The following is a 142316-nucleotide window of genomic DNA, read 5'->3' as shown; positions in this document are numbered from 1 at the left end:
AGGCAATTTTTTCCCGAGGTGCACAGGTAAAGTTTTCAAAACGAGTTTTTCGGCGCACCATTGTCGACAACACAGTGCTAATTCTACGGTTTGAGTGTCAGTGTTCGTGCAGCGTCGAGTCCGTGCTGTTGACAAATGTCTAGCAACTAAATTCAATGACGCTACCATGTATTTAGACCGTAAGTTTAGTCGGATAGCGTGAATCGAGCATGACCGGCTCGAGAAAACTGCCGGGGAGACCCCATGGTTGCGATGACCTGCCATGTTGACAGCCTGACTTGCCGCAAGTGATGCTCGGATTTTACGTGTTTTCGGCAAGTTATCGATCGATTTGCACCATCAAAAGTGCAACGAAGCTAGGGGCTGTGTTTTATTGCGATGCAGGCCGATTAGGGCGAGCGGTGAACAAATTTCTAGACCAGCTTCTCCAAAGTCGCCTTCCCAATTTGTTAACATAGCTCCTCTCGTCGAATACGCAAAGGGCATGCAACCAGGCAGCAACTCGACAAACACCGTTGTTCACACTTGCAAGCGCTACCTGTGGGTTGCGTTCTCGTTTGAAGCGACAACTATCGGGAATGACGTTGTTTGCATGCTTTCGAGAGTTTCGTCTGCTTTGGCCAATGTGAAACGGTTATGCTTAGCGACAACTACGGCAGCCAGGGGGCAGCTCAGTTCGTTGCCGGTGCGTCCGCGGTTGGTGTCGTTGCCGAAAGCTCGGCTCGCCCGCTGATGGTTCAGCGGTTTGCAGCTTGCAGTCACAATGCTGGAAAATCGAGCACCGAGTGAATGGCCTGCGACTGTCGCTTTTCGACCAAAGCGACCGTTTGCAACTGTCGCTTTTTGACCGAAGCCGTCGCACAACCTCTGCGACTTGCAAGTGTGAATGGGCCCACAGTCGGAGGGACACTTCTTTTGTGCTTTTCGCCGCGTTTCAGTGCCAGAAGTGCACCTTAGAGCGGTAAAACTTTGCTCATCGAGAGCATCCCATGGAATGCTATGGAACAAGTCTGCCCGCGGTCTTTTGGGCATTTCTCAGCAGCCATGAGACCGCGGTTTTCTGGCATCACAAGGCGTCAGAAAAACCTTAATTTCGTGTGGATTCTATTATGGGGGACACCAGCGACGCGATTGCGACCGAGATTAACGGTTTGGGCGCGCTGCACCATGGAATTGGACAGCTTCCGTTCGCTCTGTTGTAAACAGCTGGGAGCACTCGGCACTTGCTTGGTACCTATTACTAGGCAGGTCATCGGTCGTAGGTTTGGTACTTTTGTGGCCTGTTCTGCGCCTGCATCAGACTAATTCGTCGGCGGTATTAATTTTACACTGCATGCTCAAAAGGGTCGCTCGCCACTTTGCTCTAAGTGGTTCGAGTAATGCGGCTTAAAATGCATGCGTTTGGTTCGGGACCGGAAGAAATTTCTAATAAAGTGATATTTCGAGTAAAGCAATTTCGTTAGAACGAGGGCTTACTGTATTTGGCAAAAATTTATAGTCTGGCAAACAAAATAATCAATACATCCATTATGCGAGCGTTCATCATGCAAGTAAATATAAACTCCACACAACAGTGCATATTGCAGCATGGCTAAATATGAGAGGCACTGCTCTCCAACAAGTGTCGGAATTCAAGCCCACCTTCTCCCGTCCCACGGCGAGTCCAATGAGGCTGACGCATTCGATGGCCTTCCCTCGCAGCAGCTGCAGCTCGGGAGTGGAGGCATTCTGGATGATGTACTTGAGGCAGGGCATGAAGCGGTCGTAGTAGTCGACAAACTTCTCCTCAGCACGGTCAGCCAGGGCAGCAAGGGTGACAACAATCTGCTCCAGCATCAGCTTGGTGCCCTTCTCAACCAGCTCACGCATCTTGCTGTTGAGCACCGCCTCAATCTTGTTCACCACCACCTCCAGGTAGGGCAGCAACACAGACTTGGGGCAGTCTTCAAAGAAGTTGACCAGTGCAGCGCCTGCATGCGCCTGCACCCGCGGATGGCTATGATCTTCCAAGAGCAGGGCCAGCCCTGGAATCACCCGGTCATGGAACCGCTTCTCAAATACCGGCGAGAAGTCTGTCGCCATCTGGCCCAATGCATTGCAGGCAGCGTACCGCACACGAGGATGCTGCATGCACACACAGACATCATCACTATGTCCATACGAGAGGAGAACACACTGTAGCTGCTACAAATCAACAAGTTCCCACTGTTCCTAAGTTCTTACTGTATATTGTTTCAGAGCAACACAGTTGTAGACACTCCTTCCTTTGCGAGCGGCAGCGTTAGGAAATGGGAATGGGACCACATGTGGCAACTAAGGCTCACACAAATGGGCAAACATTAAAAACGAAACTAAATAAGTAAACAAACAAGACTACAATGATGCCACGCAACCCCTTTCCAATGATATCTGTACAAAGAGTATGAAAATATAGTATTTTCAACAATGCCACATTAAATCTACCCTGGTACACTGGTTGATACACATCTGAGTTCTGTCTTTACTAAATGTATTTACATGAGTGTATACGTGTAAGTGAAAGTGACAGCTACACAAATTTCTCAACTACTAGAACTAGCCAGGAGACAATGAACTTGGCAATAGCGGAATAAAGCAACATGAAAAGTTGAACTCATTGTTTGCATTATCGATTTACCTTGCGACGCAGCGCATTTTTGGCAATACAGAAAACCCCCACAACAGTTTGGCATGCAGCTCTACTAAATACATGCAAGGTAGCATGACAGCTTCAAAAATCTTCATTTTTGGCAGCCCACCACACTCACAGGGTCCTCGAGAAACTTCAGCACGGCATCCACCAGCTGTGGCAGCAAGCCTTCCATCTGCTTGTGGCAGCCCTCACCAGCTGCCGACAAAGCCATCAGAGCTGCATGCCGTTGTCGCCAGTCCTCTGCAACAGCACCAGCATGTCAAATGCAACGGTGTAGTGACATGCCACTGAAGATTTAGCATCCACAGAATGATCATTCTTCCAGACTCTGAACACGTTAATGATGCAAGGCGCAACTAATGAGAGTTCTAAACGGAAACAAGGGAAGTGCGCATAAGCGCTGGAATGGCAAGACGCTTTCGGAAGACAAGCAAAGAAATATCAGCAACAAGGCAATTGTCGTAACAAATGGTGTGTGCTGATATGCGCAGATAGCTATCATCGCCGGGCTAGCAGCGAAGCTCAGAAAATGATAACTATGCAGCCGGACTCTCTCTCGGTCTTCTGACGGTAACCTGCCGACCTCAACATGCCTGCATTTGCACGCATATCAGAGGGTCAACGGAAGACAGTGCAATATGCAATTCAGGCCTGTGGACAAATATCTGGACGACTGCTTGTCAAGCACGTCTTATCTCAACATGATGGCCCTTTGCGGACCCATCCGAATTAACCAATGTGAGCCCAGTGGCGTCAAAATAAACAAGCTTACGACGCTACAGACTTGTATGGGCATTTGGCGGAATTCCAACGGCAGTCCGAATTATCTGAAATAACGAGGTTTTATTGTAGTAGACTCTGATATGTAAACATTTTTTTCTGGTCTGGCTCCATAGACCCATATCCGTAGAACCCATTTCAACCATGTTCAATATATAAAGTATAAACTGCATGGCGTTTGTTAAAATAACAACGAAGAGTTCAACATAACCAATAATCGATAACATCCGTGTTGATTACATCGCGGTTTGACTGTAGCAGCTCTCCAAAAGTGATGCAAGGATGTCAGAGGTCTATGAGACGCACCAGTCCCACCACACTCTGACCTCATTTCCATGTGCTCTTGCAGCAGGCATCTTGGCTAGGGTTGAACAAAGGCTCACCCCGCCATTTTCCAGTGCCACCTGCCCTGCCATAGCTCCACTGCGCAATGTCCCCTCACCCGAAGCAAGCATCTGCGAGACACACTCAGTGACCAGTGGCAGCACAGTCCTTCCGCCAAGGCTGCAGGCCAATCGGTCCAGGGAAGATTCCCCAACCACAGGATCACTGCACACGACACACATTAGAATGTACCTGACACAGAATACACTTAGGTCAAGGAAAGCTTATGGTGCTTGTGCCTTCACATTTACAAACCCCAAAAGTGTGGCCTCAATTCATATAAATCGTGCAATGTCGATGGCCAACAAGGTGACCATCAATGTAAAATTTTCAAGGGCAAATGGTTATTACAGGTCCCCAAATAACAAACAAAACATTAGGAGCTCTTGGTGTGAAGTGAATAGTAATTTTCTTCAAATAATTAGAAGTTAGAGTGTTTCCCCGTGCGCGTGCACAACCAAAGCCCCGAATCGCACCGTGTGCCTACGCTCCCACGCGTATGCTGGAGCCAGTCTGCGCAAGCTCGCGGCAACAGATGTGAGCAGGTGGAAGCACGGCCCCCCAATCTTTACCTGTCAGGTGTCTACAGAAATTTATATTAACATATGTCTAGGTACTAGAAAGTGCAAGGAATACAATGTTAGGAGTACTTTTTTGATGTAATGAATATTAGCGATGCTATAGCAATCCAAAGTTCACTGTTCCAAATGTGGGTACCCTATTGTCTAATCTAGAAAGAACTGCTAAATTTTAGAACCTAAGTTCCAAAATATGTTCTTCCTAACATTGTGCGTGTTGCGCTCTTAGCCCACAACAAAAATTATGGTTCTACCTGCCTCGAAGGCAGATATCGCTTCCGCAAATTAGCAAGAAGTTAAAAATGGGTGTTTTGAGAAAACGAGAAAAAAGAAATGAACCCACTTTTTAACCAAAAATGCAGCAAAAATAGTGCCAATTTTGCATCCTATGTAACTGCAAGACATCAGGAATGTAGTCAGTCTGACTATGGCCACCCAAATGGCGCTTTACAAAGCTTCAAGTCATTGTAGAGTTCCCTAACTGATTGCGCCGCAAAGAGTCGTCTGCTTCTCGGCAGCAAGAGCCACCGCGGGCGCCAACTTCCTCTTCATGTACCTCTGCCATGTTTTGGTGTGGAGGCCGTGGTGGGAAATTTTCATGGCGGCAAAAACATCATTTAGCACCGTTTGCCGATTCCTGCTGGCTTGCATTGCACGCACAGCAAGAATGTTCACAACGAACAGTTTGGCCTTCTGGTTGCTGTTCATGAGGGGCGATCTCCACGCCGATGCCACATCACCGCAGCACACGCACCTGATAGCAATCTTTATAGCGAGGTTATATTCTCGTTCATCTCTGCCTATAGTGACGCTACCGCCGCACACTTTGCACTTCATGCATGATATCATCATGTTCACGGAGTCCAAGTTTACGACAACGAAGCCCATCTTGATGTCAGCTGGCATGGCTGCATCGTCGTCAGCGCTAGTGAGGAAATCCAGCTTTCATGTCTTTGCCGGAGTTGAAGCTAGAACTTGAAGCTTTTTCCTGAGTTTCAACCTCCCTCTGCACCAAATCGCACGCTGTAACATTGCAGTGTCATGCCGAAAGTGACCACTGTCCGCAACACTTAAGACTCGTCGACGAACTGGCTAGGCCTACTTCAGCACTGTCTACCGCTTCGGCATCGCTTGCCATTGGCGGCGGACTGTTCTCGATGCCCTTCAAAGGAATAGCGTGGCTCTGGAAGTTAAAAACAAAACGCTTCTTTGTTTTGCCGAACTTCCCCGTTGGATTGGACATCGTTGCACACTTGTCGTCACGTCGCTTGCAGAGTGGAGCAGACTACAAGAGCCTCGCACACCTAATCACAGCGCGTTTTTAGGTCACATGCGCTAGCTCTACGAATAGGGCCGTGCGTTGGGACTTCTCTTTTTTCTTTGTGCATGGATTTAGATGTCACCAGCGAACCAGCGGAGGCATTTGTAGTGAGAAATTGAAGAAGAAAAGCCGCCCTTTCTAACGAGACCAAGATGACTGCGACAGCGCGCACTGAAGAAGAGCTACACGCTGCAACAGAAAGCGTTGTTTTTGCGCGGAACTGAGCTCACAGGGATGTTATAAATTGATCCTGAGGCGAAAATGCTGAACCATGGGACTGGAAACCTGGTGAATTTAAGGAATATTAGCTGTAGATTTCGACAATGCAATTTTCAAAAAATCCATTTCTTCACAATATTTTCGTCCCAAAGAGCCGTGTCCCCCCCTAACTGTAGCTGCACAACGATGCAATGGTGGTCTCACAGATAGGTATCGCACCCCACCAACACATCGAGTCCACCAATTTCCAATCGCCATTTTGCGGGATGTCAGCACAGCTTCACTGAGTGTGACAAAGCTTCAACACACTCTCTTCCTTCAAAGTAATGGTTTTGTGTGTTAAAAAAAAACACGATTTTGAAATGCCTGCTATGCTATTCAACCTTTTTGTGTGCTAGAAGTATTCTAAATATTAGCTTCGAAATTATTCAAAGAAAATTACTATTCACTTCGAACTAAAAAAAAACACTATTCATACATGCCTAGATTGAATAACAGCAGCATCACAGAGACAACTGCACTTTACAGTGGAGCTGTCCAATGCTAATGAGGCTAACTGGCCACACGAACAGAGGCGAAGGAAAAAAATAAGGCAATGTCCAGCTGAAATATCTTGGCACCTGTCGTGGTCCTCATCAAGCACGTCGTCCTGGACAGCCCAGTCGGGCTCCTCCTCCAGCTCGACCATCATGCGCAACAGCTGGGGCACTAGCTGGTTGATGTGCTTGCCAGCAAGTTTGCGCACCATGGCTGGCGCACTCTCTGCCAGAGTCACCAGCGTCTCCAGACACAGGTGCCGCCATGTGTCTGGCATTGAAGTATTCGCAATCACCTGCAACACAAAACAACACAGTTCACCATGTCATTCCTGCTCATTCATAACCCACTAGAGAGAGCTGCAGCCACTTAAAGGGACACTGAGGAGAAATTGAAGTTGGCTTGTATCGATAGAATAGCAGCTCCTGATCACTAAAACGCCGCTCTTACTAAAAACAAAGCTCTTGTAAGGTAGAAAATAGCAATAACCAAAATATAGGTATCGTCGCCACAGGCCAATCTCGCAAGTACAAGCGTGGTGACGCCATAGGACAAGAGACGCCACCTTGGAGGAATTTCCCTTCCTACATGGGGCGCGAATCTCTGAGGCTGACAAAGGTAGGTTGCGCGGTTCAATATTGAAGTAAGTTTTGTTTTAAAACAAATAGTGCACTTCTATCACACAAGGAAGGCAGACAAAAAGACAACCTGAATGTTGGAAGCAAAGAAAACCGATGCTTGGCAGTGCCACAGGCGGCCAGGAGAGTTTCGATTTGTTATGGCGCTTCGCGTCTATGAGCTTTGCGTGCCCCGTGGTTTTGTTTTTGACGCGCCTCGATTTACAAACGCCGAACAGCAGAGGAACTCCAAGTGCCGCTTCAAGTGCTAGTTAACCTTTGAAGGAGCCTGTTAAGGCTTGCCAGATGATTGCCACGGTCGATGAAAAACTATGATGGCACGATGGTCGGCGATCGTACAAGGCAGCACTTGTGTATTCGCATGCTCGCCCAACGAAACATTCCCGGCTGTGCCAGTCAATTTCAAACTACTTAACGGAAATCGTTTGTTAGGGACGGGAGACAAGGTACAAGGAAGTTCAGAAAAATTGCTGATGGCCTAGCTCTGTTAAGCCAGGATATACCTAGTGAAAGCGCGGAGATTTCTGCATCAGAAGAGTGCATTCACTAGATACGCCTTTATTGATAGTTGCAGCTTGAGCCGTCGTGGCGGAGTGGTAGCGTCTCCGCCTCAAACGCGTAAGGCCCTGGTTCGATTCCGAACCTCAGCACAGGATTTCTTTTTGTTTTATTCAGTGAGTGGGCGGGGGGTTTCAGTGGCACCAATAGATGCCGCCACCGAATACGTTGGTTAGCGGTTAAGCGCAGGCTTTGTTAAGGCGCGTTTATGCTCCGGCGGAACGCGCGCGCGTGCGCTGCACGACGACGTCACGTCGGCCAAAGCGAGACCCTCTATACTCCAACTGCGCTTGACCGCCGACGCGTTCAGCTTCGGCGCACTCTGACCGCATTGGCGGGGAGACTTGGAACATGTCTATTTCGCGCCGAGTGCGCCAGCCGCCGCCGGCCCGGCCAGACTGATTCGGCTCCGCAACGAGGTGCGTGTTGTGACGTAATTCAAAAGCTTCGGCAGTTGGGCGGAGCTGTTCTTTTCGAGCTCGGCTAATGTAATCCATTCACAGTACATATCTGAAGGTACATGCAAGTGGGCGAGAGAGCCCGATCCAGTGGATCCGTTGGATCTAGCGGAAGCCGTTGAAGCATCGTGCGCCGGCTTTAGTTTCAAGCCGCCGACTTTAAACGCGAGCGCCCTTGAGCACCCATTCGTTTTTTGTGGCAAAAAAAAAAATAATAAATAACTTGGCCCTTGCAACCGTGAGAGACCTCGACGCCGCCTGCTGCACCGTGCAACCGCGCCATTCAAGGAATCAGAATCCGTTGGCCCCAAAGCCCCGGCCAGCCTCCGATGGGCGCAAGGCGCCGACCTTGTCCTGGCCCCTCGCGACTCCCCGCACTGGGGCTATGATATTTAGTTTGCAACGGCTGCTCACTGAGTAAAGGGGAAACGACCCGCCCGCGCCTAACCTAACCGTGCTCCCTCAAAAGCATCGCACGCTCTGTGGGGCTGAGGTCGCTGAAATGTTGACCAGAGTTTTTGCGAGAACTACGTCATCGGGTTCGGGAACGGGACCCATCGTAACGCTGGCAAGACGCCGGTGCAAACGTAAACGAAGCGACGGTAGCGACCCCCGATAGATGCCTTCAACGTGCGGCGGCAGTAGCTTTCATTTTGGCAGCCGCTAGACCGCACCGCTAGCTGCCAGAAATCATGGAGTCTCCGTTTACGTCACGTTTCACGTCACTTCGTCCTTTGACGTCATAAGAGTTCTCCGTGACGTCATAAGAATTCTCGAGTTTGAATCGGAGCGGCGTGAAAAACTTTTCAACTTCGAATCCAAATTTCTTTGAAATAAATGCATCTTTCGCTCCCGGACAAGCGGCAACAAAGCCATGAAATGCCGAACTATCAGATTTTGCTAACAAAAAAAATTTGATAGGGTTCTCCTCAGTGTCCCTTTAAGGTCTTCAGAGCCGAAAATTCGCGAAAATATCATTTTTTCAATTTTGTCATAATCGGATTCGCGAGGTTCTTTTCCACCGACAAGTGAAGTTTGGAGCCCGAGACTCGCGTAGTTTTTGAGAAATTGCCCGATGAATGTGCCACCGCGGCGCAGAAACTCGCGAGGATGCACGAAAATACGCCAGTTTTCTATGCCTGTACAATTCAAAACCATCTGCCATAATGCTCTCTCTCCGGTCGTGTTTGATAGTGGAGCTCGCCGGCTTTCTTTATTACTCTGCCACGTATGTTTTGTCCTTCTTGAAGCCTCGGTGAGTTTTTGGACAAAAACAAAGAGCGATATAAATATAAAACGAAGTGGCAGCATTGAAAATTACGATTGCAAGTTGTGAGGCCGCTCAGTACTCAGACCCTCTGGCTATAACTTTCAAGGAATGCAAACTACTATTTAGGCACGGAAGGAGTAAGGGTGGTTTGCCCTACAAGCCACGTATTTCATTTCATTTCATTTCATTTCATTTTATTACCTTAAAGACCCCTCGCGGGGTATTACATAAGGGGTGGGATTAGCAGAAAAGGCACAAAACAATGCCACTAGTGATCATGAACAAAAAATGTTGTTTAGATTGCTTGCAAATGATGGACAGGTGATGTCGACGATATGCTGGGGAAGGCCGTTCCAATCTTTAGCTGCACGTGGGAAGAAGGAGGCTGAAAAAGTAACAGTTCGGGCACGTGGGCGAAAAACTTGAAGCGTGTGGCTAGTGCGATGAGAAATGTATGATGCTGGCGTGATGTAAGGGGCACGGTTAAGTGATGAGTAAAAGAACTTGTGGTACAGTGATAGCGTGGCTATGCGACGACGAACGGAAAGAGGCGATAGTGCTGATTTGGTTTTTAAGGCTGAAACACTGACGTCGTAGGAATAAGAAGAATGAATGAACCTTGTAGCGCGGTTTTGAACTGCTTCTAGATCGTTTACGAGGTTAATATGATGCGGGTCCCATATGGCGGATGCATATTCAAGATTAGGTCTAATGAGTGACTTGTAGGCGAGCAATTTCACGTGATGTGAGGTGAGGCGAAGGTGACGTTTAAGAAATCCCAGAGTTTTGTTAGCCGATGATATCACGTTAGTAACATGTGCATTCCATGTTAGGTCATTAGATAATGTGACGCCTAAGTATTTGAAAGATGATACAGATTCTACGAACTCGTTGAAAATCACGCGAAAGTGATTCTTACTTCTCGAAGACGCGATGAGCTGGAGGAAGAAAATATGTGCCAGCAGGTAGAATGATGTCCAGGAGACTGCCATTCCCGACACTTACGATATGTCAACGAAATATGCTTGTGTCCACCTTGATTGTAGGACGAACTACTTTTTGGGTGCGGACTTAGCCTGCGCAAACAGGCATGCTAGCTTTGGCAGCGTTGCCTGCCATGTATGAAACGGAGTACAGGTCAACTAGCACTGTGTGGCCATTGTTTTACGCTAATTCGTCATAAAAATGCGTAATCAGGGTTCCACTGTAGTCGAAGAAATTTTTCCGAAAATGCCAGTTCCGTATAAAAGGCGCTCCCCATCAAAAGTGCGAAATTACAAGAGTTATACGTGGTAAATACAGTAAAAGCTCGTTAATTCGAATTCCACGGGGCCGCCAGGCCAGTTCGGATTAACCAAAATTCGAACTAATGAAAGTGAGCAAAAATGGACGCGTTTGATGCTCGGAGGACATGAAAAACATTTATTTAGCAAAACAATCTGTTATTATCTTTTGCTTCTTGAAACACCGAGGCTTCTGTGCCTTTCCGACAACAAAAAGAGGGACCTTCTCCGTCCCGGTCATATTAGCGGCGACCAGAAGAGTAATCCGCTCTTTGTTTCGCTTGCCGCCAGCGCAGCTGTCCCCTTTAAATGTTACTGTTCTGTCGGGCTGGAGCTTATAAAACAAAGCCGTCTCATCAGCATTGAATATATCTTGTGCCGAGTAGCTTTCTAAGAACTGCTGCAGAGCACCGCTTCGCCACGTGGCACAAGTTTCTGCATCCACTTCTTTGGCTTCTCCGGACAACACCCGGAAGACAAGATTATGTCCGTCTCGAAAGCAGTGAAACCATCCTTCGGAGGCGACAAAATCTTCCACATTCATGCGCAGGGCGAAATCGGCCGCCTTTGCCATGATAATTGGGCCGCTCAGTGGAATGTCTGCGCTTCTCATTTCCTTCACCCACGTGATCACAGCGGTCTCAATTTCCGGATACTTGGCTAATCGGAGCCTTTTTCTGTTGCTGGCGAAATCTTCGGCTTCATAGGCATCCTCGATGGCCTTCCTATTTCAGACGTAGGTCGACAACGTGCTTGGTGGAATCCCGTGCTTTTTCGCGATTTCCACTTTGCTGGCCTTCCGTTCGTCCACCTCGTGTAAAATCGCCACTTTCTCCTTCGCAGTCTTGGCGCAGTATTTCCCATGCGAACACATCTCGCGGACACAAGCTCACAGCAAGCGGCGTGCAAAACGAGGGCTAAAACACTAAAACGTGGTTCCTCGAAGCAGTCGCGGCAGGAAAGACTGGTTAGTACTTGTTCCAGCACCCTAGCGGCGCCCCGATGGTTGAGCCATCCATCGTTCTGCCGTGAAAGCTTCCAACGATGGTTTTCAACAGCGGCGCTTGGCGGCGCGCAGTTCGAATTATGGGTGGCGGCGCCAATTTTTGAGTGAATTAACGAGCTGTTACGCGCATAGACTTCTATGCACTGTGGACCGGACCACGATGACTATTTTGAATTATCCAAATTTTCGAATTAATGAGTTGTGAATTAACGAGCTTTCACTGTAGTGACTACCGAAAAACTTGTTGATTTTTACCAAGAAACGGAACGAAAGCACAGGTATTGAAATTTCTATTCTATCAAATTTGCTTGCTTGTTAATTTCTCGTTTGGCATTACATGATAATGGAACACGAGGGTGCCTCCAATTATGTTTTGGAATTGCATTCGAGATTCTTCAGCACAAGACAGCAAAACACACTGTGAAGACAAATGCTAACAAGGCTACCTTCAAGATGTGCGTTAAAGCACCAAATGATGATCCTTCCGCGCAATATCAGACACCCCATCCTGTACATGAACATCAATGCTCCTGCTGCTCTCCAGCTTTTTCATGTACAACGAAAACCTAACACCACGGGGGAGCTTACCTGAATGAAGATCGTCATCAGCCCGTCCAACTGAGGACGGAAGAAGCGTGGACATGCCTCAGCCAGGTCCACGAAGCATTTCAGCACACTGTCGTCTTCAAGTCCTTGTATACTTTCAGAAGCCACCTGCATTCATTCAGAACGACAATACAGTCAAACCTCGTTACAACTTACCCAAGCTTACCCGAGTCTCAGGTAAGTTCGGAGCACAGGACAAGAATCTTGCTCGGGGTTGGTACGTCCGCAGTAGTGCTTTTGCACTAACACTTGTGGGAACCTGCCCTGCAGCCCCCCCCCCCCCCCCCCCCCCCCCGAGTTTGCTTTCCCGCGAGGCACCGTGCAGCGGCAGTCTCACCTCGAGGCTGAGTGCATTCCCTTGTCAGTTACATTAACTGGCAAGAGAGGGCGCCAGCATCGCTGCGCAGGAGACTGCCAAAGCCCGCGCGTGGGAGAGGGGGCATGGGGGGCTTCGGCTGGGATCGTCGGTGCGGGCGAACGTGTCGCTCGCGGCTCCGCTCTTCGCCGGCGGGGCGAGGAAGCGACGGGGAGACAGGCTCCCGTACTCGTCCCGTCCGGCCTTCGGAGGATATATCCCTTGCCCTAGCGTGGGCGAACATTCGCTCGGAACCTTGCTGGTGAGTCGGACGTCCTCGATTCATTAGCGTACCTTGTTGCTAGCTGGCGTTATTGTTTCTGTAGCAATAAATGCCTGTTTGTGTCGGCCAGTGTGTCGTTCCTTTGTTCCCTCAGAGCAAGGCCCGCCGTGGTCAGCGAGCGCTCGGTAGCGCACGCGATCACGGGGTGGGGTCCGGGCGGCTTTGAACCGTGTCAGCCGCGATTGAGTGGGGAGAACGTACTTATCTCCCCATGTCAACCCCACACACTACACGATAGGCAGACATCCTGGCACTTTTTTTTCTAGTCTGATACAACCTAAGTCTGCTGTAAAGCTCCGTCCAGATTCACAATCACCGCACATAATTCCTTTGCGACAAAAAAGTAGTCCGTTGTTAGAGCTTTTCTCATTACCAAAACAAGACACTTATGTCAAGATAAAATCATAAGCTCAGGAATTTTTACACCTCTAGCTTGTTTGATACAGTCAAACATTACAAAGCTCCTTTTGCTTAGTGCCATGACAGGCAAGCAGAGTAATAATACAGGACACTGCAGACTGCGGCCAGTTGTTAGCAACTGCTCTTTTTCTTAAGTTGTGTCCTAATATAGGAAGTAACATTACCCAGTGTTCTCTTTCAAAATATAAGTGGGGGTCGGACTTTTTGGTTTAAACCGAAAAAGACCAATATTTGACATTCAGTTTTAACCGAACAATGTCAGTACATTTTGCTTGCGGGACATAGCTAGCTGACTGCTGAATGGAAGTTACAGTCCCTTAAAGTTTAAAATTAAAAAAAGTAGGAAAATCAGGGCCATGATGCGACGATGGTATTGTAGTCTAAGCACTGCAGTTGTGTGATTTGAGGTATTGCTCCGCTAGCTTTCACGCCTCTGCAGACCGGGGAGCATCATCTCCTCACCATCTTCTGCACTAAGCGCCATTTCTTCACTATCATCACCTGCCTAGAGCAGTTATTCGGTTAATTAGCTAGCACGTAGGACACTCAGACAAAGCAACAAATAGGTGTCATGAAAAAGTATGCCTTGGCTACCGAGCGCCGCTTCCATTGCTGCCATCAACAAGCAGACCACGTGATGCCCTGCCCTCGCTCTCCACGCAGCGTGACATCTTAGAAGCAAGCTTCCACTTCAGTTTTTGTCTGCTGGCTCTCTCATAAAATTTGAGCTACTCTTTTAATGAGGATAGCAATTTCTACAAGCACAGTTCGAAGTACTACTATTTGTACATTAATTACTGGTAAATAAATTGTGCAGTATTGTCTGACAAGAGTATCGAGGAGACTTTGAATTACATTTGGCCACGCAGAATTGGTACATCGAGTCGCCGAAAAAAGTCAGTATTTCATTGGTTGAAAATAACATTCGGCGAAAAAAAATGAAAGTAGCGTCCAGGGACGTAGCAGAGGAGGGGGCTTATGGGGCTACAGACCCCCTCCCCGAAATTTTTTTTCAAACTGTCACATACCACTGACGAAAACAACCTTCGGCACCAGAAGTCATTCTGGATTTTGTCACCTACAATGCCTTTTTCAGACTAGAAATGACATTCTGGCGCGAACGAGCAATTACGAAAATGTACGACTGTTCATACCGCAGAAATCTGTGCCGTTCATTGTAACAGTTAGCATCACGATCAAAATTACTACGCGAATATGAAAATTTTGAGGACATCAATAACCGATTTTGATTGACCTTACTCATTGAAAGCCCTGCCCACATGGTGTTTCCCAGCCTACACACTCGGATATTGGTTATTTCAACTTACGGCATCATTTGTGGCTTTCGTTTGTCCTTTTCTTTCCTTTTTATCTACCTGCTTTTACTTTTTCTTTGAATCAAAGGAATACCCTTATGTAATTATGGGTTCAGGCAGTTAAAAAATAGATACTTTCGTATTGATTCCTGCACTGCTCCTCTATTATTCTATCCATATGGTGCTGTTGCGACCGCAGCAAAGCCCAAGTACATATCACGACTTCTGCTACTAGTTTTGTTCTTGCCTGGATCGTCTGTCTTTCCGTGTGCAAAAGTTTACTATCTGCGATTGCGCAAGATGTTCATTTGCCCTCTTTGACGCATTGTATACAGTGACTTTTGCTTAGATACGTAGATTTAATGGAGACATACGTGTATTTAAATATTCTGTTGCGAGGTTTTGCGCATACACACAGTGACTTTGTTTCCGGTGACAATTTCTTGTTTTTTATCAAGTTGTATCTTCGCATTTCTAATACTCCATTTTATCTTCGCAGTTCTAATGTATATTTTGCAGAACTCCTCGTTTATACATCTACTCGCTGTTGCAAATAAAATTTCGGTGCAATTACTCGCAATACATGACCGGTGACAGCTGCTGCTGCGCAGTACACTGGAACGAAGGCCAGCGTCATTGAGATTTTTCCCTGGCCATTGGATATGTAAAAAAATCTAAAGGTTCTTGAACGACAACGATTCATTAAAATGTTTGTCCTCTGCTTGCTCATTTCATGTCCTTTGTGTTTTTCACATCTGCGCCATGCACTGCTTTGCTGGTTTCGGACTGATATAGTTTTAGATTTCGTTTGATATTTTCTTTACTAATTAAATACGCAAAAACATGGAAGCATTGGTATCAGTTATGTCTGCCACGATTTTTAAGACATACGAATACGTTCTTTTATTTAAAGAATACATATTTCACTCGTCTAGACAGTGTGTAGCGCTATCTAATACACAATGGCATTGTCAATGGCAATGCAGTTATTGTTCTTGCGTCTGATTCCTCCACAAATTCTATAAGGAGGCTGCCCTGCAACATGAGACCCCCGCCGAACAAAATTTCTGGTTACACCACTGGTAGCGTCCTCAAATAAAAACCGAAAAAAAGTCCACCTAATTTTCAAAAATAAAAATCGAAAAGCCCAATTTCTAAATATAAGACCTACCCCGCCCAAATTGCACAGGTGATCGTTCAATGTGAAGCAAGAAATCCGCGTTAGCAGTATTAGCTATACATTTCACTTTTACATTAACCACCTTTCCATCCCATCATGGAATTTGATTTTGTAATCTCTTTTTATTACCACAGCTACATGGACTTTGATGGGTAGGGGTATCAGGTACAGACCGCAGTGTTTTTGTGGAATGACAACTACACTGCCAACACAGTAAAAAAAAAATTAACCCACCTGCAGCATGACAGGCAAAGAGTCCGTAAACATTCTCTGTATAGACACTTCCTTTTCGTGCACCAAAAGAAAAGCGATGATGGCCTTAACAGCTGCAAATCGGACCTGCACAGAAGAAATGATGCCAACTGGAAATGATCAGTAGAAGCAGCTGGAAAGGAGCAGTCAAGTGGAATTACAGGTACCTTGAGAACCACACTCAGCAGGGAAAATCTCCTCGCTGCCGTGACTTATCAGGCAGCCACAGAAACCAATCCATTTCAACAGCAGTAAATTAGGAATAACCAGTGGAGAAGAGCACTTGCAGCACCCGCACAGATTTCACATATACCTGCAGTGCCGATTCCCTCAACAGAAGGAATCACCATGACACAACCTTCATAGTTCGAGCCAATGCCCCATGCGATGAAAATGGGTCAGCTACTTGAAATGCTAGTGCTGTACAAAACTCAAAAGCAACTCCGACACCGTAACTTTTCAAAGTGATACAGTAAAATCTCGTTAATTCGAACTCGAAGGGGACCGGAAAATTGTTCGAATTATCGAATGGGCACTAGAATGAGCGGTTATAGCCCCCCGCTGTGTGTGCAGAACCCGAAGCAATCACATCTAGACACGTAATTGCGACCTAGGCGCTACTACAGTAAACGCTCATTAATTCGAACTTCACGGGACTGGGAAAAAAGTTTCGAGTTATCCGATGTTTGATATCCGATGTTCGAATTATCGAATGGCCTCGAAAAAACTGACAAGAACCATTTGCATTGCGGTACCATGTACCGTATTTACTCGTGTAACGAACCCACTCGCATAATGAACCCACCCACCCCCGATTTTTGCCTAAGAATTTGAAAAAAAAAAAGCATCAGTCGTTAACGCTTCCTTCCATTTCGCATCATCACGGTCCACAACGCATTTCTTGCCAGTGCGCCAAGATGCTGTGCAGCGATAACATCACGGCGTGTTTACCTTTTGATGTGAGCTCTAGCAAGGGGGAGAAGCGAACTTGGCAGAGTGCCAGCGCTCGTCCAGTTGTGCAAGCCTTTTCACACGCTGCTGACGTCCACCGCGCGGCTTTCACCGGTGACAGCCCGGCCGACAATGCTGTGGCGCTCTTTGAAGCGCTGCAGCCAAACTGAACTGCCTTTGAAGTCGGGTCTGTTCAGCATGAAAGCGAGATCCTTCGCTTTCTGCTCAATTATGGGGCCAGAAACAGGGATGTTCCGTGACCTGACATCAAGGAACCACTTGTACACTGCTGCCTCCAGGTCTTCATATGCAGCCGTGCGTACACGGTGGGCGCTGGTAGCACCAGGCCTCTTGTCCGCCTTAGCCCTAATGTCGGCCTTATTTTTCAAGACCGTACTCAGCATGCTTCTTGGGATGCTGTATGCTGCGGCGACATCCGACTTCTTTTCTCCACACTCAACTCTTTTGATAATCTCTATCTTTGCGGATATTGTCAAGTCACGGCAGCCATCTCATTAAACAGAGCGGACGAGCACTACGTTCCGAGGACGCGACTTGCAACTAACTGTGTGCAGGCGCACGTGGCTGTGACAGAGCGAAAGATGGGTTGAACCACTTTTTCTAGGGGGTGGCTGTCTGAGGGAGGGAGAGCCGCGCCACACACACGGAGTTGGGCTAAAACCACTTTGGGAGGGAGGTGTCGGCAGCTGGCCTGGCTGCCGCGGAGGAAAGCCAACTTCTGGGGAAATTTCGCAGTGTTGAAGTTCGATATATCGCGTGCGACTGCTATTTTTGTTCGATTTAACCGTACTTTTTCCTATATGTTCTCATTGTAACATTATGGTGTTCAGAAATTGTTCGATATACGGGGTAATTCGATATAAACGAGTTCGATATAGTCGGGTTCAACTGTAGGCAGCCGCCACCGCCAACCCCTACCCTCCTGCGCCGCCGGCCACCCGCCGGTGATTCATTTAGGCTTTACCCACTCTTCCACGGTTTTATCTGGGTCTATCTTCTGTCCCCGTTTAGGAAATGCGCAGCATCTAACAATGTGGAGGTGCTTTTTATTTTTTGGCCAGGTGCTGTGTGCCAAGCCGCCCAGACGCGGCGGCGCATGGTTCAAATTATCTGTAGTGGAACCAACTCGCTTTCGAATTACCGGGCTTTTTATACACAGATCTCTGTGGAGCTTGGCCGAACCAAGTAGTGTAGTTCGAATTATCCGAAAATTCGAATCACTGTGGTTCGAATTAACGAGCTTTCACTGTACATGTTTGTTGCGAGCATATTCTGAGAATTAAATTCATCCGGTCCTAGTGGCAAATGAAATAAACTGATCGGCCAGTTATGTGCCAGAAACAAGTACTGGAATGCATTTGCGTGAGCAGCTAGCTTTAGTGCTAGAATATAGGACGCTATTTATGCTCCAAAACATAATTATTTACGGGGAATGGTTGTCAAAAATAAAAGTAATCAGCGAAGTGCATTTGCTTGCATTTCTTCTGCCAAGACTCCATCAGCATCATCTGCCGCTTGCCCAAAGCTCCTGCGCAACGTCAGAGTTCTCACTGACAGAGAAGTGGCATGCTGCAACATCAAGCGCCAACGCTACTTCAGATGCACTTGGCGGTGGCACAGTCTCGTTCGGTTGTTCTCACCGTAGGTGAGCCCTGCGACGTCTGCTGGGAGCATGCAGCCTCAATTGTATCGGCGTCACTCAAGGGCTCCGACGTCACCATGCTGCTGTCCACGTAGCTCGCACTCGCAGCACCAACAAAAGCCGTCATCGCCCAAACCGCCATACTACACCACGTAATCGGACCTAGCGACCGTGGCACAACAAAAACCTGGAACAGCTCGCGCCGAAGCATCAGCAGTGCAGGCGAGTGCTCCGGCAGCGATAACCTGCTACGGCACGCACCAGAACGTGGGCTCCGCGAGCCTCATGCAATCGGCTTTTTTTTTCTTTTCCATTGTTTTACACCTCTGGTAAATTTGGAGCGTTTTTTACTCGCTACCGGTCAACTTCTATCTACGAGGAGCGGTGTCAGCCAGTGGCTCCCAGTTCGAATTAGCCGTAGTGGATGCCGACTTGTTCGAATTATCGGGAGTTTTCCCCCATTGAAATACACAGGGCTGTGCCGAGAACCGGGCGTCAGTTCGAATTAACGAGCTTTTACTGTATCAGCAAAAGGGATCAAAAATCTGCTCTATGCAAAGTTGATGCTATTGTTATTGAAAACCATGCAAATTAACATCACATTTCAGCATATACCCTGATGCGTTAACACAGGCTTGCTTGTTGGTTCACAGCATGGCCTACAGGCCGCGCAATCCCCTGGCTGGTAGCCTTTTTCTTCCCCCATCAAGTTTCCATAGTTCAGATTTCAAGACACCCCGACTTTGTCACAAAAACCTTTTCAGATATGTGATGATAAGCAAATAGTGCTTATTGGCACTGTGCATCACGAGAAACTTTCTTGACTTTACTGATATTTCAAGGTATGCAAGTTCAACTACGTACTAACAAGTTTACTGCAATATGTTAGAACACAATTCAATTCAAATCAAAACAGAGCAATCAGGACGCACTCACATTGGCATTACTGGTATCAGCTAAGCTTTGGACCAGCATCTGTCGAATCATGTCCAGGTACCGGCTCTGCTGGTTCCCGAATATTCCAGGCACAGAGCTGTCAATAAAAAGAAAGCAAGCTACTGTGCACATCACACAGAGAGCCGCTACAACACTTGTATGACTGACTATGCAAGCATACTGTACAATACCGCGAATAAATGCACCAAGCTTATTAAAATTCTTTAAGTCTTCAATCGCTACAGTTCACAAGAACTTCAGTCAGAAAACTCGGTCTATTTGCATGCTTTACGGAAGCATGACTGACAGAGGGAATACAGCAGAAGACAAGGTTTAACACATGAGTAAGGTCAGAAGGCTGCATATACTTACGTAAATATCTGCAGGGCCGATTCCCTCAGCAGAGGATTTGCGGAGCTGGCACATGAGAACAGGAACTTGAGAAACTCTGGCCAGTGGTTGTTGGCATCGTCATCTACACAATACAGAAGATTGAACAGTAGTACAAGCTGAATGACATAAGGTAACAAAAATGATTCCCGAGAACACGAACTGCTACAAGACGGAACAATTGTCACCAATCAGATCACTAAACATACAACCAAGACCCCATTACAGGGAGATGCAGTCAGAGGGAAAAGGCCCCCCAAAGATTTCAATGGCAAAGATGGCCAGGCAACCTACAAAAAGCAGAAATAGGAGGACACCCAAAGGTAGCATGCAAGGAGGAGCAACAAGAGAAGGCCAGCTTTCCATGGAGACAACAGCGAGCTTGGGTCCCACACTGATGCCTGACATTCCCAAAGCGCCAGCAGTCATCAGAAGAAACGGACGCTAAACAGAGATTCCTGTGAACAGAGGCAGTACATGATAGCTGGGCTGTTCCAACACCCAAGGAGATTGCGATTAAAGTACTGGCAAAGCATGTCTGGTGCAACTCTCAACTCTAAAAAATGCCAGATTTCGTGGCACGCCAATGGTTTAGCATGCTCAGTTATGCCGACAAAAGCTGCGAAAGTTTCTGAAACTTGCAAAACAATGGCACGTAAAACATGACGAGAGGGGTGCTCATTTGCCAAGGCTTGTAGCCCATCGGCCAAGCAGGCTGAGCGCACCCATGGGTGCAGTGCCCTCGTTTAGTCTCTATGTAACACTGTGAAAGGTGCAGAAGTAGCCCGCAAGAAAAACTAAAGGATGGTTGTTCTGTGGCACAAGAAAGCGACAGCAATAAGAGTGCATTTAATCAAGTTTAATAAGCCCAGAGGCAAAGCATTTACTGACTTTCACTCGCCAGAAGGAACGCACTACTTTTTGATAGAGGACGTAGGCAGTGCAAACAAGAGCACTAGCTTTGACAGCATTGCACTTGATGCACGAAACGGAGTATAGGAGCAGAGCACATCTTAAAGAAGGATCAGCTGTGGCTTTCAAAGCATAATAAGGTCTCAGATAACAGGTAAAAAAAGGCCACTTTTTTCTTTTTTGACTTGAAGCAGCCGACAATTCTCTAATGCACTACTCCATTCAGCACCGTACCAATAGCTTTTACAAATAAGCATATATTCCTCATGTGTATGAACACCATAAACCAAAGGGCAATCACAACAGTTAAAACACGATTTAATACAGAAAATTTCACTCTACAATCTGCATAACTTTCTTTCATGAATGCAAAACAGAAAAATAAATTTCACAGGCACACCTAGCATGCATACTGTTGCTCTAGGAGGCAAAGCTGGCTATTTTATTCAGCGAGAAAAACTAGAGCGCACCAATACAGAGAAAAAAACAAAGCCTTCATTAAGTTTTGACAAACCTCTGTACGGTGCTTCCACAAGTTTTTTTATCCCTGTTACGTGGTTAAGGAAACAGCCAGTACATTGAAAAGACGCAATGCAGCAAAAAAAAAAACACCACACACAGCTCTACAAAAGATAAGAAGCCTACCGATCAGCTTGCGAGCAAGTTCGGCTGCACACTCGCACAGTCGCTTGCGCATAGTGTTGCTAGCTTCCGTCTCAATGCCATGAAGCAGCTGCTGTTTGATCTGTATCTGGGCCTCGGCTGGCAACTTGGGGAAGCAGGCATCGAACTCGGTCGACAGCAAGCGCCGCAGCAACACAGCTGCCAATACCCGCACGTCCTCCGGTCCTGAAGTGGGACCCAGGGCCCCAAGCAGGAACAGCGCTCGGTTGTTGGCAGGAATGCCATCGTAGGCCGCCTGCACGTATAGGACACCATTTACCCTTCTCCCTCCTCGAATACCTTAGAAGGTTGCACAGTGTGGGTCACACACTATGCAGCAGCCCTGGCAATGCATAAGACTAAGAGGTTACACCAAAACTGCACTTCACCACTACCAAGATACTGCCTCAGTAGAGTCCTATTCACAACACGGCACAATAAGGCATCAGATCGTGCACTAAAGAAAATGGCCAACCTTTTCTACCGGTGTAACGGTTGGTTCAGTGTACAAATTCTGGAAAGGACATACATCACAAAGATAACACAGAGCAGGTGGGCTTGCAATAAGCAAAGAAAAGGGTTGCAGTTGCTATGGTCTCACCAGCCAAACCTCACGTGTTGAAGCCTGCACTCATTTCACAGCTACAAGCAACACTGTCTTTGTGACTAACAGAATTCCCACGTAAGCATGATAGGCAAATCCGCCAAACTAAATAAATGTAACAGCTTTGGAAGCGACAATAATAGTCTAGAAAGTCAAAAGCCTTACCACAAGAGTAGTTCTTGGGCTTGGGCTACATTTATAACCAGAGAAGGCTATTATTACTTCCAAATTAAAAGTTTGCCCTCGCGCTAACTTGCATTCGTTTTCTCACATTCCTCACAGTTTTACGCAGCCCCAATGAGGCACCGGCAGCTTTCAGTCACTAGAGATGACAATGACGATTATTATCGCAATTTTCGTGTGGCAGACAACATCAGTCAAATGATTTCTGAAGTCCTGAAAATGTGAAAACAAAAATTAAAAAAAAAACACATTTATAGCGCCATCTTCAAGGTGACACATACTGCTGTTTAATGGATTTACTATTGCCAGGAATCTTTCTACTGTTTGTTCACGCTCAAACCCCTAGCACTCAGCTTTATCATTTTGTTTGAGATGCAAGATGCTCCCAGACTTATCTCGAATGATAGCAGACAAACTGTTGTAGTTGCTTTGGCACCTTATCTCGATAGTTCTTTGCCAGCCCTAAATTGAGCACAGCTGAGAGCAGCAGGCGTTCTGTGCAGCGACCATCAAGTATGCTTGCTGCTATTGCCTGCGCAAAGTCATTCAGTTCTTTGTAAGCACAGGTCAGCCCAATAAGCAGTTTCTTTCGAAAGCCCTTTTTTCTCTGTATTCCTAAGTGCCGGACTGCCGCCACCCCAACATGACACCTGGTAGAGTTGCTGGGCAGCAGTCCATATACCAGACACCCCTTACAGGCCGACACCCCGGCCCTCTTCGTTTCTCACCACAGGACCTGTCACCAGTCCATTGAGCCAGCCAAAGTCTGCAAGAGGAGCTATCCGAGTTCGAGACAGTGACGAAGCACACCTGATAGCGAAAACAAGCTTTAATGTCTACCATGAGCCCACCACATACGTAGACCTTGGACATCCTGCAGCAGCCGCAGGTGCCGCCAACTTTCAACGGATCCTCAGGCGAGGACCACGAGGAATGGTTCGACCGATTCTGACTACGTCATCGTTCAGCAATTGGGATGATGTGACAAAAATGAGACATCTTCTTCTCACTGGCGGGCTCAGCACATACATGGTATGAAAACCACGAGTTTTCCCTTAACGACATGGCAGCTATTCAAGGAGTTTCTTTTGGAAGCACTTTTTGCTGTCAACCCTACTTGACCATATTTATCTACATCTTAAAAATGTAGAAAATTCCAAAAGTAAGAATCGGATACTGTGCACCAAGAAGTCAGTGAATTCAAATTTGAGGAAATAACTGCATGTGACAGGGGCAGCGTCGTAAGCGAAACCACAGCACACAATCCGTAATCAACCAACAGGAGCAATCTGAAAAGTTGGAATGCCTTGCTGGCATCGCTGGTCATGTGACATACGATTCCTGCTCAGTCAGCTGTCCGCCTTTTCTGATGTTACCGTGTGCAGACAGCACTCATACAGCAAATAGTGCAGATGATCCATTCATGCCAACGTGCACTGTGCAATCTTTGCCGCAACCTGAGTCCAGGAACGACAGATGACACTGTCGAAAGCCCAGCGAATCACACGCACGTGGATTTCTTTCAACGTATTTTTGATACGCAGCTAGTCAGATGTCTCATGGGATGACTGTTGGTGCAGACACTAACATCACAGAGACTTGCTCTAACGAAGCTATTCTGCATGAAGTACAGGCACTCCCCGACAGCCAAGAATATTTAAGGAGGCTGAACCCACCAGCTACTGTGAACGCTTCATCCACGATTAGTTATAAGTTATAATAATTTCCTAAAGCAGAAAGTTAGCAGCAAAGAACTCGGCAAGGAAAACATGACCGCTCTGCGGAGCTTGGAAAGCACTGTGATAAGTTCAGCTTTGAAGAAATAGATTCACAAAACTCATTTTATTTAAGAAATAAATGCCACTTTCGTCAGACTCAGTTTTCTTGGTTGTAATATGAAAAGTCCATTTGCTACAAACTTTGAATACAACAAACGCCATCCGACTGACCATCACGTTTGCTATAAGTGGGCTTGACTACGGTTGTTTTCTACCCCGTGTACTTATCAGTGTCAATGTTGCCACTCAATCAGCACAATAGACGAGTAAAAGCCTCCAAATATATCAGCACCACATGGTCCTCTTTTCATATACCGTAATTTCTAGTATACACAGTCTTAAAAAAAATGGCGGACGATTTAGCGTGGTTGGGCCAAATGCGAATTAGGTGCACTAGCACTTCAGTTTGCACTTGGGTACCGATTCAAGGCTTGGTGTTCAAGGCCAAGCAGGCCTCAGGCATAGACGAGCGAAATCGGACTTAAGAGTATGTCGCGACAGAATTAATGGATTAATGTCCCAAAAAGCATTTCACAGCTTCTCTCATGACCTGGCTGACTGGAACAATTTCCACAAAACAACAAGAGAATTCTTCTCATTTGCATGTTTCAGCTACCAGGAGCCTTCCTACACTGCCCTCTACCACTAATTCAATTCCTACTATGCACAACCTATTAAAACAATAGGACAATGCCAGTGCTTCGTGGCCAAAAATATCCTAAAACACAATTAGAGCCTAAGATGTCATCGTTTACAGAGCTGGCCTACTAAATACGGCAACCTGTTTTGGAATCTTATACAATATGAAAATATCTTGTTAAAGTTATCAAAAGCTTCAATATTTATCATTTATGAACTGTTTAGTAGACGGGGTCATCATCATCAACCTGACTATGCCCACAGCAGGATAAAGGCCTCTTCCATATATCTCCCATTAACTCTATCCTATGCCAGCTGTGGCCGACCTATACCCGCAAATTTCTTCATTTCATTCTGCCGCCTCCTGCTACGCTTGCCTTCTCTTGGAACCCAGTTCGTTACCGTTAACAACCATCGGTTATCTTGACTTTGCATTACATACCCAGCCCATTTCCTCTTGATTTGGACTAGGATGTCATTAACCCGTGTTTGTTCCCTGACCCACTCCACCCTCTTCCGGTCTCTTAGCGTTACACGTATCATTTTCCTTTCGACAGCTCAATGCGTTGCCCTCAATTTAAGTTCTTTTTGTTAGCCTCCATATTTTGCCCCATTGGAGAGTACCGGTGATATACATTATACTTTTCTCTTGAGGGATTTTAGTAAAATCCCATTCATGATCTGAGTGAACTTGCCACATTCACAACACCCCAGTCTTATTCTTCTAGTTAATTCACCCTCGCGATCCGGATCTGCAGTCACTACCTGCCCCAAGCCATTTCCAGCACCTCGTTACCAACTGTGAACTGCTGTTCCCTTCGAGACCGTTTAAGATTACCTTGGTATTCTGAATATTAATTTTTAGACCCATCACTACTCTGCCTGTCCTGTCATTGAACTTAGCAAGGCAATGTGTAAGTGTTTATAAGACATTGCGTTCTGGAAATGCACACTTACATTACTCACTGCATAACAATGTGTGATTGCATTTATTAGCTGAAAAAGAGCTAAATCTGCACTTAAGCAATATGCATGCAACTCAAAAGTATTGTGGCATTCAGGCAAGCTGTCGTATTGAGGCAAACCTTGCACTAAGGCAGATGACATCAGACTGCTTTGTGCAGTGCCTAGAGATGTGAAGGCCTGAAAAAAACACTGCAATTTTGGAAAAAAACCAGTTTTTTTGTTTTTTTCAGACGATAAAAAATGGAAAAAAACATCGAAAATTTCACAATGCAATTTCAAGGTTTTATGATTGCTTGCTTTCAGTTTAGGTTTTTGCTGTGAAAATCATTACAGCGTGCATCTTTGAACGATTGGAGAGCAGCCGCCATCGCCGGTGCCAGGCAGTGGTTTTAAAACGTTCGTGCTGCGAGTACGCGGGTTGAAGGCCAGGTCACATATAAGATCGAGGCTTGACTTAAAAACACACTGATACTTGAACTCACGGCTGAAGTAGACCAGAATGGCTGCAAATTCTACAGCGCGACACACACGGCATAAATAACATAGGCTGCTGTGCACGTAATTGGTTTTAGCCAAATAGAAACCTTGCTTTCTGGGTAGGACGGCTACACAGTAACACCTGAAACTCTGGTAACACTAAGCGAGATCAAGCGTGATGGACTCGCACTGCCATCTAACGAAATGTAGGCGCAACAAAGCTGAACCATTAACTACTACAGCCAATATCGTCTACAGTGGACAGGGCTGCAGAGTGCTGCCATCTGTATTCTGACAAAACAAACGCAAGCACGATTACTCGGAGTGCATGCCGCTTTGTTAGCGTGGTACACGGTTCTGGCTGTGACAATGGTTCGCCCGCGGCCGAATGTTTGGGAACACTTTTCTGTGTGCGAAACGTCCACTGGCGGGACAAAGCGAGCAGTATGCAAGTACTGCAGTGTTCAGCATGGATTTCCGAACGCCACACGTTTGACAAGGCACCTGTTGGCGTGTAAGAAATGCCCACTGGACATCAAGGAAATTTGCAGCAAGGAAACGAACGCCAAACATCCTGCTGGTGTGTCAACTCAGTCATCAATTGAAGCAAGTGAGTCAGAATTCTGCAAACACGATGAAGAGCAGCCATTGCCAAAAAAAATCAAGAGTATTGCGCCTTTTGTAGACCGCATGACTCCAGAGCAGCAAAGCCAAATCGACACTGCCTTGGCTCGAGCGATCTACTCAAGCAATGTGCCTCTCCCTGTGACTGAGAATGAACATTGGAGAGCAGCTTTTAAGATGCTTCGACCGTCGTATTCTCTGCCTTCTCGACACCTTCTGAGTGGACCTCTGCTGGACTCGGAGTACACTCGAGTGAAGCAACACGTCGAGCAAACCGTGAGACGCTTCGTGTCTGACACTGTTGAAAGATGGATGGACGAACATTCGTGGCGAGGCAGTCATGAATTTCGTCGTGGCAACGCCAAAGCCATTCTTCTACTCAGCTGTTGAAACAGGCCAAAATCGTCACACTGCGGTGTATGTTGCTGCCGAGATCTGCAAAGTGATTGAAACGCTGGGAAGCGATAAAGTAGTGGCGCTAGTCACAGACAATGCCAGCAACATGCAAGCAGCCTGCAGTATTGTTGCAAGCAAATACGAGCATATCACATGCATTGGATGTGCAGCTCACGGCCTGAACCTGCTTTTGAATGATTTGATGAAACTAAAGACATTGGAGGATGTCCATCGTACGGCAAGGCAAGTTATAAAGTACGTGAAGCGTACCCACATCGTTGCTGCGACGTTGCAGGAGAAACAAGAATCAATAGATGGTAAAGGGAGATCCGAAACTCTAAAGCTTCCGAGCAAAACAAGGTGGGGAGGCATGGTTCTGTCACTTCAAAGCCTCTTGAGAAACAAGGAAGCCCTTCAGCAGACCGTGATATTAAGTGACCTCAAAGTTAATAAGTCCGTGCGAGAAACTGTTTTGGACGAAGACGCTTTCTGGAAGTCTGTGCAAAGCTGCCTGCTCCTCATTACACCAATTGCGTCAGCCATAACCTCACTAGAGTCGGACAATGCTCTGCTGTCCGACGTTCCAGAAGCCTTCCATTCCATTAGAACTGAACTTGCAGCAAACCTGGCGACCTCCGCGTTGACAAGCGAGGAACAGATTCGAGCGAAAGAAATGACCAGGCGCGAAAAGCTTTGTTTGCGACCAGTCCACATTGCTGCTAATTTGCTGGATGCAAGATATAGAGGAAGACACCTGGACGATGCGCAGATTGCAGACAGTTTTGAGTGGATATCTCAGCAAGCAGGGCACCTTTCACTGGACATCGGTAAACTGATTTCCAACGTAGCAGAGTACAGGACATCCGCAGGAATATGGTCCAGGACAGGGGTCTGGGACTCAGCGAAGCACGTGGCCCCATCTACCTGGTGGCAAGGCCTTTGCACCAACCAGCCACTAACTCCTCTGGCTTGCCGACTGCTGCAGATACCACCATCATCCGCCAGCTGCGAACGAAACTGGTCACGTTTCGGAAACGTCCATACAAGGATTCGCAACAGGCTTTCAGGGGAACGCGTTCGAAAGCTTGTGTATGTGCAGTCGAACCTAGCTGTGGACACAACTTCAATCCCTGCTGCTGCGCGTAGTGCCGCATCCAGCGACAGTGATTCTGAGTCCGATACGGGGTGACTTATAGATCAGGTTTCATGTTCCCATTCTCGGTGCAATAGAACAAGAAGTTCGTTCCACAAATATGATATTTATACCTTCATATTCGCCTCAAGTGCAAATCATTATTTATCTTCGTGGTGCAATAGAACAAGAAGTTCGTTTCACAATATGACATCTACAACTGCATATTCGACTCAACTTCGGAGCATTATTATTGATCGTTGTGTTTTTGCAAATAAATTTGTTTTTGTCATGTTTTGCAAAATTTCCAATTTTTCATGAAAAAAACCCTGAAAAAAACGGTTTTTTTCATGCCATTCAAAATTTCTTGAAATTTTGCATCTCTAGCAGTGCCATATGCGTCATGTTCGCGCACTTGATACTACACTTGTCATTCCTTGTTTCCCGTAGTATGTCACTCTCCTGACATCAGAAGCACAGAAAATCTATAGCCATAGCCTGAAAACAGTACTGTTAGCTACGAAACGCGACCAAATAAATCAGCAAGCTGAAGACAACACATGCAGTGCGCTTTTATTTTTGTGGTGGGCAATGAACTGAACTGTTTACCTCGTCCATGTAACGTTCACACACAAATAACCGTAGTTCGCTAAGCAAGGAGTAATCGCATGTTTTCATGCAAGTAATTTGCGCAGGGTCTTTAAAATGCTTATGTACTCAAGTAATTCGTTAATACCGGCAGTAGCTAGTGCTTCACCACATTGCATCCACGAGATTACGGAATGAGGTTATGACTCTAGCACACGGTAGTTCCCGTGTCGGTGAACATTCTCTCGCGATGGCTTGCGTTCATGTCGAAAACATGAAACAAATCTTATCGCTTTTAACCCCAAGAGTACGACGAACCGATTAGGTGCCGACGTGAAGTAAAGCGCTGTCACGATAAAGTGATATCAGAAGGTATACTCAAATGTCTACATATATTTCCATACCAGCAGCATACGTGACTGCTGTTTGCAGCTTCAAATACCGCTGTCTTTCCGATCGCCCGATTGTGAAGAACGTGACGTACAGTACAGGCACACACATGCTGCGCACGACAGCTGACGGGAGGGGCAGCGCGACAGGGTGGCGTAGTGGCCAGACAACGATCAGCACTGGCAAACCACAATATAGATCTCGGACCTGAGGCTCTTATGCGACACCTTAGCCACTGAGAAACGTTTCCCTTCAATGCATCCACTACATGAGAAGCAGTTCAACCAAGAAGTGGAGCAGTCGTGTCAGTTAGGCTTAGATTTCGGCAGCGGCACCAGCAACGTGCTCATTTTCCCGCCTGATGCCCGGCAAACCGCCGGATCGGACAGCGCGAATTAAGATGCCCTGGAAGTTGCAGAGAAATCGCGTAGCTTGATGCTGCGTGCTCATAGCAGAAGAACTTGAGAAAGCTTCCAATCCCTCGATGAAACAGGATTCCACGAAAGCCCGTCTCGGGTACTGTGCGCAGGTTCACGTTTCACGAATGACAGCAGAAGGAAAATGGTGACATCGTCAGTAACAAAGCGATTCATACCTCGGCGTTGCTTCTCGTATCATTTTCTGTGCTCAGCAGGTTCTGCAGCAACACGTTAAACTGTGCTTGTTCATGTTCCATGTTCGGCACCGCTCAAACAGCGTGCGGCCACGGCGCGCACCGGAGGCAAAAGGCATGAGAGGGGAGTTTCGTGGAAAGCCTCAGTGCGGCAAGCAAAGGGACACGACGGCCTGTCAGCGGAAGTAAGGCCAAATAGCGAAAGCTGCGTCACCTTGCGGTCGCTGCTCAAACCACGAAGATAATCATTTTTGACATGGCCTCTGAGCTGCTCGACTGTCACACATTCATTACGCCTCCAAGATTACTGTAGGCAGTGTTGACAGCATTACGGTACGTTAACACTGTAGTACGTTGTTGGGCGGACGGGAAAAAGACGGGAAAGATATGTGCACAAAAAACACGGACGAACACGCCAGAAAGATGTATCATAATGCGACTGTGAACCAACTAGCCCAGCTGTCTACGCTTAAAGATATGTGAGACTGCGCCATTTCCTTTAACAACCGCCAATTCAATTCAATTCAACAGACGCACAAGAGCGCTCATGTGCGTGTGTTTTCTGTTCCGCTTTTGCGCTGTGTTCATGGAAGTAGGAAAGAGCTCCACGGCTGTGTTCCTTCATAATGTCTAGATTCGAGTACACTCTAGCAACGCGTTGACTCTAATAATGTACAGTGTTGACAACTGTAAACAGAATGCGGTAAAAGGTGACCACCATACGTGTTAGGCATAGCGATTGCTTGCAAAGGTTATTGCCGTCGACAAGGCTCCGAAGTGCGTTGCATCTCCAGCACGGCACCTCCACACCTGTGAGGAGCGCGAGGCCATGCGCGCACTTGTTGCCACGTTAACCATGGCGACGGGCGCTGACCGCACATGTGGCACCTTTCGTCAATGCAGCAACACATATCGTTCAGCACAAAGAGAGAAAACAAATTGATTGTTGGGGAAAGGAAATGGCGCAGTACCTGTCTCAAATCTCGGCGGACACCTGAACCGCGCCGTAAGGGATGGGATAATTAAGGAGGGACTGAGAGAAGAACGGATGAAAGAGGTGTCGTAGTGGAGGGCTCCGGGATAATTTCGACCACCTGGGGACCCTCAACGACATCGCACAGCACATGGGTGTTTGCGTGCCCCCCCCCCCCCCCCGGGATCTGTCCTCTCCCTTTTTCTCTTCAATGTCACTCTCATATGCCCCCTCGTCCGCAAACTAGAAACCATCCCTCCCCTTCGGCATGCACTCTATGCTGATGATATCACGTTATACGGGCCACTTATGGCAGTGATGGAGACATAGAGAATACTCTGCAGTCGGCAGCTACCCTGCACCCAAGCACGTACATGCGCGGAGTATCGGACTCTCATGCTCTCCGGAGAAGTCGGAGCTCCTCATACTCCGCCCCACAACCCGAAACTGCCCCACAGCCCCCATAGCCGTGACACTGGAAAACCGCTGTATCCCGAAGGTATACACTCTCCGGGTACTGGGCCTCCACAAACTCAAGCATACTGCGGTGTCGATATCCCACCTAATCCGCCGAGTTTCTGGACACCATCGGGGCATGAAGGAGCATCACCTATGTCGTCTTATGTATTCGTCCTCAGCCGCTTTCTCTTCACGCTCCCCTACCTGAAACTACCTGGAGATTTCTCTGCCCTGGATCCAGGGCAGAGAAATCTGCACCCTGGATGCCATGATCCGAATAGCATTTAAGACAGCACTACACCTACCAATAAACACCTCAACCGAAAAACTCCTCCAGCTAGGCCTATACAACACGATAGGTGAGCTTATCGAGGCTCGCCGACAGACACAATTAATACATACGTCTCGTGAGAACCACCACCGGCAGACACTCCAACACACCCTCGGTATCGGGATACCAGCCACGGATCCCACACAGCTCCCCCACCACATTCACCGCGAACTATATACTAATTAAGCCTCTCCCCAAAAACATGCACCCCATCTAACACGAACCCCGCCGCAGAGCTCTTGCACGGGCGCTCCACAACAGTATGGTACGGAATCGTATGCCATGTGGGTGGATGCCGCATGCACAGTCGAGGACGCGGTTGTAGCTATCACGAACCCCTCCCTCCAACCGATTGCCACCCTTCACATATCGTCCACTGCCAGTTCGGAGGAGGCTGAAGAGGCCGCCATTGCCCTAGCCATCACGCGCACGGAGGCCCAGCTGTTATATACTGTCACTCTAAAACTGACATACTAAATTTTGCTCGCGGGAGAGTTCATGTCCCTGCATTTCGCATACTGAGCTCCCTCGCCGGACACCCGCCCCGCCACATGGAGCTCATATGGATGCCTGCCTACTCCGGGACTCCTGGAAACGAGGCTGTCAACGCTTTAGCCCGGGGTTCTTTCAACCGGTCACGGGCGGCCTCCGATCTAGGGTTCTCACGGGAGCGCATATGCATTCATTCAGTGAACTGATCAACGCTGCCCTGCAAAGCCGAGCGTCGGCTCTACCCTCCACTCCATCCCTCCCCCGACAATTATCACCAGACACTTTGGAGGCGGCTCCAAACACGCGCCTTACCCTCCCCTTATATACGCTCACGCTATCGCCAAGTCCACAGACCCCTCCTGTACCCTCTGCCACCACCCCAAATACACTCTCGATCATATCATTTTCCTCTGCCCGGCGGATCCTCCCCCGCAGGGCTCATATGGATGCCTGCCTACTCCGGGACTCCTGGAAACGAGGCTGTCAACGCTTTAGCCCGGGGTTCTTTCAACCGGTCACGGGCGGCCTCCGATCTAGGGTTCTCACGGGAGCGCATATGCATTCATTCAGTGAACTGATCAACGCTGCCCTGCAAAGCCGAGCGTCGGCTCTACCCTCCACTCCATCCCTCCCTCGACAATTATCACCAGACACTTTGGAGGCGGCTCCAAACACGCGCCTTACCCTCCCCTTATATACGCTCACGCTATCGCCAAGTCCACAGACCCCTCCTGTACCCTCTGCCACCACCCCAAATACACTCTCGATCATATCATTTTCCTCTGCCCGGCGGATCCTCCCCCGCAGGGCCTAGAGCACCTTACCACTTGGGAGGGTTGGGAGACCATACTGCGCTCCGAGGACCCGGCCAAGCAAGCCATCGCCACAGGCCGGGCTGCCAGCGTCATATGAGCCTCCGGGACATAAACGTTTGAGTGCAGTGGGGCCGTGCGGGGCCCAAGGACCTGCGTGTCCTAAACTCCCCTGTGTCCACAAGTTTTCTCCACCACCACCACAGCACGTGGGCGCGTTTGCGTTTCGTCTCCATCGAAACGCGGCCACCGCGGCGTGTGAAAAAAATGAAGATTGGTGCTAGGGCAACTGGCAGATACTGCGCCATTTCCTTTCCCCCAAAACCAATTATTATTATTGTTATTATTATTATTAGTTTGGAGAAAGGGGAAATGGCGCAGTATGTCTCACATATCGGCGGATACCTGAACCGCGCCGTAAGGGAAGGGATAAAGGAGGGAGTGAAAGAAGAAAGGAAGAAAGAGGTGGCGTGGTGGAGGGCTCCGGAATAATTTCGACCACCTGGGAATACCCGCCGCGGTGGCTCAGTGGTTAGGGCGCTTGACTACTGATCCGGAGTTCCCCGGTTCGAACAACGCCCAGCTAGTCTAGAGGGTGTTGGCTCGAACCCGACCGCGGCGGCTGCGTTTTTATGGAGGAAAAACGCCAAGGCGCCCGTTTGCTGTGCGATGTCAGTGCACGTTTAAGATCCACCAGGTGGTCGAAATTATTCCTGAGTCCTCCACTACGGCACCTCTTTCTTCCTCTTCTTTCACTCCCTTCTTCATCCCTTTCCTTACGGCGTGGTTCAGGTGTCCAACGATATATGAGACAGATATTAGCTGCGCCATTTCCTTTCCCCCAAAACAATTATCGCCTGGGGATCGTTAACGTGCACCGATATCGCACAGCACACGGGAGCGTTTCGCCTCCATCGAAACGCAGGCGCCGCGGTCGGGTTCGAACCCGGGAACTCCGGATCAGTAGCCGAGCGCCCGAACCACTGAGCCACCGCGGCGGGTGATAATTGTTTTGGGGAAAGGAAATAGCGCAGTATCTGTTTCACATATCGTTGGACACCTGAACCGCACCGTAAGGGAAGGGATAAATGAGGGAGAGAAAGAATAAAGGAAGAAAGGGGTTCCGTAGTGGAGGGCTCCGGAATAACTTCGACCACCTGGGGATCTTTAACGTGCACTTACATCGCACAAAACACAGGCGCCTTAGCGTTTTGCCTCCATAAAAACGCAGCCGCCGCGGTCAGGTGCGAACACAGGAACTCCGGATCAGTAGCCGAGCGGCGGGTGAAGCCAATTTTATGTAGTAGTAGCATGTAGCAGCCGAGGCGAAACAAAATTTTCTTTAGATATTAAAAAAAGACAAACAAATGGAGATACGGGCAAAGATTAGGCAATTAAATGTACCATATCGGCGTCAAATGAAACGCGAACAAGGTAACTGCTGCCTAAAACCGATAGACAAACAATGAACTTTATTTGCTCACAAAAAAGGTCTCTTCGATTTGGTTGCACTTATTGCACCAGTTCAAAGAATGCAGCACTTTCGCCTTCGTTTTGCCAGTGCAGCGCGCGCCTACCTCCTGCTGCACTCCCGAAGCCCTCCACTACGGCACCTCTTCTTCCTTTCTTCTTTCATTCCCTCCTTTATCCCATCCCTTACGGCGCGGTTCAGGTGTCCAACGATATACGAGACAGATACTGCGCCATTTCCTTTCCCCAAAAACCAATTCTTATTATTATTATTATTATTATTATTATTATTATTATTATTAAGCGAAAATGAAAATTGGCGGCGGGTGAAGCCAGTTTTCATTTTCGACTTGACCGACTTGACAGCTGCACACTTCCAATTCCGACAGTGCAGGCCAGCAAAGAACTCGTGCTGCACTAGGGTGGCACTTTCGCAAGACGAAGACGTACGGGCATGGAGGAAGAAAGTTTTCCTTCCTCCATGAGTACGGGAGTGCAACAGGAGGTAGGCGCGCGCTGTACTGGCAAAATGAAGGCGAAAGTGCTGCACTCTTTGAACTGTTGCAATAAGTACAACCAAATCGAAGAGACCTTTTTTGTCAGCAAATAAAGTTCATTGTTTGTCTATCGGTTTTAGGCAGCAGTTACCATAGAGCTACTACTACCAACAGTTACCTTGTTCGCGTTTCATTTGACGCCGAGGGTACATTTAATGGTCTAATCTTTGCCCGTATCTCCATTTGTTTGTCTTTTTTTAATCTCTAAAGAAAATTTTGTTTCGCTCTTGCTACTACATGTCGTGCATATTTTGATTGTGATGTGCTCCTAATATATTTTGCTGCCATCTCAGCGGCAATGACGAACGAAACCGAAACAATAGTTTTACGGAGAGAGCGCGAGAAACACGCTCGACGCGCAATGCGGTGGACATGTATCGTATGAAAGTTGCTTGACAACTTCTCTACTAAATCAGCTGAGCTGCAGAAGCAGCGTCTGGACTGGTTCGGCCGTCCGACTCTTGCTGCTGTCGCCGAGTCGTATTTGTTTCTGGATTTGCAGTGCGCCTGCGGAGCCCGTGCGTCATACCGCCAATACCGCTGCGGCTGCTGCATCACTTCTGAACGACTGTGAGATAGCGCAAAGCGGGAGTTCTGTGTAGTCGTCGACGTGTGCCAGAAGCATCGCAATGGGAAAACTACTGCAAACAGCTGTCTGCATTAACCTCATGAAGCTTTTGCTCATGACGTTTAATATAATATTTGGCGTAAGTAGCCCGGCGTCAATTCGTTTACCGCAATCGTCTTCCTCTTTTTCTTTGTTCTGAAAGGGTAATGAGAGAGGAACCCCGTGTCCTCATCGCTTTTATTTTGAAAGCATCCCTGGCTCCGTTGTGGATTGCGATGTCTAGGAGTGCCATATGCTTGATCAGGAAGTGCTATTAAACGGTGTCGCCTCTGGCCGTTTTGATACTGCGACACTCGGTGTTGAGAAGCAGTTACTTGCCTGTTTAAAGCCGCCATCAGTCCCGCTTCAAAGCGAGATGCATCCCATATTGCGACGCAGGAATAGGACGTTGCTGCTGTTAAGCTACAGGTTTCAGTTCCGCAATCGAACAAAAAGGAGCATCGAACCTTATGATCACAGAATGAGGCATTCCGCAGAGTTTGTTGTTGCCCCGGTAATAACAAACCAATAAAACAGCGCATCGAAAACTGTGCCGTGGAAGCCTGTTGTGTCCAAATGAGGTGTTTTTTTGTTTTTTTTTTGACGGAGAATAATGTAAATATCATCTCGAGGTTTCCTAACCCTATGCGGTCAAGTTTTAATGTGTCGGTGCCTCGGTGGAGGCTTCGTTTTTCCTCCGTATGGTTAGTACAGAATGTAAAAAAAGCCTTTTCTGGTCTGATTAACAGCATGTATTTTGAAAGACGGTGTTGTTACAAGTGCTTCTAAGGTTCATATAGTATGCGTGTAATAGAATGGTTCAAACAAGGCTGTGCATTAGCAACAGTGAAATCAATGTTCACTTTCATCAAGTCAAACCATCCATTACATCGGGTGTGTCTATGCGGAAAAAAATACACACAGATGTACGCAAAAAGAATAACCCAGCAATTCATGTTCCTTGAATTTTTTTCTTTTTGCGACTGTCGGTTTGTCTGTTAGCTCTGTGCATAAAGAAAGGTGTGTTGGAAAATGACAGAAAAAGAAGAAAAAACTGATTTAGATGTTTTGAAAGTGAATTTAATATTGAATTCGCCTCTGGACTTACTTTTTTTTTTCCTGCTAAAGGCCCTAGCCTTATCGAGTTTCACATAGCCACAAAGCAGAAAAACCTATGAGGAAGTGGGTAGCACCTCCGTAAATACAGTGCTCCTACTTATTTACACATTCTCGACGTACAGTCATGGACAAATGTTTGTCAGATATGGGTTTGTGGAACAAAAGCTGATTTCTATGCGATCGAGCAAGGGAGGTCAACAAAAAGCATCGTAGTACAGGGGGACAAGCATGCTTCATCCTCTGGAAAATTCCAGCCAACTTACCAGCGACAGAAAAATTTTTTTGTGCAAGTCTGCATCCCACACACTTTTTACCGTGACTGTACTGCTAGTCGACACTGGCTGTTTTGGGGAGGATGTGAGTGTAACTCATTTATGGAAGTGTTGCGGTCTTTCTTTATGAACCACTGAACAATGCAGCTAAGTGATGGCACTGGCAATTCGCTTGATCATAGTCACTGTGAAATGGTCTGCTGCAGTTTATTATGTGGCCTGAAATTGTGGGCTGTACGTGTACTGGGTGCCATTGCTTACTTGTTAGTACTGCAAATATTGGCTAACGAAAGTCCCCTTTACAGCAGAGGAGAGAACTGTGATATACTTTCTAAACATTTCCTAGTGGGCTTAATGTGAAAGCAGGCATTATTTCATTGTTTGCTGTGGTTGCTGTCACTTTTGGCAGAAAACAAGCATTCCAATGTGTATATAAAGAATGTATGCTGAATCTGAAGTTCTCAATCTCTCTGGCAGCGGATATTCCAACCAGACTGCATGTTTTAGCAGTTAAAACGCAGTTATTGTGCAATATCGTGTTTGTGATTGCTAACAACACTGACCAGTAATGAAAGGCTCGAGAATTTTTTCCTCCCAGAGTCGGTAATCTGCATCTGTGTGTTCACACAGCAGAAGACAGATAGCTGAAGTTGCAGGAGATATGTTCAGGCCTTTTAATATAACCTTTATAGCTGTTGCACCATAACAGCCGAGCATGAACTGCCAGTCTGACAGCTTGTTGAACTGTTTAAAAGTCCTCTAGGACAACATATGAGGTTGAGGTGAGACTGCATTTTGGTGATCAATTTGAACAGTTTTGTAGAAGTGCAACGAGAAACTGCCTCACTCGGTCAGCAGGAATGTTTTGATATTGCTGGAAGGAACTCAAATTTTGGACGTTTTCTGTCGTCACAGATGCCTCTGGTTCGTCTCAGTTAATCTCCGATGGCAGCAAAATATTGACTGCCTTATAATTGATGAAATTTACAATCTGTTCCAAGTTCTGTACTGATTGCGTTATATTGCAGAGGTAGAAAATTATAGTTAATTGCAGGTTATATAGGTGTGAAAGCTGTCGTAAAGCTCCACTGAAGCTACCCACACATCTCAGGTGCGCGATTTCCTGAGAAACCATATAAAAGTTGACTTTGGTATGAGGGTGCATGACCTGTGCTGAGCTGCTGACATGGGTTGCTTTCCTCTTCTGCTGCTGACAGGTGACAGGGCTGGTGCTGCTCATCCTGGGTGTATGGATGAACGTGTCACTGTACCATGTGCTGAAGCTGTCCGCGGACTACAACCGGCACATGCCCCTGCTCTTCATCGCCACTGGCCTGCTGGTGCTGCTGGTAGCTGTGCTCGCCTGCGTGGCCACGGCTAAGGGACAATCTGCTCTGCTCTACATTGTGAGTGTGAAGCATTTCAGCAGGCGTACATTTACGTTCTCCTTTTCAAGCTGGTAGCTGGCTACTCACTGCTTGCCAATCCTTCATTCCTGGACAAGTCTTGGAATTTTTTAACTTTTTTTTTTTTGCAGTGTATTGCCACTAGCATTTTGAATCTTTCAAGTATTTTCCCGATTGCCCTTGGCTGTAAAAGTACATAAAAACTTTGTTATGAAAGTAAGTGTGCAGTTGTTTCGGCATGTGACCATTAATGCCACATTTATGATATTTAGTTGCAAACAGCAATAAAAGGGAGCGCAATGTTGCAGCATTTGACGTTTTGGTTGGCAAGCAGACTTGTGACTGCATGGGTTGTTATTTCAGTTCGGCTCCCTTCTTGTGCTGGTGTTCGTGGCAGAGCTGACGGCCGGCATAGTGGGATATGTGTACATCCGGCAGGTGCGCGAGGGCATTGGCCGTGGTATGAACTCCTCCCTCACACACTACACTGGCAGTGGTGGCATGGCCGACGAGACTGTCGATTTTGTCCAGGGCAAGGCAAGTGTTGCGAGAGCAAAGGCTCGCATTTGCATGCTTGTTATACTTAAGGAGACTTGCTGAGCACTCTAAGGAATGAATTTCTCACTGTGTTGCTCGTAAAGGGTGTGTGATGGTGTAATGCGAGCAAGTTTGTACAGAAACATCTAAAGCAGCTGAAAGTAGTGCCTGTCCCTGGTCTGTGTTCTGTACGAGTGCCTAAATTCCAACTAGGCCCACAAGTTCCCCATGGAACAGAAGGCATAATGAATTATTGTGTGAAAGGGTTGGATCTCTCCATCCTAGCTCGCAACAACCCACTGCACAAAAGGCATGAAGAAATGTGGCACTGATCCTCTCAGAGTTGGTCCTCCCTGACGAACAGTAGACTCTTGCTCTGGAAGTTTTCGTGTCACCAGAGTTCTCTACAATTCGCGCCTTTTGCTGCATGCCTTTCTATACAAATGGATGCAAGCAAGCCTGTTTGATGCAAGGGTCCGAAAATGGAAAATTTGGCGTGGCAATGTCAAATGTACAGCTGAGTGTGCCTAGATTTAGCTGCAAACAGTAATTGTATGAATAACAATAGCACATGCACTAAATGTGGCTGCAGCTCTCTTGCTGTGGCCTGAACAGTCCTGACGACTGGACCAACACCAACTATTACCAGGAGCATGACAAACACTACCCCAAGAGCTGCTGCTCTGGCAGCGGCACCTGCGAGCCGGACAGCGCTACTGTTTACAGCGAGGTAGGAACCATTCTCCGTCAATTGCTGGTTTAGGCTTGCTCTAGCACTTGCACTAGTTAAAACTATTGGCATGAAATGGAATTTCGCAACAGTTGTTCCCATACAAGGCACTGGTATTCTGGTTAGCGCATGGCGCTGCGGAAAGCAGTGCCAGATCTCGCAGCCGGAGGTTGCAACATTGCGACGTTGCTTTGAAGGTTTCTTCGTCTCATTGGTGGTACCAGACTAGGGACCTACTGTGCGGATGGCTGTGCTCATTCAGATAATTGTGCGATGAAACTAGTTGGCACAGCAGCCACTGTCGAGTTTATCCTTCTAACAGTCTTTGTAACAACCACCCCATTGAGATATCCAGCCTAGCTTTGTATGCGAATTTTTGTATTTGCAGACAGCAGGATGAAGTGTGCTTGCACAGAATTTCTGATCTACCGAATTCCTAATGCACTTGATGTTGGCGTGGTCCCTCCGGCTCATGAAATGTCAGGTCTCGCATGCAATGGTGCAGTAATAATGAGACGGAAATGGGGCACTCTGATATGATTAACCATTGACCAGATTCAAGTGCCCATCTGTGCACTATTTGTGCCATTGTGCAGGGCTGCTATGTGAAGGTGATTCGTTTCTTGGACACAAACCTGAATGCCATTGCCGGAGGTGCCGTGGGCTTTGCATTCTTTCAGGTGAGGCTGTCATTGGCAAGATGGGGTACACATTTTTATTTGCCATTGCCTTTTCTTTAAACCTTGTTACGAAAGTCACTAAAACACCTCTGGCTGACTAGAGTATTTCCAAGGATAGGAGTTCCACGTAGTTAGAAAAACAGAGATATGGTGTATATTTTTAGCTTTGTTGTAGCAATAGATTCCTCATTGCTTCTCCAGCGGGTGTTTTACTGCTACGAAAAAAATTAAACCCTCAGATGTATAACTGGCCAAACTAATGAAGAAAGCGATCAGTAATACAGTGCATTGACTTCACAATATCTGCTAATCCACTTTAGTGATGTTCTTTGCAATGAGGCTTCACAGCAGACCCATTGTGATTTCCAGAAGCTGAATCACTTTCCAGCATATCATTAAGAGCTCCTTGCTGTTTGTGAATGGGAATGGTGCGTCGAGGTTGTAGCGAATGTTGCCTGCCTTACAAAAGGAGCCTTTCTTGTCTCTTCCAGCTCCTTGGAGTTCTGCTGTCCTTCTGCCTTGCCTCAAATATCAACAAGGCCAAATATGAGCGTGTCTAGCTGCCACAAGGTATGCCACAACAGGTCTTTAGCTGTTTGTGTTGCAGCGTGAATAGTCTGCTGGAACTATAGTTGTATTTTTTTTGTGTGTGTGTGGTGGAGTGGCATGCATTACAAATGCGAAAAAAAAAACTTACTTTCTACGGCAAAATGTTATGAAGCCTTTAACATGATAGATTCTTAAGTTCTCTATTAAGAAAATGGAGTGTAAAATTGAGGTTCAGCAAATTACTGGCATGTTTTTATTTTTAAGCAGCTCTTACCAAGGTGCATATTGTGCTTTTCTTCCACACATTAATATTGGCAGCATATGCATAGTTGACTGATCACTGTCCCGGTGTGTTTCTGTTGCATGTTTCTATAACAGAGCACTAGTTCTCAATTTCAATTCCTAGCCACTTAGCAAAAACACAGATGTGCCTGAAAGAACCTGAGATGGTTGCAGTTTTCTTCATAGTTCACTATCTTGTCTTCAGTAGTGCAGCTGTTGCTTTAAAACAACATTGTGCACCATTTAACTGTTCTTGATCCAGTGCATGAGTAAAGTGAACAGACTTGCATGTAGTTGACCACAAAACAAAAAGAAAAGCAAGGAAGCAAAAATGTTAGTTTTTGATGTACTCTCAGGAACAATAGGACACTTGAAAAGAGATCTAGGTGCAGAAGCGCCACTGGGGCATTCCAGCAGTGATCCGATTTGAGCTCCACACATTAGAGCACACAAGCCCCACTTTAACCTTCTTAAGTGCGGTGTGCAGTCGCCAAATAATAACAGAGCTATTGGCTAACATCTCACTGAACCCACACCGTGACCAGGCTGAGAGACTGAGCCCGGTACTCTCTTGGGAGGTATCAATAAGACTGGTTGCTCCATACGTGCGGTCACCACCACTCACTGGGAGAAAGCACTTGTACAGTGGCAGTTGAAAAAAATTAGCACAAGTGACTGACAACCGGCATGAGAGAAGGAAGAAAACAAAACATTAGCTCTCTTGGCAGGCCATGGCCTTCTGCTGGACCTCCTGCAAGTCCAAGGAGTGGGGAAGCCATAGCACTCTCATTATTGGCGTTTTCATGAACTGCAGCGCTGTCAGTTGTGATTAGTACATTGCTCCGAAGATAGTCACTTGTGCTAATCTTTTTTTCTACTTGCCACTGTACTGTGTTTACGTTCTGATCCCACACAGCTGGCACCTTCTAGACCATGAAAGAAACATGCAAGTGGTTGGTGCATTACCCCTCCTTTCTCTTGGAGAACACAACAGTGGCTGTGAACTTTCCTTTTCCTCTTGGTGTGCAAAGACTAGCACATATGTGATCCTATGGGAACAGGTACTGTAATGAATGAGGGTTTGTAGTGAATGTGTGGGCAGTGTGTTTTATTTTTGCATCCACCACACACTGACTGGGATGAGAAATAGTTGTCACATGCTTCGTATGTATGCATATATTTGCACCCTTTTAAGCACTGAACTCTACTGGTCTCTCTCTGCAGGCGCACTGTGTTTCTTGCATTGGAGTGACATGCGACACGGCCAACGCTGCTCCATTAGGCACAACTCCACATCTTCTGGCTGATTCTTGAAACTGCACTCAACAGATCACGGGCTTGTGCAGCATTCCAGGCACAGAGCACCAGAGAGCCTGCAGCGTGTGGCCTATGCCTGCAGTCACACGGCTGCACAGCACTTCGGTCACGGCATGGGCAAGTTCATCTTATCCCTGCGTGCTTCCGAAGCATTTTAATGCCATCTACTTTGATGAAACTACTTGATTCCCCGCTCAGGGCAGCTTTGAAACAGACACATGCAAAGAACGGCAGCTTTTCACACTAATGTGGCACAGGTCCGTTTGACCAAGCTGCACACCAGCCGAGACATGGTCATTGTGTCTCACGCCTTTCCTCGCCTGTACTAACCGTGTTGTAGCCTGTATGAAGAAGGTGCTCAGCACAATTCTTGGCACATGGCACTCTTTTTACGACCCAGTACTATCACATTTTGGGCTCAGGAAATCGTTAAAAGTGCCACGATTTTCCACTTTTAAGGCAATCGTTTTGGCATCTTCTAAACTTAAATTTAAGTGCAGGCATTTTCATAACTACCATGTACACCTCCACTTTGAGTAACTATTGTTTTACTCTGCATCCACCACTGTAATTGGAGCTATTGCTTTCTGCAAAAGCAGCGTTGAGTCATGAGTGTCTCGGCAGTTCGATATTTTTGCTGGGGAACTTTTGTGCAAACTTTTGCTGCTTGCAGGCTTTGGTCTCAATTGTTGTATCCTGTTTGCATTGCATTTTATGTGCGAGTGCTGAGTGCTCCACGCAAGTCAATCTAGCTGGTCATACGTACGCCATTGCACTTCACAATCTGGGCACACAGTCTCGAATCTCATGCCCGGTGGCCTTCAATGCTGCTTAGTGTGCCTGGAGTTGTGCAAGAGACGTGTATCTTACAACCCCAGGTGTGTTCGTGCTTCAATACTTAGTCTGTCACAATTGTAGCTTCACTGCATGGGATTTTGAATCTTCTTTTTTTGGTGAAATAAAATTTTATCTGCACGGTGTTTTTTTTTTTTTCTGTGTGCGTTAACACTCCTAGACTTTGAACTTTGACATGGCTCTCAGTAAAGGTACTGAGGACTATGAGTTATGCAGATACAAGTGGCCACTTGTGATGTGCATGACAGCTTAATATGTGTATCATGTACGCTGGTTTGCAATGAGAACTCTTCATAAAATGCAGCATTAGGCTGCTTGTACAAGCCTACGATGAGTTCATAAAATGCAGCTTTAGGCTGCTTGTACAAGCCTACAATGAGCTGTATGGACTGTGGATGTGCCTGACCCCTCTCAAGTTTCAGTTGAGTGCTCACGTGATGCTGCCCGCAAACTTGTTCCGAGTGTATGGCTTGGAGTGGCATTAGTGCCACGGAGTGTCAGCCACTAGGTCCAAGGCCAGGCTAGGTTGGTTGCAGGATGCCCGCCATCATCATCCGCCTCTAAAACAGTGGTAAGCATGGTCTCGGACCTAGCAGCTAATCCTCTGTGACACTATTGCAACTCCAAGCCATGCACTTGAACATTCATGTTAAACTTGCAAGTGGGTCTGCTTCTCTTTCAAGAACATTGTGCTGTGACTAACTGTGGCAGCATTCTGCATGAAAATTGCAAGACAGTGATACTGGAGGACTGGATGGATGCTTCAGCCACTGTGGTCAACTGACATTTGCTACAAATGCCTTCCAAAACCTGGAAGAGCTTGTTTTTGAATGCCTGCACCAAATACTTTTAAAAGGTGGTGTTGTACTTAAAAGTAGCTATGCTGGTGCACACGCTGTTTATCTGGAGTAAATGATGTAGTGAAGCTTTGCATCTAAATGGTATCTTCATCTTGCTACTCTTTTAAAGCAGAAGGACCAAGGGTTATTCGTCTACATACTGAAGCAAATCAGAATCTAAATGGATGTGCAGAAATTACTCTGCAATGATCTGCTCGTTCCCTCAAACTGGTTGGTGTTACAGGCCCTGGTTAGGCACTGCTGCCACAGAGTCATTGCACTTGTAATGGGACCGACAGGCGCAGCGCAGCGAAGAAGCGGACGAGTTCAAGCGGGACAACGAAGAAGCAGACGAAGTGCAGCTGGGTTTTTCGAACGACGCCTGTGAGTGCGCCCGTCGTGTCGCCGGTCAACCAAGACCAACCGACCTGTGCTTCAAATAAACGCCTTGACACTTGGTGGAGGTGCCTCGGTTCCCGTTCCGGTCTTCATCCTGGAACTTCGAAGTGGAACGCTCCTCGTCTCCGCCACCATGCCGGAAGGTCCGAGTGAACCATCGCAGCCCATCCCTGCCACCGTACTCTGTCACGGGGTGCAGCGCCAGCGTGACCCTTCTCCATTTAGTGGCACCGATGACCAAGACGTCGACGATTGGCTGGCCTCCTATGAGCGCATCAGCACTTACAATCGGTAGGACGATTCCGTGAAACTTAGCAACGTCCTCTTCTACCTAACGGATGTTGCCAACCTATGGTTTCGCAACCATGAGGCCGATCTTCCCACCTGGTCGTCCTTTAAAACGAGCTTCGCCGACGTTTTCGGCCGCCCCGCCGACCGGAAGCTTCGCGCCGAGCAACGTCTTCGTGCTCGATCTCAGCTCCCTTCCGAGACGTTCACAAGCTACATCGAGGACATCGTTGACCTGTGCAAGCGTGTCAACCCCTCCATGTCCGAAGGGGATAAAGTCAACCACATACTTAAAGGCATAGCCGATGACGCTTTCCAGATGCTGCTGGCGAAGAACCCCTCCTCCATCGCTGCCGTCATCCAGCTGTGCCAAAGCTTCGACGAACTCCGCAAGCAACGCGCATCTACGCGGCAGTCCGGCGCGCCTGCGGGGGTCTTGCTGGCTTGGCCCTTGGTGGCTCGTCTGCTGAGCAGTCCCTGTTCATGCAGCAGGTTAAAGACTTCATCCGCGAAGAGATCGCTCGCCAGCTTTCTCTGCTGCATCACATTCCCGACCCCGTCTGCCCTCCGCACGACCTGGCGCCATCTCTCACGCCCACTATCCGTCGTGCTATTCAGGAGCAGGTCGCTGCAGTTCTGCCATCCAGTCCCCCACCTCCTCCTGTGGCAGTGCCGCACACCTATGCTGAAGCAGTCACCGGTACACGGCGCTCGCCCACCTCTGCCGCCTACCCTAGCAGCCCGGCCTTTTATGCTCCACCGCCGTCTATACCCCCGCCGCAGGTCCCGGTTCGTCGACCCCGCCGAAACCCTACGAACCCCTGGCGTACCGAGGACAATCGACTGTTAAGTTGTTTCATGGCATGGCAGGTTGTCTTTATATCTAGCACTAATGTCTTGTCATGGACCAAGGAATTTTATTCCACTGCAGAAAAAAAGAAGCAAAGGCATACCTGTAAGGAAATCAAGTTGCCTGTTTTATATGCGAAAAAACTTGCCCAAAGCATTGTGGTATGTTGAGAAAGCTAGCTGCAGTTTCTTCTTTTGCATTGCTGAAAATGTAAAAATCCTCAGCGCAAAATTCGGTTATGCAGATAACGTGCCTGCTGCTGCATCTATATGGCATGAACCATTCCATGCACAGCAAACGCACAAATTAAAATGGGCAGAGTTGATCGCAGATCGTGCTTCTGAAAGCTTTTCTTTACCATTTTTGTTTTAATTTCGGATGCACCTTAATGGAATGCAGAAAGTGCAAAAGGCAAGGTCTTCATTTATGGTGCAAATCAATACTACTGTACACTCAACTGATGTTCATCACTGCTAGGGCAAGGGTTGAGAAACAGGTGCTACCCTTATCCTCCTGAAGTGCACTTACATGATCAGAAATTTGCTATGAAACTTTTGGTCCTCAAATAGTGAACAAATTATGTAGTATAATGCAGTTAGAAGACTTCAGGCTGCAGGGGAGCAAAGCTGTCACAGATGTAGCAACCACAAGAGCACAGCGTAAGTGAAAATCGTCGCTTGTGTGTTGCAGTATCACTGCTAACTGTAGGGTCCCCGAAACAGCATTATCTATGGTCTGAAAATTTGGGAACCCACGAGATGCCATAGTAATAAAGTAAGTTTCCCAAACCGTGGAACAGCATCTTGCCATGACACACAAGCCTGGGAAAAACTAGCACTGGCATACACTACGCACTGGACTGAACACATTGAACACTGAAGAGAATGGATTTTGGGCACGAGCTTGTTACGACTGCTTTTTGCCTTTGCTGTGCGTGCACAGTCTTTAGGCAGGTGTGTGAAGCAGGACTTTCACTTCAACTCTGTGCAAAACACACAGCTATAACGAACACAAGTGCTTTACACAGAGGCTTGTACTTTTTATTCAGAGTCATCAACCCTTTCAAGTCACACAGAGCAAAATAAATGTTACTCGTTCACATGCTTTGCTCATCATTACCTTGTCACACAGCCCCATACAGTCCATCAAATAAATTAAGACAGCCACATAAATGCAGTTAGAGCATTTTAAGAGCCTTGTGTACTGCCTCGCCTTTGAGTGTCGCTGGATGACAGACAGAGATGAGATGGGCAGCGGGAGGCCTAGCTGCACACATTGCGCCTCCAGTAGCCTGGGGGACCTTTGTGTGGAATGTTCAGGCTGCCGCAGCAGAGGGAAGGGGTAGAGATCTCGACGACTGGCCTGCTCTGGCTGTGCATGCATGCTGCTGCTCCTATTGCTGCTCTTCCGGTCAAGAGCATAGCTCGTTCTACACCCTCAATCATTTACTTGAATAGCCACTGCACGCTCAGTGCTGGAACTGAGGTCAAGTGTGTAGTACAAACCTTAGTCTACTTCATCTGCAGGGAGTAAGTTTACCCCAAGAAGCACACTAAAGTAGTGCTAACAAATCTCCACAGTTTTAAAATTATTCTGGTCCTAACTCTGACAGCACATAAAGGTTCAACAATTTTGGGCCAACCACTGCGTCAATAACACTAAAGCAAGGGAGGACATTTTTGAATGATTTGCAATTAGTGCCATACCGAATGCAGTCTCCAACGTTCTGCTGCTGCAGGGTACAGCACATACTTTTGGTGATGATACGAATATGGCCTTACCGAATAAATCGGGAGCACTATGTGCACTGTCACTGCTCAAAAGAAATGCACTTGCTCGCTGCACGTGTGCAGCACAGCAGCCACCGTTATCTTACATCATGGCACTTGTGCAACACATCTGTACAATGATACAAAAAAAAGCAAGAGAAAAAAGTCTGCAATCTATACTCCACAACATTTTGGCACTGAAGATGAAGCTATGCGCCATACTTAAGTGCTAGAGTGTGCGGAAAAAATAGTGCCTATATTGGGAACCCTATTATGCTCTATACCTGACACAGCTAAGCCATTTATGCAAATGCAGTACAGTTGAACCCCGCAATAACGAAAACCGCAAGTACGAATTTCTCGACCGAACGAAATATTTTCGTGGCCCCGACCAACGTTCATAAGATTCAATGCATTTCATTTCTCTCAACAACGAAACGCTTTCAGACTTCCGTCTCACAACGAAGGTTTCTGAAGTAGCAGTCCAGACGTTTTCTTCAGTCGTAAGCCATAACAGGAAAATAAAGCGCTGAAACGCGTTTTAGTACACCGATTTTAACATTTTCGGCGCTTCCACGCTACCAACAAGCACATTTACGGACGCGGCCATGTTTGTTTACAAGTTGCTGATGATGACTGCGCACCTGTCATTTGAAAAAAAAAAAAAAAAAAAAAAGCCATTTTTGGCGGGCTCTGATTTGTTGCGAATCGGTTCAAACGGGCACAGCCGTATCGTCATCGCGGATGTTTGTGTTGGTTGTGGCCCAGCAGGCCACACATCCATTGTTTTCTTAATGTCTGGCGTGTCGACGTGCTGAGAAGATGCCTCCTCCGACCAAAAAGCAGAAGTTTTTGACGCTTCAGGAAAAGGCGGAACTCATCGCTCAAGCTGCTAAACGAAGGAAGAAAATGAATATTGCGCAAGAGTTTGGAATTCCGTGCAGTTCGCTGTCGACGATATTGAAGTGCAGAGGCAGCATCTTGGCTGCTGTGGAGAATGGAGCACGTGCGCAGCACAAGACAGTGACAACGCCGACTTTTGAAGATGTCGACAAGGCTGTGTATGCCTGGTTCTTGGAACAGGGAGCAAGCAAGGTGCCACTGCCCGGAATCTTAGTGCAGCAAAAAGCCCTCGGCTTCGCGTGCCAACTAGGGCACGACACTTTTAAGGCGAGTGCCGGTTCGCTGAGCCGTTTTAAGGCATGGCATAACATTGTTGCCAAAGTACTCTCGGGTGAATCGGCAAGCGTTGACACAGAATCAGCATCAACTTGGATGCGAAAAACGTACGAAGACATCGAAGCCGCATACAAGCCCTGGGACATTTACAACGCTGACAAAACTGGCTTGTTCTACCAGATGCTGCCATCAAAGACACTGGAACTGAAAGGGCAACGATGCCATGGCAGGAAGCACAGCAAGAAACGCGTTACGATTTCGCTGTGCTCCAACATGGACGGCTCTGATAAGCGTCCGCTCCTCGTCATCGGCCGAAGCAAAAAGCCTCGTTGCTTCAAGGGCAATCGCAGGCTGCCCGTGCATTACACAGCCAACCATAAGTCATGGATGACCCGCGCCATCTTTGGGAGTTGGCTGGACGCATTCGATGGTGACATACGAAAAGCAGGAAGGTTTGTGTGCCTGTTCTTATATAACTGCAGTGCACATCATGTTGATGACACGACCCTGACAGACATCCGCCTGATATTTTTCTCCCCGAACTGTACCTCCGTGATTCAGCCCTTAGACCAAGGTGTGAAACGTAGTGTGAAGTGTACATACCGAGAAAGGCTTCTTCAATGGCTGCTATTGAACATCGAGATGAAGTGCCCGCTAGAAGTGGATTTGTTTATAGCCCTGGAAATGGTGGCCGCGGCGTGGATAGCAACAAGAGCAACCATTATTCGGAACTCGTTCCAGCACACGGGTTCGCTACTGAGCAGCTCGTCGCAGCTGCCAGAAGAGGCCGCACTGGTCAGCGCATGGCAGGAGCTGCGCAGTGTCGACGAGACTGTGCCGGAGGCATTGGATGACTTCCTCTTTGTGGATGAAGATGTAATTGTCCATGAGGAATTGACAGATGACGCCATCGTCAAGAATGTGTGTGGCATGACCAAGGAGAGCGATGACGAAGGCGGCGACGATCAGCTCGAGAAAAAGGAGGCATGTCCGCGGGATGTGCTCGATGCTCTCGACACCATACGTTCGTTCATCGGCGCTCACGACGGTGATGTTGCAATGGAAAGCCTGCTAAGTTGCGAGAGCAGGATTTTGACGCTGCTGCAAAGCAAGAAAAGGCAAACGACGATCACAGATTTTTTAGTTTAGTTTAGTTTATAGGGGTTTAACGTCCCAAAGCGGCTCAGGCTATGAGAGACGCCGTAGTGAAGGGCTCTGGGAATTTCGACCACCTGGGGTTCTTTAACGTGCACTGACATCGCACAGTACACGGGCCACAGATTTTTTCAAATAAAATTTCGCTTCTGCTGGCTCAGGTTCGTACTTATTCATCTGTACAGTCCCGCTTTTGCAATAACGAATCTTTCTCGCGAAAACGAAAAATTATCTCGCCCCCGACAATTTCGTTAATGCGGGGTTCAACTGTAGCTGATCTCATGCACAGATTGGTTTTGGTGCGACAGCACTTAGAGACAATTTTCTTTTTTTTTGCGATGTTGGCAGCATTGAAGTAGAAAAACGAAGGAGTGTGAGGGAAGGAAAGTGGCAGCCCCTGTGCACAGCAGAGCAAAGTCAAGCTTGCACCGAACACCGCTGCACTAAGCTACGTGTATTCATGGCATCCTCTTAGTGCAACAATACAAACTAGTGCTTGCGACTTTCGGCATTGCAAGCAGGGCCACACCAAGACTGACATTACAGTCGAACCCGGATATATCGAACCCGCATATTTCGAATTATTGGCTATATCGAACACACAGATTACCCCCTTGAAAATACTATGTAAAAGTATAGGACAATTGCGTAGTATATCGAATTCCATTTTCGTTGGACATTCGATATATCGAACGGCGCGCTGCGCCGCGCCCCTGGAAGGTGCGCTTTTCCCAAAGACATTCGTGTCCGGTCCTGAGAGGTAAACTTTTCCGCAGAGTCAGTCAGCAGGCTCCTCCTCTGCGCATGCGCGGCCGTCGCCTAGCGACGGAGACAGAGAGCCTTTCCCCCGTTCTTGCGCCCCACCGGCGCGAGCTCTCTCGCTCCTCCTCTACCGCCGGCGTGTGCATTGGGCAAGGGCATTGGAGCTCATCGAAGAGAGCGCGCGGCATGGAGACGCGGCAACGTTTCCAAGCCACGCTTCCTGGGAAAAGGGAGAGAGAGAGAGTGAAGGGTCGGCACGGTCGCTCGTGGGCCAGGGGAGACGAGAGAGCCAGAGAGGGCTCAAAAAACGAACGTAGCGCCTTCGACGGCCGATCTTTTCCCCGCTCTCTTCTTTCTTTTCCCTTTGTCGTTCCTTCGCAGCCCCGTTGACTGTCGCTCGAACAGGCTTCGCTCGGACTGCTCCATCTGCACATCGTGCGTGTTGTTGTGCGTACCTCTGTTTCAACGTGCCGTGTGTGATTGCAGTCATCTGGTGAGCTATGGCATCTGCGGACATAAAAAAGAGGAAGAATCTGGACTTTGCAAGAAAGCTTGAAGTAATCCGGCGTGTCGAGAATGGAGAAAAGAAGTCCTCCGTGGCAGATGCATTCGGCATTCCGCGGAGTACTTTAAGTACGTTGTTAAAGAACAAGCAGGACATCAAGCTTAAAGCAGGTGAGGAAAGTCGCTCGGGAGCGTGTCGTGTGCGCCCTGCTGCTTTTGACAAAGTGGAGAAGGCACTCTACACGTGGTTTCTTGAAATCCGAGCGAAAAATATTCCCGTGGATGGCCCGACCTTAATCGAAAAGGCCAAATGGTTTGCTACGGCTCTTGGCGAAGAGAACTTTTGCGGTGGCACTGGATGGCTGCAACGGTTTAAAAACCGCCACGGCATTGTAGGAAAGGCCATTTCAGGCGAAAGTGGGGCTGTCAGCAGCCAGGAGATGCAGCAGTGGCTTTCTGAGGAGTGGCCGAAGATCACTGAGAAGTTTTCGCCTGCAGAAATCTTTAATGCAGACGAAACTGGTCTCTTTTGGCAAATGTTGCCGAATAAGACACTCGCTCTTCGTGGAACCACATGCCACGGTGGTAAAATGAGCAAAGTGCGTGTGTCGGTGCTGCTTGCAGCCAACATGGACGGCTCGTGCAAGCTACGGCCGTTCGTGATCGGGAAGAGCAAGTCACCGCGCTGCTTCAAGAACTGTAAACAGCTTCCCGTCCGCTACGGCTGTAATAGGAAGGCCTGGATGACACGTCAACTTTTTGTTGAATGGCTGCAGGCTTGGGACGCTGAGTTGGGCAAGTTGGGCCGCCGAGTTTGCCTTCTGGTAGACAACTGTTCGGCCCATCAAACAACTTGCAAGCTGCAGCACATCGAATTGAAGTTTCTCCCGCCGAACACCACAGCGAGACTGCAGCCCCTCGACCAGGGTATCATAAAGGCATTCAAGGTAGGCTATCGGAAGCGACTTATTCAACGGCTCCTCATAAACCTCCGCATGGGAACCGATCTCAAGATTGACCTGCTTGGCACGATCCAGATGATTACCGGCGCTTGGGGCGACGTGAAGCAGGACACAGTAGCCAACTGTTTTGGCAAGGCAGGCCTTGAAGTGGCTAGAGATGAATGTCCGGAAGCTTTAGATGACGATGAGTGCTTGGAGGACGCGTTCCGCGACTTGTCCAATTTTTCCGGCACCGTCCCGCCCGAAGTTACTGTTGATGACTTCATTAACGCTGACAGCAAAGTTCAAGCGGTAGCCGACCTCGCTGATGAGGACATTGTGGCCGGAATAGCTGGCGTTCAAGACAGTGATTCCAGCGACAACGAGGGCAACTGTGTTTTTGAAGAAACGCGTCCGTGCACAGCCACTGAACTGGCGTCAGCGTTCAGCCTGATTCGGCGCTGTTGCGGCGAAATGGAAGGCACTGGGCTCTCGCACCTAGACAGTCTCGAGAAGATTGAAACTAGTGTTTTAAACTTCATTTCCCAGAAGAAAAAGCAGCCCAAAATTAGTGATTTTTTTTCCGTGAAATAAAGCGCTTTCATATTGTGTGCACATGCTATGTGATTCGCGGCTGCTCCAATTGGTAAGCCACAATTTTTTATGATCGCGAGTGCTTTTTTGGCCTATATCTGTATATCGAATTTTCGCTATATCGAACTATTTTCCGATCCCCGTCGAATTCGATATATCCGGGTTCGACTGTATTCTAGAGTGTATAAAAAACAATAAATATATTTTCACCACTGCAAACTGCTCTCGCAGAATGTTGCATTATGCAGGAATGGTAACCATCAACCAACTTTTTTATGCTGGACGACGTTCTGCCATAGCAGGGTATAGCTGCAGCTGACTGCCAATGTGAGCTCGGAGGGGACTGAAATTTGTTTGAATAAGTGGAGTTCGAACTAAGTGGTGCCTCTTCAATACACTTCATGCTGAAGGGACCAAACCAGCATGAATTATGGGTTTGAATTAAAGAAATTCCACTGTATGCGCAGAGTAGGGAAGCGCCATATAGGAACATGTCATGTAGAGAAACAATATGTAGAGGTGTGTATGTAGGGATCTGGTGCATAGACATGATCACAAGTCTTGACTGGCTGACAGCGGCTTCAGAGTTTCTACTCCAGTGCCAACAAATTGTGAGCAGACTGAAAATATACTCTGGTCACATAACTTTTTCAGATGGAAAAGAAAACCCAGGAAGCTGTAATCTACAGGAGAGCCAAAGGATGAGCAATGTGCCAAAAAACGCTTGAGCAAGACCTGTGTTTCAAAGTGCTCATCTGAGATGTGAAAGATTGTCTGACAGCATAAAGAGCAGCAATTACAGAAAACTTGTAAGACCTGCATCACCCCACTCTCACATCAGAACATGTTAGCTTGTTTTCCAAGAGGTTTTACATCTTTGTTCCAATCAAACTTTTCACACTTTAGTGTGACCTTTGCATGCTCTCACCAAGAAACAATTTAGCAGTAAGTTGGTCAGTAGCTGCACCACTGATGAGCTGTCAGGATGTAGCTCCCTTTCCTGAACTAAGCAAGACACTGCGCTGCAATGACTTGCTCTGCTCCTTGGTAATTGCATGATCATGTGCAAATGTTGCCAGTAATGCGAGCCTGTGTAGAGGAAGACAGCCCCCCCTTGGGCTGCATTCTTCGCAGCTCACAGACCATGATGACAATATTCTGAGCATCTGGTCTCATTTGGTTGTGTTAAAACTATCTGGTACAAGAAATATAACTTAGAAGGGTCAGGGTTCGGGCTAGTGGGTAATCAGCATGAGGATTCATAGCGCACAGAATACACAGGACACAACACAAGCGCTTGTGTTGTGTCCTGTGTATTCTGTGCGCTATGAATCCTCATGGTACAAGAAAGCACCCCCTTGGCCAGCAACACATTGACCTATAGCAAAGGCAGTCTAACCGACCAGAGTGCTATGTTTAGAAGCATGGCGGCTATGAGAAGCATTGCTGGTGGCAATGTTTAGTAGTTACACATTCAAGCGTGCTACTAGTTGCTTAGCACCCACCATCTCCCTTAGTTGGCATATGCCAAACTGGGCTAATCAGGCTGCCTTCCTCTAGCACTAGATGAGACTAGTTAGGCGGTATCGCGCTTTGCTTCCATACTTACTGACACCACTCGTACACCCTTGCACCACTGCCTGGCTGGGCAGGCCACAGAGTATAGCATGTGCAGGTTTTGCAAGCACTGAATGTGCACTGCACAGGAGTAAAGCTGTGGCAATGCAGTGCTCACAGCTAGTGTGGCCAGTTCAGGCCGTACTGAAGAGGCCTCCCGTGATGCCCAAGACCAGCCGAACCAGCACAGATGCTGCTGCTTGTGCTGCAACCTCTGATCCATCAGCAAAGGTGCAGCAAGCCCTTACATGAAACGTACCATGGGCACCAAATGGTTGAGAAACGCTGGCACAGCCTGAGCGAGCCAGGCATTGGAGACCTTACGATGGCGGACAAGCACGACGGCACTGACTAGTAAGTAGGAGAGACGTGTACAAACTGGAGCCAGGTTGGCCTTGTAGAAAAACGGCAGCACGACTGGGGTCAGGGCTTGCGGAAGGGCCGCACCAGATACATCTTGTCCCCCTTTGGGCTGGTGTAAATCGGTGCCCGCTTGTAGTGCTCCACAAGATCGTCCAAGTTGGAGAACCTTCGCTGACCAATGCAGTACACACCGTCCTCCACGTGCACGCGAAAGTGCTTGTTGCGCTGCGGTGCCTTGAGGGACACAGAGAGGTCACCAACCTGCAGAAGCCACCAATGCTTGTTGGTAATTTTACACAGGTGTGTCATTTGGACAAGTCATGACACACCTGGTCTTCACTACAATGGGTCTCATTCGCAATGGGCAAGCTTTGGTTTTAGGTTTTCAGAGAAGTCATTTTCAGATTATGCCAGGCATGTTCCCTCTTTTTCAGATTATGTTCTGCGTCAAAGTTTTAAACACTGTCAGCTTTGGCCATTCACACATTTCCAGTGGAATGGATTCATTAAGCCTTGAAGTGCTTATTGATTTAAATGTTGCAAAATAGCCGACAAAAAGCAAGCTAAAGGAAAAGATTCAGGGAAAACGTGACAGTCACATATAAAACCCAAGGGCGAGGAAGAAAAAAAAAGCGTGCACACTTAATGCTGCTCAGAGAACTACAGAAAACCGACTGCTGCATCAACGTGATTTTAAAAGACCATAGACAACTAATTTTAGTTGCATGCTTTCTTTTTGTCAAACGATGCTTTATACATTAAAATGCATGGGTCACCTCGCCTAAGACCTTTGAAAAATTTTTAGCTGAATTTCTTCTTGATGCCATTTCAATTTCAGCTTCATCAGCTGAACAATGGCTGCAACGTATTGGAAGTGTTAAGGTCAAGTGAAACAGATTAACAAAACATAATATAGGTAACCACTGATATATTACCTGCTGCCATTCCAGCTCTTGAAGCAGAGTGGCCTAAGCATTGAATTAAAACTATGTTCCAGCTATTATATTACAATTTTTTCATGTTTTTCACGACCTAAACACTCCCAACGCATCACAGCCATCATTTGGCTAATGAAACTGAAACCAAATGTAGCATCACGAAGAAATTCAATTTCTCTGGAGGCATCTGTTTTTAAGTTTGCTTTCTTACGTAAGCTGCAATACTAATTTAATGTTTAAAATAATATTAATGAAACAAAAAGCTTTCTTCATGACAGAAACACAATTAGGAACAAGCACTGAACAGTCTAATTCAAACAAAAAGATAAAAAAACTACAGACACCTAACTTTTAGGTCCGTATTTTCTTCTTTGTATTGATGTGTAAGACATTATTAATTCAGGGGTGTGCAAATATATTCGAAATTTCAAATACGAATCAAATATGTCTGCTATTCAGGTCATAACCACATTCGAGAAATTTATATCCGTGAATTTCAAATACTCGAAAATTTAAGAATATTCGCTAGCGACCCCATACTGTGCCAACTCTCACAAATTTGGCTATAACAAAACCGTAATATCTGGACAAATTATCCAACGATCGAGTTTATAGTGCCAGGAAAACAATACAAATGCATCCTCTTAGCTTTCTTCTTCAGCATTTATCGCGTGAACCGATCGCATTCAGCCGCTGCTAGGCTTGACCTCATCCAGAAATGGGCTTTCCCACACAACACTTGATAAAAGATGACCGACCACCCTCTCTGAACAATCACAGCGAGAGAGCACGCTAATTTTTCTCTGATCCTTCCATAATGTGTTACATACTTAATGCCCACATCCATGGCATTCGTCATGTCGCCTTCATACTCTCCGAGTGTGGCCTTCGCCATCTCATTTTGGTCACCTATTATATGCGGGAAAGCAGGGCAAGCGATAGTGTAAAAATCCTGCCTACCGCATGGTGCATCATGACTCGCACACCTCCTAAGCGGGCATAACTGCAGGCGTGACAACGGTGGGAGGGCCCCTGTTGCCAGGCCAAAAATAGCCTGTGGCCGCCTAGTTTTGGTTTCTGAGCTTTGCCGCTAGCCGGCGGCAACATCAGCCGTTGGCCCGCGCATTCGCCCATCATCTGTACCCAGCTCAGCGCCAGTTTCGGACACTACTGGCGCATCGCTGATAATCATTTTTCCTATTTAGAGGCAGTCTCGTTGTTCCGAAGACAGTATGCGTTCCCCTCGCTTATGCCCACGTTGTTCTACCAGCACGCCGAAACTAGGTGCTCGGTCGACATGGGCTTTTCGGCATTTGTGCAATAGAGCTTCTTCATAAGGCTTCACTGCATTTTCCAACTTTTGTCATTTTTTATTTTCGGGCAATTCTCGGGGCAATTTAAATCGACCTTAAGGTAATTCAGGCATTTCTTCCAGACCCTTGAACTCCGAATTAATGAGGTTTTACTAGCCATTATGTCATTTTTAGTTGCCAGTCATATGTCATTTTATGGATTGCATTTTACACGACCACATTACAGGTTGGATGCTGTTATGCTGCCTAACCAAGTAGTACACAGCAGTTTTTTTTATATGGCACTGAGTCAGTCTGGTTTTGTTTATTTCAATTGCCAAGAACATGCACTGTTCTGAAAAATATAAGTGCCACACCATTTGCCTGCATTTAATTTTATGAAATATTTTTTTCCGTAGTGAACAGATATTCAATATTCGAACCCATTTTTTCTTCATATTTGCGTTTGATTCATATTCGGAAATTTCAATATTCGCACACCCCTAATTATTAGGTTTAGGTTTATGGAGATTTAGCGTCCAAAAGCAACTCAGGCTATGAGGGACGCCATAGTGAAGGGCTCCGGAAATTTTGACCACCAGGGTTTCCTTAACGTGCACTGACACCGCGCAGTACACTAACCTCTAGAATTTCGCCTCCATCAAAATTCGACTGCCATGGCCGGTATCAAACCCAAGTCTTTCAGGTCAGCAGCTGAGCGCAATAACCACTAAGTCCCTAACCACAGCAGACCCTAATTATTATACATGGATTATGTGGTACTCCCCTACAACTGCTAAATAATTTATAATCGAATTTTTTTCTCGTGCTGTTTCGGTTTCAAAGCCGAATGATGACTGTGAGGTTAAAGTGTGCTTATGGGTCACGCGAGATATGAAAAAACTGACATAATCGCTGCTACATCGTTTAATTCACTACAATGCTAAAGCCAGCTTGCCTCAAGAGCTGGAATAACAAATGTAGAAGCAGTGATTATACTGCAGTTTTTCATGCCTGACACGACCTATAAGCACATTCTGATGTCACAGTCATCGTTCAGCAATTGACACCGTAACAGTATGACGCAAGAATTCAGTTATAAATTATTTAGTTGTAGGCAAATACCACATGGTGATTCATTCATAGAAAACATGCCACCAAAATTAGGTGTCTATACTCCTTTAAGGGCGGAGGCAGCTTTCACATTAAAAAAAAATCGAATTTTAGAAAACACTAGATTTCACATCTATAAGGTCTCTCAAATTATATCACGATATATTTTCCCTGAACAAGGTATGAAAGTGACTTTTTTTTTGTGACCATAAGTAACAAAAAACTAGCTGAGATTTCCATGAAAACGCCAGTTTTCTAATTAATTTTTGACCTGACTACCCTGCTTGCAGAAACATAGCATGACAATGGCTTCATGAATTTTCACACAGTTTGCTGCACTGTGTTCCTTGATAAATTCTCAATGCAGTGATGTTCCTATATTTTTGGATCACTTCCCCATTTATCCACTCTTTCACTAATTTGGCATGACAGTAATGAGTGCATTATGCAAGCATAATGTTCTGTGTAGAAAAGGTCGATAAAAATATTTGGAGAATGTCAAAGCACAAACCATTCCTTTGGCTGGAAAAGGTCGATAAAAATATCTGGAGAATGCCAAAGCACGAACCATTTCTTTGGCTAAAATTTAAGAGTGACTCTGCTCCTACCATGTTGTGTTGTCATGCCAAGCCTACTGCAATTTGGTATATCAATGAAGCATATAAAAATTTATAATGCCAAAACAACTAAAGATATATGCGTGAAAATTTTTACTCATTCATTCAGTGCACTGCCCAATAAGTGTGCCAAGTTTCATTGCAACATGCCAAAAAATAAGTTACACCTTTGAAACCCACGTCCTCCCTTAATTTGCAGTTGCAGCTGATGAAGTGATAGGAAATTATGTGCAGTAAAACCTCAATCATAGGTTTTCAAAAAAAAAAAAAAATGGCAGAAACATATAACCCGGGAAGAGGTATTATCCAACAGGCACAACTTTGAGAAATGTAACTGTTGAAAGAGGCGCAAAAGCATTGACAATTTCACTTTCTTGGTACAAGGTCCGAACAGATGTTTTTCTAGTGTTTGCAGAATTGAGACCACACTTTTGCCGTTTTAAGCGCAAAAGGAACTTCGCAACACATCCGGTCTGTCGACGGCAATTGTGAAAGCAAGACAAAAACTCTTCGACATTTTCAAATGCTTCGCCTCCTATCACCCGTGCAGTGCGGAAAAGCTGCTGCAGCGGCTCTCTGTTGCAGCTTTCTTGCTTTTCATGTTACGTTCCCTAGGCCCAGCCTGCTCGTGTGTAAGCGCATCACTGCAGTTTTCAGTTTCTTCAACCCCTTGACCTCAGGCACCACGGAAAAACCACAATGTTTCTCCTCTTCATGTCGTGTAACCACAAAAATGGCTCTCATGTTAACGCACCGTTCTCTTCCTTTTTTCTCTCCCCCTAGTGCTTCTCTTTGCAGAAGCCACCACAGTGGCTCACTGGTACTGCAATCTAGCTTTTCATGCCGCATGCTCTCATGTTCGGCCAATTTGTATGCTTGCATATCAGCAGTTGGTTGCTAAATGTATTTATGACCAGAATTTGTCTAAATTTTAAACGTAGGAGCCGGGAAATCGTGTTATGCGGAAACATATTAACCGGTATAAATACTAAACTGCAACTTTAAGGATGCCCACAATTACGCGAGTTATGAAGTATGAACTGATGTATCAAAGCGGTTTTACTTTACTAGTTAAATTCAAAGCTTTCACACTATTTTTATTTCACAAAACTATGCCTATTTTGCACACAAAGCGATGAATTCCGGACTGTTGGCTGGCCAGCATATTCAGGTCTTTGGATATGCAAAAAAAGTTACCGCTGACCATAACTATGTTAGTACAGAAACTTTACCTTACTTCAGCTGTGTGCCAGATTCTTTTAAGGCAGTATTCTCCCAACCCAAAACTAGCCAGAAATATCGGCACTCTGAACAGAATCACTCAAAGTTGTGCTGAGGGCCTTAAAGTGAATGGTCCGCCCACCAGTATGAAGTGGCCTTACGTTTGTCTCGCTGTCGCGGATGAGGAAGTCCCCATCAACTGCATGGTCGTTGAGCACCTGGTCGCACTGAGAGCGCGAGATACTGCCAAAGTACCACTCTTTGGCATGCAACTCGGGCCGTGGTGCCACAGTAGGCTGCGGCACCGGTGTCGATGGTGCAGTAGTTGTCGTCGGCGCGGGTGCCACCACCACCTGGTCATGACATTGCAGCCAAGCATTTATAAGCATTCAAGGCTTTTAGTGCCCCTTACTGGCATTGTTCTACAAACTCCGTATCCAGATCTCTTCAGAACACAGCATCAAACCCATCCAACCACACCAAACTGGTTTCAAGACAGCCTTTGTGTACTACACAGAACAGTGCCAGCAACAGAATGCAACTAAACACATTTCATTAACCTAGCTCTTAAAAATTTTACAAAGCAATTGTCACATGCAATTTAACACATTAGTCAATGCCTTCCAGAATACTAATGCGAATGCAAAATGTGCTAAAAAAAGATCCTTTGAAAACTACCGTTTACACCCACTGCCGTCATTGTAATTGTCTTTCTTTTTCTTTTTGTCTAACCAAGTTGTTCGGGTAGCTTCAAGGCACAGGAAGGAACTTACACATGGTCAGATGTTTAAACAAATTGAGTTCAAGAGTAAGAGATTTGATACTTAACATGGAACATTAGGCGTTCAGTGCGACTAAACATGCTCTTTCAAGCTGCCTGCTGCTGTTCTCATGAACATTACAAGCCAGATCTCAGTGTGCTGCCTAACTGTCAAAGTAGAAGAAAATGCCAAATCTGTGTGGACACCAAATGCCTGCCATGCAGGTTACCTGAAGGCCCAGCTGCAATTTCATCACTAAGCCAACGTGGTTGCCCTTGCTCAACAAGAATATACCTGCCCTCATTGTTAAAGGTTAACTTTTTGTTTTGCTTGTTTTCTACATTTAAACTGCATGTATTTTTATTTGGCATGGATTTAACAACTTATCTGGGGAGCAAAAGAAATGCAGAAAGTTGTCTAGTTAGAGTCAGTGGCTTTCTCACATTATTACAGACAAAGATGACTAGTGAAGGCATTTTTTCCACATATTCCATTTGTTTCAAAAATTTCAAATATTCACATATCCCTACTAATCACATGTATTTAGAGGTTGGACTTTTTAGTTTTTATATTTTGAAAATTTGGTCGACATTTTTTTTAGTGTTTACTTCGGAGAGCAGTTTTTGTTTTGTGGTGAATAATATTTCCTAGGAATGAATTACCGCTTAGTTTTTTTTTTCAGTGATATAATCCCGTATTCCTGAACGGTTAAAAGTATGTGCCTTGTCTTTCGTTGTCAGCACTAGCAGTAAGTTTACCAGTGCTTGTAGGAGTGCTATCGCCATTAATGTAACAAAAGTTAACGATGGAGCCGTCGAGCAAAAATGAAAAGTGAAAGTTTACTTCTAAAATCTGGGCTGTCGTGTTACCATTAGGATGTTGAGCTGGGTTAAGCGAGAGGGCGGTGCATCATGTAGTCTGTGTGTTGATGGCAGCGATGGAACTGTCACTGAACTGCCGCGGCTCCCAAAATAACACTTTTTTATTGACACTTATGCATGGCTTCATGTCAGTGTGTATAGTGAAGAAACCTACTTAGCAAAGTACCTGCCCTAAGCGGTGATGGCAGTGAATGAACAGCGCTTCACTAGCAGGAGCTGAGGAGTTGGAGCCTCCCTATTTGCAAAGTCATGTAAGGTAGCGGAATAATACCTCAAAACACACAACTCTGCTACTTAATACAACTGTACAACCTTCTCACCATGGCCCTGGCTGCTAAACATTGTTAATTTTCTCCTCTGACTGGGCAAAATTCCTATTAAATAGCTAGCTAGCTGTGACGAGCATGTCAAGGACACTGACCTTTTTCGGTTAAACCGAATCCCAAAAATTCAATTCGGCTTACTTTTATAACTTGGAGGCGGGGGGGGTTAAAGGGGCTCTGAAACACCTTCTGAGGAGAGTACATACCGTATTTACACGCATCATGCTCACACTCGCGTAATGCTCGCACCCCCCACATTGGCTATCAAAAATTGGAAATTTTTTTTCCCCCGCATAATCATCGCACCCCCAAAATTACTGCCGTGAGCCGTCTGCTTGTCGTAGCAATCGCCATCTATTGATTGCGGCCACAACTAACTGCCATGGTTGGGCGCGCGTGCTACTAGGCGGCGGTACTATGCTATCATCCACTGCCACCGCCACTACCGCTCATCCACTCACCACCGCTACGCCATTGGCGAAGGTGTCTCCAGCTCTCCGGTGTCTCGTAGGCCTCGTTTGCCTTGTTTGCGTGTTGCACCGTGCTCTTTGTGCCGCTTCGCCATGGGACGCTACGCAAGCTACACAGCTGCTTTTAAGCTAAAAGCTATTGAGTATGCGTTGGAACATGGCAACCGCGCCGCCAGCAGACACTTCGGCATCAACGAGTTTTGCATCCGGTATTGGAGACGGCAGCATGACGAACTCAAGACAACTGGTAAGACGCGCTGGGCCTTCCGTGGACCGAAGACTGGGAAATTTCCTGCCGTCGAAGACTGAGAAATTTCCTGTTGTCGAATCCTCTTTACTGGAATATATCAAGGCTCGACGAGCGGATGGGTGTGCTGTGTCGATTGATTTGATACGGAACCAGGCGCTCGTAATCGCAAGAAAGGAGGGCATCCCGGTGCAAGACTTCCGCGCTAGTAACGGGTGGGCCACATGATTTATGCGGTGCAATGGACTCTCGCTCAGGAGGCGAACGACGCTTTGCCAGCGCCTGCCCGCAGCCTATGAAGAGAAAATAGTGGACTTCCATCGATTCGTTATCAGGATCCGGCAGGAGAAAAACTTCTTGCTCTCCCAGAGAGGGAACGCGGACCAAACTCCGCTGAATTTCGATATGCCCAGCAGCAGGACAGTCGAACAGACAGAGGTGCACGGTCATGCTAGGCGTGACGGCGGACGGGCAGAAGCTCCCACCGTACGTCATTTTCAAGCAGAAGACCCTCCCGATAGGAAAGTTCCCCCCTGGTATACACGTGCGCGTCCAAGAAAAGGGGTGGATGACCGCGGACCTTATGGTGGACTGGGTGAAGACTGTGTGGGGGCGGCGACCGGGAGCGCTTCTTTTTCCGACGCTCCTCGTGCTTGATAGCTTTCGGGGCCATCTTCAAGAGTCGGTTTGGGCGAAGTTCAAGGAACTGCGCACGGACCTGGCTGTTATACCTGGCGGCCTCACATCAATGCTACAGCCTCTTGACGTATCTTAGAACAAGCCATTTAAAAATAATGTCCGGAGGCTGTACGCAGAATGGATGGCCGAAGGTGAACATGCTCTGACGCCGGGCGGCAAGATCAAAAGACCGTCCGTGGAGCTGCTGTGCAGCTGGGTATCAGAGGCATGGGGGATGATTGATGTAAACATGGTGGCCAGAAGCTTCGAGAAAACAGGAATTTCGAACGCCCTGGATGCGACCGAGGACCACCTGGTGTGGGACGACGAAGAAGCATCGGAAGATGAAGAAACCATCGATTCCAGTGTCGACACGGACTCTGATGAAGAGTAGAATTACCTGCAGGACGTACGCAACGCGAGTAGTGACGGGGAGGTTGCGCACGGCAAATAAAGTGCTTTAGCAGCTTGACCTTACGTTCACCCTGTACTTTCATAACGAAGGTAAGTTACGCTTGAAAGTAATGTTTTCGTTATATTTACAATTGCGGACCTGACAATCCTGATCTTGCACCCATTCATCTTTGCATTTAACACTCCGAAACATTTGCTTGAAAATTTTCCCGCATAATTATCGCACCCCCAAACTTCGCGTTGATTTTCAGGAAAAAAAAATGCGAGTAAATACGGTAAACTTGCTCAATCACTGCATTGTGTTGTCATCAACACAGCAGCCAAATAATACACTTATGCAAGCAGCAGCCCTTTCTGGTGAGCAGTTTCCGGCGACATTTTCATGTTTGCACCCTTCTCTGTTTCACGCTCCTGTGCATGCGGTTCAGATTCTTGTAAATGTTACATAGCTACCATAGCCGCAACCAGTCGGCCGCATCCAAAGAGGTCTGCTTCAGCGGTTAGGCCAGTGGAGGAGCGCCGACCGTTTAGAGTGCAAAACATGATGAAAGGGGAGGGAAAAGTGCGCAGACATTGAAATTCAAATCTGGCCACAGATAACTTGGCTTCTATAATGTACATAAAAAAAAATTCTTGCTGAGGGATATTTATGGAGCAGCACCCTTTAACATCTTTCAGCTAGTGGTGCATTACTTGAAACTGGGCCAAACCAAGCACAATTTTCATCACAATGATAAAACATGGAGCGCCACAAGAGGAATGTCTATAATCGTAACAAACGAATACAGTTGACACAACACGCTGGCCTACAGTGTGATCAGACTCTCTGCGGGAAACGCAGCAGTCTCTGCAGCTTCTGCTTTTGCAATATTACACTAAGTGGCACTAAGACGGTTTATGTTCAAAAGCACCGCAAAACAACAGGACATAGCAAAGAAGACATGGGGCAAGCCGTATACGGCCATCGCCACTGCTCAGTTGCTCACGATTCGGCCGTTGACAGCAAGCACATGGCGGGAGAGGAGACATGTAGGAAGAGGCGGTTGCCTCCCACATTTTCCCCTCCTGATGCATAGTGGTGCCATATGAGCCATGGCGGAGACTGTCGCAGCTGCTGTGCACTCTTGTTATCAGCACTACCGCGAACTGTTTCTCCATGCTTACTACTTCAGGTAACGGAAGTTTGCTGTGAAGGTTTTCTAAGTGATTTCATCGACATTTCATCTACGAGTCTTCACGTGATAACTGCATGTCATGAAAAATTGCGGACTTTTCTCAAATTTGTTATATCCAGGTTTAACTGTTGTCAATTAATTTTGCTGAAAAAGATAACCTGGAAAACAAACTGGAAACAGCGCTCAATCTTTACCTTTCCTCTCATAGTTAAAAAATAAATAAAACACGAAAATGAAGGGCTCTAGATAATAAGGCATGCCTTTTTGCTTTGGAAAACACGAAGTATGAAACAATGAAATTCATGATATGAAAGAACAAAAGCAATATGTTCGCTAAAAACTTCACTTCCATAACAGCCACCAGGCTCGCAGCATTTCACGCACTGCTACGACACATGTTACAACAAAGCGGAAAGAATGCACCTACCTGCACATAGTTTTTGGGCACCAGACCCGTGTCACCCGACTGGTTGCGTGCTTTCCACCAGTCAGGGTCGTTCTCGGGTTTTTCGATCACCTCAAGCTGCTCGCCCTTGGTGAAGCTGAGCTCCTCCTCGTTTTGTGAGGCAAAGCTGTACAATGCCACCACCGTCTCCAGCACCACAGGCCCATCTGTAGGGGTGGCAGCCTCATCCGGACTTGATGCTTCCTCCTGCAATGAAGAAATCTTCTGTCACTCATTGTGGCACTAACCAAATAGAATTGAGGCTTCTAGATTAGATGAAGTGCATGCCATAAGTGCCATTGGCAGCAACAGCGCCTTTGTCCCGAATGCTAGCTCCCAATTTCTAGGCATGTGTGAATGGCGGTTTTTTGGTTCAAAGCAAATTCGAAGCGAATATTATTTTTCTTCTAATAATTTCGAAGCAAACATTTCGAAAACTTCTGGCAGACAAAAAAAGGTTAACAGCATAATAGGCATTTTTAAAACCATGTATTTTTTTTTATCACACAAGGCCATTACATGAAAAAAAAAAAAAGAATGCATTGTAGCTTTGTCAAGCTCACTGAAGCTGTGTCAACGTTCTGCAAAAATGGCCATCGGATTTGGGGGAGTAGACATACACGCAGTGCCGATGTATCTGTGAGGTGCAAGACCTATATGTGTGGCCTCGAACTGCTGCTTTTAACTGCAATTACAATACTGCACAGCTGTTGCTTTTAAACAATGACCCCATGACACCTGCTAGGTGTGCCCATCTCCACATGTCTTGTGCTAGCTCCCCTTTGTGCTCATGCTGTAGTGCTTGTTTAGTGAACTCACAAGAAGAAGACTGGCTGCGGTCAGCAAAGATTTGCTCTGCAGAAGTCAAGGAAGCTGCACGACCTCCGGTTAGAGAGATTTAGCACAGATCGTCCTGAGGATGCCACAAGGTGCCAGCCAGCTGTTTGCACACCTGCCCCCTTGTACTAATCAGCGCGTGCATACTGGCAGCACGTGGAAGCAGATTGCACTACTCTAAATCTCTTTACTGATGCAAGCCGTAGTGCCAGTTACGGCACGGCGCCTTGTGCCTGTTGCTGCAAGCATAAGCAGACCGGTTCCGGCATATGCGTAAAAGTGCAGACACGTGGCGTAGAGTCGGGGGGTTTGGTTCTGCGCGGGCCGCGATGCCATCCCAAAGGTGATAATGCCAAACCGAAACCACACAAAGCAAGAGTTCCGAAATCTTATTCACTTGAGGCTTCGAATACCAAACATTTGGATTGAATCGAATGCTTTACTATTCGACCGAATATTCGAAATTATCGAATATTCGCACATGCTAACTAATTTCATTCTTTAACCACTGTTGATGCAAAAACAGATCCCAGCAATGAAAGCATGCTGATCATGTGACTAACAAACTACAATGATGAGAAATTATACTGAACAAAGCTTTCGCACAGTTTGGCTCCAATTAAGAAAACAATTATAGCATTTTTATGAACAAAGGGTACACCTGGACAATAAAGCACATTATTGTGGAGGGTACAGATCAATTTAGACCACCAGGATTTCTTGAATGCACATTAGAGTTTGTCCACAAGTGCTTTTGCATGCCGCCTCCCTCCAAATTGCAGTTACTGCGGCTTGGATCATACCCCTGGCCTCATGATCAATAGTACACCGCCATAACCACTCAGCCACTGTAATGACTCTTTGCTCCAACTGAATTGGATTATGAGGTTTACCATCCCAAAGCGACTCAAGCTATGAGGAACGCCGTAGTGGAGGGTTCCTACCACCTGGGGTTCTTTAATGTGTGCAGACATCACACCGCACACTGGCCTATAGCACTTCGCCTCCATTGTTTGCCCCGTTTGCTCTTCATGTCACTTTTCTCATGGAATTACCCACATGCTGCTGTTTGGTTCTAAATTTAGGGACCTGTTTGTCGGCTCTCACAGGTGGTAATCAAGTCCAGTGAACTGAGCCTCAAAGCAAGGAGAGAAGATGCATGAAATGGCATTGCACATAATGCCTGCCATCAGCTTCACTTTATACGGTTAGTGAACCAGACATTTAAGTGACCCATTAGACGTTCTTGTCATGAAATACGAGAAAAGCCAGGGTTCAGCTACCTTGCCTCCTTTCTTTCCTAGATGTCACATGCTCCTCCACTGGTATAGATCTATAAACAAGCAACAACCAGCTCAATCTGCAGCATCGTATTCTGTTTCAAGGCTCATTCCTAAAGATATGTGAAAATTGATGAAAACATGACCACTGTATTTTTGTGTTTAACTGTAGTAGTGTGAGGCCAGGGGTGGCTAGCGTACAAAAGAAGAAACGGGAACTCGATCTAACGTTCTGAGCATTCTTGGAAACCTCAAATAATTGTCCTGCACCGCTGATTTCCATATAAAATTGGAGTAAACATCATGATTCCCACCTTTTTTTTTTTAACTGACCTCCGAGAGTAGGAGAGTCAACCAACGCGTGGAGTACCTTTCAGCCAGTCAAAAAGACCAACTGGCCAAAGGGTGCCATGAGATTATGGGGGAAATGAAAAGACCTCTCTATATAGTGCAAGAAATGAGCACCATAATATGGAGGCAATAAGGATTTATAATTTTAATTTGGCATTTAAAATCGCATGAAACAAGCTGAAGCGACATTAGTGGAACCTTGCCATTATCGGTGTATCCCACCACGTAGGCACATCTCAGTAAAATACTACTTATATTCTGTCAAGTGCATCACATATTTTTCTTCCAGAATGGTTAGTAATATTTTGTTATAGTTTGATACTCTTCTGTGCTCAGAATCGTGTTTTCTTGGGCTAGTTGGTTTTTCATGCTGTAGGTGTTTGCAGCGCACACGAAACACGGACGGACAGAAAAGGGAACGAAACACAGCGCTGACTTTCAACTGAGCTTTATTGGAAAAATAAGCGACTTTTATACAAAGATTTTTAACATGTGACTCAGAAGATGTCAAAACGTCCTACTACATGTGCCATCTAAAATCACTGATACTCTAGATAAAAAAACCCTGAAAAAACATGAATGGAAAACACTGAAAGACACGTGCCGCCTAAACCACCTAAAGGGTGTGATGATCAACAACGGTGAAGGAACAACATTCGAAAAAACTACCAAAAAACTATGATACCAAAATGCAAAAGCAGGGTGAAGCTGTATATGGGCACCCGTTGTCACAAAAAAAATTAAAAGAAAAAAGAAAATAAATTGACAAAAAAACAGGGCTGAAACGGTATAAAAACACATTAACTAAAACAGCATAAGACCCATTATTTAAAGAGTGTTGAAATTTACAGGTGCACGCCTGCGGCCTGCAAGAATCCAAGTTCTTTATATACAGCTTCCATATACAGCCCATATACAGCTTCACCCTGCTTTTGCATTTTGGTATCATAGTTTTTTTGATAGTTTTTCGAATGTTGTTCCTTCACCGTTGTTGATCATGACACCCTTTAGGTGGTTTAGGCGGCACGTGTCTTTCAGTGTTTTCCATTCATGTTTTTTCAGGGTTTTTTATCTAGAGTATCAGTGATTTTAGATGGCACATGTAGTAGGACGTTTTGACATCTTCTGAGTCACATGTTAAAAATCTTTGTATAAAAGTCGCTTATTTTTCCAATAAAGCTCAGTTGAAAGTCAGCGCTGTGTTTCGTTCCCTTTTCTGTCCGTCCGTGTTTCGTGTGCGCTGCAAACACCTACTTCTGTGCTCACTTAGAAGAAAAGCAACACTCCTTTCACATTGCCAATAGAGTGTTCTGAGTTTGTCACTAGATGGCATCATCACAGTATGAATTTCTTGGAAGAAGAGGTACTCACAGTCCACTAACACTTAGGTCGATGAGGCTCATGTCACTGGGCCATAACAGCTTCAGGCGTGAAAGCTCGGATGCTATGCTATACTAAAGCTGTTCAATTACTGTCTGGTGGCAGGGGCTAAGTCATAACTTCTGCCGCCATGCAATCGGTATTGTGCCCACCTAATATGGTTTCCGGCATTGGGTTACATAAAAATGGGCACACACACTGACCTAAAAATTCTTCTTAAAAATTTGCACTTGAACATCATGTCCTTCTTTGTGGAAAAAAAAAACTGGGTCCTTAAAGGTCAATTGTCGGTCTCTTTAAATCCTATTACATACAATAAACCAAATGGCAAGTGCTACACAATAATGGCAGCTGTTACGGTTGTCTACTTCAATGATGCGCCAGTTCATTTGCTTGTGTGCTTGTGGCGCTGAGCACGAGGATGCAGAAGTAAATCCCGGTCAAAACGGCTGCACGGCTGCGTTTCGATAAAGGCAAAATGAAAAGATATCCACCTGCTGTGTGATAGGGCTCAGTAAAGAATCTGAGCTGGCCGAAAATTAATCCCAAGCCCTGATGTGTTAGTGGACTGCGGCACATCATGTGGGACTGTGCCAGGTTCCCAACCGAAGCTACCTCCAGGACATACCCGCCCAAACTTCAAAGAGCAGTGCAGTCTTCAGACAAGGGCACTCAACTATGGGCCGTCCAGCAGGCCCGGGGTGCACTCGAAAAGCATGAAAAGCACGCCTCAGGACCCACCCCAAATGGGCCAAACTGGGGTAGTGCAGAGTAGGGCGTAACCCTGGGTTGGCGCTTGGCCAACATCAGGACTTGTTAAAAGGTGGATTGTGGGCATTTTAATAAAGTTATTCCTATCCTATCCTAATCGCAAGCCCTCCACTATGCCACCTCTGTCTCTTTCACTTGCTCCTATGTCCCCCTCACAGCACAGTTGAGGTGTCCACCAAGAGTGAGCCGGTTAGTGCAGCCTTCCTTTCCTCAAAACTAATTATACATTTCAGTTTTTATGAGTAGCAGCAGTTAAGTGGAAAGCTCACACTTCTAACACTTCTGCACAAAATGAGTGGACTAAGAACTGAAGCGTGTTGTAGTTGTTATCCAAAAGGTTGTTGTCACATCCCAAACACTACATCTGACTGCCTGCAAATTGCCTTAATGGCACTACACACGTAAACGCAGCCACGTGACATAAGAGGGCAGCGAGGAGGTTAGACCACTCGGAAACCATGTGCACAAGACTACATGAACGAAACGAGTGACGACACTAGGATACGCGTGCCGCCAAGACATGTGTGAAATGTGGCTTTCGTTTCACTTAAGGCCCGCACTTGAAAGCCGTGCCGCAACGATTTCCACTCTGACCGCAAGGCAACTCGCGGCGTCCCTGCGCGGGGGGGGGGGGGGGGGGGGGGCCGGAGAGAGGGGAGGCGAAGTGCAGCTGTCGCGGCGGCAGACACAATCGGCGCACCTGGACGTAGTTCGAAGGGAACCACCCGAGGTGGCCGCAGTGCTCGCCCTTCCACCAGCCGTCGCTGGACTTCTCCATGACAAGCACGCGGCCGCCTTTGACGAGCGAGATCTCGTCGGCCTGCTTGGCCTCATAGTTGTACCGGACCAGGGCCGTGCCGCAGGCCTCGGCCGGGCCCCCGCCGCCGCCGCCCGGCTCGTCCGCGGCCACGGGCGACGAGGCCGGCGACAGCTTGGCCTCGCTGCGCTTGCGCACCCGGCGCCGGATGCTGTCGAAGAGCGACGGCTTCTCGCGCTTCACGTAGTTGGACGGCACGAAGCCCGCCTGGCGCTGCGAGTTCTGCACCTTCCACCAGTGCTTGCTGTCGTCGAGCAGCACCAGGCGCTCGTGCTTCCGCAGGCTCAGCTCCTGGCTGCCCTGGGCCACGTAGTCGTACTTGGCCACCACGTAGGTCTCCTCGTTGCCGGCCTTCCCTGGGACGACCACACCAGCATCGCGGGAGGGATCAATGACGGCCGTCACCACCATCCCGGTGGTCCACATGCACTGCTCACCGGACTTGGAGTTTGACATCTTCGGGCGCGGTGCGGGCCCCTGCCGAGAATGCGCGCAATTCTGTTAATGTAATAAATACTAGTCTAGAAGCACCGATTTTAGTCGCATCTTAGTCCTAACCATCACTGAGATTCATGACACTCCAAGAAGCGGAGGAGGCACACTCTGAAGGCGCTCAAACGGGGGTTTGCGGGATCGTGCGAGAGCCGCGCGAGACTGACTGCCGCTTCCTAGACAAATAGGGACAGGGCAGTGAGGCACTGGACAGGAAGAAAGATAAAGGAGAAAGATGCGACTGAGGCGGCTTCTTACGGCAGCGAAACGAAGCTTAACTACCGCTTTAGCGCTGTATGGCGCTGCATCCCTGGCGATAAATAAAAAAACAAAGTAGCGCACAGTGTTATAACGATCACGCTGACCAATTCGTCAGCTCGGTTCTTTAAGCTCAGTGCAAATATCAATACTTGATAGCGAATATGCTAAATATTGGATGCATGCTAAGGGGATCCGAGCGGTGGAGAGCGAGCGATAGGGGGTGTGTCCGCTGTAAGGTCCCTGCACACATACAAAAGTCATTTAACTGTGAAAGAAAGCTCATTATTGACGTTCCCGTTATCGGTGTAAGCTATGTTAATGTATTTACTGAACAGCCGTTTTCTCAAGTCCATGTTAGCATCTAAACGAAAACAGATATGAGCGCAGAGAAGTGCAACAAGAGTAAACGCAGCGAGCTCGCCGCTTCGTGGCGCCCGGTATGTCTGCGGCCCTTCTCCAGCTGAGGACTATGGGACGGCCAGGACGGTGGTCGACAATGCCAACGATACTTGCTTGCGTTCTTACGACCGTTTCATCCGCAAACGCCCGATTCATCGAGCCCAGTAGCGTCGCTGGTTTGCTTTGCTGACCGCTATGCCATGCACGCCTGTATCGGGCAGTGCCCCGCCGGCTTGACGGTATGACGACTCAAGCTAGCGAATGGAATTGCGATCTACTAGCACAGTCTCTCAGCGACTGTCTCAGTCCACACGACTTGAATCTCAACCTGTATAACTTCGACCAAACCGATGCTTCTGACTGCCCCTACGTGCTGACCAGTCCGCGATCGCTGGAAGCATGTGCCAACCAAGGCGTCAAGGTGAGAGTAGTACCCGTGGCTTGCTCTTGGGCCGACGACTATCCCGCCCTGCTGTGCGCAGCCGGTCGAGCTGTTGCCGAGGCTCTTAGAAGAGTTCCTGGAGGAGCTGGCGCCCGACACCCCGCCCGACGAGGCTCGGCGGCTGTACGAGCAGGCCGAGCGCGAGCGCATCGCTAAGCTAGCCCGGTGCCGGCGCGAGCGGGAGGCCCTGATCCGCTTGGACCGGCTGCGCCGCCGTCGGTCGCTATCCTTGTCACCCGGGAGCCGCGCTGCACACCGACGGAGCGGCACTAGGCAGTTGGGGGTTCTCCTGTCGTCAGGCAAGCGTCCCTACAGCTCTCCGCGAGGCATTGGGAACGGGGAAGGCCGGCCTCAGCCCTTCGAGCTTAATCATCGTGTGGGCTGAGACCACCATCCCCTGCAGAGTCACTCTCCCTTCAGCCTGTGGCCGCAGGATGCTTATCGTTTGAGATTGCTCCATCATAGCACCATACCATTGGTTCTGCTGGTTGAAAAGAAACAGAAGAGTTAGCCGCTAGAAAATTTTGAAGGGCTGGTGATTACGTTCTGTCGTGGAGGAAAGTATATGGTAACAGAACTGGCAGTTGGGCTACTTAGAAGTTATTAGAACTGGATGCTTATGCAAAATGGAACAGCGTCGTGGTTACAAAATGTTAAGGGATGCGGTGGTCATGGCTTATTATGGTGATGATGATAGACCTCTGATAGCTTAAACGATCACAGACCTTGTATGTACAGTCATCAGCACACCTGTGTAGAATGATGGAGCGGTGTGCTGCAGAACAAACTGAAATCTTCACTCAGTTCATCTGTTTCTGATACAGTGCAATTGTCAGGGCGAATTGTATCTCTATGCTGCTTCACTCCAAAGCAAGCATTGTCTCTATAATCACATACCTACTTAAAATTTTCCTTCCTTTGCGCAACAGGGTGGTGTTTGAGCGCTCTAGACAGGCGTGCTGATGACTGTACATACCTTTGCATTGGTTTAAATGCTGACTGTTTGTGTTTTGTTGACATGCTGGCTTGTTGCATCATGGTTGCGACAGAAATGCAAACATTCTCCTGGAGACAAATACAGCTTAACACCCTCCCTCCGCCCCCACCAAAAAAGCGCATTTTAAGTACAAGTGCTTTGAAGATGGATGAGCTGCAGTGTTTTAAGAAAAGGTGGCGAGTTTTAGTTTTGAATAAACTAGGTAATGACAGTACAGGTCAGATTGTTTCATTTAACTTTCATCACTTAGTGTTACCAATTTTCTTGCAAAAATTGCATTAGTAAAAGTCCTTTACATGCCAAGCCTTGCAAAGTGGTCAACTTGTGCTGGTGGCTTGACCAGTCAACAAAAAATTGATGCAGTGCATATTTATTTTTAATTTGAAAAGCAATAATATTTTGTAATTTCGACCTGTCAGCGAGCAGGGTTTAGCTGTGGAGATAAACAGCTATGTTGATTAGTCTGGGGGACAATGATAGCAATAAGTGTAAGCTATTGGGAGTCTTCTGTTAGGTAAATTTGTAGTGGCAGTTGAAGTTGATTATGCTGGTGCTGCTTTGTGTGGTGATATTGTGCAGCACAGGTAGCGCAATGCTGCAGACTTCAGTTTTCCTCAGTCGCATCTGCAACTTGTGGCACTTGTATTTTAGGTTGTTTTTTTTTTCCTGCCAGTAGTAGCTGAAGAGAGTGCATCTACATTTTGTGAGAGCAAGAAAAACTGTTTATTTTACCAAAAAAAAGAAACAGCTTTATAGATACTTTCAGTTATGGGAGAGTAGCATTTTATAGTGCCTGGTTTCTTGCTAGACGAAGTCTTTATTGACGTAATATAGAGACCATTTTTATCAGGATGAATGTGACACCTTTGTCAGCTAGTATGCCTTCATGCAGATGAAGATGACGGCAGTGTGGATGACTCAACAAGCACAACCCGTGAGCCAAGTTCTTCTGCCAAGGGAGACTCTGACGAGGGCAGCACACCTGGCTCAAGCACAGAGGGGCGACCTGCCAGCAAGTCAACGCCCACTTCCCCATTCCGACATCCAGCACCGCTGGTTCCTGTGCCATCTTCACTGCTTCCCTGGGTTGGTCAGTCTACGTTGCCTGCAAAGGTAACCATTGGGTCCTGACGACGTATAATCTCCCTAAGCTGTTGAACTGGAGCTGAATTATTATCAAATCAAATCAAATCATTTCAAATCATTTTATTTTCACCAGATATTTACTGGTTGGAGCACCTGGGCTAAAAGCTGCTCGAGGCAGCATGACGAGGCCCAGGTGACCATTACAAGGTAGGGCGTGGTGAACCTGAAAACACTACAATGTAGACATCTCGAAATAAACAGAGCAAAACAACGAAAGTGATGTGTTCACAAGTGCGCTACAGAAGCGCTCAAAAAGCAAGATATGTAGTATATAAAACATTGTAGCTCCAATAAATCAATCATGTAATAAAACATTGCAATCAAGTCATTAAGCCCTGAGGTAAGCAAATTTATCATATAAAACAGCTGAAAACTACTTGAAATGGCAAACACCTGTCAGTTATACAATAATTAAAACACCGCAGCACATATGTAAACTAAAGAAAAAATTGCCAACAAAGTACAGCAAAAAAGTGCACTAGGTTATGAGAAAAGCACAACTAATTCGACAAATATGTTGCGTAAGACTAGTAATTAGAGCATTGTTCATGCGATTTTTATTCTGATATCGTAAGAAATTGTTTCCTCAACTGGTTTAGCGTAGGCTTAGTACCGTAACTGTGCGTGTTGTAAAGGTGTTTATGCGAACCGCAGGTCAGTAGGCGTTGGTCGGAGGGCGGCACGACAAACACACTCACAGGCGTCGCTCAAGAATCACAGCTACACTTGGTCTACCTCTTCTCTGCGCAGCTTGTACTCCTGCCAGTCGGTCCCATTACAGTGTTTATAACATAACTTTGAGGCGTATAAGTTTTTATTAACCATGAACTTGTAAGATAAAGAAAATCCAGCAGGAGCGCTAGGCAAGCTCTACGTGCAGCTGTGATCAGTGCATCAGCTGCTGGAGCTAGCCAACCTACTGACCAGAATTATTTTATACAGTGTGCGCTTGTACAGTCAGGCCAGAATGAAATGCGAACAGCGCCTGTGAACAAAAGGAAATATTTTACCTGCGCGCTTTCAGCTACAACCAGCCTGATTCATGTTTCTGGGAAAAGGGTCTACCCAAGTGCATGCTAGTAAGCTACTTGTGAAGGAATATCTCGCTGCAGAGTAGAAAAGCACAGCACGTGTGTTCACATTTCATTCTGGCCTGACAAGAGGGGCCGCCGCGGTCGAGTTTTGATGGAGGTGAAATTTTAGAGGCCCGTGTACTGTGCAGTGTCAGTGCACGTTAAGGAACCCCTGGTGGTCGAAATTTCCGGAGCCCTTCACTACGGCGTCCCTCATAGCCTGAGTCGCTTTGGGAGGTTAAACCCCCATGAACGATCCTGGCCTGACTGTACATGTGGGCACATGCGAATTAATGCTCAAAACTGAAAACTGGAAAATAATTGAATTTATAATGTTTCCCGCATGTACTAATAGGCTCAATATGTGTTTGGCGGAGGCACAGCGGTATAGAGATATAAAATTTCTCCATGCTTTCAGGAATTTTAGGAAGATGTTGAGATGGGATTTTGTTAGAAGGGCATGCATGAGGCCTTCAAGAGGCTTATAACTTTTTGCAACATATGCTAGAGTACGCTTTGAAAAGAACTGGAGTCATGCTCGGAAATTTGCTTGTCAATCACATACTTCAGAGTTGCAATGAGCGCTGTTTAGGTTGCTCGTGAGTTGCGTTGTCACATGGCAAGGCTAGCAAGCAGTTCTAACAATAATATTCACAGCATAATACACCGGCACAGGTATATACATCCATCATGCTGTGTGGCTCATTTTTGAGGTTGTCTGTCACTGCTGAGTGAATATCATAACATCATCATAGCACCCATTGGGCATCCGTATGGCTTTTTGCTGCATGTGTTAATAATTGGCATTGTTAATAGGACAATCTTCTTTTCTTGAAATTAAACAGCGCTACATATACGGACGAATACACAGAAAGACATGACAGAACGGGTGCTGTCCTGTCATGTCTGTGTATTCGTCCATATATGTAGCGCTGTTTAATTTCAAGAAAAGAAGAATGCATCACCAACTAGCCCTGCATCGTGTCTTATTATTAGCAGGACAAATTTGACCTATGTTGCATGTCCAAAATGACCATGATCATAATGAGTCCTGTATGCAAATTATCATTTTGATCCTTTGCATACTCAAAACGATCCTGAAGAGTGTTGTATTATGCAAGATGCAAGAGCACATGCTATGCTATCAAGTTTCACATTAAGGTACATAAAAAAGAAAACCTGCTCCTTGGTGGTTTGCCATGTTCTGATATTTGGAGTAGCAATCCCAAATGCAAACTGCTCTTCTACAAACTCCTTGCTGTTTTTTTGAATGGGCTGACACTGGCCTGCCTTTTTTAAGAGACATGCAAAAAATGCATGTCAAGCCATTGGTCGCACTCTTTACCATAGGTTATGGTTCACTGCCATTGTTGTGTTGTTGCTTTTGTTATTGATGAGCAGTGCACTGTATAGAGTCTGTCAGTGAGAGGGTGGGTAAGAGCAGCACATGCAGTGCGGCGCACACACAGCTGCGGAAGTCTGGTCAGTGGTACTTGTTCAAAACAACCAAAAATGCCTTTATTGATACTGAAATTGAAAAAAGTAGGGATTATGCTGTGCTAGTTGAAGGACAAATGAAAGGGACTTCATTGCAGGATGTGAAGCTGCTACAGCTGATGCTTCAGCGACGGCAGCGTGACGAAGAAGCAGCTGAGCAGCGCCGCTTAGCGCACCGTGCTTGGGACCAGGAGAAAGAGCAGCGCAGTGTGCAGTCTCGTGACAAGGTGGGACGTCTTCTTTGTTGCTGGGTTGGAACTGAATTTGGCTGTGCTCCATTGACTGCTTCATGCTGTGGCATTGTGAATCCTGCTGGAATTGTTAGCACGACTAGCATGCCAATATAGGAGCATGTCGTTCCTGTTAGGTACTGTTCTTTATTGTGGGACGATTTACCTTTCTCTCGGAACAGTGGTATCAGGCTTGCCAAGGCACCTTGCAGTGTTATCCACCATTCTTTTTGTCTGATGGATAGTGGGAGCTGTACTTATGTGAATGAGCCATCTTGTCATTTGAACATTTTAGTAAGAACACTAGCTTTCATGTTGTGTCTATGCTGCATGCTGATGGCTTAATTTTTTGTTCTGTGCAGCCCAGGTTAGGGAACCTTGGGGCCTCTCAGTTTTGGTTTTTTTCTTTCGGCAAGTATCCCTTTTTGTTTATTTTGTTGCCTTGTGGTAAAATGCATTGCCTTAAACCTTGTCTTGTGAAACACTGCAAGGCTCTGTGCATGGCATTGGTTTGAAATAATTCATTTCTGCTGCTAGCGAACGTGCACAGAAGGGTGCATTCTGCCTCATTGAGGACATCTTGGATACCATACCCTTTGCACAATGTAGAGTTGTCCGTAACAAGTTTATCAATCTCATCTGGAATGAAATCTGTAACATAACACACTGTGAAAGGTTGCATACAGCTTGAAAATATGTCTGTTTATTAATAGAAGGTCAGAACTTGGATTGTTGTATGTATTATCTTGAAAAAAATAGGTGGTCAAGAAGACTACATGCTTTTTCAATCACAATACGTAATTGGCTTTATACTGTTCTACCACAGTGTAGCCCCTTCAGGCACTGTGTGCACATTTATACTCATATCCTGAATCTCCATATCTAGAAGGCACATTGTGCAGAAATGTGGGCACAGCAATGAAATGCAAAAAAATGTGAAATTGTCCACAGAACCATTTAAGCCAGGCATGTGAAATGAATGTAAAAAATAAATTTTAAGATGGATGCTTCATTGTTTTAAGGTAGCTTCGGTCAGTGTGCATTTTGTTTTGTTTATTTTGGTAGGTTAAGTGCTTTACAATGTTTAAAATGTGCAATTACTTTTTTTTGCATAATGAGTTCTTTCGACAGGATGTCACAGTTTGGAGATATGAGAAACTTCATAATTACGCATTTGGGAGGATGGAAATTTTGGCATGCTTCTTAACAAAATCTGAAAATTTTAATTTTTCACTCTTTGTATAATAATTTGCATGGGAAAGGGATCGTCAAAGTGCAGGGAATCAAAGCAAGTGAGAAATGATAGCGTTGTCTTTCTGCATAATTTTTTTATTGTCCTTTTGAACTTTTACGGCTAGTATACAGGGTCATATTTACCAAACATGAACATATGAGACAAAAACTGAAATTCTCGAAGGAGGCTTCATGTTTTGGTACTGGAGCATAAGTGCAGTGTCATTTAGGCTTTTCTGCATGCTCAGTTATCCTAGGGGCTCGTAGTTTGAAGTAACCAAATTGTGTAAAAGAACTTATGTGAACTGTGCATGTATGTAGAAAACTATGCCTTTGTAGGAACCTAGCGCGGGGTATATCTTGAGCAGGGGGAACTCTACATTGGATGCCTTTTCAACACTTCATCGAGGAGGTTAGCATACTTGTGTTTGGCACTACTTGAGAAAAATTTTCCCATTCCTGAGGAACATTTTCTGAAGTGCAGCTGTGCTCATGCTCCATTCACAGTGAAAAGTCAGTGAAAGATAAACTTGCAGAACTACCACTGACATCAAACTGCAGTGTGCTTTGTTGTAGCAACAGGTAAAATTTTAAATGCTGTGGCAGTTATATAAACAGGAAGATGCTTACTGCCTCTTCATATTTGGGTACTAAAACATACACACACCATAAACTAGCTATGAAAGGCTGCCCAGACACTACATGAGTAGCTCTTTTGTGGTACTACAGTTGTTCCTCACAAGGCAGAGCACCTGAAAGGTTATCAGCACTGACATTGTCATTTTTAATTTTGATGCATAAATATTATTGCCACATATTAAGTATTAACACGGTGCACAGGGTAGCTTGAGCATGCGCAGTCACACCGAGGCCACATCGCATGCTGTTGTTCCTCTGGGTTCATGGACAAGCAGGACTTTCTCATGTTTGTAGCTTTTCATAATTTGTGGTTAAGTTGCAAAGTCAGAAATCTGATTCTGTTCTTCCATTTATTCTATATTGACCTTTTTCATTTCATTTTCTTGATGGCAGCAGGTGGCATCCTGAACAAAGCTTCATGCCGCTGCGTTTTTGTGCCAAGTTGCATGCTTGACGCGCGTATGTGACCACCTTATGTGTGACACTCGGCAGTCTCGCTTTGCAGCGTTGGAGAAGTCGGCAGGCCCTTACATCCAGCAGCAGTTGCGAGCTTCTGGACAGTGAAGCGCTTTCAGCAAGTGAAGAAAGGCGCAACAGCTCATCTCGGCAAACATCTGTAAGCTGCGGCTATTTTTCTTTATCTTGGAACTTTGCCCCAGCTGACTCCTGGAAGTGCAATGAACAATTGAGCACAGTTGCAGCTGGTTGCATGAAAACGTGCTGCATTCTTATGGAGTGTCTCATGCTGAACTGCTCTTTGTAATGGTGAGGATAGCTAGGAGCCGACAAACATGCCAACTGGTGTTTTGTGATTTGACTGTTTCCTTCCTTTCTTTTGATTTTTTGAAGGGAAGAGCTCTTGTTGTTGTACTGGGGCATACAGGCACTGTGAGTGCAAGCTGTAGAACTCTTAGGTGACTCAAGCAGATCTTCTGGCATCTGCAGGCAGCACCAGAGCAGCGGCTGCACCGTGTCTGGGCTGAGGAAGATGCTCGGCGGCGTCATCTGAAAGAACGCCTTCGCCAGAAAGACCAGCAGTGTGCCCAACGGGTTGCACAGGCGGCTGCACAGAGACAAAATGATGCACGCCGCAGTGCTCAGCAGGTTGAGGAGCGACGAGGACAGGTGCGCATGAGCACAGCCGTTGACCAGGGTATTGGTTGATTGCACTGTTGAAGATAATTATAAAAGGACAGTGCACTAACTTTTCTCAACCATGTTTGCTTTGTTGCTCTAGAAAACATCTTGCCTATATAAACATATACTCGGCTGTGGGGCTTAGAAACATGCCAGAACAACTTAGTGTAATTTTTAGATATGGGAATGTTCTCTTTTTTCCTGTGGTAGTCTCCGTCTGCAAACCTTGACGTCACAGGCACAATGACTGTCTGCCGCCTAGACGGTAGCGGCAGTAATGAGCATTACAATAACTGAGATGCAACAATCTTATTAAAACTATATTTTAATGCACTAAGGTGGTTTTAAGAAATTATTGATAAAATAGGGCTGGTGGCATATGTCACGGATACCAGGAACCATTTTTTGCCAATAGAAGCACTGCCAATGGCAGTGCTGTTGTCGGAATAGTGGCAGCCTACTTTTAAAAACATGTTAAGAAATAATAAAAAGGAGATCTAAACTGTGCAGGAAATGATGACTATTCGCAAGAGATAAAAATTAAGCTATCTGAGGTACCTCCCTACAAAAATAACCCTCTGTATGGCACTCAGTTCTATTCATAAAGTGGAGTGGGTCTGCTCCAGGACGCATTGTCCAACTGCCATCAGAGCCCCTGTCAGCTATTGTCTGACTTTCTTTGCAAATTTAAAATATAGATTCCTGCCAAAACTGCAAATTCTGTCCTCATTATTGTTATCATAAGTAAAGATCCGCAAGAGTATGCCATTATATATACTATACATGTCTCCACCAGTAGACTAAGGTAGTACACGAGTGGTGACTGGACTACATTGCCTAACTTGCCCGTGTCAGGCAACTCTTTCCTGTTTCCGTATCCTTGCATTCCACTGGTGTCTGACGAACAACACAGTTAGTCTGAATGTAATGATCGTGGTTCTAAAATACTTCATATCTGGATGCTGTTTTCATTTCTTCAGCTTTTCCAGCCATAATTTGGGTGTGCTAAACCTCACAAATCTAGGACCTGTCGTCGTTTAGAATCTTTCATCACTTGTTCGAAAACTGATGAAAAATTCTGAACGGTGACAGATTCTGGATTTGTGGGGTTCATCATGCCCAAATTGTGGCTGGAATAGCTCACATCAGAACCACCAATGAGAGATTCTGTACAATGACAGATTCTGGATTTGTGGGGTTCAGCACAGCCAAATTATGGCTAGAAAAACTCATTTCAGGACCACCGATGTAAAATTACGAACCATGGCAGATTCTGGATTTGTGGGGTACAGCGCCGCACCCAAATTATGGCTGGAGATGCTGGAGAAATTAATATGGCGTCCAGATATGCCTCGCATTCGTATATTTGAACCTAGAAAATTGGATAACGAATGCCATGCCTGTACTGACTGAAGATGTGCACCCATTGTTTGCATGCCCGTGTTGCACTTCTTGGCATTTGGTAACCGCGCAGGTGCTTCAGCAGCAGCGCCAGATGGATGCTGCACTGGACGTGTGGCGGGAGCGTGTGGCAGAGTACCAGGCAGCAGCCAATGGACGTGCTCGCCAGGCAGCGCAGCAGCGGCTGGAAGAGCGGCGCCGTGAGGCCCTGCGCCAGCGGCTTGAACGAGAAGCTGAGCAGCGGCGCAATTTGGCCCGCGTTGAGGCGGACCGTGAGCAGCGGCTGCATGCAGCGGCAATTCGGCTGCGTGACAAGGAGGAGCGTGCCCGACAGCTGGCGCAACAAAAGGAGATCTTCGTTGAGCAGGCTGGTCACTCTTAGCATCATCATGCAAACTCTCTATTCTGAGCTTAAAGGGGTTGGGACATCAAATTTTGAGGCTGTAGTAAGCTTGTTATGAGCTTCCTCGTATGCAAGGTCACCCACAGCGAAGTATTGGACGCAACAAGCGCTTAAAATATATTTTAATTGAGCTCCAAAGAGTCCCTAAGTGCTCTTTCTCACGATGGAGGCCCATCGCTAGCGCTATAGGTGGTGACGTAGAGCCCTGGGAGCGATATCAGTGAATAGCAGTGACATCACAACACAGTAACGTGACGTACTATGAACGGCGACCCGCGACATCGGCGAGGCGCTGCCTGAGGGTGCTTCGGCGACTCATCTGTCGGTGTGCTCATCAGCATATCTGCCGTTGCTGGCGCATCAGCCGGCACCTTATATAGGCGGCCGAGCGAAACCTTCACGTTGGTGAGACGATGACTCTCTTGTTTGCACCTTCATCGGAATACGAATAAGCGAAACGAGCGACTACATTTCATATGTTCACCTTTCGGCTCACCTTCAATACGAAGAAGCCTAGCGAGTCCGCCGGGTTCGTATGTGCAATGTCCGCGATTGTGAAGAGCAAGTTCACAAGTTTTAGCTGACACATATTGTCATCGAGCGTAGTTTTGACAACAGTGACCTTAAATCGAGGTTACATCATAGGACGCAAATACATGAAGCGGGAAGCGCCGCTGCTAGGCGGTGTGACCGTCTTTCGGTCAATGCTGCGGGCGCCCGCGGCGGCAGCTACAGTCGTCGGCGTCGCTTGAGGGCTACAAATTAAGCCATTTTGTTTATCTCAAATGGTGCCGAACATGCCTCTAGATAAGCCCATTTAAATTCAAGCACTGAAAACATCGGAAAAAGCAAAATAGCAGTTACAACGAGTCAGAAATGCCGAGCCTACGCGTTGTCAACAACCTGGGTATGAAGCATTCCCCAGGCTGGCGCTCGCATTCTTCGGTGATTCTTGCATAGTTATCGCACTGCGCAAACAAGTAAACCCGCAATCGGCGCAAAAGAGATGAGCTTGCTTAACCTAAATGGAATGCAGTTTGCATTTCTTGCTGAACTAAAGCACCCAATTGGTGCCTGTATACAGATGCATATATGTAAACAAAAGTAGCGCCGAGATGCAGTCGTTGCCATGGGCGCATTCCTGGAGGAGTTACGTACCCGTGCTGTTAATTCTGAACCCTGTACAATTGTTTGGAAGCATTCATTTAGCGAATACATGGACTGTTTGCTAAACTAGCAGCAGATATTGTAATCAGCAGCCACAGGACCCTGAGCAGTCTCGCAGCGCGGCTGCGCGGGCGGCGCGAAGTAAAGACAGAGGCAGGTATTGGTCGGTAGGAAAAGTGAGGCATCGTGTCGCTGTAATGTGACCAGGGTCAGCTACGGGCCGCCGACGCAGACGTCCGCCGTGCATCGGCGTCAGCGTGGCAAAGCGAAATACAATGCAGAAACCGCGTTGGCGTACGCGGTATGGCGATTGAGATTGGTCGAAGCAAGCGGCCTGGTTTCAGAAGTCAGTGTCGTTCCTCGCTGCTTGGCTTTGTCGTCATATGATTTCGAAAGGCACTGCTATACACAGCATGTGTACGAGAGCAGACGACGCAGCAATACGTGCGTCACAACTTTTGGGGCCCATGTGACCAGGGTTGCTGCTCTTCCCTGATCGTGACGTCGCAGCACACCCCCGCGCTCAGAAACCGAAACCGAAATCGCTCAGTATAAATAATGCAATAATAAATTATTTACCGCACTTATATGAATTGCGCAGCGTGTTTCACGCTTCCTGGGTCAATACACAACGTTTGAAACAAAGAACACGCCAACCAAAAATTTGGTATCTCCACCCCTTTAAGTATGGATATCATGGGAGGGGTGACTAGATTGCTTTGCAGCAGTCTGAAGCATAAGGTTGTTCAATATTACCTATTCAGAATATAGGTGCCCCTCTCTAGCTGTCCATCTGCTGAGAGTGCGTTGATAAGTGCAAACTTCTTATTTGGCTTCACTAGTGTTAGCTGTAAACGTGGATTTGGCTACAGAAATATGGCTGCAGCTCAGTTCACATGCATAGAATTAAGTCCAGGTGGTTGTATATTTCAAGCGATTTTTATTAAAATGCAGTAGTATCCCTGCAATCACGGAAGCTCTAAACTATATTTGTCAGAGTTAATGAAAGCAGTGCAAAGCAAAACTGGTCTCCCATTGTGTGCTAAACAATTTTCCTGGGCATGTTGCAAAATGAATAAAGCTCCTTGAGGCTTTTAAGTCAATAAGAAGCTGTATTTGTGCAGCTGAGTCTATATTTCCAGCCAAACATTAGCCAAGCCAAATATGAAGCTTGCACCTTGTGGTGCTCCCATGATGAGCGATTGCAGTGGCACTTTTTCCTTCAGATAACCGCATGAAGCTGTTCGGTCTGATGGTGCAGCGCTCGTTGGCAAAACATGGAGAATGTGCTTACACAATTTTTCTCATTGTTTGTTTTGCTCATCCATTCCCTTCTGCCATTTACAGTTAAAAGCTGTTGTTGCACATCTTCCCTTCGTGGCTGGGCAAGTTTCTTGAAAGCCTTAAGAGAAAGCGACTTGCATTTCTTGTCACACTTGTTCACAAAAAGGCTTGACAGCAGTAATCAGAGCGGCGCTTTGCTCCCATGCACATAACACCAGTCTCGGCACTGTATTGTTACTCAGCGTTGCAATGCACTCTGCCCATCGTCATGTTCTTGAGACTTCAGCTAGGGATAGCACATTCCGGCTTGTACATTTCAAGAAGTGGATAAACCTTTTGAAATTCATGCATTTGCTTGATAGAAAAAAAGTTTGTGAGGCTCAGGAGCGCCAACCAGAATGCAGCATTGCTGTGTTTGTTGCCTTGGCACGTTCTTAATGGCCAAGTGCTAGGCAGTGTCCTGTTTAGCTTGTGGCAGTTTTGTGGGAAGTTATGCCACTAGTGCATTTTCGTGGGGCCTGCACCACACAACAGGCAGCTATGTCTAGCAACCTGCGTATTAATGGTGCACCAAGTATGTGAGAGGCAATACCTTAGCCCCGTGTGAGTAAAACGGGGACACATGCCCAATGCCTAGGCTGTGACTGCTGGATGCGGAGACGCTGTTGTCTTCTGTAATTTATTGTGCATCCCATTGCAGCTTTGGGTGCTTCCATTGTGTGTCTCCGGCCAAGACAATGCTTGCAGTTCCTACAGCTGGTCATATGCACTCATTATGATGGAATGTAGTGAATGCGGCTTTGAACACGAACTTTCTTATTTTTTGATGGATTGCGAGGAAACTTTTTTGCATGATAGTAATGCTTTCAAACTTAAGTGCACCAAACTTCAGCATTATACCTGGAGAACTTTTCTTATATGAACTTTTTCTCTTTTACACATTGTGAAACATCTTCAGACTAGACAAAATGTGATAGAAGACTGGTTCAACATTCACGGCCTTTCTGAATACATGCTACATGTGATAACATTCTTAGAATTTTTTTTTCTTTGGCACAAATTTTTTGTTTTCATTTTTTACAAAGCAGTTGGCATAGACATGCCTGAATGTAAACAAGATGTCACACTGAAAATCTACAATTCGTCAAAATGAAAAAGCAAAAACGTCGCACATAGAGCGGAGTTTATGGGTGCAATAGAATAAACTGAGTCAAAATAGACAAAACAGGCATGAAGAAACCTGCTGCACAAGGTGAGCACTGAAATGGATAAAAACGACCACTTTTTCTAGAATTTTCCCAATATGCAGTGCCATCGTGGTGCATGAAATAATTTTTCTAGAGTACTTCCTGGTGGATTTCAGCTATGAAACTTCAGGACAGCATAGAAAAGGAGGTGTACGAGCATAGTATACAATAATAAAGAAAAAGACATTTTTGGCCATGATTTTGCAATTTGAAAGTCAAGTCTCCCCTTTATATTGACTGTGGATCGCATGCTTGAATGGCAGCATGTAGAATCGGCGCAATATATTATCATGGCTCTTACATTCACTCACTGTGTTCATGCCGATTGTGCTGTTGCGCCTGCAGTCACGCCGCCTTGCCCTGGCCACGGCACAGTTGAGAGAACAACTTCGCCTGCAGCCCTCCCTGCCGCCCTCTTGGGGTCCCGGCCTCGTCAGGAAGTCCCGGTCTCATGAGTGAGCATCTCATGCAGGCTTTGTTTTATGAACTGTGAGACCGTCCAGCAAAGCATGCTGTAGTCTGAGATGCTACAAAATGTGGCCCCTTCTGAAAATTTATTACCTAGAAAAAGTGGAAGGCTTCTTCGCTGAGAGTTCTTACGGGTAACTTGCATGGTCTCAGAGAAAGGTTTCACACACAGTACACATGAAAACCGAGCAGCATGTTACTGTAGTGCAACTGTTGGGTATTATCACAGTACAACCCACCGTGGACACAAATTGAAGTCATGTGCTGTGCCCTTGAACACTGCGCACTCACTTAGAATAAGTTTTATTCTATAGTCGGATACAGCTTAAGTCTGCAGTGAAGCTCCGCCCACATTTAGGACCAACGCACAGAATTCCTCCTCGACAAAAACAAAGTCCGTTTTTAAAACTTCTCTTGTCATCTAAAGAAGAATTAGCTAATCACGAGAAAAAATTTGAAAGCTCAAGAATGTTTATACCTGGCTTGTTTAATAAAGTAAAACACAAAAAAAGCTCATTTCGTTTACTTTTGAAACTGGCTAGCGGAGTAATACAGTACACTGCTGATTGTGGCTCATTGTTAGCAACTGCTGTTTTTTTAAGTTGTGTCCTACTATAGAAAGAATAACCTCTATGATATGTAGCATGCCTGAGAGTGTAGCGTCATGTTCCATTTCAAGAGTTTGCTTTTTCATTGTGACTGCTGACAAATACACTGTGCATCTCTCCAGGGATATCCTCGACTGAGCCGGCCACTTCCACCTGGGCTTCCGTCCGGCTGGCTGGGAAGAGCAAGCAGACTCTGTCAGCGGAGGAACACCTTCCTGCATTTTGTTGCTTGGTTCTTTTGGAATGGGATAATAAAATGCATTTCCGCTTCATACATGCACTGGCACAGCTTCATTAAGTCTGCAGTCCCGTGCACACTAGTTTGACAACCTCCAAACTGTTGCATGGGCAAAAGCAATAGCAGCATTTGTGGCACTGTAGGGTGCCTTGCTTGGCAAAATTTTGGAAACGTTGCATTGGAAACGCGTTATATTTTTTTTCAGCAAATATTGAAGAGGCCCTGAAATGGATTCAATGGGCATATTCTAGTGCAACAGATCTAAAGAGGTGGTCTTTTTGGGTATTCGAGTAAAATTTGAAAGCTCTTTGCGGACCCTACAGTTTAGAAATAGTTTAAAAATCGCTGCTTGCAGTAGCTCCCAGCCGATCAGGGCGACACACCTCGCCGCGCGTCCCTTATCTCGGTGGTGTCGGTGTATAGTGTACAGTATGTACATTATAGTCAATATAATCAGATACAACTTAAAGGGGCCATGACATGGTCGTTCTTCATATTGCAGCGACCGCCATATTCCATTCCAAAAACTTTTATTTCCATCAGAAATAGAGACCCCCTACTCCCTACTCCTGGCGCGCAGGCCTAGGGGCTGGGGCCTCCGCGACTAGATGCAGGCAAAGAGTTGCTGGCTCTTCGCGGCCTTGACTGCCAGATGGATGGCTTTCCTCTGCATGGCGGGGTCCGCGCTTTGCAGAAGGGTCTCCCAGGCTTCTCTACTATTTATTCCTTCATTGACCCCTGGGGAGTGTGTGCATTGCCAGATTATGTGGTCGAGGGTCCCCCTCTCCCCGCATTCCTTACATTTATCGTCTATGTCTTCGTCTTTCAGGACGTGTGATGCCCATACTGGATTTATGTAGTTTCCTGCTTGTAATCTGCACCAAGTTGTTGCCTCTCTGTTTCCGAGCTCTTTGTCCGGTGGAGAGACAGTTCTTCGCTGTAATCTGTAGTTTTCTATTATCTCCGTGTATGTCTGTAGTCTCTCGTCAAGCTCCTTGCAATCGGGTGGCTCTGCTCTTGCCCGGAGGTAGAGATCTCGGGCTAAGATGTGCGCCGCCTCGTTGCCTGGAACTGACGTGTGAGCTGGTGCCCATATGAGGCTAATTTTCCTATCAATTTTTCTTCCAACTAGTATTCGCACCGCTTCAGGTGCTACTCTGCCCCTTCCGTAATTGTAGATGGCTGTTTTGCTGTCGCTTATTATGTAACTTGCCTTGGTGCCTACGCAAGCAAGCGCTATTGCTACTTCTTCCGCTACGTCTGGATTGCGGCTGCGTATTGTTGCTGCCGAGATTGCTTTACCTTGGCCATCTACTACCGAGGCTACTGCTGCTCCCAGTTTTCCGCTCGCCGCATCTGTGTATGCCACTGTCTCGCTGTTTACTTCGCTGAAGCGTTTGACTAGTGCTTCAGCTCTTTTTTCTCTCCTTTCCTTATTGAAGGTGGGATGCATGTTCTTGGGAAGCGGGTCAATCCTCAGCTGTTCCCCGATTTTTCTTGAATATCCTGTTTCTTTTGCATGCCTCTGTCCGTCTGCAGTCCCACCATGCTTAGAATGGCCCTGCTTGTGTATGTTTGGCTTAGTCTTTCCTGCTGGGCGGTCCTTACTGCTTCAGCTATTTCTTTCCATGTATTATGGATTCCCATTGCTAGGAGTCTTTCGGTGGAGGTGCTTATGGGTATTCCGAGTGCTCGTTTGTAGCATCTCCTGATTATTGAGTCCAATTTATCTCTTTCTGAGGCCCCGATGTTTAGATATGGTTTAGCGTAGCTGAGTCGGCTGATGACGTACGCTTGTACCAGTTTAACTAGGCTCCTTTCCTTTAGCCCTTTCTCCTTGAGGGCTATTCTTCTGAATATCCCAGTCATGTGTGCTGCGTAGCCTTCCAATTTCTTTATGGTTTCGTCGTTGTATCCGTTACTTTGAATGAAAAGACCTAATATTGTTATTTTGTCTACTTTGGGTACTGGTTTGTTTCCGACCATGATGTTGAGATCGCTGTCTTTTTTCAGCCTTAATGATTTGGGGTTGTACATTAAGAGTTCTGATTTTTCTGGTGAGCAGGCAAGCCCCCTAGCTGCTACGTACTCTACCACTGTATCTGCAGCCGTTTGCAGCTTGTTCTCTATTTCTGCGTTGCTACCTTTGTTTATCCAGGCGTTTATGTCGTCAGCATACATGCTGAAATTTAGGTTTTTTATTCTCCCAAGTTTAGCTGGGAGACCCCTCATTGCCAGATTGAAGAGGAGTGGGGAGAGTACCGATCCTTGTGGGGTACCTCTGTTTCCCAGCTCTATTTCTTCCGATTCCAAATCTTGGTATCTTATCTTTGCCGTCCTGTCTGTCAGGAAGTTCTTTATATAATTGTAGGTTCTGCCTCCCACGCCTATTTCCTGAAGTTCTGTCAGGATTGCCTCGTGTTTGACATTGCCAAAAGCTTTCTTGAGGTCTAGACCTAGGATTGCTTTTATATCTCTCGATCGCGAGTCTATGATGTCGTGCTGGAGTCCCGGCCGGAATCCGACCATCTCATTCGGCCATAGTTCATTACCTTCCATGAATCGGGTTAGCCTCGTTTGGATTACATGTTCCATTAGTTTCCCTACACACGATGTGAGAGAAATCGGCCTGAGGTTCTCAAGCTTAGGGGGCTTGCCCGGTTTGGGGATTAGTATGATGCTAGCTTCTTTCCATTGTTTCGGAAGTTCACCCTTCTCCCATACCTGCTGTACATATTTTGTTATAGCTGTGATCGACTCATCGTCTAGATTTCGCAGCATTTTCTTTGTTATTCCATCTGGTCCTGGGGCCGATTTCGTTTTAAGCCTGATTATTTCCGCTCTCACTTCAGCCTCCGTTATGGGTGCATCTAGCTCCTCATTTGGGGGTCCCCCATATTCTGGTAGGCTGGTGCGAGTCACGTTTCCTATGTATGTTTGCTTGATTTCTTCCATGAAGCTCTCGTCTGTTCCGTCGTATTTATGTCGCGTCTTGGCTAGTCTTATGTTTGTCTGCGACCTGGATTGGGTTGGGTCTAGTAAGTGTCTTAGAATGTTCCATGTTTTTGCTAGACTCATGCCTTTTTCCATGTCGTCGCATTTGCTGCACCAATTTTGTTCGCATAGTTGTAGTGCGTATTTTTCGATTTAATCTGGCTATTCTTCTTTTTAGATTCCGGTTCCATTTCTGTCTTTTGAGCCGGTTTTCTAGACTACCTTTTGCCTCCCACATGTGCAGTAGCATAGAGCTAGTGCAGTAGTTTGTTGTCTGCTATGAGTGGGGCGTCTTGGCCTTCCAGAGTTTGTTGCTTCGGCAGCATGTCTTTTGAGTGTGTCCACTCTCCTAGGTTTGTGATGGTTGCGGCTGAGGATTCCTCCCTCCGCTTTCTAAATTTGTCCCATTTTGTGACTTTTGGCTGTTTTAACCGTTTTTCTTTGACTCCCTGCATTAGCGTAGTGGCAATTATATAGTGGTCGTTGCCTAGGTCTTGTCCTGTATTTTCTCATGTTACTGTTTTGGTGTTTTCGGAGAGTGTTAGATCGGGTGTGGTGTCCGCAATAACACTGCTTCCTTTTCTAGTTGGGTTTCCTGGGTCGGTGTGTAGTGAGAGGCTCAGTTCTTGTATATCCTCCCACAGCTGCCTTCCCTTGCCGTCTTTCCTGTTGTATCCCCACTCCTCATGCGGCGCATTTAAGTCTCCTACGATGAAGAGGGGGTTCTTTCCCGCTGCTTTTAGAGCTTTTCGGAAGATGGCCCTGAACCTGATCTTTTTCTGTTTAGGGCTTGAGTAGATGTTTAGTAGAAAGAGACTGGGCTCTTCTTTCCTACCCGTATGCATCTCCACTAAGACTCTTTCTATGTCCCTGGATTGAATATCGTGTTCAATTGTTGCTATGTTTCTTTTCACTAGGGTTGTTACCCGCGATTTTTCCCCTTTATCACTGTGAAACGCTGATATCCTGGGAGGGATGCTAATTTCCCGGTCTCTTGCAGCGCTATTGCTAGCGGCTTCTCTACTAATGTGTCTATGTAGTTTTGCAGTAACGCTCGCTTGCGTTGGAATCCTCGGCAGTTCCACTGCCAAATGATAGACTTATTTTGGGCGTTTCTGGCCATATTGAATTTGAGTAACAGTGTCCTCTAAGTTTTTCTGTCGCTCTCCAAGGGCAATCAGCTCGGTTCTTTAATTGTGTTTGTAGTTCGATTCTCTGCGCCTGCAGTTCTGCTGTTATGCTTTCAAATCTTTGATTTATATTCTCTTGTATCTGGCTGACTGCAGCCATGACCTGCGCCATGAATTCTCTTTGTTCTGTCTGCATCGCTTTTATCGCGTTCCTAATTGCTTCACATTCATTCTTTAGCTCTACCCATATGTCTGTTTCATCATCTCCTTTTCGTTTAAGTGGGGGTCTTCTGACTGTTTCTGCCTCCTCCATTTTCTCTCCTACCTTTCCTGCCGCTTGAGTGTTGTGGGGGGTAGTTTGTTGAGCTACCTGTATGGGTTGTGCGGGTTGTGTGCGGGGAGAGGGGGATGTTGCCTTTTCTCTTTCTTTTTGTGCTTTCATGAGGTTATTTATGAACCCTTGAAGCTAATGTACTTTTTTCTTTAACTGTTCTATTTCTCTGTCCTTATCATCTTTAGCGTCACCAGGGCATACACGAAGCAATGTCGTCTGCTCTCGTTGCTGCAATGTGCGCAGTGAGGTCTCTTGTCCGCTGTACTCCCGAAGTAGCAGCCGTCCCCCATGTATGAGTGACTGGTGGCGCTCTATGTAGTCCCTTTACAACAAGTGGACATCTGATACCAAAGTCCGACTAAAAATTGGGCGGTGGCTCACGCCACCTAGCCATCACTCGTGAAATTTTTTCTTACGATCACAGCGCTAATGTGGCCATCCCAGAACAACTTTATTTCAAGCATAACTGCGATCTCGGAGGCTATTTATTGTTTGTACTCGGCTCGGTTCACTCCGTGGCATGCTCCGTAGGCGCACCTATTCATATTTGGACTATTATGTTAGGTCCACTATCGGCGGTGTCGGCGCTGTTCGTAGTGTATTTGTATTCCAGTGAGACTATGCATTTGTTGATGCGAACTTGGGCTCAGTGGTGCTAATACAGGTGGTTCAAACGCTGAAAGTTGTTATGGTGCGTGTATTTTGTCATTATTTCGTCCGATAATTGCTCCCTGTTTTACCTGGTTGCAGCCAGCTATGTCTGTTATGCCGTATCGCGCTCTGACGCGCGTACCAACGCCGGCTTTAACGGAGCATGCTGATGTGTAAACGGCGCGTTTGCTCGTGCACGCTGCCGTATTCTGATTTTTTTTTTTCTGATGAAATGTAACTTCTAATGATGGTTTCGCTGGGTCGCAATGAGGCGTTGTGCATAATAATTCGCATATTAGATCTCTAACGCCGTATTTCAAGTCCATGTAGTCTACATGTGTGTGATCCGCTCGTATATTATCGTTCGCTACTTTCGCTGGATTTTCGCTTGTAACCTAAGTTGTCAAAAAATTTTTTTTCCATTTCTTCGCAGGACGGCAGCCCGAACGTGAACAGCATGCCTCCTATGCCGCCGCTGATGATGCCACCGGCACCGCCGTTCGGGGTTAGTCGTGGCTCATGGGCCCGTCGCTTTGTGTTCACAACAGTAGTGCGGCGCTGTTGGCTTTGTGCAGATTGATGTGGCTTTTCGTAGCTCTCTCTATGATTTCGTAACAATGTGAGACCCGCTAATTGCGCTTAGTCATCATGCGTGCTTCTTTCGGAGAACACCGATATGAGTGTGGCCGCAGTATTACTCAGACAGGCTCCTCCTGCCTCTTAGGAAATGAGGATTTGCTGTAGAAATGTCAGCTATATGCACACATCCGGGACAGTGAAGTCGCTGCAAAAATTAACAACGAGGGTCTTGTTTCATCTGCTAGCTGAAACTGAAACCAAAGATGCCGACGTTATGCTGGTGACATGCTAGGTGTGTTCTTGCGATGTAGCATCTGTTACTCGTGTGGTAATCGCGTCATTTGCAGGTAATCATTAGAGTTGCAACAAGTGCTGTTTTTCTGGCTCCTCCAGCAGCTGCACACAACATGTCGAAATGGTTCTTGTTTGCAGGCATATAGAGCCCGCAACTAAGGCTCAACTACAAATTACGAGTCTTCTGCCTCCCAATTTGTTTCAGCATCCTGCCGTTTGGTTTAAGTTAAGTGTAAAAGGACAGAAGACAAACTTTGTATTGGGGCACATCATTGCATTACTCAGTAAAGCCTCATCTGCCACGATTTGCACAGTGCACGACTGTAGTTATCTTGGTGGTGTATTGATGTCATTGTTTAGGATACAGTCATCTGTATAAAACTATTTTAGAATATATGCTGGCAGATAAGTCATCCACATGAAGGAAAAGTAATAATGGCATACGAACAAAGCCCTGGCAAGTAATGGAAAAATGTTATACAGATGTGCCTTGTTTATATGGCCACGTTGGTTCCAGTGCAAAATTTTCGGTAAATTGAGTCGTCCGTAATAATGATTTTTTCAGCAGCGCAGGGGACAAAGGACGTGACAAGTGCACAGACACGGCGCTGAACTTACAACTGGTTTATTGAGGTGATTTTCACTACTTAAATACAGTGGCAACCAATCTCAAATGAAAAAGACAGATACACAAAACAGATTGACGAAAATGACAATTCCTGAGCACAGGTCTACAGTGGCACAAGACCGGCTGCGCACATTTTTCTATTCTCATCAAGGAAACATAGTTCTTTATCAGACAGAGCTATTGAGGCAACGCTTACGCATTCATCTTTGAATTTATGGATTTCATGAGCTTCAATGATTTCACGAGTGATTTTTGTTCTATTATCTGACAGCACTCGACACTGAGTGAAAACAGGATAACACGGCGGTTTATTGTTCTTTTTTCTTTCCTCTGCGCAGTCTCTGCAATGAATGCCAAGGTGACGGGAAGCGGTGCCGCTCACGTTGTTGTTGTGTTCCCGCAGCCGGTCGTTGAGGCAACGACCAGTTTGCCCCGTGTAGTGCTTGCCACATGTAAGCGGAAACCTGTACACAACATTGCTGCTACATGGTACAAAACCTTTTGGTGTTTCTTATCGCAGCCAACCGTCCTTTCATTGCTGCTGTTTACAATATGGCAGAGTTTGGAGAGCTTATCGGGCGTGGAAAAAACGACGTTTACATGCATGAACCAATGCAGATGCCATTGCTCTGGAGGTAAACAGATTCATTGGTTCATGCATAGCTCCGATACTGAGCGACATTTATCTCGCGCACCATGACAGGCTCCTTGATAGTCAACTAGACGAAAGGGTGGCTCGTGTTTTTAGGTTTGTAGATGATTTTTTAGTTTTGATGACATGCGCAGTTACTGACGCAGAGGCCTCGGTCTCGAAAGTTTTATCAATTTTTCACACCTGTCTTGACCCTCTTGTTTTGACGCATGAAACGCCTTCTGAAGGAAAGTTACGTTTCTTAGATCTTGCCATATGCCTCAACAATAGCCATGTGTGCTGGCGTTACGAGCCACGATGCCAGAAGCCCCTCACGCCTTTCGCTTCTGCACATTCTAAGCTTGTAAAGCGCGGCATCGCAAAGTTGTGTTTAAGAAATGCCCTAGAAAAATCATGCCATCATGCGATGCAAGACAGCTATCAAAATCAGGTGGTACGCTTACAAGCAGCAGGATACCCTTCCGACCTTCTGATTGCAATATCAGAGAGCCTGCTAAGAGAAATCATTCATTCAGGCCGCAGAGGTTCCACTGAAAGGCCCAAGGAAGGAAAAAGAAAGTATGTGGTTATTCCTTATCTCCACCGCATTTCACATAATCTGAAAAGGGTGGGAGCGCGTGCCGATGTAAACGTCGTTTTTTCCGCGCCCGATAAGCTCTCCAAACTCTGCCATATTGTAAACAGCAGCAATGAAAGGACAGTTGGCTGCGATAAGAAACACCAAAAGGTTTTGTACCATGTAGCAGCAATGTTGTGTACAGGTTTCCGCTTACATGTGGCAAGCACTACACGGGGCAAACTGGTCGTTGCCTCAACGACTGGCTGCGGGAACACAACAACAACGTGAGCGGCACCGCTTCCCGTCACCTTGGCATTCATTGCAGAGACTGCGCAGAGGAAAGAAAAAAGAACAATAAACCGCCGTGTTATCCTGTTTTCACTCAGTGTCGAGTGCTGTCAGATAATAGAACAAAAATCACTCGTGAAATCATTGAAGCTCATGAAATCCATAAATTCAAAGATGAATGCGTAAGCGTTGCCTCAATAGCTCTGTCTGATAAAGAACTATGTTTCCTTGATGAGAATAGAAAAATGTGCGCAGCCGGTCTTGTGCCACTGTAGACCTGTGCTCAGGAATTGTCATTTTCGTCAATCTGTTTTGTGTATCTGTCTTTTTCATTTGAGATTGGTTGCCACTGTATTTAAGTAGTGAAAATCACCTCAATAAACCAGTTGTAAGTTCAGCGCCGTGTCTGTGCACTTGTCACGTCCTTTGTCCCCTGCGCTGCTGAAAAAACCATGTCACACCAACTTGCCCAAGCTTCTACAGTGTCCGTAATAATGAACTGCTAAGAAAAAAAGTCAAGATAAAAAAAACATGATTAGGGTCTGCTTCGTGCATAGTGGTGGTTGGTGAAGTTGAAATTAGACCATTATTCTGGTTGCCATTATGATTGAAATAATGTAGTGCAGCTTCACGTGCCTAGTCACCTGTGTATGATACGCTTGAATGCATGTCACAGCTAGATCTCCTAACTCCTACTATGACTGTTCAAATCCCGCAATCCCACAACTTAGTCTGCTGAGAGCTGTTGAATGAGGCTTTCTGTGTGGCACAGACTGCAGGCAAACTGTTCTGCAAAGCCATTCATGCAATATGGGATGGTGCCTTGGCAACTTTGCACTGTAAAATGTGAAACAAAAAAAGAAAAGGGCCGTCAGTCAGTCATTTGACTTTTCCACTGTATTCCTCTGGTGACCTGCACTCAAATGCAAAAAGTTAAACATCAGGTTGGGACAGTAGAGATTTTGCTCTCATCACTGTTCATAACTCAGCAAAAATACATGTGGTTCAATGGGCTCTATGCATTTTCCCCCTGTTCATTGTCCGGACAGCAAGTTTCCATATTAACGAGGCGAGGCGTAAATGCATTGAAAAAGTTTGGTCCCCAGAAAAATTGTCCATAATTTTAGTCATCCATATTGACGTGGGGTCGTATTAACAAGGCATGACCCTATTTGGAAGTCACTGGAGCTGAATTTGACATACAGCATGTGTTGAAAAAAAATAAAATGTGATCTAGTTAACTGGATCTGGATTTAGCACTTACAGTACCAGATTCTTTTGGAAAGCTTAAAATTGGTATGCATTTTGCTTTTAATGTCTAGATCATAAAACATGATATATACATGTCTGTGTGTCACTCTATATCTATGTCATGTGTATGTCTTATTGTACCAGACACATTGCTTGTTTTACTTGTTTAGTGCTGTGGCCACATGCTTCTGTAAAGCACTTTTGGGCTGAAATTCGGTGAATCCTTTATCATGTTTTCTTTACCCATTGATCTGCTTAACAGCCCTTTCTGAACATTGTCAATTATCCGTCTAGTATATGATATGTGTTATTTAGCAGGTGGAGAAAATTTCAGGTTACTGCCTGTTGTATTTAATTGATGCAGCTCCATCTGCACCAAGTCCATGTCTAATGTTTTGAGACTGAATTTTGTGGCAAGGTTTGAAATATTGCGGAAACAAAGAGCGAAGAACAAATGGGAATGCACAGAGAGATCAAGATGTGTCTGACTCTCTGTTCAAATCTTCATGTGAAAAATCCACTTGCCCATTCATAGAGTGCATATAGGAAGCGAAGGATACAGTGGTCTCTCTGTTTCATAAGTGACAACATATCGTTCACAATTTAAACAGCTGCCTGCTTTTCATTCACCGAGTTCGTTGCCAACCTTCTGGGGGCATGTGCGCTCAGTGGAAAGCCCACAAAACTGTCTTCAGTGGTCCGTGCTGCAACTTTACTGTTGGTCAAATATTTAGGGTAATCCCCCAAGGTGGAATAGTTACTTCTTTATTACAAATGTACTCCACCTTAGGAGATTTCCTAAATATTTGACCAATACTGTTCCCAGTTCGAGTTATTGGTCAGTTCACTCTCGCCCTACCATAAGCTTGCCGTCCCGGTCAGCTCAGTTGGTAGAGAGGTTCCGGGTTCTAACCCCGGACCAGGACGAATTTTTCTTTAACTATTAAGTTTCTGAGAAAGCTGTATAGTTTTCCTTTATAGCCATCTAACAGCGCCTGGGTGGATGCAAATGAGTAATTACTTTCTTTTAATTTTACTGTTCTTCTTGTTCTTGTGCCTGCAGCTCGCACCACCACCGATGCCACCAGGCTTTCTGCCCCGACCCCCCATGGACAGCGGAGGTCCTATGCTGCTGCCACCAGGCATGCCTTTGCCTCCGCATTATCCCCCAGGCTACCCAATGTACCCAGCGCTGCCTCCTCAGGTGCCGCCACCGCCAGCTGCGGCTGCCCCTGCTCCCACAGGTGGGTTCTCAATATTACCTGGAGAAAAAATTGGTACAGCAGTCGTTCTTCCCATGCAGGAATGCCAGTAAAATCTATCATATTTGTCTTGGGAAATATTTGGCCAGAAATACAGATTTGTCTGTAGAAATATCGTTTTTTATCGATTATGAGCTCTCAAGAGTATACGTGATAACAGTCCTGGGTGCTTTATTCCCATTATAACATGCCCAACACAAAGCATTCACAAAGTATGTTGACAAAGTGAGAAACGTACGCTTTCAAAGTAGAGTAAAACTTCGCTGTTATGTTTTTCATGAGACTGTGGAAAAAAAGTGCACCTTGCAGGAGACGTTATGGCCGGGAAGCGCACATTTAAAAAAAAATTCCACCGGTGTTTGCAGATTTTTTTTTTCATCATGCTTAGGATGCTTGTCAGGAGTTTACAAGGCTTTGTGGCTCTGGCAATTGTTCGCATGCACAGAATGTCCTGAACGCCTTGTGATGGCACACACCGTCTGCCTCAGCAGCAGTTGTGCAGGGGAGGCAGCAGCAAAGAGAGAGGGGCACGGAGCGGGCAAAATTGTTTTTGTGGCAGCCACTTTAATCATACAATAATTGTCAATTGGGCTCAAGAGATTGTGATTTTAAGCTGCAGGTGACAGTGCAAACGCGGATGACAGAAACATCGCTCGGAGCCAACCTGCGGAACTGTATCTCGTACTGCGCTTCCTGTGCAGCATAGTTTCATTTTCACACCTTTGGTTGTTCGCTCTCAGTCTACCGCTGCTATGGAACTGCGCCAACAGCTGCAACAAGACTCGCACCGCCCTTGAGTGTGCTCGCGTTGGCGTGGGTGCAAGACACCGGAACCCACCGATGAAGCCACACTTTGGTTGGCCTGCTGTCGCTGCCAAAACGCTAGCACGGTGCAAAGCACTGTCGTGAAGTGACACTCACGATGCATCATGCTGTGGGAGCTTGGACAGGACTGGCTCACAAAAATGTAGCAGCCAGGAAAACGCAGCACCCGCCAGGAAAACGCAGCACCCGGGAATGTAACAGCGGTGCTCTACAGTATTTAATTCGCATACAGGAGAAGTGCAGCTTCATCTTTCCATCAAATTCAGGAACCTACATGAATAGTTAGGAGGTTGTGTCATTGCAGGGGTACTATTTCTGGATTTTAAACGGTGTTGTTTGAAATATATAATCACCTGAATTGAACTCAATGCATCTGAATCTAGGCAGTGATTTAAGTTTTTGTCTAGACATTGATTACGCCAAACACGAAGCTTATTCGAAAAAAACCTGATTAAGTCGTTCTGCATACATGAAACTTGTGCTGTGTACAGGATGTGACAAAGACAGTAAAGGGGAACATAACAAGGTGATCAAAGTACAGAAAACTTGGTTATGGAAATGAAGAGGCCAGAAAGGTGGGCACAGCATTGTGTACTGTTGACATAAACTGATTCATAACGGCAGACATAGACAAGAATTTCCATCTTTTTATTGCTAGTATATCTACCAATGAGTAAAATTGTTATGGTTTGGGCTCATTCATTATGTTAAAGGTGTGTGACATGTGAACCAACTGCCCTTGCTCTGATGCTGTAGCAGTTGTGTAAGACATTGTTGTTCACTCCTACATGTTCAAAGTGTAGTTTATGCTGACTGTACATCTGGTCTTCACTGGGTGTTGTACCTCGGTGGCTGTGGCATTCTGCCACTGAGCACAAGCTTCCATTTTCATTTCTCATTCATGGCAGCTGCGTTTTTATGTTTTTTACTCAGAAATGCTTGTGTACTTAAATTGCGCTGCACACCGCTGTAGTCCTCTGCTTCTGCGCCACGCTTCATTGCCTAGGTTTAGCTTTGGCTTACATAATTTATTGACTTGTTAATTGATTGTGTGCATGCCCTTTGATCTGATTAGATGCTTGAGCTCCTCTGATAGCAGCAACAGCATTTTTAACACGAGTACAATCTCTTTTGGGCATTATGTTCACTGCTGTTGATTGCAGTGCCAGCAACCCTGCCTGTATCGTCGCCATCCCAGCCAGCGGCAGCTTCCCCAAAGCCGGAGGCAACTTCTACGCCGCCAGCCGCCCCGGCTGCTGCACCTGCTGAGAGCGCTGCTGCACCTTCACCTGCCACTCCACAGGCCTCTGTAAGTACAGCTAGAAGGGGATTGCTTGTCCAGTGTCCTATGTATGTGCATGGTGATGACAGAAGACGGTGCTCACAAAAAAACAATAATGATTCCGGTCTCCTGCGTGCACAGAAGAGCAGCAGCTGGACAGAGCACAAGGCTCCGGATGGCCGTACTTATTTCTACAACCACACCACCAAACAGTCCAGCTGGGAGAAACCTGATGAACTAAAGACACACACTGAGGTAACCTTTACTTACTGACAGCAGAACTGCGATCTTGCGTCCATGTTAGGATTACCTCTTTTACTTTGCCTAGACATTTGCTCACTTTGCCACGTCTTTTGGGTTCTTGACCTAGCATCTAACGCTGTCTTTAGCACTGGTGAGCATGTGCAAGCATTCAAACATTCACTGTACTTGTATGTTTTTTTTCAGTGGCCGAACTGGGTAGAGCTGCTGGAAATGCTGTTTTACATTATACATGTCAATTGAAATGTTCACAGCTTCACTTGATCAGTGAACTCTCACTTGAGTGAACTTCAAGAGACCGAAGGAAATAGTTCTCTTAACTGAATATTCACTAGACGACAAACATAAGACATGGCATACAGAGTCAAAAGTTTGAAGTGCAATTCATGGAGCATAAGACATGGCATCCATAGTGCTAAAGATGTGTGAAATGGAATTTATACATATCAGCAAGTACAAGGTGCATAACAGTTTTAATGCTGCCTTTCTCACTTTGAAAAAAAACCTGTAATCTTCTTCTGCACTTGTACTTTTAAAGCACAGGAAGTAACAAAAATGTCCAAAAAGTCAATGTTTTTGTACACTTCTTCTGGCACAGCTTGCTGTTGAGACACAAAGTCTCTCAACTTTCCAATGTACCTTACAACTTCAGCAAGAGTTATAGGGCTTGAAACTGGCTCTGTAGTTGCCTCTTCTTTGTCGCACTCTTCTTCTTCAGGACGAACACTAGAAACAATCTCCAGATCCGTCTGCCCAGCACAGGTAATCTGTGCACTGTCACACTGGGCATAGTCTTCAAACGAAGTACTATTGCTATCGACCTCCAGCTGATGACATCTCTGTCCACATCGCGTAGTCTATCATCTCGTCGCACTGTTCCTCGGGCTCGCATTCATTGCTCAGAGGGGAAAGGCCAGATTTCTGCCAGCAGTTTCTAATGGTAGCCGGAGTTACTGACCACCAGGAGCCTGTCACCATCTCGGCCGCCTGCCTGACGTTGATGGGGGCATTGCTGCCAACCCTCAGATTGATCAAAATCCGCTGAACCAGCCGCCGTCGGTACTCCATCTTCAAGTTTTGAATGATGCCCGGGTCGAGTGGTTGAAGCACAGCCGTGCAGTTAGGCGGGAGGTATTCGACACGCACATTGCTGAAATGGACATCAACAAGGTGGGCTGAACAATTGTCCACTATCAGAAGAATGTTTCTCTTTGCCTTCCCCATTTCTTCGTTCACGGTAAGGAGCCAATCGCTGAATATATTTCTGGTCATCCATGCCTTCTGGTTGTTTTTATAGGCTTATGTCAGTGAAGGGAGACATTTAAAACATCGTGGTTTCGCATATTTCCCTATCACTAGCGGCTTGAGCTTGTGGGTGCCACTGACGTTGCAGCACAAGAGCACAGTAACTCTAACCTTTGACTGCTTCCCGCATTTGCAACAGTCGTCCTTGAAAGCCATTGTCTTGTTTGGAAGAGTCTGATAAAACATACCAGTCTCATCTGCATTGTAAACGTCGTCTGGTGAATATTCGATAATGACATCGCGAAGTTTTTCATCCCTCCAGATTTTCGCTGCCTCTTGGTCGGCATCCTTGCTTTTGCCGCAAATCGTTTTCCACGTGATCCCATGCCTATCCCGAAATCGTGTAAGCCATCCACTGCTTGCTTCGAAGCTGCGAACGTCCAGAAGTAGGGCAAATTCCTTCGCTTTGCCCTGTATCATCGGGCCAGACAAAGAAATGTTTTGGGATCGTAGGTCGCGAAGCCATACCGCAACGGCATCATCCACTTCTTTGAAGTACCCCGTGCAGAGTCGTTCCCTGGCGGGGTTCATCGAAGTTTCTCCTTCAAGCTTCGATTTTTGTTTCACAATCGTTGACAACGCCGGCGGTGCAATTCCGTAGTCCTTTGCAATGTCCACTTGCCTTTGACCGTTGTCCAGGCGCTGAAGGATTTCCAGCTTGTCCGAGAGAGACGACCGCTTCCGTTTCGTCACACTCACCTCGAAAGTGGGCACGTGAATTGCCGTTGCTACTTAAAACTGGAAAGCTGGACGGAGCCGATGAAAAACGCACCACGTGGGTTGTTTGTGTGCACACACGAAACCGACGAGACTGGAAAGAAAGACGACGACCATGCCAGGACTAGCTGGTCGGAAAAAAAAAAACACGCATCACGTGGTTTGTGGTGTGGCAGATCACCGCTTTGCTCTGGCGGCGCCAGCGATGTTACTTTGTTCATGGCCTTTGAGATCACACGCATGCTCGTTTCGTGCGGGTGCAGTGCAGGGCACAAAACTTCGTTGAACTGATAAAAAAAATAAGCCTGAGTCCTCTGAGCGAGTTCGTTAGATTGAAATATTGACTGTTCCGAAATTCGTTTAAGTGAAACTTTTTTGCATAGGATCTATAGGGAAACTGCCGGGGATTTTTAAAAAGTTCGTTATTCTGAAATATTCGATAAATCGACGTTCGTACAATTGAGAGTTTACTGTATCTCTTTTGGACTCCTGCAGCTAAAAACAAGGTGGGTAATACCCTCAACACATCGGAGCATCAGCTAAGTTTGTCTTGTTTCATTGCCAGTTAATGGGGTCCATTTGTTTGTGTGTGTTTTTTAAGTGTCCAAACTATAAAGCTGAGAAATATGTACCCATCTCGGCATACTTGATAATTTTGTGACTGTAAATCGAGTGCGTAAGTAATGAAATTTTTAAATACAAATACTATGAAGAAAAAATGCTTTTGAGTATTGATGAAAAAAATTTTCAAAAAAAGGTGATTAGGCAGATGTTGTCCTTACTTTCTTCAAAATAGTCGATGGTCTTTGCAACCAAAATTAAGAGGAGACCCTGATCTTCAACCAAACTTTGTTAATTTTTAGGTTACGCAGATGAAATTTACGTGTCTAATGTGTTTTGGCATCCTAAAAGTGAATATGCAGCTGATTTTTCTATATACCTCATGGTTTTCATGACATGAATTATTTTATGTCTAATTACTGTGTCCAAGTTTTTAGCGATTTCCACATTTAAGACTCGGCGCCATACAAAAGCAAACACAACATGCACAGAATTGTATACTGCTTGATTAGACAGGATAACAAGTGTGCAACCTGTTAAGTGTGAAATGATTAACAAAATGAAATCCATTAATTGACGTATACATATCTGGCAACTAAAAATAAAATAAGAGTAGTTAAACCTCGTTAATTTGGACTTCAAGGGACCGAAAGAAATGCCCAAATTATATGAAGTTCAATTTCCAAAATGCGCTACCTGCCTATGCCACCCCTTCCCCGCTGTGAAAAAAATTACCAGCGTTGCTCCTGTCGGCATATGAAAGTGGCATGCAGCTGGGTTCGGATGGCTGCCGAATCCGTGGCCGAAAGCCACTGGGCTCAGAACCTGATACAATGTGGCCGGACTGGTTTAGTGTGAAAAGCACTACACTTGCCAGACACTCGTGTGTCTGGCATGTAAAATCGTGTTATTTACTGTGATTTTTTTTAGTTTTGTGAAAGAGCTGTGGGATATGTGATGATCTGTGCTCTGTTTTCTTGTGTGGCTAGTTGCTGCTGTCCCAGTGCCCTTGGAAGGAGTATAAGTCAGACACAGGGCGCACCTATTTCCACAACGTCCTCACCAAAGAGTCTCGCTGGACCATTCCCAAAGAGCTTGAAGAGCTTAAAGGTAATGAAGCTATTTTCACTCTTTGCTGTGAGGAGAATTCACCGTAAAGCGATGCGAGGCCCTGTAAAGAACAGTTTGATGGGGTGGGTGCACCAATGGTTACGGGCAATAGTGTTTGTACATACATACATTGATCGTTTTGCACAAGCACTGGTACAGATTGTTTTTATACATATTCCAGCAGCGTTCTTAGCTGCAAATGCTTAAGGAAGACTGTTTTCCATGCTGCGACTGTGAAAAAAAAAAAAAATCCAGCGTAGTCACAGACATTACAACACAATTACCATATTTACTAGCACAATGGACGCACTTTTTTCATAAAATTGTAAGACTGGCCTTCGGCTTTGGAATCTTCAGAGGCTGGCGCTCAACGAAGAAGACGATGAGAAGCGCTGAGCGCTCCGAAGCTCGAGCGCCGAACGCTCCGTCCCTCATGCGTGCTCTGGACTGACCGCTGCCTCTGGTCTGTGCCTGGACTGTACCGTTGGTTGTTCGCAATGCTGTGCTTTTCACGACGTTCCTTATTACAAGTGGTGGAGGTGCCAACGATCCTCTCGCCCTGGAGCTTTGCACCCGCCCATTGTCTACCGCCTCTGCAATGCCTAAGACCGTCGCCCAAACCGCTTCACCGCTTCCGTCGGCTGTCTTCTGTTCCGGCGCCGCACGGCAGCGTGACCCGGCCATCTTCAGCGGCACAGGTGACACAGATGTGGAAGATTGGCTGGCCTCCTATGAACGCGTAAGCGCATACAATAAGGGGGACGATAGCGTCAAGCTCACCAACGTTATCTTTTATTTGAGCGACGTAGCCAATCTCTGGTTTCGAACCACGAGGCTGACATCTCAAGCTGGGCAGCTCTAAATCTAAAATCCAGTCTGACAGAAATCTTTGGCTGTCCCGCAGTGTGAAAGCTTTGCGCCAAGCTATGCTTGCGAATTCGGGCCCAGCAAACCGCTGAAAACTTCACCAGTTATTTAGAAGATGTCGATCTCTGCAAGCGTGTCAACCCTTCTATGAGCGAGGCCGACAAGATCGGACACATTATGAAAGGCATTGAGGGTGATGCCTTCCAGATGCTCGTCGCCAAAGATCCCCAGACTGTCTCCGGTGTCATCGGCTACTGCCAAAGCTTCGATGAGCTGCGCAAACAGCGCCTTTCTACCCGGCGTACAGGCTTTCAGGAGGCCACATTTTCCAGCTTGGCTCTCCCAGGGGACGGTGCTCTGGACCAACAGTCGCTGGAGTCCTCCAGCGCATCCAGCAGTTTGTACGTGAGGAAGTCGCACTCCAGCTCTCTGTCTACCTACCCGCCTACGCCTGCGCCGTTGCTCACAGCGTGTTATCAAGGAGCAGGTCGCTGAAGTCCGGCAACCTCCTCCTCGGCCACCCCTGATCGCGGTTCCTCTGACGTACGTCGATGCCGTGGTGCGGTCGCGGCCCTCAACTGCTGCCCCTGTATACAGGCTACCTACCCGGCAGTTAGAACCCCAGCGACCTGCAACCCCATCTTACCGTCTGGTTGCCCGTCCCCGATCACAGCCGCAGCCACTCAACCCCTGGCGCACACAAGACAACCGCTCTATTTGCTATGCCTGTAGCGTCGCTGGTCATGTGGCTCGTTTGTGTCGCAGTCGTGACCACCGTCCCTGCGATTATAGGCGTGTGCCGACATACGGCCTTCTGCCATCGTACCCGCCTGCGTCACACAAGCTACCACCGGATTCTTCTTCTCATAGTTACCATCCGCGCTCCCACCGCTCGCCGTCTCTTGGTCGCTTTTCTCGTTCTCCGATGCTCCGCCGCCAACCCGCCGTCCATGTGGAAAACTTACGGCCGCAGTTCCGGAGGCAAAAACTGCGTCACCAGTGATTCACTCAAGACCTGTTTCTGTGCCTGCCAATATTATTACCATGTTCATTGAGGGAGTCACTGTCGAAGCACTTGTTGACACTGGCGCAGCTGTTTCCGTTCTCACTCACATCCTCTGTCGCAGACAAAAAAGCGACGACGCCCCTTCCTGCCGTTTCTCTCCGCACCGCCAGCGCTCAGGATATTCGACCGTTAGCCACCTGTACCGCCCTCCTGCTTATCGAGAACATTTTCTACACAATCGAGTTCATCGTCCTCGCCTGCTCCTCACACGACGTTATCCTTGGTTGGGACTTCCTCTCCTCACATCACGCCGTTATTAACCCCTTCAACCCCTTCGGTTAATAAGGGTTGAGGAGTCCGTGGAGATGGGAGACAGTTACTGCACCATTTCCTTTCCTTAAAAACCAATTTGTATATCAAAATTGTGGTGCAACTGTTCGTCATACAATGTTCTGGGTAGTGTCTACGCAGGCATGTGTGTATGGGTTGTGTGTGTGTGGGTGGGTGTCAATGCACACAGGGACAGTAATGCTTTCGCACTCCCGCTAATAAGCAATCTTAAGAGTGTCTGCTGAATTTTTTTTTGCTTCCTTATTCTCATGTATCCAGGAGAGGGTGTGTACCCCTAGGGGCGGAATTAGCTTGTTTTGCGAGCTTTCCATGAATATTTATTGCTTCTAATACCTCGCATACAAAAATTCTGAGCGGGTGTTCATATGTGTAAATGTTTACATTAGCATATGGAAACTTTAGAATGAGGCTTGAGACTGCTGGAAAAAAAAAAAGTTTATTGAATGAAAGCCATGCAAAATTACATGGCCTTGAGGAGTTAGAGCTAATACATACATATGTAGATTGTATTTAATTGTGCTACTGAAGAGTAGGCAGATTCAAATTTTTCACTCCAACCTGGTGCTTGTAACCCGATGTAGCCAAGCTGAGTCTAGCTTACTGAATCTTAAAGGTGCACTAAAGAGGAATCTGAACTCGTCTTTTTACTGCTGGAACTCTGTCTACACGTTTCGGACATTCTTAGAAACTTCGAATTATTGTCCTGTGTGGCCGATTGCCCTGATTAAATCGGATTAAACGTCCCGGCTCGCGCCTTTTTTTGAACTCAACGCGGTAGGTAGGCAGAGTCAACCAATGCGTGGAGTGCCTTTCAGCCAGTCCAGTGGCGGCTTCCCTTTCACCGTTTTTTGTTTTGTTTCTGTGAATAAAGTTTCAGTCACAGACAATATAGCCGTAAATTAGGCCCACGGAAATAAAAATACACGTGGACTCTTTGATTTACGTATCACTCCACTGATGGCAGAGCGGCAAGCCGCCATAGGACTGGCTGATGCGTTGGTTGCCTCCATCTGCCTACCGCGTTGAGTTTAAAAAAAAAGGCGGGAGTTGAGATGATTAAGTAACCCGATTTAATTAGGGCAATCAGCCACACAGGACAATAATTCGAAGTTTCTAAGAATGCCCGGAATGTAAAGATAGTTTCCGCAGTAAAAAGACGAGTTCAGATTCCTCTTTAGTGCACCTTTAAGCTACCCTAGGCAATGCCAACATGTATAAATTTAAACTGTGCACTACAAGATTGCCTGTGTAAATGGTGCTACATGGGGTCAAGGTGAGCCCCGTTTGGACAAGGAGTGCAGGCAGAGGAAAATGAGCTGCATATTTGTCGTTACTAAGCAAGAATGTGCGCAAGTATGCGCATGGTGAGAGTAATTCATAATCTTGCCTTGTATATCCTCGTTGCACAGGCAGCCTTTCCAACAGCCATTGAACTGAGTGCCACTCAAAACCGTTTGCATAGCACTCTGCATAACCCAGTCAACTTGTTGGTTATGCCATATGCAACCTATCACTAAGTAAAAAAAAAAGCCTGTTTTAAACTGCCTCATGCTGTTTTTTTACAAAATTGCAACTTTTGCACGAGCTTTGGACTGTGAATGTGTACAATTATACACTTTACAAGGCCAAAGCAACTTAGTAGAGGTGTCATGCTTCAGCACTTGGTTAAAGTTCTTTTTTTTATGTGTAGTTTTGTGCTTTGGCACATTTTGTGCAAATCTATTTATAAGTACTAGTAGATTTGTGTGTCTAGCTGAGACAGTGATCTTTCATGCAATTAGAAAAAAAATCATGGTGGGAAATGTCACCCCTGGTCTGAATACAGTGGGATTGTTGACTCCCATCACTTCATTTGGCATGTTCAACTTGGTTCTGTTATATTGAGCTCAATTATCATTGAGAGCTGAGCATTGTTTAGCACTGCGGATGTCCCTGCCCGACTGTTGTTCATGTCAACAAGTGTTGAAAACACTTGTATACGACAGAGGCATTACGGTTATGTCCCTGTCTCGTTACTTGCCTCCCCTCATAGGGTTAGTGTTATGGTGTGCCTCTACTAATTTAGGTATGTGAAGGAAACTTCTGGTCGCTTATTAAATGCAGGTATGTCGTGCAGAATTTTGTTTGCTTCTCACTGTTTGCAAACTGGTGACTACCTATGGTATGCATCCAACAGAACACTATTCCTTTCATGCTGTCTCTTTTGAAGTCCCCAAAAAAGCTGGGGGTAGCAGTGTGTTAAACTGCTGTGTAAATTATGATATTCGATCTCATTTTTCTTTGCAGCCACAATTGCTTCCCAGGGAGAGACTACAAAGTGAGTAGGCTTTTTTGCTAGTAATTTCTATTTGTTAGTCATTTGCTCAAAGTCATGCTCTTATGGCCTATAAAAGCTAATAAAATTGTAGTCTATATTTTGGTTTAGCTATTTAACATTCTGTGCATCTTAAAATTTATTTAACATTCTGTGCATCTTAAAATTGATGTCACTCTTGATGAAAACTATCCCCCTCCCCTAAGCCAAAAATTTTTCTGTTGAAAAGTGATACTAGTCTCTCCTTTTTCTTTGTAGTCACATTCTCTTTTTCGATGCAGTTGCTGTTATGGATTTACTAGGAATAACAGCGTGATGTAAAAATGTCTATACAGTCGATCGATTTTTTGGACTCTCTAGGGGACGCGAAAACGACCGAAAAATCAGGCAGTCCGGAAAATAAAATTTCACTGAAAAAAATCACGAACTTACTATATGTATGCCAGAGGAAGGGGTCAATTGTACTGAACACATTCTAAAGCTCCTTATGACTAAATTTTGCCGCGTGACATGCACAGACAACGGCCGGTGACCGCTTTCACGAGCTTGGCCTGGCTGTGCTGCCGTCAGTATGTCGCGGATGAACGCACGGGTTGGGACAAAGTCTAAATGGGAAAGTGAACACGCCACTTCGGGAACTGCGCTGTGCCCGCAGTACTATGAGCCGGGAACGAGAACGCGAAGATGGCGAAACAATAAGAACCGAGAAGCAAGCGCGCCGTTGGCGTTGCCTTCGTCATTAGGCCTAGCAACTAGAACCAAAATCGGCTTCGTATCCGCCGCTATGCACTCTGCGGTGGCTTGTGTATAATGAGAGGCATCTTGCCTGCCATTGAAATGCCAGCTGTTTACGGTTTTACGATAGAAAAAGCCAGGGTTGCGGTGCATTTTGCCACGGGTATGCGGACCTTGCTTTGAAATGCACCACCATTTCCTCCCGTGCTCGCTGTCTCCATAAACCCGTATGCCTCCCATGTGTTTCGCTGCTACCTCTTTCCGTATTCAGGATGAAAAACTCTGCACAGATCAGTTCCGCGAACTCTTTGACTACTGTTCAAGGTCGTGTGGCGGGAGACATTCAAGAACAGTACGAATTCGAAACCATGCGGGCGCAATGTGCTGACTCGCACAAAATTTCAGCATCGCATGTTAAGAGGCTCCTTTTAAGCTTGAATTTCATTTTGTATGATCAAGTTTTCGATCCCTCCAGCAGTTTGAATTAATGAAGTTCCACTGTACCGATTATATGGCGGCTTGGATATTGGTGGCAAGTGCGAACGAGGTCCGAAAAATCTAGCAGTCAGTTGCGGTGCGTCCAAAATTTCAGGTGCTCTTATACATTGGCTCTATGGGCCATCCCATGGTGCCGCGAAAAAGCCTGAATAGTCAAGCATGACTGAAAAATCAGGCGTCCGAATTTTCGGTCGTCGACTGTATTACTTTATATGCACAAATATAACGTGAAAGGGGGAGCTCAAGAACTCAGGAGAATCTCAAAACAAATATTATTAGATTGTAATGCAATCTTGAACTGTTCAGGCCGACCATAACCGGGAGTCCGCCCTGAAAAAATGCAGATAGTGTGCTAAAATACGGAAGCAATGGATACGTTGACGTTATTTAAAAGGCACTGTTTCAGATGCGTGCAAAGCAAAGCCTCCGATACTTTAATGCACGCAACCTGCCATGCAGCAGCATCCACCGTCACCACACCGTGCCGCTGCTACTTCGTGTTTTGAGCTGCCCAGTCCCATTCAACTCTTTCAGTGGCTACTGTATCTCAAAAACGTGCACCACCTTCTTTCTATATCCATAGCCACCTTCACCTTTGTGATTGCACGCTGTGCGCTTTGCCGGAAGGTCACTAAAAAGCTGGCTTCTCCTAGCGGCTCTCAAGGTCACTTTACCTACATAAAGCTTGTAAAAAAAAATAGAAAAGAAAAAGAATAAAATATAATGTAAAGTGCATTCTGAAGCATTATTTGATGTCTTGCTTAGAGTTTCATGGATTCTTTATTATCAATTTTTCGCCATAGGAAGTTAGGGACCTGTAGTTGAGGGAGGGCAGGGTGTTCTGTCTGTCAGAATTGCAATGTGCGGCACAATACAGGGAGGACGACAGCGTTGCGAACATCCAGCTTCCAAGCTCGGCGCCGGCGGAGGCTGCAGGCAGCACTCCTGGGCAGGCACAGCAGCCACCACAGGCACAGCCACAAGCACCTCAAGCACCGCAGCAGCCGCAACAGCCACAGCAGCCGCAGCAGCAGCCAGCTGAAGAGGAGGAGAAGTAAGTGGGGCTTGCGTGCCCTTAGGCCTTGGTGTCCCTGAGACTCTGGACATGTGCAGGTCGAGCGATGAGGAGGAGGAGAGCAAGGACCGGCCCATTGAGTTCAAGGACAAAAAGGAGGCCATTGAGGCATTCAAGGATCTTCTCAAGGAGAAGGTGGGTGGACACACTGTGTCCTGTTTGGTCACCTGTTCTTTTTGTCTGTGATTGTTAGTGGCATTTTTTTTCCCAGTTGCTCATTTCTATTTTAATTTTTCCTGCTAGTTGTGGGCGTTGTTTTGTGCCACCTGTGCTGTTTTTGTTGGTCAATTGCAGCTGCAGGGTGACACCTGCCACCTTGCCTCTCTATTTTTCACGTCCTAATGTTTTGGAAGCTGTGGCCACTGCTACTGTTTCTGTGGTGATGATTTTGACGACAGCAGTGATAGTCCGGTGAAAAAAATGAAGGGCCATGCTTCTGTTTCTAAGTGCTTATCTTCTCTCATGCTGGGGCAGTGCAAGATAGCATTGAGTATAGTGGATGGCATGTTAGGTTCCTCTTATTTTCTGGTTCACCTCATTGTCTTATGTCCACGTTTTGTGCAGGATGTGCCAAGCAATGCCAGCTGGGAGCAAGCTCTGAAGCTTATTGCCAACGATCCTCGTTACGGGACACTACGCAAGCTTAATGAGAAGAAGCAGGCCTTCAACTTGTACAAGACACAAAGAAGCAAAGAGGAGAAGGTTGGCCGTATCTCATTTCTTTTTTTCTTTCCCACTTGTCGCAGTAGTGTGATCTATCACTTTTAGCAAATTTGTATACATGCACATCAGACATTTGTGGTTTCACTTTTTTCCATGCATCTTTATGCTTATAAATTTCAAGGCTGTTGTACTGTTGTGTTTGGCATAGTACAGTGCCGCATCAAAGTAGTATTCTGAAAAGGCACATTCTCTTTTCTCTTCATGGGCCTCAGCATTATTTTTGTGCTTAATGTTTTTGTATTTTGTGTTTAATGAACCCCTCATGTAAAACGCCCGTCCAAGGGGCATTTGAGGTAAATAAGTGCTTTAACATGAAAACTATTTTGAAGTCCAGTAAACATGGCTCCCGTGGCATTCAGATGTATATTTTACTGCTTCACTAACTGCTTCATGTTTGTCTATGCTGCATCTCACTGCTGTGCTTCATCAACTGCTTCAACTATTGGTGTATACTTGTAAAAAGATACTACTGAATTAGCTTGAGAGATGCGCTACCACATGGCATGCGCTAGGGAAGTGATGACAGATCATGAGGTCCTTCTAACAAAAAAAGTGCACTAGTTCTACAGCATGGCAATGCCACATAGGCCAAATAGGTCATTGTATTAGTGATTGACTAAGCGAGGGCTGCAGTAACCATGCCCTGTTGCAAGCACTGCGATATATTAGCTGTGCATTGCACCTTGGGCAAGTATCTCATGGCAGTGAAATGTGTATAGACCACAGGACCAAAGAAAAAGGAATTGTTTTAGCAGCACATTGTGCATGCACTGTGATGAAATTCACTGAGTGAAAATGAAGCAAGCATGGCTAGAAAAGATAAGGGGATAACAATTCAGGGAGGAGTCACTTACCACAAATGCATCTTTGTTCACTTCACAGTTTTGCATTGTGTTATCAGTGTTCTCATATTTTGCCCCATCGCATCATTTGGCATGTTTGAAAAGAACTAAAAAATTCCTCAACCAGCTGTTGTTCTGTTGTATGCGAGGGAGGGACGATAGTTGCTCAAGACAGATGGTGTGGGCCACCAATATCAGCTGTAACCGACTAGAGATTCCACTTAAGGAGGGATGCACATAATAAAACTGCCTGTTTGGTCATAATTTTAGATTCTTCAATTCATTTTTTTCGTGATCCTCGGTTGTTCATCTGTCTCATAGCAAAAAGTAACATTAGAATGTGCAGTAGAAATCCAGAAAAAACGTTTTCGTCATGTAGTTGTCAAATACTGTTGTGAGGGAACCATGCCCCTGATGGTCCTGGCACATCGTGGATTCAGCGGCTTTCAGACGACTGAGCACTGACATCTTTGCATCACTGTGAGGAGGGGAGATCAGAGCTTTTACTGGTCTCAGTGCTGCATTTCTGTGACCATAGTCAAAAGGAGACGAGGCAATAAGCGAGGGAATAAACTTTAGGTTGATTCTCTCACCTTTCACCTTTTGTCATTTTGTAACAAATTTGTTATTGCACTGTCATTACAGTGCAGTAGTTTTTGAAAGTTGTTTTTGTAAGAAGCGTTTTCACGTAAATATGCATGCTGGAGTTTAAGTTCTGCTTTCATGAGTATTGGGCATCTAGAAGAAACAATCGCTTTGTTACACAGAACTGACCTTTGTGAGGATGCTGACATAAAAAACTTGCATAGTTCCTCCTTGATTCTTAAATGCCTCAGGGATGACTTTACATGGGCAAGAATTGTAAGTACTCGGTACCTGGAATAGCTAGCTCTAATTGCCTTTTATATCATTGCTGCACATTATTCGATCTTGCAACCTAGGGAGCCCATGTTCTTTGTCAGGGTTCCAACATGTTGGGCCATCCTTAATGACCCTTATCCTCGCAGGAGGAACAGCGATTGCGTGCAAAGCAAGCCAAGGAAGACCTCGAGCAGTTCCTGCAAAACAACGACAAGATGAGCTCAAACACGCGCTACCGGAAGGCGGACCAGTTGTTCGGTGACCTGGACGTGTGGAAGGCTGTGCCCGAGCGAGAGCGCAAGGAGCTGTTCGATGATGTCCTCTTCTTTCTTGCCAAGAAGGAAAAGGTGCCTGTTTGTTTTCTTTTCTAGCCTTGGGGCCCTTCTGAACGAACTGTGTTGTAATGGTGCAGGAGGAGTCCAAGGTGCTGCGGAAGCGCAACATGCAGGTGCTGAGTGACATCCTTGACTCGATGACGAGCATCATGCACAGCACAACCTGGCAGGAGGCACAACACCTGCTGCTGGACAACCCCACCTTTGCAGAGGATGCCGAGTTGCTCAGTGAGTAATGGCTGTCAATCCAGCCAATGGTCCTGGGATCCGTGTGTTAGCCCCCTTGTGGTTATATGCGTCCCGTTATCATGGCAGAGTGGCTTCATAACAGGGCAGAGAGTAAGGTGGGGAAATGAGATCAAAAAGTTTGCGAAGGTACGATGGGCACAGGACACGAATAATTAGATATTGTGGGCAAGGCCTCTGTCCTGCAGTGGATGCAGGGCTGATGACGACAACAATATTGGTGATGGCTATAAGACTAGCTTGATGTCTGAAAATTTCTTTCCTAGTTTAGTGTTATCTTGTCATGTTTGACGCTTCTGACATGCCGCTCAAGCTTATAATGTTTGTATCTTTTCACTTGAGGGGCACCCTGTCTGGTAAGAAAGCAGCAAAACACATTCTTGATATAGTATCGCACAAATACTCTGTGCAGTGTACGTATGCTTTTCAATAAGACAGGTTTTCCGTATTCCAAGTGGATCAGTCTATCAGATCATTCTTCATGAGTTCATGAAAGTCCTGGAAATTCTGTCAAAGAAGAGAGGGCTCCTGAGGTGCATGTGATGATGGTGCATGCATTGTTGCACACTGGTTGGTGTGAAAGCTTTTCTGTGATATTTGGATGGCAATTATAATGGGCCGGCATGGGAACAGGTCTGAGTAATGATAACTTAATTATTTCACTATGTGTAGCAAATATCAACTAATCAGAAATAAAAAAAAAAAAAGCTTTGTACTCTGCATGCCAGAATATTTTGTGCGTTCTTGCTGCTGTCCAACACGGGGCGGCATTTTGCGGCAGTCACGCATTATGTGGCCGTTTTGTGCAGACATGGACAAGGAGGATGCGCTGATCATTTTTGAGGACCACATTCGACAACTAGAGCAGGAAGAAGAGGAGGAAAAGGAGCGTGCACGAAGGCGGTTGAAGCGTCAGCAACGCAAGAACCGCGAGGCCTTTTTGGTGGGTTTTGGACTTGCTCTACCCTCCTTCAAGGGAAAAAAAAACACAATGCTTCTTCATAAACGCAGCCATGTGGCTCTGAAAGAACTTTTTGCAGCCTTCTCAGATTTTTGTATGTGTAGAAATGTAATTGATATTCCCAATGGAGTCTAATTTGTGTTGTTGCCCTAATGTGCTTGTTCCTACCGTTTGAACCAACCAGGAAGCTAGCAGGCGGCAAGATGAAGCTGACGTAATGTTTTTGCAAACATGGAGTATTGTGTAGCTGCAAGATTCGAGAAAGCCTTTCCGTTTTGTTTGTCCGCAGACACACATTTGGATGCCTGTGGGCTTTCATGGCGTGTAGCAGAGCAACACTGATAAGCCACCTTGCCTCTCCCCTCTGATGCTGTGTGCTACATGTAACAACTAAGTTGCTTCTTCCAGTTTTGCTTGGGGGCCTATTTGTCTCTGTTTTTACCAGACGCTGCTGAATGAGCTTCATGAGAAAGGAAAGCTGACGTCCATGTCCCTGTGGGTGGAGCTGTACCCAGCCATTCGGGCTGATGTTCGCTTCACCAACATGCTTGGTCAGCCAGGTGAGTGTCGACATCAGGTGTTGTTGTCTTAACAGTTTAAGTACTCATTAACTAAAAGATAAAATTGCATATGTTTGTCACAAAAGTTTGTTTTTTAAATGTTTAAGTAATATTTTTCATATTGAGCCTGTTGATAGACTATGAGGCAACTTTGTTTTCGACAGTTTCTGTGAAAAAAAAAAAAGTAGGTGGGGCTGTTTTGTTGACAGCAGTCTTGTAGAAAAGGGAAAAAAAAAAACTTCCTCGGAACACCACTTCGGGTGTTTACCTTTGATATAATGCGATTTTGAGCACAGCTCTTCTTGTTTTCATGTTCAGTAGCTGTGTCTACCTCACTCATTGCAGTAGAACTGGTCAATGTATAGTACCATGCTTTTGGCCATGCATATACCGTATATACTCGTGTTGAACCCACTTTTTTTCCAGAAAAGTTGACATCAGTTCAGGTGGGAAAAAAGTTTCAACAGATTATTTTGGAAGGGTTGATATTTCATATTATACCTCCATCCGTCCTTCCGCCATCAGTGAAGCACGCGGTCAGATGCGTTCATGCCGCTGGTGTTTAGCATCTTTCACTTTGACGCAATTGATCAGGCAATTTTGCGGTAGCCTTGGGCTACCGACCAATGATGTGGAGATAACATGCTGAACACCGGCCCTGAAGGTCAGGTTACACCCGAGGTTAAGAAAAACACACAGGGCGGTATCGGCAGCAGGCAGCATCTTGGCTGTTGTGGCGCGCTGCCAAGGCAGGAGCTCTCCAACATGATGTTATGGGTGGGTGGGCCAGCTGCATCTTGGGGTGCTGCCAAGGTCTGCGCTGTGGACGGCACGAAAACTGAGGAACCAGCTACAAAAAGCTAAAGGCTGAAAAAAAAAAAAATTAATTTCAGCCAACAAAACTGGGGGGCGAGTTCATTATGCGAGTGGGTTCATAAAGGGAGTATATATGCGATATAGCCACCACAGTCTGGCCATTCGTAACCGAAGGGTGGCTGCCAAGTATAGCACCTGGCAGCCACCCTTCGGTTACAACATTCCTCCAATGCCATTGTGAAAGCCTGTGACGATCCTTGAAGAGCTTTAAAAGCCTTAGATATGACTTTCTCATTCAAGGAAGTGTTGTTTCTCTGGGCTGTTCATTTATTCTTCCTAACGCCTCAATGCTCTTTTCAGCATGAAAACTTTGCTCTCACTTTTCGCGAGGTTGTGAAATTTTTGCACGGGTCCTACACTAGTGCCTTGTGTTGTGTCCTGCTCACTTCATGCCATTATTGGAACCTGCTCAGGTTCCACTCCGCTGGACCTGTTCAAGTTCTTTGTGGAGGACCTCAAGGATAGGTTCCACGGCGAGAAGAAAATCATCAAGGAGATTCTGCGTGAAAAGAACTTTGTGGTGGAAGTGAACACTGTGTATGATGACTTTGTCACTGTGATCAGTGAGGATAAGCGGTCAGCCACCTTGGATGCCGGAAACGTCAAGCTCACCTACAACAGCGTAAGACTTGGCCAATGTGCTTTCTGTACATTATGTGGCTGTACTATTGTTCGTGTTGCCACGCAGGATTGTGAACTTGGTAAAAAGTGAAGACAAGGGGAGAAAATGGAGGATTTGAGCTATGCAGCATAGCATAACTTATGCTTGATGTAAAGAATTTGTTTGGCTCTTTTTGGCGCCTAATCAGCTGAAAGAATTCTTTTGCTTTCTTGTGGGGAATAAGTTAGAAAGGCCTGGATGTAAGGTCTCAAGGCAGGTGCCGAGTTGGCGTCTATTTTGTGCCTTTTCTTCTATGTCTGCCATCATTGTGCGAGAAAGGTGAATCAGCTAGCCCAAGAGTGTGCCCCGAGAAAAAATTTGCGTTAGTCTGGAATGACAAATTTACTGGAAGTAAATAACTGGTTGATTCTTTTTGTGTTAGTCTGGAGAAATTAATTGCCAGCCTTGGTCGAGCAACTAATTCACTGTAAGTAAACTTGTTGATGCCCTTTGTAAGGCTTCAACTCAGTACTACAGTGTGATATATTCAGGTAGCCACATCAGGTTAGCCACGTTGATGCGGTTGCATGATCTGCACCTTATATAGTCGAGCGCACCTCAGTGAAAATGAGAAAAATGAATGACAGCCAGAAGCAGATCACTTTGTGTGGTTCAAATTTCTCTTGGCATATGTTTAGTTTCGTTTGTGCACTTTGAGAATTTACTCCTAATGTTTATTGCTACACAGACAGCAGGTGAACATATACCAGATTTTCTGGTCCATAGGCTGCACCTGTGTATAAGTTGCACCCCGTGCAAGGGGCAGTTTTAAAAAAAGAAAATCTAATTCGGACCTCTTCGTTGGAGAGTGTGACAAAAATACACACTAGCGGCAGCTTCCATGTATAGATGATCCTTGAGCTCTGGCTATAGCATACTTTCATCCCACAGTCTGCTTTTTTTTTCGGCTTCATCGACTATAGCACTCGTGCAGCTCTCTGCCAGCCCCGAATCATTTTTTCTCTCACGTCAGTCTGTCTCGCTGCTGCCCTGTTCCTATTCTCGAGTGCATATATAACGGCATGGAACTTGGAAATTTGCGTCTTACCCCTTCTACTCACAGGCAACATCATGCTGAGCAAGAACAACATGCAACACATGCAAAGCTAAACGAAAGTGACGCAGACAAAACTGACTTTGAAATGGAATATTTTGAGAACATGGCTGGACCGGATGCGGCAATCATCACATTTAGTCTAGCAGTGGCGAGCTTGTTATTTTCTCCTTAAGGTAACAGTTTAGAAAAACAATTTTTTTCCTCTTTTGCTCATTGATTTTATATCCAAGCTTCGTTAATTTTATTATGTGAACACAAAAATATATTGTGCTCAGCCGGTTGTGTCGTTGCATATTACTGACGGTTTGTATTATGATTTCAGGCAGATTCTTTTTTTTTTTTGCTAAGACATTTGTCATGTTTTTGCATATTTATACAGCACCAATAAATAAAATAACCTTAGCATTGAGGGTACTTTAACTAAAGAGCATGCATTTGTTTTAAGTGCATTAGTCACGAGTGTCTGATGTTTGGTTTGTGTAAATGTTGTGTGTTGCTGTGGAGTGTGGCACAGTTGATGTGATGTGGGTAGGTTGTCCTCTAGCTTGACCAGTGCATTTCCTGTGTATTTGCGCATGCTTGCAGCTGCTGGAGAAGGCGGGGGCCCGGGAAAAAGAGCGGCTGAAGGAGGAGGCACGCAAAGTATGTTCTCTGTGATGCCTCCCTGGCTTTGGTGCTACGGTTGATGCTTTCCTCTTGTTTCGTTTTTCTCACAGCAACGCAAGCTGGAGAATGCCTTCCGTGCTATGCTGAAGGGGGCCATGCCATCCATTGACAGCAGCTCGACCTGGGACCAGGTCAGTCATTTACTGAAGCTGTAGTTTGATACAGCTAAACCCTCCGGCCAATGGTGTTGACCGGTTATTGTGATGTTTTAGTTTAATTGGATTAACCCCAGCATCATACAGTCGGTGAACGCCATTGGCTGAACGGTCACCTTCGAGGAGCATATGCCACTTCAGTTCTTATTAAGTTGTGTCCGATTATAGTGGGGTGCTGCTGTCTTTACAAGTTTGCACTCTCACCCTCTGCAGTCTTGGTTCAGGCTAAAGGTGTCTGCACTGCATGGACCACTGTGTCTGAAAAAACCGCACCACTTGTCCAATCCATAAAAAGAGTAGAGATAACAGGTGGCTACCTAAACACATCTGTCTTTTGCTTCTTATCTATTCACGATGCACTGAGAAATTCAAGCTCTGATAAAGAACTTAGCTTGGCTAGAAAGTATGTTATTAGTTGTTCTTGTGGGCAAGTTTATGTGAGCATGTCAGAAATGAAGAGATGTGTTTTGCATGCCCCCCCCCCCCCCCCCCCCCCCCAAAAAAAAAATATGCCTCTTGTCACATGGGAATTTTCAATGGCAGTTCAGTTGGCCAACACAATAACCGAACGGTATTTTGAGGGATGTCACGTGGCAGCGTGAACTGCTGTTGAGCTGTCAACAGCAGTTCAGTTCAATGGTGGTAAGCATTCGGTGTTGAATGGGTCGTCTGACACAACAGTGGTCGATGAACCTGCTGTATCAGCTGGTTCAAAAAACATTTCCCACTTCCATATGTTCCCTTTTAAATTGATGTCCTGGTGAGTACAGGCCCTAATCTGCAATTTTTACTAATAGAACACCTGTAGCCATGCCGACACATGAAGTGGCATCAGAAAAACTGCAGTCAAATGCTGAGCAGCATGCCTCTATTAAGATTGTAATGGCTCTTCGTGATGTTGAGCTGTGATTTATGCAAAACATAAGCTTGTGCTGGAAGCATAATTTAATGAGGTGAAGCATGGAAAGAGTGTACAAAAACTGAATTAAGCACATTTTTATTTACAAATGGCCCACACATAGCGTGCTCATATGATCCAGAAGTTGAACTGAGTTTTGGGGAAGCGCCGCATAACTGCAGCCGAGTGCTGTTCATTTCACCAGCCTCGTGAAGTTCAGGTTAATTGAACTGAGTTGAAACTTCCCATGCAGAGGGGGTTGTAATGTAGATGTTATCTCGAGGGTTAATAAATGTGTGCTTGGCCATTGTTCTTTGCTGAATTTGCAGGCTGACATCCGAAATTTTGTAAGCAAGCTTGTGCTCTCCCAGTGTTACATTGTAAAGAAAGTGCTAAAAGCTACCATTGATAAAGGAAAATGAGGGGTGATGCTCGGTTATCCATGTAACTTCGTAAGCCCTTAGACTATTCTTCATTCTGGTTCGTGCTAGTGAACACATATTTAATCTTGGTGTTTAAGAGTTGTGTTGAATTAAGTATACAATCGAATCTAGATGGTATGATCATGGCTGATACGAGTTTCAGGATGATACAAATTTGTAAAATTTTCTGGCTGGAGCACATGGCATACAATGTGCAGAATTTCGGGTGATCCAAACACTCTCCGGTGCCACTACAGATGATTTGAATGCCTGTATCACAACCGCATCCTCAAGTGTACTATGTGCTGCCTGCGCATCACCAGTCGTGCGGTACGCATCGCGACGAGTGAGCAGCTCTGCACGAGCCAGATATCATAGAAGCCGCAATCTCCAGTCATGTGGTATGCGCTGTATGCATCGTGTGAGTTTCTGATTTGGATATTTTTTTTGACTCCTTGAGATTCGTACCATTGAGATTCCACTGTAATACATAAAAAATATGAAACAATGTATGAAGAAACGTAATATATAAATGTGGTGGTGGTAAGCCAACATAAAATAGAACATCAGTGCTGCATTCTCGGTTGTTGCACTTTCCCTATATGTTGTGTGTGTTGCACTGGAACTGTACAAGTTTCTAGCATTTAGCATTTCATTATGCGTGCATATTACTGTATTTACTCGCATAATGAACCCACTTTTCCAGAGAAGTAGACATAAATTGTGGGGGAGGGTCCATTACACTGGGGAAAAATTTTCTTCGGGTGTTTTTGTCGAAATTGTACCATACGCCCGCCCGCCTGGTTGCCTGCCTGCCTGGCTTGCCCACCCGCCTGCCCATCCGCCCCGTCCAGAACTCAACAAAAACGTGCAGTTGACAAGCTGATTTCTCGTGTTCATATTACTAGTGTTTAGTGTCATTCGCTTCAAAAGGTGTTTCTATATAAAAGTGTGTTTTGACTATTTTGTGATAGTCAGTGGCACTGGTCAATCGCGACAACATAAAGCGAACATGCTGAACTGAAGGTCAGGCACATGTTTTTTACTGTGAGGTCGAAAAAAAGAAGCTAATTCTCAATGACAAAAGGGGTGGGGGGGGGGGTGGGGGGGGGGGGGGGGGGGGGGGGTCATTACGCGAGTAAATACGATATGCAGACATGGGGGTGTACATGCACACACACACTCTCTCGGAGTTGTCTTGACGACTTGGCAACACTTCCGGGAAGTGTCGGTAGCTGTTAGAAGAGCCGACGCCGCTCACGCGTGGTTTATTGTTGGCTTTGACGCCTTTGACGACTGCCGGCCAATTTTTGCCAAGAAGACACAAGCTATGGTTGTTTGCAAAGTGGGGGATTTCGCTGGACGATGACGTTAGAATGACGTGCTGTGGGACCGCAGTGACAGCAGATGGCAGATGACAGCAGTGCAGGTGACTAATGAGTTTTCATTTTGGAATGTGCCGACGGGCATGTTCGTGCGTGGCTGCCAATACTCACTGACGATAAACGGTGGTGGCCGGATATCTGCTCTTAAAGATGAAGCTGAAGTGACCTCCAAAGTTGAGGACAGGAAGGGGGTGAGTTGAAGTATAGGCAGGGGTGAGTACAGCCTCAGCTACAGTGGGAGTGGCGTACGTGGCTGCACTCACTTGCCTCGTGCACCCTTCGTTATCTTTGGGTGGGGCGCACATTCACCCGCCACCATGTGACTACCCTGTACCTTGTGCCTCGTACACCCTTCGTCATCAGGTCGGACGTGCGGTTCTAAGGTGTTGCCAAGTGCTTTGAAGTTCTATTATGTTGGATGAGTACCTCTAAATCTTTTCTCCCAAGAAAGGGCAGCCTTCGCTGTCATCTCTTCCAGACAGGACAGGTAGACATGCACTCATGTATGTTAATATACGTTCTTATTGAATGTACTGTCTGTTCTTATTGTAGGACACATTGCAGCATCTATGCTCATAACATGCAAAACCACAAATTTTGTTGGTGAGAAATGGAAGTATTCTTTATGCAAAATATAAGCAGGATAAAACATACTTAAAAAAAATGTTTGACTTCTTTTCTTCTTTGCTATTTTTTTGGTGCTTTTGTTAATTCTTTTGACAGGTGCAGTCTGTTTGGATCTGTCATTTGTAGCCCTATAAGATACCATACTTGATTTTGCCTTGAAGAGCACTACATAGGTTGATGTATGTGCCCAATATTCTTCCCAGGAGATCTTGTGATTTGTGCTTGGCATCTCTCCTGATAGGCAAAAGTTATTTTACTTTATTTCTTGCTGAATCTAACCCTATTTCTAGATATAGCGGCTAGCTGAATCACCCTTTATTCATGCTTTTTACTGATGTACTGTTTGACTGTATTCTAAACAGCTACATCTTAAGTTCTAAGTTTTTTTATGGAGATCGGGATTTCCTTGGAGAGTCGCCAGGTTCCTGTTTGACAATGACAATGCCAGCTCTAGTAGTATGTGAACGACATGCTTTAGGGTCATTCACAAGTAATATTTGTGGTGCACATTAATACATTGGTGCAGCAGCTATTTTATGCGAAGTACTCGTCATGTGAAATGTGCAGCCTGTAGGAACATAGTATTGAGTTTGAGTTCAGCAACTGTGTTGCATGGGCCCATGTTTATATCTTGTTGTGAGTGTGTCATTCGCTTACAGGCAGTTAATTTAGTTCCTTTCTTTTTCCTGTTAATTGCTTTCCTGCAGCTTCAGCACATGTTGCTCGTCTTTGTGGTTTAGCTGTGGAGTGTTCCTTTTTAAGAGCAAATAGTATTGTATGAAGTTCAGGCTTGACAGTAGCATATGCAGCACATAATTCTTAGGGATATGCAGCACATAACTGGTCCCCATGATCTGTTCTGCTTTTTTTTGCTGTTGGCTGGCTTTAGCTGATATGGTGTCAGAGGACTGCTTGAGGATATTGACTAGCAGTAATAGCTTTGAAAACAGAGAAGTGAAACCTTGTTGATACGTAAAAAAAAAAGGGGGGGGGGGGGGGGGCGTATTACCCAGGAAAACATATGATCCAAGTCGTTCAATTTTGATAATGAAGGTGTTGAATGAGGTGCAAATGCATTTATTGACAATTTCACTTCAGAAAGGTGTCGATTAGCATTTGTGGCACAAGATCAAAACAGCACCTTGTTCAGCGCTCGCAGAGTTCATGGCGCATTCATCATAATCATCATCAGCCTTACTACACCCACTGTAGGGCAAAGGCCTCTCCCATGTCTCTCACAATTAACCCTATCCTTTGCCAGCTGCATCCACCTTTGCCTGCAAACTTCTTAATCTCATCCGCCCACCTAACCTTCTGCCGCCCCCTGCTACGCTTACTTTCTCTTGGAACCCACTCCGTTACCCTTAAGGACCAGCGGTTATCCTGCCTTCGCATTACATGCCCTGCCCAAGCCCATTTCTTTCTCTTGATTTCGACTAGGATGTCATTAACCCGTGTTTGTTCCCTCACCCACTCTGCCCTCTTCCGATCTCTTAACGTTACACCTATCATTTTTCTTTCCATGGCTCGCTGCGTTGTCCTTAACTTAAGCTGAACTCTTTTCGTTAGCCTCCACGTTTCTCTGCCCGTAGTGAGTACCGGGTAAGATCATGCTGTTGTACACTTTCCTCTTGAGGGAAAATTGGTAAACTGCCACTCATGATCTGCGAGAATTTGCCATATGCGCTCCACCCCATTTCTATCCTTCTAGTTATCTCCCTCTCATGATCAGGATCAGCTGTCACTACCTGCCCTAAGTAGACGTATTCCGGGCACAATTTCTAGGCTCTCGCTGCCAATTGTGAACTGTTGTTCCCTTGCTAGGCTGTTGAACATTATCTTGGTTTTCTGCATGTTAATTTTTAGACCCATCGATCTGCTCTGCCTGTCTAACTCGTTGATCATGATTTGCAGGTTCACCTCCTGAGTGGCTCAGCAAGGCAATGTCATCAGCAAATCGCAGATTATTTAGGTATTCTCCATTTATTCTTATTCCCAACTGTTCCCAATTCAGGCCTCGAAATACTTCCTGCAAACATGCGGTGAACAGCATTGGCGAGATCGTGTCACCTTGCCTGACGCCCTTTCTTATTGGAATTTTATTGCTGACTTTATGGAGGACTATAGTAGCTGTGCAGTTGCTATATATATCTTCCAGTATTTTGACATAAGGCTCTTCTACCCCCCTGATTACGCAATGCCTGTATGACTGCTGAGGTTTCCACTGAGTCGGAATGCTTTCTCGTAATCAATGAAAGCTATATATAGAGGTTGATTATATTCTGCGCATTTTCTCTATCACCTGATTGAAGGTGTGAATATGATCTATTGTGGAATATCCTTTACGAAAGCCTGCCTGATCATTTGGTTGATTAAAGTCTAACGTTGCCCTGACTCTATTAGCGATTACCTTAGTAAGTACTTTGTAGGCAACGGATAGTAAGCTGATCGGCCTGTAATTTTTCAAGTCCTTGGCGTCTCCCTTCTTATGAATTAAGATAATGTTTGCATTCTTCCAAGCTTCTGGTACAGTCGAGGTCATAAGGCATTGCGTATACAGGGTGGCTAGTTTTTCTAGCACGATGTCCCCTCCATCCTTCAACAGATCTGCTGTTACCTGATCCTCCCCAGCTGCTTTTCCCCTTTTCATTGCTTCTAAGGCTTTCTTTACTTCATCTTTCGTTACTGGCGGGATGACGCATTGCTGTGCACTGCTGTCTTTCTCATTAGCGCTCTGATTACATTGGCTACTGTACAGGTCTGTATAGAACTCTTCGGCTACGTTAACTATCTTATCCATATTGCTAATGACATTGCCCTGCTTGTCTCTTAATGCATACATCTGGTTTTTACCTGTGCCTAGTTTCCTCTTCACTGTTTTTAGGCTACCTCCGTTCTTTATAGCATGCTCGATTCTCTCCATATTAAACTTCCTTATGTCGGCTACCTTGCACTTATTTATTAACTTTGATAGCTCCGTTAGTTCTATCGGTAGTGTTAGATGCCTTCATGTTTTGGCGCTTCTTAATCAGATCTTTCGTCACCTGAGATAGCTTCCCGGTATCTTTTCGAACTGTCCTGCCCCCTACTTCTACTGCGCACTCCGTAATTATTGATGTCAGATTATCGTGCATTGAATTAACATCATCTTCCTCAGTTAAAGCCGAATATCTGTTTTGCAGCGCTATCCTAAACTCCTGTGCTTTCCCTCTTACGGCTAACTCGTTAATGGTCTTCTTCTTCGCTAGCTTCTTCCGTTCCCTCTTCAAGTCTAAGCTAATTCTAGACCTTACCATTCTATGGTCGCTGCAACGCACCCTTCCGAGGACGGCCACATCCTGAATGATGCCAGGTTTAGCGCATAGTATGAAGTCGATTTCATTTTTAATCTCACCATTGGGGCTCTTCCAGGTCCATTTCCTGTTTTCTATCCGCGAATTCGACTAATAACTCTCCCCTGCTATTTCTACAGCCTATCCCATAGTCACCTACCGCGTGGTCGTCAGCCTGCTTCTTGCCCACCTTCGCATTAAAGTCGCCCATCAGTACAGTGTACTGCGATTTTACTTTATTCATTGCTGATTCTACGTCCTCATAGAAGCTTTCAACGGTCTGGTCATCATGGCTGGATGTGGGTGCGTAGGCCTGCACCACTTTCAGCTTGTACCTCCTATTCAGCCTAATTACTATAGCTGCTACCCTCTCGTTAATACTGTAGAACTCCTCTACGTTGCCAGCTATATCCTTATTAATGAGGAAACCCACACCTAGTTCTCGTCTATCCTCTAACCCGCGATAGCACAGTATGTGTCCGTCCTTTAGTACTGTATACGCCTCACCTGTCCTCCTAACTTCGCTAAGCCCTATCACATCCCATTTAATTCCCTCTAGTTCCTCAAACAGCACTGCTAGGCTAGCCTCACTAGCTAAAGTTCTAGCGTTAAACGTTGCCAGGTTCAGATTCCAATGGCGGCCTGTCCTTCTATGGCGCATTAAGTACTCTTAGATGTGGGAGGAAGTTCATGACATCGTTGACGGCAAAGACGAAAGTAATTGAAATCCCTTGCTCATTGTCTTCGAATGCTTTGCCCCTTGCACCAATCCATCATTGCAGTTCCCAAATGCTCCGCCCCCTTGCACTTAGGCACTGCGAAGAAGCCGCTGCATTTCTCATCTTCACGTTGCGTCTTCGCAAAAACAACCAGCCTGCTTGTTCGCGCACCTTTTTTTGTTTTTTGGTGCTTTGCCCCTTTGCATTAAGGTGGCAGACTGGGCATGTTGGTGATTCATAATGGAAATGTACAGTGCAAATACAGACAAGGACACAAGAAAGAATGACATGGAACACACAGCGCTCGTGTGTTCCATGTCATTCTTTCTTGTGTCCTTGTCTGTATTTGCGCTGTACATTTCCATTATGTTCCTTTGCATTGTATCACACAACCAGAATTTGTCAAAAAGTTTTACACATAGTAGCTGGGAAAAGTGTTATCTGGGAACACATTAACTGGGAGAAAAATAATGTAACTCTGTGTGGGAAATTGTGTGAACAGGGAACATGTCGGTGGAGTTTTATTGCATTCACCTGATATGAAAGTACTAAATGTCAAGTTATAGAGAGAACATTTAAGCATGTAATGAAAAAGCAAAATGAAGGACGGCGTGAAGCTGACGGGAAGGCACGGCTTCCTGCTATATGTGAAACTAATTTGGGGCATAAAATTTAAGAACGGAGGAATTTGGAGACCTCTGTTTCAGCAGCCTGGAAGTGTATGTCAGTACAATTTTGTCAGTTTTTATTTTTCTACTCGACTCCAGATTTGTCAGTGATGATAGTAAGTTTCTGGAAATTGTTGCTATTATTTCTTTGTAAACAAGAAATGGTAGAGCCGTAATATTTAGCAGTGTACAGCACCTTGAGTGCAGTACTGTAATGTTTTTATGTGGCACTCTTTCTATACTTATTGAATGTAAATAACAGTTCAAAAGCTTCAGCTTAATGTCATATGTGCCATGTGTTGATAATTTTTGTATATCATGCTGCAGTAAGTTCAAGGCCCAAGAATGTAACAAATTTAAATATTGTGTCCAAATTGTTTCACTTTGTTGTCTCTGACGTATTCTAAATCTTGTTAGTAGATCTGATACTCATGCTGGCTTTCTCGTAAAATACATGGCGTGTAAGAGTGTGTTATCAGTATTTCAGAAATAATGCTTTCTGAGGGTTTACTTAATTCTGAAACCAGCTTACAGCTAGGTTATTTGCAAGTGTCAGCCCTGCTGCTTTTGTGTTACATAATAACAGAGCAGGACGTGTATCCCAACTTGCATCCCTTTGGAAAGCATTTTTTTCGGCAACACCTGATTGGCCGAAAGGGATGCAAGTTGGGACACAGGCCCAGGTTTTGAAAATTTCAGCTCTTGCAGAAGTGTACTAGTGGTTTCAGTGACATACACAACAAGAGAACGAATCTTGTGAACATCAGTGAACAAATAAACCTTGGTTTCAGCTGCATTGATTTGACACTGCAGCAACGATTTGCAGAGTCCTAATCCCCGTGCATCGTAGCTGGCCAGTGGGTCACCATTAAATTTTTTTTAGTGTGGCATGATCCGCCAGTGAGCCACTGGCAAAACCAACTTCTTTGAGCCACCAACAGATCGAAATAGTGACCTTGTGTGGGTGCTTTTTGTGGGTATTTTGAACTTTCTGAGCTATCGCAGCTTCGTGTCACCCAGCATTCGTGGCTGCACAGCTTGCACACGAGGCGTGACCTGTTGGTGATCCACGAGGCAGTGAACATGTTGAATTGCAAAAGAATGAACAGATGTGTTGTTACATTCAGTTGCAATCACCTGTGATGTAAATGCAACAACAATACCGCATTTACAAAAGATATTTTGATGGCATCGGTTATATCTTGGCCATGCAAGTGAGTGATATTGTCACATTTGGGCCCTGTAATGCCAGTGAAATGTAGGAGCACTTCTTGTGGCACAGCATAGCAATTTCAGTGCAGCAGTTGTGCAGAGGCATTGATTGATATGTACAAGAACAGTTGAGGAAACTTGCATTTTTGGCAGAGTTGTATGAATTGTTCACTAGATTTTTTTGAAGTGCCTCGTCACTGCTCATATTGTTTTATTTATTTATTTTTGCATTTCACGCTGTCTGCAGTACAGCAAAACTGGACAGCGAAGTCAGTTTAGGAAATCAGTATTACATAAGCATGAACAAGAATGTTGCTGTGTTTTTCTGAAGATATGGCACACTGTATCTCATGCAGGTGCGGAAACAGTTTGAGAAGGACCCAGCTTTTATAAACCTGAGCTTAGAATCTGAGCGGATGCGTATCTTCAAGGAGTACCAGCTTACATTGGAGGCAAGTGTCACCTATTTGATGCAGCCAAGTGTGTTTTATTGCTCGGTAGCATTACAAATCATGGTCACTAGTGACCAGGTAATTTCAAGTGCTGCACTGAGCACAGCTGCATGTTGCCAGATTTGCTTGCAGCAGTTTTACTATTAGTTGCATGACCTTGCATTAGGGCAGGAAATGAAGTGCCACCTGTCTTTGTGTCCTTATCAGTACCGTATGCCTATCATGCATGCATGAGCTTTTCAGGTCTTGCTGGTTTAAAGCATGTTTATTTTATGCTGCCACCAGACCAAGCATGAAACACCAGCTGAGAAAATATTCTCTTGGTTATTTTATAATTTACTACATATACTAATGCAATGAGAGAGGATGGTATACTTTAAACATGGAAAATTGATTAAATTTCATTAAATTTTATTTATTTTTAATTCATTTTATTTTTTTTATTAAATTTTTAAACCCCATATTAATATTTTAAGCTTTGCAAGATGGTAATCCTAGTCTTAAATTGTTGGAGTTTCAACTACCAATTTAGGATTGTAAAAGGTTGTTAACCATGTACAGGGTAATAGCAAATGGTTTCAGGTATTAGTTTCACTTAGATTTATGATGTATCTTCACTGGGAACCACTTTGCATTGCATTTGGCTGCAGATTGGCCAAGCATGTCTCTAAGGTGCTGTATAGTGTGCTTTGCAACTTGCGCACTACAGGATTGGGTAAGTGGACTTACATCGGACGCTGCTTTGTTTTAGGAATCCTGCAGCCACCATCATAGTCGATCTAAAAAGCACGGCAAGAAGGCAAAGAAAACCAAAAAGCGCTCCAGGTCCCGCTCGGTATGTGCTCTGCAAGCCTTCACTGGCAGTGGGCATAGAGCTCTCTGCATTGCATTTGTCCCACTTACATATATGCTAATTAGTAGCCATTACAGTGGAATCTCGTTGATACGATTCTCACGGGCACCGAAAATAAAAACGCATTATCCAAAAATCGTATTATCCAAAACGGACTCCTAAAGATCGCGAACAATACATACTTGGCACAGAACTTGCTTTTATTAAAGCACTTTAAAATAATCCGTCACTTTGCGCTGCACTTTTTGCTTTTCGAGGTCCTGCAGCAAGCTTTTTTGGAACTCGTAAAAACGAGTAGCAGTTTCCTCACTGAGCTCCGCAGACGCGACAAAGCCACGAAGCCCGTCCAAAGCTTCGAGTGCACCGTCAGTATTTAATGGCCGACGATCGCTGCTGCAATCTCCGGCGTCTTGGTTGTCATCGTCGTCGCTCTCCTCTTCAGCGGTAACATCTGCAATGATGTCTTGGACGGTGCGCAATTCACATGTCGCCAGTTGGTCATCCGCCGATACAAACTCTTCCGGAGACGCGTCGACATTGAGGTCACCCCAGTCCGGGATGTCAATCTCTGCGCTGTCATCTCCATTTTCCTCAGTATCGCCAGGTGCACAAAAAAAGCCACACTTCTTGAAGCAGTTGGCGATGGTGTCGGGTTTGACGCGATCCCATGACATCGCCAGAAAATGGATGGCATCAAGAAGATCCACCTTCAAGCTAGCATCTTTCCGGTCAATCTTGGCCAAAAAGCGTCTGGCCAACAAGCTCCTAAAGTGAAATTTCATGTTTCTAATGATTCCTGCATCTAGGGGCTGCAAATGGCTGGTGCATTTGGGCGGCAGGAAAATTACTTTTACGTTTTGCAGCCACGAAGTATCGACAGGGTGCGCGGCACAATTGTCGAGAAATAGAAGAATTCTACGGTTCGCGGCACGCATCCGGGCATCCAGAAGGGTGAGGAATTCTGTGAAAAGGGCTCCGGTCATCCATGCCTTCTTATTCGCTTTGTAAATGACAGGAAGGCGTGGGTTACGCGAAAAGCAGCGTGGCTTCCAGTATTTGCCAATGACAGTAGGCTTGAGCTTCTCGGTTCCATCAGCGTTGCAGCACAACAATACGGTGACTCTTTCTTTGCTTTTTTTTCCGCCTTGACACGTCTCACCTTTTATGCTGAGACTTTTCTCGGGCTGAAGGTTGATGAACAACCCAGCTTCATCTGCGTTGAACACGTCCCTTGGCTGGTACTGAGCAATCACCGCCGGCAGAGTCAGAAGCCAGTTGGAGACCTGATCTTGGTCGGCAGACTTCCCTTCGCCGGAAACGGTTTTATACGACAGGCCATGCCGTGTTTTAAAACGATGGAGCCACCCGCCCGAAGCTTTAAAATCTTCGATGCCCAATGAGAGTGCTATCTCATCAGCTTTCTCGCGAACAACTGTCCCGTCCACGTTCACGCCCGCTGCCCTTACTTCCCTGAACCATGCCAGAAGAACCTCTTCCATCTTGCCATGCTGGGCGCCCCTTGTCTGCTTCACGCCGGCGCCGAAGACTTGAATGTTCTTCTGAATTTCTTCTCGCTTGCCGACGATCGTGTTCAGCGTGGAGACGGGCAAACAAAGTTCGCGTGCCAGGTCGACACGTTTCTTCTGCGGATTTTCGTCGACTTTTGCGAGGATGTCGAGTTTTTCTTTCAGCGATAACGCTTTACGCTTTCTAGACATGGTGAAGCGCACGGGTGAAACGCGGCACCAAAACAGAAGAAATGATAAGGGCGAAGTGCAAGCTGAACGCTCCAAACACCAAAATGGCAACAAGAAATGGCAAGCACAAAGCCAACAAAGCCTACAGCATCGTCAATGCATGCGCCAATCACTGCTTCTTGGTCACGTGATTTTACCGTGAGTACTATGTCTTAGGATAGATGGCGCTAAAAACCTTCGGTGCGCTTCGGTGCGTTTGGTGTGCGAGCTTCCGAAAATTGCTCCCAGAGGCCGCCACACTGCTGCAGGCGCTGTGCGGAGGCACGGCCGGACTCTAGCCGAGCCGAGCCAGGCCGAGCCTCGAGCATACAAAGCGCGCATCGCCGCGTCTTTAGTCCGCCGTGCCTGTCGTTTCGCTCGATGTTAATTTCAGTAGCTCTGCCCACCCGCTGCAAAGGACTGGTTCTGATGTCATTATCATACAGAAGACGTTTCCGGGATCGTATTATCCAAACCGACGTGGAAATACGGTCGTATTAGACGTACAAAGATGCATTTACCTGTATAGGGCATTGGCTGGGAACGAAAAAAAAATCGTATCATGCCGAAAAACGTATTTAGCCGAATCGTATCAACGAGATTTCACTGTATATGGTGTATGGCCACAATGGGGTCTAATGTGTCCACATTTCACTACAGGAGAGCGACTCGGATAGCTCTTCCAAACACCGGAGCAGTCGAAAAAAGAAGCGGTCTCGTTCCGAATCAGATGAATCCGACTCCGACAGTGGTAAGTGCCTGGCCCTGTGTCTCTTGAAAGCTGCATATCATTGCTGTTGTGTTCTAGCTGAAAACTAGCATTGCATTAGGCAGCTTCATGGCACTGAAACTTGTGCGACGTTTTCATTGTTGTATGTAATGATACCTTTGACTTAGAATGCCAATTTGGAAGCCATTCATGAAATCGTCATTTTTGTAGAAGTTTTTAGTTTGGCCATGACCATTCTTTGATACGACAGAAAGCACACATCACCAGCATGCTCCTGGTAGTCAGTCATACATTTTTTTCTGACTATGTAGAAGAACAAAAATGTATGCTGGCTGAAGGCCGGATTGAAATATATCTTCAGTGCAGCTGCTGTGTTTGGATGATAGGCAGCACTTTTGAGTAAATCCCTGGGGTAGGTTTATAGAAAACATCTGTTGGAGCTATCGCTAGCAGCTGTAGACGTTTTCCTCTGTTCACATGTAGTTCATTGCAGATGAATTCGCTGTATTTTTTCTTTTCAGACTATTCAGCCAAACGAAAAAAGAGGGAGCGCAAAAAGAAAAGGCGAAGCAGTGTAAGTTAAGGCTTACAATTGGAGCTCTTGATGTGTCTTTGAGCTTGTAGCAGCAACTGCTCCACAAACTCTGCTTCATAAACACTGGAGTAAATACCGAGGGCATTGATGTGTGGTCGCTTCCACGCAGTGTGTGTGTGTCCTGGACTTCATGGTGTACATATACCACGTTGACCTCTTGTCATTTTCTTTTTCAAGGGCATCTGTGCATTTCCAAGAAGCCAAGCTAAAATTTGTGTGCTGTTAAACAGCTGCCTTGTCTGTGTGTGGCTATATTGCTGATGCACAAAAGTGCAGAAAATGTGCCACCTGTACTGGCTCATTCACGTGAGAACTTGTGAACTGAAACCATCCATCAGATTACTGCAGTTAATAGTGTTTATGCGCATGCTTATTTAAGTTAAGTTGATCTATTCACTTTGGCAAAACCTAACTACTTGTTTCTGCTGCCTGTTGAAACAATGCACACAAATGTCTTGGTATCTACATTCAAAAGCCAATGGTGGTTGGAAGCACTAGTTACAAGGTGAGCCTTGTCACTGTGTCTCATGCTACATTATTAAATACATCTGTTGGACTAAATGTATTGCTGTCGCCACTTTTTAAGTTTTATTTTAGCAGGAGGTGCCAGAATTGGACCACTAGGTGTGCTAAAGGTTGGCTACAATGGCCATTTACAAGTCTTCATATATAGACAAGAAAGCACTAGACTGCCTGCATGTACATCGCTATGGAACAAACAGAGTTCTTAGATGAACATGGAGGTTATGCCCAAAGGAGTCGTAGAGCCGTTGCTAACATGTTAAAGGCCAACTGCAATGAAATTTTTTGTCCCTTATAAAGACTTTTTTTTTTTGGTAATATTTTAGTTCAAATGAGAGACCTAGAAACAAGACACGGCAGTTGTGATAGAAGTGAGTGTTTGAGGAGTCGCTCACAAAACATGTCATTTTTCAAACCGAAACTGGAAAAAGGGAAGCCATTATGGAGTGCTGGAGGTGACGAATAAACGGGAACACTTGCAACCACTTGGCCTTGTAGTTGTGGTGTTTCGGCGGCTCGCTGGTTTGCATTACAAGTGTGTATCATGACCTACACGAGCACTAGTTGTATGAATTTACAGCGCTTTGAACGAACGCTCATGAACAGAGACCACTTTTTGTTGCGCAGCATCTGCTTTCGTCCCGTCACTGACGAGGGATAGAACTGCTACAGCTTTTGTGAAAACTTTTTCAGCCAGAATTGTTAGAGATGATGTGTACTTTTGGTTCCGTCTGACTAAACCACGCAAGGACACCACCAGAACGCCATGTGAAAGAAAACAGATTGTGATATGCTGGCTGTTTGCCGCTTTCAGACAGACAATAAACTTTATTAGCTGAGTGGGAAGGGTGGAGCCCCTCATAACGCAGCAGGTCAACCCCGCCGGATGGCCAAGAACTTATGCGCCTCAGCGACCGAGTCAGCCCATTGGATGAGCCGAGCCTGAAGGCTTGGCTCCAAGCTGCGCAGCACGGTCTCCCACTGCTCACCGATAGTGATTGAGGGGAAGGGGGTGATAAGGAAGGCCCACATGATGTGGGATAGGGTAGTGTGCACACCACAGAATCTGCAGCTGGGAGAGTAGAAGGTAGGGTATAGATATGGGGGAGAACTGTGGGATTTCGGAAGGCACGCGTTTGAAGCTGGCACCTGGAGTTATTGTGCGTGCCGGATAGGGGCTTGTCGGCCGGTGGCTAAAGGCGCCGGTCAAGCCTGTAATTTAAGGTGATGTCCTGATTAGTGGTCAAGCTCATGCATACTTGCCAGCTCACCTGAATTTTGACTTAACCTTTCGATTGTTCGAACATGGCCTCACGGTTCGATTGTTCGAACATGGCCTCACTTCTCCACAAAATTTACCTTGCTTTATTCGAAATTATTTGCTCTGGAAAAAACAAAAAAATGCATGTAGTATAGATGAACCATAATATTGCTAGCACATTCTTTTTGTCTGGCCATAGCCGAAGTGACCGTAGCTACTACAGAAAATTTGGACTTATTCGTTTCTTTATGATGAGCCATCAGCTTTCCTGTGGGACTGATGTGTGTTTCTTACCAGTTTTTTTAACTGAGTGAAGCCCGAAATTAAGTTTTTGGAAATACACAATGTGTTCTGTTCCTGTGGTGCACTGGTCCTGTGGTGCAAGAGCCACCATACTGAATTTTCTATTGCTTTAGTTTGTTTCCTAGAGCTTCTGTGGTGTGTTTTTGGACTGTTTGCCATTTTCGTCACGATTGTTGGGACGTGTTACGAGAAAGTAAAAGGCAGGTGAAAAGGGTTCGGCTCCGAGGGCATAATGGCAGCGCTTGAAACCGTCGGTGTCCTTGCATTAGATCGAAAGGACAGTGCAGCACATGACCCACGATACCATCTGCGCTGATAAAAACGAGCATTGTTGAAACCGGCTAGAGTACGCACATGCAGTTGGGAAGTTCGTCGTCCATTTTCGAGCCCTGTTCATTTTGGGAGTGACAAAATGAGTAGTTCTGTCATGCAAGTTAGAACGTGGAGCAAGGATGGCAACGCTCGCAGGTTGCCTACATTGGTGCATGCATCGGTGACGGTATGGCAGAATCCTCGGAAGAAGTCAGTCCGTTAGAAATTATGTGTGTGTCATGACAGTGTATCAATCTTGCGAGCTAATCTTTATATGCTTGCTGTCATTTTTCCTCGTGTGAAACGACCTTGGGAAAAAACAAAACAAAAAATGGGTAGCAGACGTCACTGATGTGTAACTGCACACTCCTAAAGTTCTGTTGTGAAGCGCCATCGCATTTAGAATGCCTTTAGAAAACCTACCGCAGAAAATTTCTGAAGTGAGTGAAGTCTTGTATTGTAAAGTTAGTATTGAACCACCCATGCAACTGCAACCCCTGGACAACGTGCACTTGATACTGCCTCTGCCCTTGTTTTCGACATTGGCAGTTTGGAAGGCATGCACATGTAGTCTGTGCGTTCATATGCGCGTTTGTGGCTTCCAACGGCTGCACGGCGTTTCAGCATGGCAATCATGCTTGAAATTTCTGAAAACTTGATCGTAGGACGAAACCTAGGACTGCAAAGCCACATTTTAGCTTCCAGCCTTTCACTTCATGCCTTCCATAATTTTTTCACTCCCAATGGGCCCGGCTTGAGGAGGGCTTTCAGCTTCCCACGCCTACATCGTATCCGGTAAGTCGCCTAATTTTGCGGCACGCCGCCTGGTACTCGTGTCATCTGCTACAGAACTTTTTAAACGCTTCTAACAACAGTACAAGTTATCTGATGAGCTTGGGACTTTGTCTGTGTTGATTAGTTTTATGACATGTGAGTGCACGTTAAAAAACTCCAGGTGGTCGAAATTTCCGGAGCCCTTCACTACGGTGTCTCTCATAGCCTGAGTTGCTTTGGGACGTTAAACCCCTATAAGCCATAAGCCAAGCCAAGTTTTATGACATTCCCAGCCCATTAAGAGACATTCTAGCCAATGTAAAATTTTGTTGCAGTTGGCCTTTAAGCTTCGTTCACTCGGGCAGGGAGCTGTGCTGCTTCTGCATTTTTATTTTTGGTAGAGACAGTATCTCCTACATCAAGGATTAGTAGCTGGTCGGCCAAGAAGCAGTCTCATACTACCCATAGCACAATCCAAGAAAGACTCTTCCCCATTGCTTTCTAATGGCGTATTCCATTCGGCAATCCAGAGTAGTTCTCTGAATCCGCAAAGAAACAAGATATTCATTGCAGTCCAGTCAACAAGCAAGGAAACTTGCTGAGGATTTTCCGGATGAAATACGCCGTTGGTCTCTAAGGTGTCTCCTTAGAGATACGGTTTGGGTCGGAAGGCAGATTATTTCAGCTTGGCGATACCAGCGGTCCCGACTTGGACAAGAAGCACCTTGAATAGGATCCCCCTTCCCCACTGCCCACACGTTACCAACCAGCACACTTCAAGATAGCTCCTTGGCAGCTTGGCTAGCGACCGCAAAACTTTGGGCTGTCAACTCGCGATTGACACGCTTCACATAGTTGCATATGTGAGGTTATTTACACATGCAGGCCTCATCTGACTCGGAACCCGAGCGTCGTGAAAAGAAGAAAAACCGCAAATCACCTCAACCACCGCCGCCGGCAGCCCCAGCTCAGCCTGCTGCATCAGCGACACCGGGTGGCCGTAACCGCCGTAGCAGTAGCGTGCGTGAGGAAGGCGAGCTCGACCAGAAAGTGAGTAGCACTACATGGCTGGGTGCTCCCCTCATTACTCTTGACAATTTTCTTTTTCTTTTTCTTCAAGGATAATTGAAGGTAAGTATACGAACTTGTCTTGCAGTCTGACTTGCAGAACTGGCTGTAAGGGCTGGCATTACAAGTGTGACGAAAGCACTGCTCTTGATAACAAAGATTAGTTTGGGCAGAAAAAATAAATAAAAATAAAGGCAGGACATAAAGTACATGCTGCAAGTGGCATCTTTTAGCTGCTTTGGTTCACAGCAGAAGAGGTACAAGTTTAGCTGCTACAGCAAAATAAGAATAGTTCTTTGCCAAAGAACAGATGGCATGATGCGAGTGATGTTTCTCCTACAGATAAACTACAATATGTGGTCTACTCCAAAAAAGATATGAGCTTGTGGCACCTATTCTGAGCAGCATGGTTTATTTTTCTAGATCATGAGTTGCACCGAATCTGACACAAATAAAAAAAGACCAGCTTTGATGAATTGGCTTTTGTATGCATTGTGCAAAAAAAAAAATCATTGTACGCTGCTTGGATGCATGGCTATTGTGCACTGTTGTGTTCTCTTCCTTATCAGACTCCACTGTACATGGAAGAAATGAGCATCTAGAAATAGCAGGCTTGTTAACTGATTTCATTAATGGTGAGAAAGCAGGTGCATTTCCATATTTAAATGTTACGTCATGCATGCTTTGGAGTCCCAAGATAGCATCACGCCCATAAGGACAATCGCTGATTAAGTGTTTTCTTATCACACTGTCATCTCAATGTTGAAGTCTGTGTTTTTTGTACTGTGAAATGGATTTGCATTTGAAAGCCATAGTATTATTCCCTGATACTAGCCTCCTTTAATACACTATGCTCAGCAGTATCGTGTGGTATTGTGCTCAGCCTAGGTTTTTTTTGTGCAGCAGTGGACCTCTGACAGTGACGTCAGTGAAGAGGAACTGGAAAAGAGACGTAGGCAGTTGCTCAAGCAGCTGGCCCAGCACAACTGACAACCTGGCACAAAATAAAAGCCACCGTGCTGCCACTCCAGGTTGGCTGCTGTGAGAATCATGGCTGTTTTGTTAGCACCAGTGTGTTTGTCACTATATCATCATGCCCACAATTAAACATATGCATCCACATAATATGTGTGGCATTCCTTTCTCTGACAACATGTGCCCGTGGTGATGTGAAAGGATAAGACCTTCATTTTATTTTCCTTCGTATCTTTCTCATTTAAAAGAAGAAATCTTTTACGTGGTTAATTTCAGGAATGCAAATGCTTAATTCGAATGTGCAAACAGTTCGAATTAGGTGGAATTCGAACTAACAAAAGAGACTTGGAAAGTGACCACCTTCCGCTGCCTTATATATGGGGCTGCGGACTCATCAAGCCGCCAAGTGACATTTTTTCCTTAGCCCCTCCATCTGTAGCACCTGATGGAAAATAAAGATTTGATTTATTGGCTGGCTGTTCATGAACACCATATAATTTGTGTAAATGGCCCCGGACCATGATTAGACACTGTAAAAAAGTACAGCAGGTAGATCTGGCAGTTACGGCAGTCTTTGCAAGTTATTGGAGCCGTGCGCTTTGCGAAAATTGGCAAAAATTTACATCGAAGTCTGCGCGCGCTCGCTCTCTGCATGGCCAGTCGCTTTGCCTTCGCCAATAACTGCGGAGGGGTATCCATGTTGCGGTGAAGACCGGGAACATTTCTTTGGTGGACCATCCTGATTGATGGGCGATGGACTTTCCTGGCGTTAGGCTCGATCTGTGACAGTGCTTTTTCCCTTCACCGTTAGCTTCTCCGTCTCGCTACTATGCAGTACAGTGTTTCATTGCTCACACCTGTGGGGGCATGGGAGCAGCACACCAATCTCATGAAAACAGTCGCCTCGTGCTTGTAGCTTCCTTTTCACTGCAAGTACGTTGTTAACTTGTGAGGCACAGCCACTTTACGTTCCTTTGAGGCCTTGAGTATTGTGCCCTGCAGCTCTATTAGAATAACTGATTTTCAAATGAAGCTTGGTTGTGATCCACCGTGTTCCGTTTTGGAGAGGGCAGGGCTGTGATAGGCGGGAGGAGCATGACGAAGTGGCATGACCTGTTACAGACGTTGTAGCGGCTGCCATTTTTGGGATCAGAAAGAGCAGCGAAAACTTGGGTTTTGCCTTGTTGCTGATCTGCTTATCACCAACCAGTTGCCGCGTACACTGGAGGCTAGCCTTGCTATCCAAAGATGGTGGCTGATGTCACGTGCAAGGGGAACATTTCTGTGGCAGCTCTTTCCTTGGACGACGCTTCCCAGCTTTACAAACACATCATGTAAATCTAGCGGCTATAGTCGTTCGTGCAGAATATTGCAGCACCCCGAAAGAGAAATGCAAGCAAGGTTTTTAGACTTAGCCAGTCACTCTTATTTCTCTGATAACGAAGTGGTTGCTCCCGCTACGGAGACAACTGGTCTCAGCTGGAATTGAATGGGGACTGTTCCTCAAACCAGTTTGACCAGTAAGAACCAGTTGCAGATTTTCCATCACCATGATTGATGAATATGTTTTTCCGATGCCTTGTCGCCTGCGCACTATACTTCTTATTCATTATTAGCTTCGCTTTCTAATCATTCGCATTTGGAGACGTGTATTTATTGTGTCCTTTTGTTGTTTCTTTTTTGACAGCTGAGCGCTCACTGTCTGGTGTTCCACAGGGCTGTAGGGCTCACCAGTCAGCAGCCTGGTCCATGCGCTTCACCGTGCCCGGTAACTGCTGTATTGGCCGCATTACCGCGATAGCTTAAAGGGGATATGAAATGGTAGCTTTTAAGTTAGGAAAGGCGTACAAGCGATCTGTATTCCATCACTCGTCACTGCACAGTAAAAACCTAGCTTCATTAACAGCGAAGACATCGGCGATTAAAAATGACTGCTCTGAGCTCGTGCACGCCGGCGCGCTAGGAAAAAAAAAAAACGCTAGGACAGCACCCCTTCACGGCCTATCGAGCACCATCCCGCCCACGCCAGATGGCCACGTCCGATGAGAAGGCTCGCTCAGAATGCCCACTGACGTAATCGGTGAAGGGGTTTGCACGGTTTCTAGCAAACAACGTACCTCCCCAGGTGCGCCCAGAAAGTATGGAATGTCCCAGTCCCAGTAAAACATTTATCGAACATTTCCAGGACGTAGAGGCAGGACACAAACACAAGCAAAAGGGAAGTGCGCCCACTAATGTCCTAGAAACGTTTTGTCGAGAATGTTAACAATCATAGCATTTTAGTCCCAGAAAGGTAACTGGGAGCACGTTTTTGGGACCAATGCTTTTCAACAAAGAATACAAATTGACTCCTCGCTCCCTTTTCTCTCTCCCTCGCGCCAAAAGCTACGGGGAGAAGGTTTTGCTCTTGCACTCGCCGTTTTGAGAGATAAAGTAGTTTTGTTCGAACAGCCGAAGGAAGCGCATTTCACCTCGCATCTCTCGTGGGCCGTCGGCTCCATGCTGCAGGCAGGCAACGGCGGTCTGCCTTTTCATCGCACCGCCGGGAGCGGCGGTCACCAACGTGCCAGTCTTCTATAGTGTTTCCAACTTCAGCACGGTGCGGCGGTCCCTGCAGGCATCTCCAACTCGTTGCGCCGCTCTCTAGCAGAGGCGCAGTAATGGCCCCCCATCGCTCGTCCGGCTTCCACGCTGCGCTCGCCCGGCTTCCTCGCTGGACGGAAGCCATTTTGCGCACACGTATTCGCGCAGCTCCTAGCCGCTCGCGCGTAAGCCCCAGCGCGCGGCAGCTCTTGCTCTCATCAATGGGCTGTCGTGAACTTCGTAGCTACGGATTCATGGCAGCTTTCCCGCGCACCTCAGTGTGCCCACATAATTCCTTTTGGAAATCGGCGCGCGGCGCATCGCAAGTCTTCTGCGCAGCTTCACGGCCCTACACCACAATGGCGCTCTTACAGGCTTCGTTCGCGGCAGCGGATTTCAAGGCAATGGGCGACTCCTAGCGCGCACTCTGCATCCCTCAGCGCCTCCGACGACTGTGGCGTGTTGTTGGTGGCAGCGTGGCCGTCCACTGCGGTCATAGGCGGGAGAGAACTTCGGAAGCCCACCGGACTCTTGCTTCGAGTGCCCATGGATTAACCTGCTCTACCTACATTGCCGTCCTGTCGCAGCGGTATAGTTTGTGTTGTGTTCGCGTCGCTGACTCCCAACCCACCCCCGCCGGATTACTTGTGCCTTGATCACCTTGGTCTCGCGTGGTGTACTGTACCATGGGTGCGGCGCGCCAGGGCTTCTACCTCAAGACGTCCCCCCTTTCCATCCGGCTCCAAGCGGTCTTATCTCCACACTTAGTCACAAGAAAATAAAACGGGGGTGTAACGAGGATCTAAGGCGTATGTTTGAGCGTTCGCTGTGCCGTGAGAAGACGCAGGACAGAAGGCTGCGTTGAATTCATGTATATAGTTGCGGCATTTTATTTCACCCCCGGATTTCCGTTGCCAACGCCGTCACGGTATGTTGGTTTATGCTCGTTTTTTATTTTCGCCTCGTAGAATTAATCTTTTTCCTCTTGATAACACGCTCAAGCTTACTCCGAGGCTCGTGCGAGAGGCAAAGCCAGAGGGAGGTTTCACCTTGCAGAATATCCGTGACCTGAAACCGCGTATCTATCGTACGCCCATGTCTTTTCTTTTGGCACCCAGGTTGCTCTTTACATGCGTTGGCTTTTGCGTGTGCATATATGCTTTTGTACCCTTTAGAATGCTTGCTTGAGGTGCATCAACTTTCAGCCTGTATTATGTTTTTATTGCTTTATTCAAATTTCTCAGAGCTAGAGAAAAATTTGGCCATTATTATATGCTGGTGCCGTAGTGCTCCGTACATTGTGTGTTAAATGGTGCATACATATGCGTCTCCTGTTTGTATTCATTTAAATGCAAAGAGCACATCTAATAAACTGAAATTACATCTGTATTGCGCTGCTATTTCCTGCTCTATGGGCGGTATCGGGCGACTTTTTGAATTCATATTTCCTTTTTGTGTAACATTTTGGCACATTTCATGTTCTTGTGGCGGGTGCAGCGCAGCACGAAACAAAGAATAGAGAGGCGGGAATCAACGCTGACTAACAACCAGATTTTTAATCCACGTTCGATCGAATATATACATCTCGCTAGTGCAATAAGTGAAGGACAGAAGCATGACAAACGCATAAGATGTACACGTGGTAAAAGATTAGGACAACGCACGCAGATATTCAATTTCGCTGTCACGAAACGCTATCGAAAGTATGCTGACGCATATACGTCGCTCTTTTGTTGATTGTTGAAGGCTTGTTCAATCTCCCTGGTCCCTTGATCAAAATATGACGTGATGGCCATTGTGTTGCTAAGCTGCAGGCCACATTCATGCTCTCTGCAATGTTTTGCTAATTCACTGCTGATGGCGCCCTTTAGGTATCTTTTGTGCTCTCGAAGACGTTTATTCAAACAGCGCCCTGTTTGACCAATGTAGGTGCGTCCGCATGACAGAGGTATTTTACATACCCTCTTTTCACACATTTCACATGTTTTTTTAGGTGCTTTTTTCTTTCATTGATTTTTCTTTGCTCGCTGTTGACTTTGGCGCACATGTCTTCTTAATTGGCTGGGTGCTGACATGAGCACTTTTACACCAGCTCTTGCGCCTACCTTTTTGAGGCTGAGGGAAATGTCATTAATGTAAGGAATGACCGCGTACGGCTTCCTTTCTTCTGATGTGGTTGTGACATATTTTCTGCCTCTAAGTGCTTGCAGAATACCCTCTGCGATACTGGATAGCAGTCTCGTCGGGTAACCTGCTGCTTTCAGCTGACTGTTCTGGGCGTCAAAACTGCCTTGAACTTCATAATGAGAGCATCTC

General features: G+C 46.1%; 5 protein-coding genes across 13 annotated transcripts in view; 3 read left to right on the top strand and 2 right to left on the bottom strand.

The window, feature by feature from the left end:
* The window catches only part of Karybeta3 (karyopherin beta 3), a 58514-nt gene extending 28349 nt beyond the window's left edge, over positions 1-30165 (bottom strand). Inside the window, exons 1-10 of the mRNA XM_077660373.1 lie at positions 30003-30165; positions 21613-21886; positions 20038-20140; positions 19666-19762; positions 16098-16202; positions 12292-12417; positions 6574-6785; positions 3894-4000; positions 2787-2911; positions 1642-2124 (exon numbers count right to left, since the gene is read on the bottom strand). Of these exons, the coding sequence (XP_077516499.1) occupies positions 1642-2124; positions 2787-2911; positions 3894-4000; positions 6574-6785; positions 12292-12417; positions 16098-16202; positions 19666-19762; positions 20038-20140; positions 21613-21886; positions 30003-30083 (1713 nt within the window). The 5' untranslated portion in view covers positions 30084-30165. The remainder of the gene's footprint in view (positions 1-1641; positions 2125-2786; positions 2912-3893; positions 4001-6573; positions 6786-12291; positions 12418-16097; positions 16203-19665; positions 19763-20037; positions 20141-21612; positions 21887-30002) is intronic.
* Positions 30166-35521: 5356 nt separating this feature from the next.
* Positions 35522-43593, top strand: LOC144126278 (tetraspanin-6-like). The gene is made up of 7 exons (XM_077660371.1): positions 35522-35821; positions 38330-38518; positions 38882-39055; positions 39648-39785; positions 40382-40465; positions 40957-41035; positions 42521-43593. Exons 1-6 carry the CDS (start codon positions 35744-35746, stop codon positions 41023-41025), a joined length of 732 nt encoding a protein of 243 aa, XP_077516497.1. The 5' UTR covers positions 35522-35743; the 3' UTR covers positions 41026-41035; positions 42521-43593.
* Positions 43594-46862: 3269 nt separating this feature from the next.
* On the bottom strand, positions 46863-71373 carry dock (SH2/SH3 adaptor protein dock). Of its 2 annotated transcripts, XM_077660370.1 has the most exons (5): positions 71177-71360; positions 70623-71095; positions 65286-65510; positions 60071-60262; positions 46863-54989 (listed from the first exon to the last, which is right to left on the bottom strand). In XM_077660370.1, the coding sequence occupies exons 1-5, from the start codon at positions 71193-71195 to the stop codon at positions 54789-54791; spliced, it is 1110 nt and encodes a 369-aa protein (XP_077516496.1). In that variant the 5' UTR covers positions 71196-71360; the 3' UTR covers positions 46863-54788. The 2 variants fall into 2 exon arrangements, with proteins under 2 accessions (XP_077516496.1, XP_077516495.1); XM_077660369.1 differs by having other exon boundaries at positions 70623-71373.
* A 352-nt stretch (positions 71374-71725) lies between these two features.
* LOC144126276 (uncharacterized) lies at positions 71726-87137 on the top strand. 4 transcript variants are annotated; one of them, XM_077660365.1, is made up of 9 exons: positions 71726-72312; positions 72374-72632; positions 74223-74443; positions 77145-77273; positions 79654-79764; positions 80094-80273; positions 81760-82053; positions 86133-86242; positions 86986-87137. In XM_077660365.1, exons 1-9 carry the CDS (start codon positions 72133-72135, stop codon positions 86999-87001), a joined length of 1500 nt encoding a protein of 499 aa, XP_077516491.1. In that variant the 5' UTR covers positions 71726-72132; the 3' UTR covers positions 87002-87137. The 4 variants fall into 4 exon arrangements, with proteins under 4 accessions (XP_077516491.1, XP_077516492.1, XP_077516490.1 ...); XM_077660366.1 differs by having other exon boundaries at positions 71740-72312; positions 81772-82053; XM_077660364.1 differs by having other exon boundaries at positions 71740-72312; positions 80076-80273; positions 81772-82053.
* A 4874-nt stretch (positions 87138-92011) lies between these two features.
* Prp40 (pre-mRNA processing factor 40) lies at positions 92012-141389 on the top strand. Of its 5 annotated transcripts, none has more exons than XR_013313473.1 (24): positions 92012-92250; positions 92644-92715; positions 97525-97705; positions 99712-99857; positions 99972-100085; positions 103664-103784; positions 108295-108325; positions 110433-110609; positions 110669-110765; positions 111195-111332; positions 113203-113403; positions 113469-113619; positions 114447-114580; positions 115044-115158; positions 116448-116656; positions 118338-118394; positions 118469-118549; positions 128193-128288; positions 129040-129123; positions 131538-131628; positions 132129-132181; positions 136260-136424; positions 137346-139185; positions 140375-141389. XR_013313473.1 is itself a non-coding variant. In XM_077660359.1 (23 exons), the coding sequence occupies exons 1-23, from the start codon at positions 92248-92250 to the stop codon at positions 137430-137432; spliced, it is 2601 nt and encodes an 866-aa protein (XP_077516485.1). In that variant the 5' UTR covers positions 92012-92247; the 3' UTR covers positions 137433-141389. The 5 variants fall into 5 exon arrangements, 3 of the variants coding, with proteins under 3 accessions (XP_077516485.1, XP_077516484.1, XP_077516486.1); XR_013313472.1 differs by having other exon boundaries at positions 139926-141389; XM_077660359.1 differs by having other exon boundaries at positions 137349-141389.
* Positions 141390-142316: the final 927 nt, after the last annotated feature.

The sequence above is a fragment of the Amblyomma americanum genome, chromosome 3 (assembly GCF_052857255.1).
Source record: "Amblyomma americanum isolate KBUSLIRL-KWMA chromosome 3, ASM5285725v1, whole genome shotgun sequence".
NCBI lineage: Eukaryota > Metazoa > Arthropoda > Arachnida > Ixodida > Ixodidae > Amblyomma > Amblyomma americanum.
The sequence above is the reverse complement of the archived record's forward strand: the minus strand, read 5'-3'. Positions and strand labels throughout refer to the sequence as shown.

What these genes read in the sequence shown, in the direction of transcription:
- LOC144126276 (XM_077660363.1), top strand. Translation starts at nt 72,133, where the DNA reads ATGACGACTCAAGCTAGCGAATGGAATTGCGATCTACTAGCACAGTCT. An exon ending in GGGGGTTCTCCTGTCGTCAG is followed by an intron (nt 72,633 to 74,222) that starts GCAAGCGTCCCT and finishes GCCTTCATGCAG; the next exon opens with ATGAAGATGACGGCAGTGTG. An exon ending in GTGTGCAGTCTCGTGACAAG is followed by an intron (nt 77,274 to 79,653) that starts GTGGGACGTCTT and finishes CTCGCTTTGCAG; the next exon opens with CGTTGGAGAAGTCGGCAGGC.
- Prp40 (XM_077660358.1), top strand. An exon ending in TTCTTGCCAAGAAGGAAAAG is followed by an intron (nt 113,404 to 113,468) that starts GTGCCTGTTTGT and finishes GTAATGGTGCAG; the next exon opens with GAGGAGTCCAAGGTGCTGCG. An exon ending in GCAGCTCGACCTGGGACCAG is followed by an intron (nt 118,550 to 128,192) that starts GTCAGTCATTTA and finishes TATCTCATGCAG; the next exon opens with GTGCGGAAACAGTTTGAGAA.
- LOC144126278 (XM_077660371.1), top strand. Translation starts at nt 35,744, where the DNA reads ATGGGAAAACTACTGCAAACAGCTGTCTGCATTAACCTCATGAAGCTT. An exon ending in CGTTTAATATAATATTTGGC is followed by an intron (nt 35,822 to 38,329) that starts GTAAGTAGCCCG and finishes TGCTGCTGACAG; the next exon opens with GTGACAGGGCTGGTGCTGCT. An exon ending in AATCTGCTCTGCTCTACATT is followed by an intron (nt 38,519 to 38,881) that starts GTGAGTGTGAAG and finishes TTGTTATTTCAG; the next exon opens with TTCGGCTCCCTTCTTGTGCT.
- dock (XM_077660369.1), bottom strand. Translation starts at nt 71,195, where the DNA reads ATGTCAAACTCCAAGTCCGGTGAGCAGTGCATGTGGACCACCGGGATG. An exon ending in TGCCCAAAAACTATGTGCAG is followed by an intron (nt 60,263 to 65,285) that starts GTAGGTGCATTC and finishes TGTCATGACCAG; the next exon opens with GTGGTGGTGGCACCCGCGCC. An exon ending in TCCGCGACAGCGAGACAAAC is followed by an intron (nt 54,990 to 60,070) that starts GTAAGGCCACTT and finishes TGGCTTCTGCAG; the next exon opens with GTTGGTGACCTCTCTGTGTC.